The sequence below is a fragment of the Pinus tabuliformis genome, chromosome X (genome assembly GCF_031772625.1).
Source record: "Pinus tabuliformis cultivar Carrire ecotype Pingquan chromosome X, CPIR1, whole genome shotgun sequence".
Lineage (NCBI taxonomy): Eukaryota > Viridiplantae > Streptophyta > Pinopsida > Pinales > Pinaceae > Pinus > Pinus tabuliformis.
This window is the reverse complement of record NC_142308.1, coordinates 1,502,068,504-1,502,212,682: the sequence shown is the minus strand read 5'-3', so window position 1 is coordinate 1,502,212,682 and position 144,179 is coordinate 1,502,068,504. Positions and strand designations below refer to the sequence as shown.

Here is a 144,179-nt window from a genome sequence, read left to right as displayed (position 1 = left end):
AACATGGCTATGAATAGGGTGTAAGATCAAGAATGAGGGCATCAAAGACAAATGAATATCTCATAACAAAGGTAGAGGAAATAGAAGACTAGAGCCTTTATGTGGTTTCTATGGTGTTGTTGCCGCTACAACACCCTCCAAAAATTTCCCCTGCACCAAATTTTGAAGCCTACCTTGGTCTTGCATATTGTCGTTGCAAACATTGAAATCCATTGTATGTGTTTTAGTCCCTTTTGCAAGAAAAGAAAAATGTCATCTTTTTTCGCATGTTAAGTTTCGTACAATGTATGTGTGCTTGTTTTTGTGGTTTCAAGGGGTTACATTTGTGTAAATGAGTTGATCTTACCATGTAAACGTTTTTCACGCTCATTTCCAAAGTTGTAAGCATCATCACACAAGTGTCGTCATGATCGTGCAAAGTGTATCTTTAGTGTCACATTTGTCGTGAGTCGTCGCAAAGTTGTCGCACTGAGGGAAGTATGTTGTTCATGTGTTATGGATGATCTATGTTGTTGTGTCGTCAAGTGTGCTAAGTGTGTGATCATAATCGAGTCTTATCATTGCTCACATCAGCATCATCGATCCCATGCTTATTCAAATTTTGAAAGTTGTCCAACCAAGAAACTTAGCCTCATTTGGCCCTCCTGAGCTACGCATTGTGAAGTCTCAACCCTCTAGCTACAACCCTACCTCTTGACACTACGCAATGTATAGTTCTTGCCTCCCAAGATTGCGTACTAGGCAGTGTCAGTGCTCAAGCTCGGACCCTGGCCTCCAAAACTACGCAATTCAGCCCTCCATCCTGGCCTCAAGTGCACATTACGCAGTCTCTGAGCTCAAGCCCAACCCTTGAGCTCCTGAGCTGCGTAATTATGCAATCACCCAGCCTTCTTTGCCTTCTAGAACTGAGTAATAGGCATAATCAATGCTCAACCCTTCAGCTTGGCTCACTGAGCTCCAAAACTGTGTAATTTGCTTGCTCAGTCAAGCCTGAACTATGCATTTCATAGTCTCAAGGCTCAAGCCTCAACCTTGAGTGCCTGAGTTGCATAATTGTGCATTCACTGTGCCTCTCCCTCAGCCTGCAATCTAATTCCTGCTCAGTAAGTGGATCAACATGCAACATCTTAGACTAGGGGTTTATCGGACTAATGTCGTCTTGTCATGAGTGAATTGCAGATGTAGGTACTCTATCGTAGCATAACAAGGTGATGAAGAAGGAGATGGAGAAGGGAAGCATGCTGGAAGACATCTTTGTAGCTTATTATGCAAGCTGATCAATTAAGAGAAAGCAAAAGGACACCAGTTTGTGACCGCAGCTCAAGACCTGATATTATTAAAGATTCCTTACCTCTAAGCCATATGGAGGTGGATGTAAGCACATTCATAAGCAGACACATAGCAAGGAGTAACAAGAATGGCTTGGCATTGCCATGTCATTAAGAAGTCCATGTCAGTAGTGTCATGTCATGTCATGCCATGAGTCATCATATGCCACATCCTTCTTGTGGATTATGTAATTTCTTATTCAAAAATTTATTGTAAGGTGGAAGTCCAAAGGACATGTATAGAAGATGAAGAGTCATGTAAAGTCAAAAAATCATAGGAAATCAAACAATCATGAGGGTAGTCAAAGAGTCACAAGGGAGGTGAAGCATCACCCCATTGGTTATATATACACCCTCATTGTATGAGAAAATGACTTTTTACCTTAGCTCCTCCCACAAGGCATTAGAGAGACAAGCTAGTTCTTTTGAGGAGCAAGTGGTGGCTCCAACACTCCACTATTAGAGCTAGTGGTGTTCGTTGTATGCATGTGTCTTGGGAATTTTACTTAACATGTGAAGCCTGCTGGCCAACATGTTATTCATCCATGGATTATGAATATTTGTAAGACTATTTTGTAAATGTTTATGATTCATGTTTTCTTTCACTTGTACTAAAGTAGTTGAACTATTTCGGTTATTTTAGTGCTTATCATATTGAGAATGTGTTGTATTGGTTGCAATGACCATCACATCTTTGTGGACTATTCCACTGGATGTTAGACATATCCTTTATGTTCATGTGTGTCTCTATTAGGGTGGTATTATTATCTCTCCCTTATAGGTTCACTTCCCCCTTCCCTTCACATTAGAAGAACCTTGACACACCTACAACCGAACACTCACTAAGCACACTTACTTGCTTTTCGAAGGCACATTTGCGCTCCTCTCTCTTGCTAACAGTTAGAGCCAAGGAAAATCTTTAAGAAATCGACAATCATGCCTTATTCCAATGGGGCTCCTATCCCAAATAATGTGAGGTCTAATTGGAACCACATATCGGGGAGACCCCTTGAATGTTGGTAGGGCTAGCACCGTCAACACATGGATTTTGGCTTGACAATGAATACACTGCACTATGTGCTATAGAGTTAGACAAAGTGCTAATATCAAAAGAGTTTGTGCTTTTATGTTCACATGTGATGAGAAAGTTATATATTAGATATGATTGTAGAGATAGAGTGTGAATCATTGAAGTGCCATGGTTGATAAGTGTAGTAACTATACATGCCATAGGATAGTTAAATGATCAAACAATAAAAGTTGTAAGCTCACTAGAAAATTACAAAATTGTACTATTTGAGATTCCTGGATAAAGAAGACAAGTTGCAAAATTGTTTGATGCGAGGGGGTTTTCCATTATCATTGTTTGTGCCCATTAATGAAATCTATCTAGTTATTATCATGTTTATGTAAGAATAATATTTTTTTGAATGGATGTTTGTGTGTGTCATCATGGTACTAAGATATGGTTGTGAGAGTGGTTCTTACTTTGAAATGATAACCACCAGGTGGGTGACATACTCTTGAATTCCATGTAGGTAAGATATCATTGCCTAGATGTGATGTGCTAATGGTGTTAGTCTATTCAGACATAATAATATTGCCATGGTAGTGTCTACACATTGACATAGGGGTTCCGATGAGAATGCCCATGGTTGTGACGTGGTTTAAGTAGAACACCAAACTTGCATGTTAATGAATGATATTCATGTAGAGGGATACTTTAATTTTGAGATGTTGATCTAATGAGAAGAATCATTGGTTTTTTGGTTTTGTTTTATATGGATTTGAGATAGTCACATGAAATTGGATTTGCTTCCATATTTTATAGCTATACACTTTGAGATCAAGGAGATTGAGTCCCTGTTAATTCTTGAGGGTATACATTATTGTCCCTATTGCCTGGCAGGGCTACGCATTGGGTTTTGGGTCAAACCCATATTACTTTGGGTTTGACAAAAAAATGCAAAATTTCCAAAGTTCAACATTAGAAATTCAAATTTATTATTTTAATCTATATATATATATATAGACATATATATATTAATATATATATATATATATATATATATATATGTACATATATATACATATATATATATATATATATATGTACATATATATACATATATATATATATGTATACATATATATCTATATGTACATATTTATATAGATATATATACATACATATATATATATGTATACATATCTATATGTACATATATATATATATATATATATATATATATATATATGTACATATATTAACAATATGATTGGTTATAAAATTCAACATCTTATTTCCCATTACTTTGAAGTCCATGTCATGCATTTATGTTGTTTTGATACACATCATTTAGGTTCATTGTTGCTTCGTACACACAAACATAAAAACTGCAACAAGTCTCAAAGGTCCAAAAAAACATGATACACAAAAAGCTTCAGTCTATCAATTCAACATGAGGGCTCACACGATGATCAGTGCAGAGCATTTATTACGATGATCAGTACTGGCTTAGAGTCCCAGTCTTTGTCTTGAACTACGCTGATATCGAACTATACCTAGACCCAACAACCCACCCTATGAACTGAAATTACTCAATTTTTAGGGTTTTTCTTTACTTTTGATGCACCCGTGAAAGTAATACACCTTGGTAGCACTCCTTAGTGTCCCAAGGCTGAGAAAGGAGACCGATGGAGGTAACCTCAAACCAATCTTTAGATTTGGTAGCTAGCCCTACCAAATCAGAGAGGGCTCTCTCAAGAATCTCACAACCAATAAAATGACTGGGAAGGAAAATATATCTTAGGCTAGATATTCAGCTCACTAGGGTTTGTTGGACCAGGGTCATAGGTCGGGAACTAGGTCAGGGTTTCAAATGATCAGTTGCAGAGATACAATGGGGCAAGGTAGGTATGATCAATTACATATTGGAGTTGTCATTGTGGTATAGGGTTGAAATAGGGAAGGATCAAAATGAGCATAAACTTATGAATTCATTTATCAGAAGAAATAACACATAACATGAAAATCTCATTAGAACAGAGCATAAGACTTATGAATTTTGTTAAACACCTATGATATGATCACAAGAAAGCATAGATATGGTAATAAGGAGAAATATATATTCAATTTGATGATAAAACAAAGGAAAAACATTGTCACAAAAGCATACCACAAGAATCCCAAGATAATAGCTGCAACTGCTTGTATTATTCCTGCAAAGTGTACATTAGCTCCAAGCCTCTTACTCTCAGATGTCCAACCCCTCATTTCACTTGAAACCAGCCTCATATAAATGAAAATATACTTTCCCCCTCACAGGGGTCAAATCCATCTTCACAGGAACTGTTTACATCAAAATCTCTAACCATACCTAAAGTTGGGGAGGTTAGAAACCAACTCCATGTTTAGCTTAAACTAAATAATTTTACTTTACAAGCGTTAATAACTATGAAATTTACATGGATTTAACTTTAACCATCATTAACACATTCAATTACATCAAAAACACCTTGGAGGTCAAATTACAACATCAAAAGTTGACTTTGACTAAAAAACTCAAAAGTCTGCATCTTTCACAAAAGCGCAACGTACTTGTTGTGAAGCCATTTTGGATCATTTTTATGCATCTTCAAACTGATCTGAGGGTTGGTGTAGATAGCTTTGGATGTCTAGTAGACCTTAGAACCTTTAAACCAACAAAAATTCACCTCCAAGCCACCTTAAACTTCATTCTCCCAAAAGTACTGCCAGAAGCGCAGCGCCTGCCAGAGAATAGTGGCAGAGGTGTGAAAAACATGTTTTTTTAGTTTTCCTCCAAAACTGAGAGATGACATGGAAAAACAAGTATATATATGTGTTGTAGGGGTCAAGAGCCATCCAACCATGTAAGCCACTTGTCATTTGGATGCCCTGAGGAAAAGCGCAATGCTAGGGTGGTGTGTTTCTGTACAACTGAAATTGCCAGAAATGACCCAAAATTTGTTGAAACTTCATCCCTAACATCTCTCAGTGATGGCCTAGACAACTAGAGATGCATCAACAAGCAAATCCAAGCTATCCCTCTTCTTTAGCTTGATTAGGGTTTTCTTAAGTCTCCTTTTCATTTTCCTAACCCTAAGTTCCTGGTGAAGTAGTGTCTAGCCATGTGTATTTGAAGGTTTGTAGCTCTGTTTGCCTTCCTCAGGAGCTTCTACAAGTGCTCATTGATTATCTCAAGCCAATTTTCTTTGTCCTTCCCAATCTCAGCTGCTATAGGGTGAACAAGGTCTTTTTGTACTGATGAAGGAGATGGCTCCTTGTCATCAACCTACTCTTCTAAACCAATCACTATTTTACCTTTGTCCTTTGCCTTGCTAGATGATGGAAGGCCTTGTGAGGTACTATGTTGCATCAAGCTCACCTTCAAAAGTCTATTTTCTTCTTTCAAGAAGGCCACCATGTAGTTTTCCTTGGCAAGATCATCTTTGAGTGCTTGGATTTGTTTGTTGTTCCTTGACTGGATTTGTTTGATGTTCCTTGATAATATATGCATCTAACTTTTCTACATGGTACAAGATTTCTTGTTCATGAGGCATCTCCTCCTCATATTGCTGCAAGGGTGACTTAGTTAGATGCCTAGGTGATTGCTCCATTTCTCCTTGAACTTTCTCAACTGTAACTTCCTTAGGCAATCTTCTAGCTTGTGATTTAGTTAGAGGTCTAGGTGTAGGCCCATCTTTAGTGATCTCAAGGGCAAAAACCAATCTTTTCCCCTTTTTTGTAGGTCTGTGAAATCTCTACCCTAGATGTCTTTTTAACTAATCCTTGATGGTGCTGATGGATTGCTTTGACTGGTAGGTTGACTAATGGCAGACAAAAAAGGAGATGATTGGCTAAATGTTTCCCATGATACATTAATATGTGAAAGTTGATGAAGAACAATGATTTTGACTAAACCATGATGAAATAGACTTTCCTGGTGATATTTCCCTTTACTTTGTACCTTCTTAATCATCTTGACTAAGCTTCTGAATAGGTAATGGGGCAAGTTCAGTGGTTTTATAGAAGTGAAGTGCATCAACAACCTCATGTGATATTGATACAGTCTAAAAAACCTCCCTTCAAAAGTAAAATACTTCATGATCACGTTCATCAAAGGAGCATACCTATCCAACAATTGCTTAAAAGGAAAGATGTGAGAGGGAGCATCTTCGTAATGTGGTTTCAGGAATGCTTTGTAGTTTTCAATGTCTAAATCCATCCCTTTAAACCAAATCTCTCCTTGGTTAGGGATACTTGTGGCTAAGGTTATGGCATCTACTGATATGATGATGTCTATCTGTTATAGACATTTTTGGGCATTGCAACCCCAATCATAAATGTCCATAAACCAAGGGCTCTTAAGTCCCTAAAAGTGTTGTTCCAACCTTTAAAAGAACAAGGTCAACCGATTACATCTTCTCCCAGAAGTTCTCCATGAAAAACTGCTCAAAACTGGACCATCTCACCTGCTCCATGGTCAAAGTGCACTGCATCCCACCTAAATACACACAGTAGGTGCGATGCATCTTGAAAAGCCCTTCTATGGGGTGCGATGGGTGAGAGTGGACAAATGGCAGGGTCAATCTGCAAGGTGGAGGAACATGGAATCTTCTAGAAACTTCTCCTGTGACACTTGCCTCTCTGAATTCGCCTAGGGATGAGTAAGAGATCATCAATCTCCAAGTGGAATCAAGAACTATCAGAGAGAGGACACTGATCAACTCTCAAAAGCTGACTCACCCCCTTGTAAACATCTATATATGGATCCCTCATCCCAGAGATCCAGAGGCTGGAATTTTGTATCTTGTAACTTGGAAGTGTTGTTGGTTTCTTGATGCAATATCATAGTGTTGGGTGATCTAAGATTTTCATGAGGTGAAGAAGGGCTTTCTTACTGAGAGGATGATGTTGGGTCAGAACAATTGGTTTAATCCTCTTTGCTCTTTCTTGATTATCAATAAAGCTATTCAAGTTTTCCTCCACATTCTTGTATGATTGATGTTATGTGCATTTGTGTGGTCAATATATATCTGGTCCTATGTTGTTTATGAAATAGATCTATGCTCTGGGATAGTGTTATGCTGCTTTGATTCTACAGGTGCTCTTTGAAGCTGGGTAGACAAGGAAGTGAGTAGCAAAGATCTATCAGAAGGGAGAGGAATCAAGCAAGGAACCAAGCGCAAGACAGAGGTTGGTCTCCTTATTCCCCCCTTATCTATTTCTCATAAAGGAAAATGAAAGTAGTTTTAGTTTGTTTGTTCCTAAGGTAGCTACCAGCCTCAATGGGACTAGCAGCTCTGCATAGACACTATTTTTCCCAATAACAAAATGGTGAATCCGCTGGGGAGCGAATAGATTGTTTGTTTATCTACATTTGTTTTCTTTATAAACTTACAGACGGAGCCTGAAGTTAAGCCAGCTAACCTTCGAACTGCATTTGCTATGCAAGTGCAAAGTAGATCAATGTTACTTCAGTCTATCTCCAGGTTTTGTTTATGAACTGAACAATTGATTTACAAGCTCTCTAATTGCCCTTGTGGTGGCTCTAGTAACCTCTTTAGATCTACCCCTGTGATTGATTTACTGATTACCACTTGCTCGGCCTAAATCCCTGAACTGAGCTGCAAACTGTGACTCGGAACCCAGTTAAAGTCTCGTCTCTGATCCAGCGCACTGTCTCTTCTGCGAATTCTAGATGCATCGCACTTCCCGAGTGTAGTAGGTGTGCTGCATCTTTGGTTCACTATGTTACAGGTGCGCTTATCAGTCAAGGCCTTTCCTGCTCCTAGATTTGGTTTATGTGTTCACTATTTTCAGCTCTATTCAAGAGTTTTGCTGCCTGTAGTCAGTACACCTCTATTGAAACCCCCTTCCTTGCCATTATTCCGCCTCCATTGTGCAAAGGACTGCAAATTTTTCTATGTATTTTGATCCATTTTCAGTTCTCTTTTACAAATAAGTAGCGTAATCGTACTGTCGTTTCTTGATTTGAAAGTGTCGCAAGTGTCGTTTTCAGTCATAGAAGGGAATCTGATTGTTCTTGATAGTCAATTACACTGTTACTCTTGTATTTGATTTGAATTAGTAGTTTTTCAAGTGTCGAAAGCAAGTTTTCATTTCCAAATCACAAAGTGTCGTCATTGTCCTCATTTTGTCTTGAAAAGAAAACTTGTTAAGTAATGTCGCTTTGAAAAAATAATTCAGATTTGCGCTTAGCTTTCTTTTTATCATTCACACATTAAGAAGGCTGAAAACAAATACATGCACGTGCATTTTGCATTTAGACTGTTTGTTGGTTTGATTTAGGACAGTGCATATAGTGTGTGCTCTCTGCTCTATGTTGAAAGAACGCCATCTCTCTTTCCTTAGTAGCTAGGATTTTCATTGCAAAAAGAAGATTAAACGACTGTTTATCATCTTAGATTGCATTTTAGGAATTGTACATCTACATCACGCGGTGAACCTGAAAGGCAAATTTCTTAAGCAAGATCAACTGTAAAATAAATTTAATGAATCTAAAAACTCTTTGGAACCTAACGCACAACATCTAGAAGTCTAGGCTAGAGACGTATTCCGACGTCGTAAAGCCTGGTAACTGTTGTTTTCATTGTTGGTTGGGTGATTCCTCCACCTTGAGACGATAAGTGCTAGTACGAACTTGTGCTCCCACGTACCGTCGAGTATATATTGGGAGACCACAATAGGCTTTATCCTTTATCCATAGGAAGCCGTGTTTGTTGCCCTATCGATCGCAATGCACTGAACACAACATTCGGGAAGATTGACTGCCGTACCGTAAAAAGTATTTTGCAGTTTTGCAATTGGTTTGGTAATCCCTCTGTCTAGATTTCCAGAGCAGTCTCTTTCATTCCTTTTCAGACTCCTTAAAGGAAAAGGTCCATCTGAGCACTTATCAATTCAGGCTCATTAAAAACCGAAGGCAACTAGAGTCATCTTTTGTTTTTTCTCGACTCTTAAAAACTGAAAAAACAAGTTGTGTCAAAGCGTCTAAAATTTATTTAAATGGAATAAATATCACCTTTCCTACGTTGGTCTTAGGTTGAGAAAAATGGAGTCCACCAACCAAGGAATTCCCCTTGGAGGAAATCCTAGTCCCTTCTCCTCTTGGGGAGATGTTGGTGCGCCCCATATGGCCACATTTTCGCTTCCAGGACTGACAATCGGCTTGCCCGTATGGCTCTTCTCAACCTCTGTCATTCAGAACACCATGATTCCTGAACAATCAAGTCAGCAACTAAACGATACCAGAGTTTCCCCCAACCTTCCACTTCATCCAATTCTTCCTCCCCTCCTTCCTCTTCGCTTGATGAAGCTGGTAAATCCAAAAATTAAGTAACTGAGAAGAAGAAGGAGAAGAAGAAGAAAGAGAAGAAGAAGAAGGAGCCAAAGGCGAAAAGGGGCGACCAGGCGTCGTCTAGCGAAAATCCACACACTGCACCATCCAGGCCTAAATCGCCATGTGTCATTTGCAAAGGAGACCACTATCATCGAGATTGTCCTTGCATCCCTCGGATCTTAAGGGACTGGTCTCCTCGTTTGCACAATCCGGTGTCATCAACCTCTGATGGTCATGTTGAAAGTACACCATCAACTAGTGAAAGTGAAGCCCCTGGACAAAAAGGAAGATGTAGATTTCCTTGTAAACTATGTGAAGGCGATCACGTCATCCACCATTGTCCCTTCTTAGACGAGGCTAAAAGAGTTTTGGACAACCGTCCGGTTTCACCGTTACGGCTTCCTTCCGGATATAAGAAGCTCTTGCCGAGTCTGTAACTAGTTGAAAATCCGGCTGACACGCCCTTGTGGTCGTTCGAAGCATCTACCATTGAAGATAAACCCTCTGAATCCACACAAGACGAAAGTCAAAAGGTCGAGGCGGCAATTGACCCGGTCTTGCCTTCAGAGGATCCATCTTCAGATGATACAGTCACCGAAGAGAACAAGGATGACACCGTCCAAATTCTTTTCGTAAGCACAGACTCCGATGAACATGGGGGCAGTCTACCTGTTCCTTTACCGCAGGAAGGAAGTTCATCAGAGTCATATCCAGCCGTCTATTCGGTCCCACCTCCAAGCAACCTAGTTGTTTCCTTCGATTGGAATCTACTAGGCAGACCCCGCTTACCGGCTAGTGTACCATTTCAAATTATTGCTCAAATATATAGAATGGTCATGGCTGGTACCATCATAGATGAAGGGGATTCTGTGAGTATCATTTCCTCAACTGCTTGGAAAGCGCTTGGTTCGCCATCGCTTTTGCCTGAGATGAGAAATCTAACAGGCTTTGACAAAGGAACCAGTCGACCATTAGGGATCCTTCCCAATGTGCCGATAATGTTGAGAAGGAAAACCGTTCACATGAACGTAATGGTAGTCCAAGGACCACTGGATTATAATCTACTCCTTGGACGAGACTATATTTATTTCATGGGAGCCATTGTCTCCTCACTCTTTAGAGTAATGTGTTTTCTGCATGAAGGAAGAATGGTCAAGCTCGTAGACCAACTTTCATTCCCCAGTTCACACATAGAAAATAGTCATATACCAACCCTGAATGGTCTTTTCACGCAAGGAATGTCTCATCAATCCCCAGTCCATCCTCCTGATGAGCGCGAGTGATTCGGAGGATATGACTGAAACCTAGGGGGCATGCACCCTGGCCTGTTTCGACAGGAAAACCTTGGGTATAGGGTAGGTTTCCGCAGAGGATATATGACTGGCTGACACACCCATCCATTTTGGAAAATGGGATTAGACCGAAATAAGATACTTCTGTTAAGGTAGGCCTTTCCCGATAGAACAAATGTTTTGTCTGCAAATTGAGGGGTAACCTGGAAAAGGTAGGCCTTTCCCGATAAAACAAATGTTTTGTCTGCAAATTGAGGGGTAACCTGGAAACTCTACTTCGCTATACCTGGGGGCATGCAAACCTTTTGGCATGCAAGCGAAGAGCGACCATTTATTTTTTAAAATTTATAGGTCCTCTAACCCTTTAAACTCATAGGATTGGTCGTTTCCTAACTTGCATAAAGAAAGGATGCGGGGCAAAGCTTTGAAAAATGTCATTTTTATATGAGACATCCTTATTATACAACTGGATCGAGTAGTTTTAACGCGGAATTCAAGCTCGTTAAAAAATAAACATAAGCAATGAACAAATGTTCCCCCAGAGTTTAAGCTCATTAAAAAATGAACCATTTTATGGTAAATAACCATCGTGAATGTATTATCACCAGCCTTTGAAGCCTTGGTCATGTTCTCATCATCACCTCCACTCTGTATTGGCCGATCATTCACCTCCATTTGATTGTTTACCCTTTTTGAGGAACTGCTGCGAAGAGTGATCCTATTAGCCTTCCTTGTGACACTGCCGTGATTGGAAAATTCCAAACCTTACCTGGAATCAGCTGCTACCGAATTTATCACTCATTCCTCAAAAAACGAGTCTCCTTTAAGCTCTTTTTAACTGACTCGTAAAAAATGAAAATATTGATGAGCGATTGGCCTCTCTAGCTCGTTAAAGGGACCGGAAGTGCTATCCCTCCTTTAGATTTTAATCTTTTTTGGACTTGAGGGATTATTACACAAAAAGATCGAGCGCTTGTTTTGTTCAGCTCGTTAAAAGTACCGAAAATTCATCCCTTTTGTATTGTTTTATACTTTTTCGGACTCAAGGGATTATATGACGAAAAAGGATTATTGGAGTTTTCTTTACGTCCCTTTTTCAGACTCTCTAAAATTGAAAAGGACCGAGTTATCCTTGTCGTTAAACTCGTTAAAACCGAATAGTGACAAACTTGTCCATACAGACAAGAACGAGTTTCACTATCGCTAGGCTCGTTAAAACATAGCAATGGGTTTGCCCGAAGGGAAAATTATAGAACAAGCATATGTTATCCTCCTCAAGCTTGACAAAAATAAAGAGGTACTGGTCAGCAATGACTAGGGAAAAATTGGGAAGAAAACTTGAAGAAACTTTATCGGTAGCAAGTCGCTCTTGAACATGACACTTTCACTCTGCATCCGAGTCGGGTTGGGTTGTTCCATTCACTGGTCACATCACCATGGTTCCGTCACACCATCCATATTTGGGGTTAATGCTACCAATCCATCATGTCAGTGTCGCTGATATGTTCAAGAGAAGTCGCTCAGAGAATTCACCCGTGTCTCACCCACTGCAATACATTCACGCTCCATTCTTTCATGACCGCCACCCTGAACCTTATATCACCATATCGTTTTCACCTCCATTAAAATCATTTGCTCCGTTCTGTGTCATTGATGTGGGATTCACTAAGGCCCTCCTATGACGGATCGCTTCTTGTCGACATCAGCTCATTATCCAATAAGTCGATCTAGGAACAACCCTTTCAGTACTTTGAAGCTTGCATGCCTCAATGGCAAGTTTCTCACTTCCGGCGACAGGTTTACATCAATGGCCTTCAACCGAAAGATTTTGCGCGGTGTTCGACGCCAAGTCCCTTATTCACACCACGTGAATTGTACTGTAGTACCTTGAGGGTCATCATCATTATCGGTGATTCCTCTCACGCATGTTAACAGCTTACATCATTGGCTGGTAATCAGGCGATGTATTTCCATGTTCGACTCCAGAATCATGATCGACTTGTACTTTGAGTGAAGATCGAACGAGATTGAAGACCCTGGATCTTCAATCTCTCGCATGGATCGACTTGTACTTTGAGTGAAGATCGAACGAGATTGAAGACCCCGGATCTAGTTTCATCCATCCGGGCTGTGATATATATTCAAGAAAATAAAGAAATCAAATGTACATCATTACTGCACAGATAATCATCCAACCTAAGGGATGATGGCTCTACCAAAATCATCAGTCTACACTCAGACGATTGTCTGTCTTATGTACATGAAAATGAATTTATAAAGCTGAGCATGGGAATACCCGCCTCAGCTAGATCATGAAAATATTATGAAGATAATGTATTGTATTGTATCTTATTACAGGTCGGCTTCCAGCTTGAAAGAACTTCAGATCCTCATGATAAAGCATTTCACCCGACATCAACAGATTAACGACCTCATGCTTTAGGGGGCAACTGTTATAAACATTTTTGGGCACTGCAACCCCAATCATAATTGTCCATAAACCAAGGGCTCTTAAGTCCCTAAAAGTGTTGTTCCAGCCTCTAAAAGAACAAGGTCAACCGATTACATCTTCTCCCAGAAGTTCTCCATTAAAAACTGCTCAGAACTGGTCAAAACTGGACCATCTCACCTACTCCATGGTCAAAGTGCACTGCATCCCACCTAAATACACACAGTAGGTGCGATGCATCTTGAAAAGTCCTTCTATGGGGTGCGATGGGCGAGAGTGGACAAATGACGGGGTCAATCTGCAAGGTGGAGGATCATGGAATCTTCTAGAAACTTCTCCTGTGACACTTGCCTCTCTGCATTCGCCTAGGGATGAGTAAGAGATCATCAATCTCCAAGAGGAATCAAGAACTATCAGAGAGAGGACACTGATCAACTCTCAAAAGCTGACTCAACCCCCTTGCAAATATCTATATATGGATCCCTCATCCCAGAGATCCAGAGGCTGGAATTATGTATCTTGTAAGGAAGTGCTATTGGTTTCTTGGTGCAATATCATAGTGTTGGGTGATCTAAGCTTTTCATGAGGTGAAGAAGGGCTTTCTTGCTGAGAGGATGATGTTGGGTCAGAACAATTGGTTGTAATCTTCTTTGCTCTTTCTTGATTATCAATAAAGTTATTCAAGTTTTCCTCCACATTCTTGTATGATTGATGTTATGTGCATTTGTGTGGTCAATATATATTTGGTCCTATGTTGTTTATGATAATAGATCTATGTTCTGGGATAGTGTTATGCTACTTTGATTCTACAGGTGCTCTTTGAAGCTGGGTAGACAAGGAAGCGAGTAGCAAAGATCTATCAGAAGGGAGAGGAATCAAGCAAGGAACCAAGCGCAAGACAGAGGTTGGTATCCTTATTCCCCTCTTATCTATTTCTCATAAATGAAAATGAAAGTAGTTTTAATTTGTTTGTTTCTAAGGTAGCTACTAGCCTTAGTGGGAATAGCAGCTCTGCATAGACACTAGTTTTCCCAATAACACTATCCCTGCTATTGTGGCTTTGCCTCCCTTTAAATTTGTAGCAAAGAGGCTGGTCAATTTGGCATGGAAACCCACTTCCTGAATTATTTCACAAAACCCTAGACAACGTGTTGTTTTAAACCAACTCTTGATGAACTGTAAGAAATTTATCTCCTACATATGAGTTGGCTCATATCTGGAGAATTTTCCTCCTTTGTGGTACTTCTTATTTTCAGTGTCCATGGTATGGTTTTGCTTATTAGAAACACTAAATTTTGATAGGGAGTGAGGAAAGAAAACAAGGGAAAAAGAAGAGGTAATTTGGGGAAGGAAATAGAGGGGATAGGGGTTAGGGAAATTTGTGGAAAAATTTCAGGAGATAGGGATGGGTGTTAAGAGTGATAGGGTAGTGAAATTTTCTAGGATGGGTGAGGAGAAGGGGGTAGGAAATGTAAAATAGAGGAAAAAGCCAAAAGCACAACACTAGCTTAGTTTATTTAGGAAAAATGGGAAAATGGAGCAATTAAGGAAAGGAAAAGGTTGGGGAGGGTGTATTTAGTATTTTCAGGGGTGTTTGTGCAAAAAACTTAGGAGATTTCCCTTAAATGGAAGAAAAAACCATAAATTTCCAAAAGCGCTGCAAAAGGGTAGCGTAGAAACCCTAGGAGAAGATTTTGATCATTTGAAGAGGAAATACCATATGAGAGGGCCATGTAACACTTCAATTACTTGTTTGTGAATGCTGAAACTGAAGCATGAAAACTATGGCTGAAGCAAGAAAACTGATAGCTTGGAAACTTGAATGTAAAAATACACACAAGTATTTAAAAATAATAATTTATTAATATATATAAAATGTATAAGTGATTGAATGTTACAATGAGGACCCGCATTTATATACCTAAGCAGGTGTCATTTTGTGAATGGGCATGTCTTTTAGACATGCCTTTTCACTTTAACTTAATGACTATTTAACCTAATTAATATTTAATTATTTAATATTTATATTTATTTTATTTAATTACTTGTTATGAATTTTATTCATAACATAGCTCCTTCCTTCATAAGCTTTGTCCTCAAAGTTATATTGCTGGCAATTGTCTTTGCGGTTGTCGTCTCGGCGTATGAAAGGTGGAAAGTCTCTGCCACTGGTGGCTCAGCATCTATAATTCGCTAGTAACTCTATTTTGAGTCCAAGGTAGGTTTTTTTTTTTTTTAATATCTTTATTTTTATTTAAGATATATATATATATATATATATATAGAGAGAGAGAGAGAGAGAGAGAGAGAGAGAGAGAGAGATTTATTTTTATTTTTATTTTTATTTTATGTAATATTTATTTTATTTTATTTTAATTAAAATATATTAATTAATTAAATTATAATTATAATATATATGTTATATAATTATATGATATATAAATAACTATAACATATATATATATATATGAACCAAAAACCAGACGTATGTATGGCAGATTCACGTTGACCACTAAAGGACACAATGGATGGCGAGGACCACGCTCCACAGACGCAGGGACATGATTGACCAACGGTAGGGGTATGGAAGGGTACAATGGTTGTTTGGATTGTTGGTGAAAAAGCGATGACAATCGGGATCGAGCAGAAGTCTAATACATTTTCGTTTTTGACGTGGACAATGGCGGAGGCTTGTATTACATGTGAATTGATGCTCGACGCCATATACATATCGAGCTGAGTGAATCGACGCAAGACAAGCCTGTTGACCCTTGACCAAAGAGACGTCGCTTTTGATCCACTGATTACCCTGCAGCGTTTGACACATCATTTAACAGAGGACAGGTCGCTTGACGGCAGGGGAACGCAACCTTTTATGCCAATTGACTCGTCGACAGTCAAAACAAAGCCCGTGTATTGCTACAATGTCCAAACAACTTCAATCCACACTTGGAATCCTAGAGTTGCCATTATGGCAACAAATACAATAATCCCAACAAGTTTTTTTCCCGTAGAAAAAATCGTAATTTATATTCATGTTGAAATAAATTACATTTTGTAGATGCTTAGAGCATATGTAGATAGCTGTCCATGGTTAGGACAATAAACTATAAAAAAATAAAAAAATTACAAAAACATCATGTCTATACTTTTCTGCCCTTCTTCTTTTCCACCCTACGCCAACCCTGAGGGTCAGGAGAGGGGACAATGATGGCCTGCGGGTGCTCTTGTATGTTCACTGGAGATTCTTTGTCGGATTCTGATCCTTCAGACCCATGTGTTCTTTTATTGCCACTAAATTCCAGCTGTGGAATTTCCTGCTGCTGAAAATGGTCCTCCATTTGTGGGTCTGTTGCTTTTTCTTCCTGTGTGCCGTTCTGTTTCATATTTGCATCAGGTTCCTCTTGGTTCATTGTATGCTCTTGCGCCTGCATATCCTCTTTTTCCCTCCAATCGGTGTGCTGCCATCCATTCGACTTTTTTGGCTGTTTCTTGTTCACTTTGGGGTCCCTCTTGCCCAGAGGGCAGGTGTTTTGAAGATGCCCTGTTTGCATACATCTAAGGCACCTAAATGCTGTATTTTCATAATCAAGCGGTTGTATCCTCTGCGTATTATTATAGTTCAATGTGATATGATCAGGTAGCCCCAGGCTCAGATCCACTTCTACACATATTCTAGCATAGGTGAATATTCCTTGGTTAATTCGTTCTTCATCTGTTTTAAGGTATTTCCCCAAGGAATTTCCAATGGCTAATAAAACTTTGTGGTGCCAGAAATGTAGTGGGAGATTATGCAATCTCACCCAAACAGGAACTGTTGTTACTTTCATAGTATTTGCATCAAATTCAGGAAACCAGGGGATGGTGAAGAGGCCAGCTTTTCCCCATAACCATGGTCCCTGATTGATAATGTTGTCACGCTCTTGTTCTGTTGTAAAGCGAACTATGAAGAAACCTTTGGAGCATAGATGGATTTCACAGTCAGGTGACCATGTTGTAAGGATCCAGTGATGCAGGGCGTCTGATTTTGGCCAGAAACCGTTGAATCTACATATAACATCATGAGTGGCTAGATTAGTGTGTATTCTATTTACCTCTGATGAAGTTACTTGGATCGTTGGAGATTCGATTGTTTGTTCCACAATATAGGGACCTGGTAGCTCTGGTGCTGATGCTGGTTTGTGTTGATAGTTTTCCCCTTTACCATTCACCGCATCCTTAAAGGATCCTGTATTCTTTGATCTGGGCCCATTGACTGCATCACGGAAAGAGCCAGGGAACTGTGATCCGCTGGCTGCTGCCCCTCCTCGTAGCCTCATGTTAACTATTATGTTAGATCCTGGCTTGATGTTGTAGTGGCCTATTGTCCAGTGATCTTGGATCGATCTGCCTTTGGAGAGCAGATGTTGGAATCTTTCCGGAAGGCCAATGTGACCGGCAATGATTTCCTTCAGTTTTGAGACTTTGTCTATGGCCTGAACCCAAATTGGGGTTGATTTCCCAGTGGGGGGCTTTATAAATATTTGAAACCATAGATCTGATGAGAATACCTTCAGATCCACTGAATCTGCCTTATCCAGGTCCGATTTTGTGGGTTTGGTTTTTAGATCTGGCGAGTTCCCACCTATCCTCTGCCTGGATCTGGACAGAAGAATTAGATCCATTCCAGATCTGCCATGTTTGGCCCGTTCTATTATGGGAGAGGGTAGATTTGCTGCATGCAGGCCTCTTTCTTTTTTTTCCGCTTCCGGGTCGCTGTAAACCTTATCGGATTTTGCCCGATCTGTTGTGAAAAGGGGCGGATCTGCCCAATCTGTCCATTGCCCCTTTTGTTGCCCATTCGTCCTGCAGATCTGCTGAATCGGGACTTGATAATTATTCGCAGCTTTCTGTCGGCGCTCGATGTCCATTGGGAGGCCCCATTTGTTCTTATTCAGCAGGTTCGGTGGATCGAGTGCTGCTGCCCTGTCCAGGAGATTCGTCGTGGGGTCATATGCGCATTCCGGAGCAGGTACCCTCCAGACGCTGCCTTGCTGTGACGAGATCTGCGCGTAGACGTGATGGCTGTGTGGCTCCTTCGTTTCCAGCCGAATCTGGGGAGATCCAGCCCCTGCAAGAAAACCTGCATTGTAAACCCTAGTGCAAGGAGCCATGTTCTCTCCGTGTCGTTCTAATCTCTGTAATTGGCATGTGGATTATGTTCACATATCAATAATCCCAACAAGTTGTACTGGTAGTTTCCCAATTGGGTACGTGTAGATGTTTATATTTTTCACTGACAGATGTGTGAGCCATAGAATCCCTCCTGCCATCGGATCTAACAAGGATTCCAGTGTTGATGCTGCAATAACTATGGATCCAGTTCTAACCATTGCATAAATCTTAAAATCCAACAAAACTACATTAGAAAAAATGGATAAATTCAATACGATATTCACTGCAGATTCATGTTGTAATTCCTAATCGTGTTCAATACGTTTTACTACCCTGCTTGTGCATAATTTAGTAGGCAAGTCAAGCACAACTGCATGCACCTCTGTTTGGGATCCTGCAAGGTCTATGAACTCAAGCCACTGATCTTTATTAAAATTGCAGTGATCAATTGTAACACTTTCACTGTCACAAGAGAATAAGTGCAGTTGATCTAGTAGTAGGTGAGGGAATAGTTGTTCCTTTATCTCATCCACTAGCTGAAGTGTTCCACCTGCCAAAACAACAGTGTGGGCTTGATCTACCATCTCTGCAGAAAGCTTGTCTGCATCAAGCATCAAAAACTTAAGGAATCCTTCTTTATGTTCCTCTAGACTAGATGTGGTTGCCTTTGAAACAATAATTCTTCCATCATTGTCAGCATTTGTTAATGCACCAAGAAAATCTGGCAACGTGTGAAAACTAGATAGTGTGTTGCTTTCCACTCCAACATTCCAACCTACAGTATGCTGAGATTGCAAAAGTTCACCCTCTGGAAGAAGATGTTTCTCCACATAGTTGCTTAGCTTATGAATGATTTTGCTTTCTTTCATGTAATGCTGCAACTTAACCAAGTTGATATTGTCAATATCAAGTGAAAATAGGAACTCATGGATAGTCATAACTACATCATTTCTTGTCTTATTTTGTGCCTCGATGGCACAATTATGTGCTTCTCTGACCATTTTATCCTGCTCTTCTTCAACATTTTGCAAAGCCTGAGCATTCCTTGCATTCTCAGATATGGTAGTGGTTGTGGAATCATGCAATGGAATAGATACCACATCATTGCTGTCAGTAACTGGCACCACCTTAATTGGACCAAATTCAGGCTCTTTCAGTTCCACTTTTTGAATGGAGACAACCATAGCAGAAATACTCACATCACCCTCACCGCCTTCAAATCTCAAAACATTAGTTTCCTCATGATATTGTTCATCTTCTTCCCCTGCTTTGCCTAGTTTCATTTCTTCATTGTCACTATTGTCTTCCCCTGCATAACTTTTCTTTAGACATGTTGAAACTTCTGCACATGATTTTTCTAATCGTTGAAATGCTTCTTGAATTTTACTAAATTGCTCAACGCATTTAGGACATGAACGTAGTGGCACATTGTGCTGCGAACAACGTTCAAAGGCTTGCATCATTTAATATTGTAAGTGAGTGGAAAATGACTCACATAAAATTCACTTATTTTCCATTTGAGAAATTAGTTTTGTGTGAGAATTCATCTCATAACTAATCAATTATTTCTCAATGACGGGTTGAAGTCTCTTGGCATGGTTGAGATCCTTGAAGTTTGGATTTTACCATTTTTTCCTTGAGTAAGTTTTAGATCCTAGAATTATGTATTTTTTCCTTAAAGGTCTTAAGGTCCTATTATTGTGGATCTAGGGAGTTGTTTCTCTCTAGCTGGAAACACTATATAAACTCCTTATGTCAGGCTTTTGGTGGGGGAGCCTTTTGAGAATTTTGGTGTCAAAGCGGTCTTCTCGTTGATGCAAATTGTGAGTGTGAATGATAACTATAGATTGAACGTGCAACAAGAAAGAAAATGGAGGATCACATTAATCTCTCTAAGGCCTTCTATAGGACAGAAAGCATGGTAGATATAATGTATGCTAATTATGAGGAAAAAATGGAAAAAAAAGGAACAAGAGAAAGAGAAGGCAGAGGATGATGCTCCATATCCATCTTTGAGTGAATATACCTCTTCTTCATCTTCTTCTCATCATTCAAATGAAGATATCAATGAAATCCTTCAAGCGAAGAATATTGAATCGAAAAGATTTCTACAAGAAGCAAAAGAGGAGAAGCGGAGATTGAAAGAGCTCGCCCCTTGATTTCACCTTCGCAAGGGGACGAGAAAGAGCTCGTGCAAGTCTCACCAAGAAGTGTGATCAATTTGATAAGACAGAGGATTCTGCGCATACCACCCCCACCCGCACCACCGCCAGTTTCACCGTCTTCACCCCCATAATAGACCATACCACCTCTGCCACCACCACGAGTCAATATGGCAAGCACGATAAAGTTGTTAGTGTTCAAGGGAGTAGGAAATGAAGATTCGAACCAGTTTTGGTTCAAGATAAAGGTTGTATGGGAATCGCAGGGAGTTACAGATGACAATATAAAGAAGGCAACATTGGTCAGCGCTGTGCAGGATCGCGCGTTGACCTGGTACATTAAGCATTCCAATGACAATCCGAATGCGGGGATCGCGAATATACAAACTACACTAATCAAAGAATTTAACAAGCTGAAGTCAGAGGCGCAGATTGGGTTCAAGGAAATCACGATGATACCAGGTGAGACCCATTAGGAGTTGGATCAAATATTGGAGTTCACAATTCGCGAAGCTAACATGATGTTGATGGATGGACAACACCGCAAATGGTTTGTAGCATTGTTAACTCTGCATCTAAGGAACATGATGTCATAACAAAGGATAACAACTCAGGCCGAGGCCTTGGAGATCGCGATGGGACTACATGAGACCCTGTTATAGGATCCCAACCTGGGAGTTCAGCAGATTCACGCACAGTTGAAAACTCATGCCCTGAGATGCAGAGTTTGAAACAGGATAAGACAACTTGCCCAGAGGTGTGCGATGAAGTATGGTGTGTAAAGTGCAAGGGTCAGGGACATGACAAGGACCACTGCCCGATGTTCGCGAATTACCTCGCAAGAGGAGGACCAATTCCATTGAGACCAGAGGCACAAGCAGGACCTAGCGCAACACCTACATTGTGGTGCGCGATTTGTCAAATAGGAGGAAAGCATGCTACAGACAACTGCCATCTGTTGCAGAAGTACACGCAGAATTCACAACAGTTGTTTTGTAATTTTTGTAGATCAATGGGACATGATGAGCGCACCTGTAGAAGTTATGAGCTGATGATGGATAGGACTCCTACCTACAGAGTTCAGGTTGAAACGCGGTCCCTTGACTAGAATGCAAGGATGGCGTGAATCGGATTTCAGGGGCGCGGGTGAGGCCGAGGTGGAGGAAGACCTAGAAGAGGTCGCGGATAGTTGATATGTTACAATTGCAGAGGCCCAGGACATTATGCTCGCGATTGTACGAATTCGACGCATCCATCATGCCTGTATTATACATTGTTTGATCATGAGACAAAGGATTGTCCCACACTAATAGCGTGGTTGCACGATAAAGGAGCGCTCCAACCTCCCCCGACTCAGAACCTGCAAATGATGAGGTCTGAGCCGTGCGAGGAAGACCCTAATGTGAATATTGTGCTTCGAAGTGGAATTACGACAAGGAATGACAAAGGTAAGCAGCCTGAAGAAGTACTTGGGTTTGAAAGGCTTTGACGAAAGAACGAGAGTTTGATTTGGAGCACGCTAAGGAAACCTTCATGGAAGCCAGGAAGAGCTTCGTTGATGGCTCCACTTCAGGAAGCAAAGACAGACTGGAGCTGGAAATGGACCCATCGATGCTCACAATGTTCCCGGAAACATGCATGAAACTACTACGTGACAACAAGGCTGTGAAGGGGCTGCAGGAACTCATAAATAGATGCATTAGGACCGCGCCAGGAGAACTTCGCGTAGTTCGGAAGCTCGAAAAGCACACGACGAGGATGGGAAGGGAGATGAGATTGACCACCCAAATTGGAGAATATGAGATGGACCAAGTGATTCTAGACCTAGGATTAGACGAGAATGTTCTGCCGAAGCAAACATGGGAGCGCATGGGAAGGCCTACGATGCAATGGTCTCCTATCCACCTGCGAATGGTGAACTAGCAAAAGATCCTACCTATGGGAAGATTAAAGGGGATCACAGTGGATATTGAAGGGGCAAGTACACTAGCAGATTTTGAAGTGATAGAGATTGTTGATGACAGCAATCCCTACCCTGCGCTATTAGGAATAGATTGGGCCATTGACATGAATGGGTGATAAATCTGAAGAAGCGCAAGATGATTTTTTAGAAAAAGTCTTTGCGCATCGTTGTACCTTTGGATCCTGCAGAAGGATCACGCTACACAGAGCTAGTGTGTGACTATGAAAGCAACGATGACTTGGACTGTATCTACAAGATAATCGCACGAGAGCAAGACTGGGTAAATCCCACTGCGGATGGACGAATCTCATGGGAGCGTGAAAGCTCCTATACATCAGATTCTGACGAAGAGATAGAGTAATGGCAGAACCGGTTACACGAGGTAACCATGCTGAACTGTAACATGATGACGAGATCGTTGCACTGCGTATCAATGGAGGTAAGGGATCTGCCTACGTATGATGGGTTAAGCGAGGTAGATGACTTCCTGAACAGATTTGAAAAAGAGGTGCCAAAACAGCAACAATTTGAAGCTTTGAAATGGGTACTGCACGCTACGCTCGTGAGGTGGCGGGGTATGCACCAAGGAAGCTTCGGGGACTGGCGCGAATGTAGGAGAATGATGCACATACGGTTTGGGAAGCCTCAGATGCGATTAACAAACAAGATTTTCGGACGAAACAATTCACGCGCCCACCTGCCTAAATGGATACAAGCATATGGTACGAAACCTGCACAGATGCACACAGTCTTCGTGTTAGGAGACATGGTCAATAAGCAGGTGCGGTGATCCAGGAGGATCTCCAGACACCAGTGGCATAGAAAAGGCTCAAAATTCAAAGTGGCGGAAAGGCGATTAAATTGACATTAGATCGAAGTGCTTGTTGCCTTGATTCCAACGGTGTGAACGACACTCCAATCCGAGTCCGGATGAAGGAGATAGAAGTAGTCAAAGTTGGGTTGAGTTTTTGTTGACTCGATAGGATTAATGAAGGCACAATTTGGACTTTCTCTGGCGGACGAAATCCGGCCAACTCCAACGAGATTCTGGACAAAATTGTTGCCTCGTTAAAATGACTCCTTCGGTCCAAAACTGAATTTCCAAAAACGCACACTTTGTTTTAATATAAAAAAAAAGGGTGGCTGGCCACCAATCCCGCCACCCCAACTCATGCCATATAACAATAAAATAATTGTAGGAGGGGCGGGCCACGACCCCCGGTCCCTCCCACGGGTCCCTCAACCATCCCATGGAACGCAGTAAACAAAACGGGGTGGGCGGCCATGACCCCACCACCCCACAACACGACATGTTCAAATATATTGGGTGGTGGGCCGACCCTTGGGGCACGAACCCAACCACGCCCAAACACATACCACAGCCGTTAATGGAGGGATGCGGGCCGTTGAAAAGGAGGCAGGTATGGTGGGCGGGCTCGACCCAACCAATAAATTAATTAAATAATAATAATAATAATAATAATAAATTTTGTTTGTAATGAGAAAAAAAAGGAGGCGAGGTTTGTCCACCCGACCTCCTCCATATTAACCGGACCCCTAACCAACTCAGCCAACCGCCAACTTAGAAAAATCTACCACCAATATTTTATTTAAACACAATTTGTTAGTTCGCCCAGGAAGAGAGGAGGCAATGCACACAGTTCAAGGCAAAATTTTGCAGGAGGGCCGAATTTTCACTTTGTCAGATTTTGACAAATTTTATATGGCGTTAGCACTTCTCAATGCCACGAACTCAATGGCACTATCCATTTCTCCATCAGAGTTCTGCATTTTTCGGCCATTTTTCAACATGGAGGTATAAAATTCCTTTTTTCTAACTGATGCTTGTACTCTTCTTTCTCATGCCACTTAATGAATGAAGGCCTTCTCATTGATTGAGCAGGGCCCGAAGACGTAGTCCAAGTCAGACGAACTTTGTTATCAAGTCTTGTTGTCTTCTTTCATGCTTTATGTGTTTCTCCTCTTCTCTCATGTGCACATTGAATTTCTATGTTAAGCTACAATTTATGCATATAATTCTTTAACACATCTATAAGCAAAAGATTTTGGATCATGCGGGCAAGGCAATGGTGTGAACGACCCCCCCGATTGGAACCACATAGTATGGAAAGACCAAGTGCGTAGAAGGTTATTTGCACAGAAGCCTTTAACGAAGTATACGAAGCGCTGAACAAGGTACACAATGCACAATAGGCTGATTGGGACCTGCGCGTGCCAGCGGTTCTGTGGGCTTATAGGACAACGTGCAAGAAACTAACGGAGCAGGTGCCTCCGAGGCTAGAGGATGGAGCGAATGCTGTAATCCCCATAGAGCATAAAATGCCTAGTCCGTGCATGGAAGCACTAACAGATATAACGGTTTGCAGAACCTTAGAAGAAGGGGTAGCCCAACTGAACGAAGCAGAACACTTGGGACCTGACGAAGAAATCCGACAGGGTGACCTTGGGCTCCAAGAACTTATGAAAGGAAGGGTGTGATTAAGGGAGAAAAGCTCTCTGGTAGAAGCAGAAGTCAAGAAACTTGAGGATGAGATAAAAACAGATTTTCTTGATAAAAAGACTAGGGTAATAAAATAGGGAGCGCACGATCACATTGACAAATTTGGGGACTATCACTGAGAATTGATCAGCCTGATGCCTTGGATTGGACCGCATATTACTAAACGGATCAACCATGGTGGCGCGATGCCGATGATAAAGTGCGTGACGCAGCCAGTAACAATAAAAGGTGGGTATTTTCCAGGAAAAGTGATGGATGACTGGATGAAACCCTATATAGGTGGCGCGACCACCTGACTAGCCGTGGGAAGTATAGTCTTAGCGCTCTAGGTAGTTGAAAGGAGGCATGGGACTATAAACTACTCTGCCCAGGAGCTGCACGCAGAAGCAAAGTGTCACAAGGTCCGGGACCACGCAAGGGGGGCTGCGCTGCTGTGCAGGTTGGTTGGAAAGTGACTGTTGGAGTCACTATTCACGATGTGATGCTCGACTTGAGACCAAAGGGAGCGGGCGACAGGCATTTAAGACGCGCTTTATGGGCAAGATTTGGGAAAGCCAAGGGAGCATTAATGAACCGATTTGGGGGGGAATGGTCAAATTCAAATTCAAAAGGCGCTATAAATTACAAAGGGTTGCCCAACAAACAACACTTCCTCAATTGCGAATTGAGCTGTTGTATGCCCCGTGTATTCTGAGCTGAGATCTATTTGCCCTGTGCCGAGCGTTGATTGAGCCCCTGATTACGCGATTGAATTATTTCTGGACCAACAAGATGGCAGCGTCATAAGAAGTTAGGGAAATTGCAGAGATAACTGTTGAAGAGGTCGCGCAGGCCCTGACTGTGGGGGATGCCCCTCAAGGCGTCAGGATTGTGGCATAAATCCCTAAATCACCGCACACGCCGAGGTCGAAGAAATACAAACAGCCAATGATTCCTATGTGTGTCTCCCCTTGAGACCCACTATGCACCAGGTTAATGATGGAGGAGAAAGGGGAAGCAATTAACTTGGAAACTAACAAGGAGGAGGAAGACCTGGAGGACCTTATAATTGAAGAAGACGAGGACGAAGGCATGGAGGAAGAAACTGAGCCTGTGCACCCTCCAACAAAGTTTCCCGCCTATATCCCCCCACAGAAGGGGAAGGAAAAAGTGCCCAAGGATCTCGACAAGAGCAAGAGCTCTCTCCAGACTCCGCTCCTCTCGGGCGACATCATCTTTGAGGGCACGCACTTGGGGCAGGTGCCTAGCTTTAAATTTGAAGATTGGGATCTTTCTGACCATGAGAATTTCCCTCATATAGAGACTGCGCAACTCATGGAGCCCAAGTAGAACACCACGGCGGGGGTTATCAAATTGGAGTTGCAAAAGTGGTTACGCGAAGTGGAAAAGGCAAGGTTAATAAACCTGCTCTAGGTGATGCATTTCCACCGCACCCCAATAACAATATTCGTCATTAGGCAGCTGCTCTACCTGGTGCATGGTGGGTGTTTGTGGCTGGAGGAGCCCATCCCCATCATAGACCACTTAATCCACTGAATTACTCGGCTCCCATGCAAATGAGAGGACCCCACAGACATCTAAGAGGGGAAAGGCAGTGAATTGGCCATCGCAAAGGCCATGAAGAAGAAATACAAGCTGCAGAAGAAGAAAAGGGGCTACGCCATATCCAGCATCAACAACAAAGCAGTTAAAGTGGCGACCCAGATACCGGTGAGTAAAGTTATGCGCAAGTGCCACGTGGATGAGGTACCCACGTCGTTGGTGGCACTTGCTGAGCAATGCACGGAGGGGGTCCAGTTCAACTGGTTCGAGTTCTTATGTAAAGAGTTCCTGGAAAATTTCCGCAAGGCCCAGGAACAATGAAAAACATTCCACTATGCATTGTTTATGTTGTCCATAGTACTTGTGGCAGGAAAATTGCTAGAGGACAGTTAGTTCCCCACAATTGATAGGGATTTTTCGGAAGCCGCGAAGTACACTTTGCTTTGGGCCACGAAAGATGTGAACTGGATTCGCGACAGCAAGATATTTTGGGTGTTCATGGAAATGAACATCAGAATGGGGATTAACTGCAAGCCGTGGTTATCACCCACTGTCTACAACAGCCTGCAAAGTTTTGCAAAATTTAAAGCGGACCTCCACAACATATATATCAGAGCGCACAAGGACCCAGCCAAGAAATGGAACGAGCTACCCTTCATAGCCACAAATGATGTAATTTTCAATGTACTGGAGACATGGCTGCTGGAGTGGTGCGCCCCAGACATCGCGACAGTGGAAAAGCCTGTGGCATAGAAGAAGAAAGAGGAGGCCAAACTGCGCATGGCGCAGTTGGCAGAGAAGAGAAGGCAAGAAGTAGCGACAGCAAAAGCGCAGGAGGCGTGGGACATTGCATAAACAATAATAGAATAGAAAAAGGCCGCAGTAGCGGTAGCACAGGAGGAAGCCGAGAAGGCACGTGAGGGCCAAAAGTCGCCTTCGCATGGGCAAGTAACAGAGGAAGAGGAGGGCGGCGCAGACCCACAAACTGCGTCAACACAACTGAAGCACCAATGCCCGAGCGAGCGGAAGGGGCCGCGCAAGAAGGTCAAGGCATTGAAGTTGTCTATCGACCTGATCACCCTTACTAAGGGTGATTTGCACGACATCGACGAGGTGGTGCACGATGTCACCTCCGAGGCCCTCCAGAACTTCACGCAAGAGAATCAGATTGTGTTGGTGGCCCTCAGAGCACAGCTTCAGGAGTTGCAGGTGTGCGCACTCCTCAGGCTGGTACCCTTTCTACCAACCCCGCAGTAGGGACAACTGCAATAGAGTAGATGCTGCGCGCTCACACAACAAACACAATAGTGCTGCCAGAAGGGGCACTGGTTACAACAAATGAGGCCGATAGGCCTACAATTAGCGCACTGAAAGGTATCGGGATCAACATGGCTACACTCTCGCGAGAGACGCTATATGTTCTGCAGGATGGGATTACTATAGAACTGCAGGCTCGGGAGAGCACGTTGCAAGTGCTGAGCGAGCAAAATACCAACATGGGGCAGTTGAGCTTGCAGCACAACGAAGTGGTGTCGCAGAACAGGTAGATGGTACACGTATTGGAAGAAGCCTGTGAGATGGTCCCTGACCTAGCCATCACAACAGACGCACCAGCAGAGGCGTGCATCCACATATTAGCAGCAGGGGTGCGTGAGAAGAAATGACCAAGTTTTAGCTGGAGCTAAACCTTCAAATAAAAGAGCTGCGGTTGAAGGCGCAACCGTCCACCCCTCCGAAGTAAGAGAACAGAGCGCCAACGCTATTACATCAGGGCTGGAAGAGATCAGCAGTGCAGTAAGGGACTGCAATAGAATGTTGGAGGAGTCATTTGAAGTCCTTACAAATCTACAGGAGGACCCTAACATCCAACACTTAGAGACAGAGGCGATGAGCTCCAGTAGTAGTACGACAACATCAAAGGGACTGTGTAGACGGTGGCCCTCACTCAGAGGCTTGTGCGAATACAACAAGCCAAAGCGCTGAAAGAGCAGGTGGACGCAGCACGACACAAAGAAGCAGTATTGAAGGTGCGTATTCAGCCTTGGATCGACGAGGCCTTTTTCATTGCAGCAACAATTGAAGGCAAGCTCACGCAAATGCAGGGGATGCAAGAACAGATGCAAGGAAGCAGTTCCAACACCGCGGTCTCAAAACAACGGGCACAGGAGATTCAACAGGTAGCTGCATAGTGCACTGCCGACCTTGCAGCGATTCGAGCAGAGTTGGAGGGAGTCCGCACAAAGATCTCCGCACTGACAGAGTGACTCGAGGGTGAGTCACGATGTTTGTGCTAGGGGCATGTTGGGTGTGGAATCCCCCCAAGGCATGATTTGGGGCTTAAAGCCCAAGATTTGACCGAGTCCATTGTAAAGACTCCACGATTTGTGGGCACGGAGCGGAAGTCAAAATAGAGTCACTGGGTTGTCCGCCCTCGTTTTTGTAATGTAATGTCGGCTTGAAAGATCTACCCATGGTCCGCCGACCATGGGATTGTATAAATAGAGCGAGGCTCTAAGTGTAGAAAACAGTTAAGTGAATAAAATATAAGCATGATGAGTCTAAGGAAGTGATTGAGTCGAAATGCAAAGTGTGTATTTGGGTTGTAGAGTAGGAGAAGGCTCTGCAGTTGAGTGCGCAGAGGCTTAGTAGTCTGCAACTGAGTGCGTGGACCCCTGTACCTGAGTGCACAGGGCAGGTCGAGTCTATAATCGTTGGAAGCATTAATAAAGAGAAGTTTTATCATATTTTTGTGTATCTTTTCCTGTTTTATGTATTATTGGGTATGAATCGCAAGTTTAATGTTTATTTGTTGCACGAACTCATCTGAATGTGTTGTATAAAAAAATATAACATAAGGCATCCATTTACGTGAAGATAACTAACTGGTGTAAGAAGATAAGCAAGATCTTAGGTGTGACTTAGGGGAATAGTGCAGAGCGTCGCAAAGGCGAGTATCTCAGGGCGCGAGGGACAGGGAAGTGCACAAAGGGACTAATAGTTGGACCTAATCAAACCCTCAGACATCTCAAGGGTGCGGAAACCTGGTTCCAGCGCCCCCCATACTACTTCGGGTGAGACCCACGGTGAGACCTTAGTCCGCGAACTATTGCCGAAAGGGCTAGTAGTACAGGGATTTGTTTGGCTAATTAACTCCGAACTTGGGTCAGGCCCCAACAAGCCAACAATAGATATTCTTGATCTTTTCTTGAAGCTTTGAAGTATTCCGAAGCACTTCCTCTCTAGATTGCTGCAAATGAATCATCTGATTGATCCTCCACTAAATATCATTAGGTTCACTGTCAACTTCCTGCAAAATTTTCATCACTGGGACAACAAGAGAAGTCGGAAAAACAGTGTCCACTCCATATATCAAATGAAAAGGTGACATACCTATGGACTTCTTAGTGCCCACTCTATCTGCCCATAGAGCATTGATCAACTTTTTGTGCCAATTCTTTTTGTTTTCTTCCAACAACTTCTTGATGATATTTACCAATGATTTATTTCATGATTCAGCCAGCCCATTACCTTGTGGGTAATATGTCGTTGAATTCCTGAGTTTGATGTGGTACTTGTCACAGAAATCAATCATCTTCTTCAACTTGAAGGATGTTGCATTATCAGTGATAATTTTTTATGGACAACCAAATCGGGACAAAATATTAGACTCAATAAACTGAATTATTACCGCATCCATAGCTTGTCTAATGGGGATGGCCTCGATCCACTTAGTGAAATAGTCGATGGCTGTTAAAATCCACTTGTGCTGAGCTGAAGATGGAGCGTGAATCTCACCAATGAAGTCGAGACCCCACTGCTGAAAAGGTGCTTGGACAGAATTTGGCTGCAAGGGAAGCAGTAACAACTTTCTCTTTCTTGAAATATTTGACACTCATGACAACTCATTACAGTTTTGTAGACATCAGAAAATAAACTTGGCCAGTAAAAGTCAACTCCGAAGATCTTGTTTGTTGTGGTCTTCCAGTAAAGGTGACCACCACAATCACTCTTGTGAAAGTCATTCATTACTTCTTTTGCTTCGCTTTCAACTAGAAAATTCAACAAAATTCCCCCTGGATCCTTCCAAAATAGAGTATTGTCCAAAATACAATATTTTAGAGCTTTTAACCTCAATGATTTAGTCTTACTTTTCGGCACATCCGGTGGAGAATTCAAATGCTGAAGCACATAAACAATATTTGAATACCAAGGAGATGAGGTAAAAATCGTGATACTTGAGTAGATGAATCAACCACTTCTTCTCTAGATAGTGCAACAATGAGGTTGATGTCCAAAACATGTAAATTGGACTCTACCATAAGCTTCGCCAAACCTTTCCATGTGACCAACTTGGTAGGTTTAATTTCGAGGTCATACTCCAACACTGCAGCAATCCATTTACCTCGCCTACCTTTAGGATCATTCTGCATCAAAACATCCTTGACTGCAACATTTGGAACATAGGCAACAATATGCGAATGGAGAATGTACACCCGAAATCCTTCAAAGCCTTTACTAGGGCCAAAGCCTGTTTCTCAATGATATTATACCTTAATGTCGCATCCCTTATGGTTCTACTGAAAAATGCAATTGGTTGTTCTGTTTTTTGGTCTTTTTTTTTGCATTAGGACAACAACCAATGTGTGCTCAAAAGAAAATGAAAAAATGATAAAATCCATAGTGTAATAAGGGCTAATTAAGATAGGAGTGCAAGATAATGTAATTTTGACTTGGTTGAAATATTTCCTTGCATCCTCAGACCAATTTAACTTGCTATTCATTTTCAACATGTTAGTCATTTCTCTTAGATGCTTAACAAGGTTAGGAATAAACCTTCTGAAGAAGTTGATCTTACCGTTAAAAGATTGAATTTCCTTCTTGTTTCTCGGGTAATCCAATTGTTGGATTGCCTTGATTCTTGCGAGATCTATGCGGATGCCATCTTTTGATATAATATGACCAAGTAATTTTCCCTCTTCCATGGCAAACAAACTCTTCTTCGGATTCATCGATGCCAAATTTACTACACCTTTGGAAGAGTATCCTCAAATGATGCAAATGATCTTCATCTGTTTGGGAGAAAATTGTTATATCATCAAGGTAAATAACTAAAACACATCTTTTTCATTAGCGAAAGCGATATCCATCGCTCGCTGAAATGTAGCTCCTGCTTTTTTAGCCCAAAAGGCATCTTGGTGTACATGAAAGTACCTTGAAATTTGTAGCAAAGAGGCTGGTCAATTTGGCATGGCAACCCACTTCCTAAATTCTTTCACAAAACCCCAGACAACCTACTATTTCAAAACAAATCTTGATGAACTGTGAGGCATTTATGTCCTACATATGAGTTGGCTCATATCTGGAGACTTTCCTCCTTTGTGGTACTTTTTCTTTTCAGTGTCCATGGTATGGTTTTGCTTTACTTGGAAACCCTAATTTTGATAGGGAGCGAGGAAAGAAAATAAGGGAAAAAGAAGGGGTAATTTGGGGAAGGAAATAAGGGGATAACAGTTAGGGAAATTTGTGGAAAAATTTCAGCAGATAAGGATGGGTGTTAAGAGTGATAGGGTAGTGAAATTTGCTAGGATGGGTGAGGGGAAGGGGGTAGGAAATTTAAAACACAGGAAAAAGCCAAAAGCACAACGCTAGCTTAGTTTCTTTAGGAAAAATGGGAAAATGGAGCAATTGAGGAAAGGAAAAGGTTGGGGAGGGTGTATTTAGTATTTTCAAGGGTGTTTGTGCAGAAAAATTAGGAGATTTCCCTTAAACACAAGCAAAAACCATAAATTTCCAAAAGCGCAGCAAAAGGGTAGCGTACAAACCCTGGGAGATGATTTTGATCATTTGTAGAGTAAATACTACATGAGAGGGCTATGGAACACTTCACTTACTTGTTTGAGAATGCTGAAACCTGCTTTGGAGAAGAAAAACCCTGAAATGCCTTGATTTTCCCTCCAAAAGCCAAAAACGCAGCTTTGGCCAGAAGCGCAGTAGATGCGCAGCGTACTAGGAGACAAAGTGATTTGCTGAGGGAAATGAAGGCTCTGATGGCTGAGATGAAGGAGAATGGTGATGAAGAGTTTCTTGGAGAGATGAATGAGTGAATGAATGCTTTGGATGGTCTTTATAGCTTGAAAAGTCAATTTTTTTCTTAGGTATGGTATGACATCACATATGCTTTTTTGAGGAATGATGAAATGTAATAGTGTACTCAACTTTTTAACTTTATTATGCAAGGTTACATCTTCATGAGGTGAGAAATGTACCTTAGAAAACTCTTTGAACACTTTTTCCTTAATTACTACTCCCATGATGATGACTATGGTGATGACATGGCTCCTATATGACTCATTGATAATGTGACCTAATGATGACACCAAATGGATATCTAAGACCATGATTAAAGACCTTTGAAACCTTGCAGTATGCATGACAATGATATGATGACCTTTAATGATGACCAAGACACTCTTTTGGTGACCCATCACAAGGAGTGATGACAAGACCATGACAACATTTTATGACCTTGAGTATGGAGGGAGTAGTAATGACCTAGAACTGACCAATGATCAAATTTTATTTGAAAATTTATTTGAAACTATAACAATTTGACCTATGACCCTATCAACTGACATTGAAAGAGCACATTTGATCACTGGTGACTCATAGACACTAACACACCTTATTTACAATCATCGGTAATGCCGATGCTAGGATTATTTTCTGCTAGTTGAGCTAAGTAGATTCATGCCGCTACTCAATACAAGTATCGATGCACTCATGACAGGTGGAATATATATATATATCTATACATAGATATATATATATATATATATATATATATATTACACCAAAGGTGTATATCCTACGATAAGTCACAGTGAAAGTATTGTGAAGCTATTTAGGATATATGTGGTAATGGGTAATCTTGTCATAAATTTCCTAAGTTATTTAAGTTGGGCTAAATACAATGTTAGAGTTTTCCTAAAAGATTTAAGTTAAATGACTTTAATTTAAAATAAAAATTTATAAATATTATTTTATTTTATATGAACTTAAAATTATGGTTAAATTTTATTAGTATTATATATTTTTAACTTTTATTATTATTATTTATTATAAATTTTTTCCATTTATAGTCTATAGTATGAGTAAATTTCCAAACTCTTACCATTACCTTGATGGGTGGTTAGTCTCATGTTTTAAGGTGGCAGTTAGTCCATGTAATTGATTTCCAATGAGGTGAATGTAACAATTACTCCAACACCCCCAGTCAAACACAACTACAGAATCGAACTCAAACCAAGACTTTGATACCATATATTACTCATCATATAATAGTGAGCAAAAGATATCAACATCAATTATGTAGCAATGTAGGAGGCTCAATATGGATTAAAAATAACTATGACAACTAGGAAGATACAAATAAGTATTAACACTAACTTGAATTCAATGATTTTACTTTAATTTAGTTATGTTTTTACTTTAACTTAATTATGTTTGAACAAAGCGACAAAGACTAGCTACTAGTTTCCCTCGCCATAATTATGTATTTCACATGAAAATTTAATGTTAATTTATCAAAGATTGTTTAATTATATTATCAATAAATGTTTGACATATAAATATAATTTAATAGTAGGTCAATATAAAATATTAATTAGGAGTTTGTTATCCAATTTTACACACACCCATAAAGGGTTAAGCTAAACATTAATTTTGAATTCATATAATTGAATGCATTCTACATTCTCATAAAAATTATCGGAGTTATCTACCGAGGCGGAGGAATTGTCCGGACGGCCAAAAGTGGTTGGAATTCGGGCAAAAAAAATTCAAAAAATCTTATAGAGACAGTGTTTGAATCGTGTTTTTGATGGTGGAAATGGATTCGGCACCATCAAAACGTCTAAGACACCTAAAATTTTGAAGTTTAACAACTATAACTTGGATTTACAAAAATCCTTGCTAGATTTTCTCTAAATATGCCCAATTTCCATAACTTTCCAGGCAACTCCTCCGCCTCGTTAGATTACGACAAAATTATCATGGTGCATTTTAACTCAAACTTGAGGTGGGATATCCATCAAATTTCCAATGTGTTTGGGTAATGATACTTTAAGCAAATAGATATGCAAATTATTAAATTATTTATGATAAAATCAAGGCATTTTTGCTTGCACCAATCACATCAATTGAAATCAATGCATTGATTTTAGTATACATGCATCAATGCATTGATTTCAATGTACATGCAATTGATTCAACATTAACTATAAATTATAATATAAATATATCTTACATTTTTTGTGAGTAAAATATGTATGTTTTTAATCTTAACTAAAAACTATGATTTCGCTACTCTCCACCTCTTATTATACCTCGGAGGATATAATGTACTTTCATTGACTTGCTATTAGTTTTTCTTTGACTAAAAAAGATTAAAATCTATCCAAAGTTTAACATTATGACATTAAATTTATTTATTTTTAAATAAAATTTATTTCTATTTATCTCAAATATAATTGGTTAAAATGCCTCCCCTCTTATTATGTAATGATAGCAAAAATTGATTTTTGTGTACTCTATTATTAATTACTATGTACTATATCCCTAATTACTATGTACAATAAAAATAAATAATTAGAAAAATAACATGATATATGAATTACCGTACCATAAACACAAATAGTTTGTAATTAAATTCAAATAATTCCATTTTCATTGGTGTAAAGTATTGAATAAACAATTTTTATGGGTTTTATTTTTTAATTTACAAAAAAATATAAATTTGAAAAAAATATATGTAAAAATAACATGTGTACAATTTGTACCACTCTCATTATATCAAATCTATAATCCAATGACATGACATGTATACTATAATAAGAGCATTATATAAAAAAAATGTCATCATTCAATATTAAATAAATAATTTTTAACTTTTTAATCATTTTCTTCAATGGCAATTATATATATATATATATATATATATAACCTTTGTCTACCAAAAAAATGTTTAATTATATTAAAAAAATTAATAAAAAAAGTTAAACAAATATTCATATAACTCATTTTACAATTTTATTATTGTTTGGAGTACATACATCACATCGTGACATTAAAATATTTTATTAAACTAAGCGGTTGGTAACACTAGCTATGCGGCCTTGTTAATAAAAATAAAAAACTCTTTTGTGAAAGCAATATCCAAAAACCATAGGGTTATACCAACTAATGTGGTGGGAGTGTATGTTTTCCTTGTGAAAGCCAAAGTGGTATGTTATATTATATGTTTTAAAATTAGGTTTTTTTCTTTTTCAAAATTTTTTTTTTTTCAAATACATGCCCAATTAGCAAATGAAATAAATACACCTTCCACACAAAAAGACAACTAAGCGGCAGAGATTAGCTACTATGTAGCCCTTGTTAATTACGATGCATACTCTTTAATTCACTTTTATTCTTTCTATGTAACGTAAGCAAAAAGGTTGAAAAACATTAACAAAAAATAACCACATTATTCGAGCTAGTGTTAGGCTTCCTATCATTTATTTGAAAAATCGCCTTATAAATAAAATTTTAATTCTCACCAAATTAATTGTAAACCAAATTCCTATATACTTATATGTGTAAATAACATCCTAGCAAATTTTAATATTTACTAGACTACCCATTCCTATTCTCAATATTACCTTAACCAACCTGGATCCATCTCAACTCCAGATCTATCGATCATCAAGAGGTATCAAATATCTCAAGGTGCAAACCTCTTGTTTGAGTGCAAAACTTGAGGAAATATTTACACCTCAAGAGATTTGATCCCTCTTGGAGCTTTATAGATGCAAACTTAAGATGGATCTAGGCCAGTTTAATTATTACTAATTACATTTTTTTTTCAAAAAAACAAGTATGAAATTAAAAAAAAAGAGAGTTGGGATCCGACCTAGAACAATTACATTTCTTCAAGAGTGTCAGTTTCCATATTGGTTTGAAATTGAGCACAAAGGCTCAATCCAAACTCTCAAATGATTACCCCATGAAACAAAAATTTATGATCCTTTACAATTGAATTTTTTCCAAAAAAACTCTTAAAATTAGTATGCATTTATACTCCATTTTCTGCTACTTTAATTTAGAGTGACTTCTGGTTTTTCTCGGTGAAATATTTTCCCTTTTCGTCCCCACTTTAAACCAATCTGCATTTTCTATTGTATCCAGTAAATCCTTTGATGCACGATCCTCGCTATTTTCCATATCTTCCTTATCTGTCTAATTTGCCCAAGAAATGACTTTTCTAGCTTTTTTACTCGGGGATTCAAGGCCATGTTTGTCTTTCATTGAATTTGTTATTATTGCGCTGTCACTGAATCCAATGGGTCCCCATGCGCTTCTTCCTGACAATTTTCATTTGCTTCGAAGAATCCTCTTTGTTGGTAATTTCTTCCTGAATTTTCTTTGTTTCTTTCTCATCCCGAGACTCTTTTGATTTATATACTGTGTAATGCTTGTTTTGAGTTCCTTCCCACCATATAGATTTCCGGTTATATTCCAGACTTTGTTGTTTTGCAAACGCTTTGGGTAGTACTTGATTACGTGCCTAATTTCATAGCATGCTATGTGATGAAAATATACTTTTTCGTGCTCGATCTTCTGACCCACACATAATTTGGAGTCAACATGTTAATTTCAGTAGGAAAACCCTTGCTGAAATACATCTCCACACATATTTGTGCATAAGTAGTTTTATTAAACATTTTTGCTTCTTAGTTGCAACAATAAAAGTTCCCTAACACATTTCCAATAGAGGATAGTGTTGGGAGATTCTATAAATGCAGGAGAAGATTCAAGAACCTTACGTAAATAGGAGCCGTGAAAATTGATGCCGTTATTGGATCAAAAGTGGAGTCTAGGGTTGCATAAAGAGACCAACGCTAAGCCAAAACCAGAGCCCACATTCACAAATCTTTTGCTTGTCCTCAACATTATCAAAAGCTACAACAAAGAATCCCTCAGGCAGAGGATAATTGTTTAGTTCATCTGTCAACAAGGGTTTCCACATTTAATTATAATTATTAATTTCATTTTATTTTTATTTTTATGTAATTTAAGAAGTTAAACTATTTAAATTTTATTATTATTATTATTTAATTCTATTTTATATTTATTTTTATGAATCAAAATATTCACATAACATTGCATCCCATAGTCTCGAAAGTTAGCTCAATTGGTGGAGTCCACGTTTTGCTATTAATAAGTCATGGGTTTAATTATCATCTTTGCTATTAAGAAGTCATGGGTTTAATTATCTCGACACTCTCGGAGTTATGCTTCTCGGAGTTATGCTTCTTGGTTGAGCCGACAGTAAGTCCCTTTGAGTGGATCTATCTGGTGCAAATATATCTCGACACTCTTGGAGTTATGCTCCTTGGTTAAGCCGACAGTAAGTGGTCCCTTTGAATGGATCTATCTAGTGCAAATATTTAGTAGATTAGCAGTTACGGATATCCAAAACCTATAAATCACATTTAAAAAAAATAAAACCAAAAATCATCAATCACATAACATTACAACATCTTTTCCACACTTCATTGTATGAAGTGAGAGTGACTCTCCAAGTGATTACAATTTACCCTTACTAAAATAATTAAATAAATATTACCTTTAATAAACAAAATTTATTTTTTTAATAGAAAATGTTGCGTAAGAACATACACCACATGGCACTCCGAAGGTGGTGAGAATATAAATAATTTTATTTAAAAAAAATACGAAAAGGAAAGGAGAACCCGAAAGAGTTTGTTACCAGGGATTAATGAAACCCGGTTTTATTTTTGTATTCTACTCGCCGGGGTTCTCTTTTCGTTATATATATTCCTCCATTTTAATCTGCCAGTTATTCAACTTCTTGACGCCATTCAACATTCTCCATCCTTCCGTCTGGAATTTCGTAATCTCAGGCCGCAGAAAATGATGAATTCCAATTCATATTGGAACGCCGCCAACCCTCCATGGGAAGAGCCAGAGTACGAGCCCGTTTCTCCGCCGGCGCAGGGGTCTAATCCCACCCCTGACCATGTGTGGGACAATGTCAACAATTCCGCCAAGCCCAGAGCTCACCAGCTCAATTTACCCTCAGAACCGCCGCAGAAAAGAGTGAAAACCCTCGAAGCCCCGCCTCTCCAGCCTGCTTTCCCATTCGGCTCTCCGAATCCGCAGGCGGGAGGTATTCCCAGGCCCCGCCCCTCTGCCACGAGTTCCCTACAGAAGACCAAGCTCTGCGCGAGGTTCGAGGCCGGGACGTGCACCTTCAACGACAATTGTAGCTTTGCACACGGTGCGGAGGAGCTCCGAAGGCCGACTGCGTTTGGGGGTTGGGGGTCAAACATCGCCGGATCGGTGAATTTGCAGAGATTTCACAAGACCAGGCCGTGTAAGTTCTTTTTGGGGGGCAATTGTCCTTACAGAGAGAGGTGCAATTTTCTGCATGATACGGAACAGGGTCAGTTTAATAACGTGGCTGTGGTGAGAGCGGCTTCTTCTACCAAGCCTCCTAACTGGAAGACTAAGCTTTGCGTGAACTGGGGGAATTCTCGGAACTGTAATTTTGGCGATAAGTGCCATTTTGCACATGGCTCTGGAGGTATGTAGGGGGATTTTTGATTTCTCTTTGGATTCAACAGACAGCAATTTTTCAAGTTGTTTTTGTTTCGAAGAGTCCTCATTATTTCGGATTCATGGATTGTTATTGCATGTAATTATGCCAGATGAAAATTCGGATCCCTTCCAGTCTCAATCAGAAATGAATGTGATACCAAACTCAATTTTATCCCCTTTTAGTATTATAACGATTATTTTGGAATTAACGGATGCCGAAGTGCACTTCCTGGGGCGTCGACTCTATTTCCTGATTAGAAATACCGTGGACTGGTGGCTGATTGCGGGCGATTTTTGTGTGATTGCGGAAACTATCAACTCTTTACATTGGCCCTGAATCTGGGACAATGGATACTAAAATGACAAAAAAACATGTATGGCAAGAAGTTGGGAAGTGTCCAAAGGCATAAAATCAGCAAAGAAATAGCTGTGCAATAAAATGTAAAAATTAGCCTTTTATAAATTGGCAAATAAATCAGCCTTTTATATGAATTGCCTGCGGCAATTTTCTTTACCAGGCGATGATCTTGTCACAAACTTTTCAAAAAATAATTGTTTTCTTTGAATCGCTTATTAGTCTATGATTCTGGCAACAATGATGAATACCAGATTATGAAAAAACATCAATCATGGAAAACATCAATTCTTGTTATTAGCCTTGAATCTAGGGAGCTGCTGCCCAGTAATTAAATCTATAAAACTGTTGTCTCTGGCCCCAAATCTGAAGCAATAGCTGCCGCTGGTATTGGACTTTTAGGTGTGACTTTTCTGCATGATTGAAACAGTGGGCATTGATTGGTTTGAATGAAATGGATAGTCTGGTATGATGGGGAAACCTTTTCCAGGCAACCAATTGCATCTACACTATGAAACTCTCTGTTGCGGTTGTTGGGATGCTGGGAACGTTCTTATATCAGAAAGACGTAAAAGGCAGGGCGTCCATTACTCCCAGCATTGTTCATTCTGCCAAGTGCTTTTACCAACTGTCATTTATGAATATTTCAACATGTATATAAAATTCGCTTAGCGTAAGCTACCCCTTAAATTTTAGCTATGACTCAGAATCCGAAAACTCTATTGGTCCATGAATAAAGGGTATATGGAATTCAAAACATCTAGATATTGCACAGCTCATGTAACTTCTCTAGTCAACAATAATCAAATAGTAAAGGGTGTTGTTCCAGAAAAAGGAGCATGCCCATTGCTCCACATCTGATGATATATTTCTGGACATCGAGATTTTTTTTGACAAATGGGAAAGGACTTGGTTGCTATGATATATGGGATAGTGAGATAATATATTTCTGGACATCAAGAAATTTTGACAAATGGGAAGGTCATGGCTGATATGATATCGAGGATGGTGAAATATGTAATCTGTGTTGGAGAAAGCTATGCTGCACTGGTTTTTGGGAGGGTGGAATGATGGGGACGGGGATGTGTCCACTGGAAAGCTAGAGTGTGCCCTCAATTTTTTCAAGGGATGACGGGTTAGGAATGGCTATAATATATATAAATAGAAGAACATTAAAAATTAAAAATTCACCATTGCTTCAAGCTTGTAAGCATAACAAGCTATACTATATGGTATTATGCATAGCCCTTACACTTGCCAATTTTGAAAAGTTTCAAGCAATTCAAAATAGAGCTGAATGACATTCCATTAATTGGCTGCTAGACATAAGCAAGATGTGGTTTAGCTTTAGGAAATTTAAATTTAACTATTTTCTATATGCAATAAGGGCCATGAAGGGTTTATAAGATAGAGAACTGTCTCTATAGCAAATTTTCTTGCTCACATTTCTTGTTAATGATGATTATGTAAAAATATAAAAGACATTTCCTTCTCAAGAGGTTTTGTATACTTCTACAACTATGTTGAAAACCACCATAAAACACTTTGGTCCTATAAAGAGATTAGATTCATATTTCAGATTAACAAGGTGATTGTATAGGAATTTATTCAAACATTTAGTACCCAATTCACTACTATTTGATTGTTTTCACGACGCTGAATGTTGGCATGGTGGAAGCACTGGGCTTGAATGACTTTTTGGAAATGTTTTCACAATGCTGAATGTTGGCATGGTGGAAGCACTGGACTTGAATGACTCTTGGAAACCCTTGGACAACTTGTAAAAGCTTAGATGACTCAAAAAATGAGAAGAACGAGAGCAATAAATACAAGAATGAACCCTTTGAAGTGTTGCATTTCCTGTTTTGTTGACATTGAGGCTTTGTTTGTTGTATTGTTGTTGCTGAAAATTCAATATTTAAATCACTAGAAACCCAAATTGAAACCCATCATACCAAAGCCTTGTTTTGAGCTGTGACTTGTACAAGAGATTTAGTTTTAGTGCAATACAAAAATAGGCAAATGATCATATTGGCCAATCATCAATGTTCATGATTGTCAAAATTGAAGATAGATGCTTGGAATATCCCTGAAATCGGCCCATAATATCCTTGAAATCTGCCACAACATCTCTAAAATCTGGAAGGAATGGCCCTGAAATTTTCTTGGGATGTCTTGGTGACTGCTAGCAAATCTCAAGTTCTTGATGAAGTGCCCAGTAGTTTGGGAACATTTCCTAAGGGCCCTTAAGTCCTCAAAATGCGAGAGCGTAGGGTATGTGTGGGTTTTTTTAGAGGGGATGGGTCCCCTTGCAACATAGGGATAAAGTTATAAATAACACATGATCAAACATCAACTTGATATGGAGTGGTTAACATGGTTTTATATAATAAGATTTTTATGACCAGAATGTTTCCATTGAATAAGAGCTAACTGCAACTATTTTCATTGACCTGACAAGCTGCCAGCAGCTTTATAAAATAAGTTGTGTGCAAATTAACGGATAATGCCCTTTTAGCCTAATTATGAAAAGGATTTGGAGATCAGCTCCTAGAGAAATATTGCAGAGACCATAGAAAGCTAGTAGTAAAATTCTGTGACCATCTCCTACGATTCAAATACATGGGAAGAACACTTCCATGTAAATGAATTAAAGAACGCTCTTGACACTTGCGAAAATCAAAGAAACACATAAAATATGAAAAGAAGATAATCAAAGAAACACATAAAATATGAAAAGAAGATAATTGATTTAAGAGGATTGCGAAGTTTAGGAACTCATAGGTCAGTACTATTCTGATTCTTGTAAGAGAATACATATTGTAGAGAACCTTTCGTAATGAAGACGTGATCCACTCGAATAAAAAACAGGGGCTTGTCTATTGGTAGAGACTTGTTACACTTCAACCTCCTCACTTGACAATGTTAGAATACAAAGCGCTAAGTTTTGAAGAATGAAGTACCAAGGAGGAGTTTCCTAGTGCTTTTTGCCTTAGCCTAGGAAAACAGGGGCTTGTCTATTGGTAGAGACTTGTTACACTTCAACCTCCTCACTTGACAATGTTAGAATACAAAGCGCTAAGTTTTGAAGAATGAGGTACCAAGGAGGAGTTTCCTAGTGCTTTTTGTCTTAGCCTAGGAAAACATGTGAACCCACCTTTTTAGTGTGACTTTATGTGGTTATTAAAGTCATGTGACTTTTTAGTCACTTTATGAGGTACAGAAAGTACATTGTACTTTATAATATTAAAGTGACTTTATGTTTTTTAAAGTGATTTTATGAGAAAAAGATACATGGTACAAGAAGTTAATAAAGTGACTAGGTGAGATCATTAATGAAGGGGGTCAATGGGAGATTAGATCTCCACCCTTATCAAGAGGAGCTTGTTGAATTTCTAGCGCAATCAAGACTAGTATAGTTTTTCAAAATTGATAACTACTTCTAATGATACGATCAATCTTCTTTTAGCATTCCAATAATTAAGTAGCTATACACGAAAAACTTCAACCATTCACTTTCTTCAATAGAGCAATAGAGATCGCTGTAAATAGTAGAACAAGAGACAAGAGACACCAAAATTAGGCTCATGACCAAGGCAAAACCCACAAGGGGAAAATCCAACCAATCTTTTCATATGAGAGAAATTTTGTTCATCAATAGTACATCAAAATATTCCAACAAGATTCCAAGAGCTGACCTCAATATATCCAAGTCAAAATCTAGTCAAAGGAGAGAAGAAAGTCAATGTTAGTCAAAATCATAGTCTACAATAGAGGGCTGAATTTCTGCTTGAGGTGGCTCAGGACAGAGGGCCGAAATTTGGTCAAAATAATAGTCAATGAACTAGTCAAGATTCTTGGTCAAAGGCCTCAGTCAAACCCTGCGGTCAACCTATGTCAATGGGCCAAAATCAGGGCAGAATTTTGGTCAGATCAGGTCAATGAGTCTCTACAATCTTCGGCCTCCAAAGACAGTCAAAACTTCAGTGAAATAGAGGCAAACTAGCCCAGGTCAACGCAATTCAAACAAGAGAATATATGTTGGTCAACACAGAATAGAAACCTCATTTGACTCCTTCACACGTGTGGATGAACCTCCGCAATTTGAGATCAAATGATGTGTGATGGATGTGTCCAAGTGAGCTCCAATGAAGTCATATTTATATGTGATTTTGGCATGATTTACTAGACAACTAGAAGGAGAGATGAATACCCTGTGATGTATTTAATGTTGTAAAAATTTCTATGAGAAAAGCAAATAAAACTCCTCTTCCAACTGCTTTCCCCTTTGAGGTTTTTCCAGGGTCTGTGATTGACCAATGTGCATGCTTGTGAAATTTTTTATCAGCTGAAAGTGAAAGTGAAAGAGTAGTGGTAGCCTTTTAGTGTTTTAATTGCAATATGTATTCAAGTTAAATATGTAATGAACTATGGGTTTGGACATTAAACTCGTATGCAAAACAAATTGAAACCAGGGTGGGCTACATGACACTAATTTTCTATATGGTATTAGAGCACCAATGAACCTACAACTGATAAAGTGCAACTAGCAAGCATAAACCTGCCTATATGCCCAGAAATTTGTGGTTGAGAGGGAGGTTGTTTGTTCAGTTTTAGGGTTAGGAAGTTGTGTTGGTTGAGAGGGTCAGATGGCTACTTGTTCGAGGGTTGAGGATAGGTTGAGTGGGGTTGAAAATTTTGGTCCTTGGAAGGAGAGGATAGTATTGTTGATTGAGGAGTTTGAGTTGTGGGATATTGTAGAGATTGTAGTACAACGACCTACAAATCTTGTTTAGTTGTCACACTTCAACAAGCGCGATGTGAAGGCTAAGAGGATCCTTGTTGATGCAATAAAAGACCACCTAATACCTCATGTTTTAGGTGAGAAGTTTGCCTATGAGATGTGGGGGTCCTTGATTACACCTTACCAAAGCACCAATGAGAATAGGAAGATGGTGTTTTATGAGAAGCTAAGGAACACCAAGATGATCAATAATGATACAATGACCTCATACATTATCAAGATCACATAGGTGAGAGATGAGTTGGTTGTAGTGGGATTCGAGCCCTCTTAAAGACCTCAACTCAACCTCCAAGAAAGTTTGAACTACTAGTGGTCTTGGTTCTTGTTCTTTATTGTATAATGATTTCACAAAAGTTCTCTTCCTTATTTCTCACCTTTATCTCTTCTCAATGGCTCTCATGAGAATGGAAAAATGAGAGAAATTGTTTCCTTTTCTCTTTTTGTCTTCCTTTAGTGTGGAGAACCCTAACCCTTAGATCTAATGGCTGAGATTAAATCTCAGCTCATTAGATCAAGGGTGGAGATCATTCCCTCTCTTGACCCCTCCCTCATGTGGTCCCCCTCAATTAATGAGCCTCCTAGTACTTTTTAATGTTTTGTACCATGGTCACTTTTTCTCTCATAAAGTCACTGTTAGAATATAAAAGTCACTATAATAATATAAAATGTATTTAGTACTTTTCTCATAAAGTGACTTTTAAAATACACGTGATAACTTAAATTACATAGTATAAGTCTCATAAAAAGTACTTTAGCTCCTTGACATTATCAAAACACATAATGTCACTTAGATGAAAGGGTATTAATGTGTCCCCCTAGGCCAAAAGGATAAATGCCTAGGAAACACCTCCTTGGTACCCTTATTTTTAACAGATGAGGAGGAGAATGTTGCCCTTGCAACAAAAGGCAAGAATGCGACCAAGAAAGAGTTCTTCTAGTGGGGCCAAGCGGAAGGGTAAACATAAGGAGAAGGAGAAGGATATGAGCAAAGTGAGATGCTTTGCTTGTCAGAAGATGGGTTATTATGCCTTTTAGTGTCCCAATCAATGTTGCACGAAGCGAGGACGAAGCAGGGACGTTTTTTGGAAGCGGGGACGCTGAAGCATCATTTTCCAAAAATCTAGGAAGCGAAGCGTCTGTTATATATATATATTTATATTTTTTTGCATTTATACTCAAAACAAACATCCCAAATACCAAATTAGTTGTAGAAGACATACATCCATTGTACATTAATGATTAATTATTCAAGCATCAACCATTTAGATGCATCAACCATCTAGAATCTAGATTCTCCTCCTCTTGTCTAGCCTTTGCCTCTACCTCGATTGTCTAGGGATATTAGTCAACATTGCCCAATTTTGATCAAACTACTTATTCAAGACTTAAAATATGGTAGAAAAAGCTTAACATGCTTGATCGATGATTTTGACTTGATTGAAAGGTAATTTTTTGCTAAGGGCGTGCCGCGTGACAAAGGAGTTCAACAATTAACAACACCAACACTAGGGTACATATAGGGCTTGGTGCTCTTGATTAAATGCTAATCACATACCTTCATACTTGATATAATCTAATGAAATGCCACAATCCCATTGATCCTGAATTCCTGAAAACTGTTAAGTCTGCTGAATTTTGAATAGGATATGAAATTCTATTTTCTCCATATGAAGTCCAATGAGGCTGGAACCACTCTCAAACATCCTGAGTCATTTCATGGTAATGTTAAAAATTTAAGTAAAAGGATGAGATGTCACTTTTACTTTAAGAATTTAACATTACCATGATGGAGCCTCTGCGATATATATATATATATATATATATTTTTATATTTTTTTTTGCCTTCATTCCTCACCCTAACTGAAGGTGGACTCACCCCCAACAAGCAAACTCACCTAAAATGAAAAAAAAAATTGAAAAAAAAACCGATTTTCTAAACGTTTTTCCGGAATCGTATGGAAGTGTACGCTTCGCCCTTCGAAGCGCCACGCTTTGTACTGCTGAAGTGCCATACGAAGTGCGCTTCGGAGATTTGAAAGCGCGCTTCTGAGCCATGCTTCGGAAAATTCTAGGAAGCGGCAAAATTAGGCGGAAGCGCGCTTTCGCCGAAGCTTCCTAGACGCTTTCACATGGGACGCGCTTCCGGGCTTGGAACCGAGGGGGGGGGGGGGCGCTTCGTGCAACATTGGTCCCAATAAGAAGGGGAAGAAGAAGGTTGTTGCAACTTCAGTCGAGGTGGATGAGTTTTCCACCAAGTTTGACACAAAGTTTGCTTTAGTGGTGACTCTTGTCACTAGTGTTACATCTTCTAGTGTTTGGTTTGTCGAGAGTGGAGCTTCCTGCGATATGATTGGAGTTAGAGATCACTTTACGAGTCTTACAGAGTATGATATTGATTTGGAGGTGGTGCCTGGAGATAACTCCAAGGTCAAAGTAGCAAGTGTGGGGACTATATCCTTTCAGAGGGAGTCATTGCCTCCTTTGAAAGTGACGGAGGTGCTATATGTTCTAGGGCTATAGAAGAATCTGACTTCAGATTCCAGTATTGAGGACAGGGGATATGTGGTGGTGTTTCGAGATGGATTGGTAATCATATACCGATAGTAAGTGAGCCATATTGTTTACCCTTCCTTGGCTTAGAGGTTGAGCGTGGATGCTGCTCTAACCTTTGGCGATAGGAAGGAGGGGGAGAGACGATACTCCCTCAGGAAGGTGAATAATCCAATGGGGAGGGGAGGAAATAAGCCATAGACCCGGGAGCATGGAACCTGCCGCTAGCCGAGACACTCGATCATTCACCCAACTAGCCGAGTTTTACGACAGGCCTGGACTTGCGAGATAGGTCTTCACACAATACACCTGAGGTTCCACTAACGATATGGCACCATGAAGTCAGTTAGGCCCTTAGTTAGTGAGTCATTACGGGAGTCGAACTAGAGGCCTGGAACTTGAATAGGTCTGGACATAGACCTGGAACATCAAGACGTGCTCGTCATGACCTGCTGATGATTATCGCTGCTACCGCTTGCCTTTACGTTCTATCCCCCATTCCCTTCAATCCGTATCATTCAGTTCTATTTTCAATCACTCCATGCCAGGACTCTTTTCCGCTACTCCCAAGGGATCCAATATCACTTCTACTAGAGTGATTGAAGTCCACAGTGGGAGAATTTACAGGTTTATGGTTCAGCCCACCAAAGCCTTAGTGGCTATGACCGACAATAGTGATTTGTGCGAGTTATGGCCTAGGAGGATGGCCCATTTATGCCATGGAGCATTTAGGATGCTGAGGGAGATGTTTACTGGCTTACTAGAGTTCGGTACTGAGCATCATGATGTGTGTGTAGGGGTGTGCTTTGGGAAAGTACACCAAGACTCCTTTCCTGAGTAGTGATAATAGGGTAGTAGGTATCTTTGATTTGGTTCACTCTGATGTGTGTGGTCTTATGTCTTTTGTATCATTGAGTCAATACTATGTTACTTTCATTGATGACTACTCCAGGCAGACTTGAATTTTCTTTATGAAGACCAAGGATCGAGTCTTCAAAGGGTTCCAAGAGTTTAAGGCTCTTGTGGAGAATCGAACAAGGAAGAAGATCAAGATCTTGAGTATAGACAATGGGGGCGAGTATACCTCCGTTGAGATGAAGGAGTTCTGTAGGAAAGCAGACATCAGAAAAGAGTACATAGTGCCATATAACCCCCAGCAGAATGGGGTGGCAAAGGAAAAACAAGGCCATATTAGGGGCAACGAGAGCCATGTTGTATGATCAGAGGCTACCTTTCTTTTTATGGGTTGAGGCTTGTAACACTGTAGTGTATTTGCAGAACAAGAGTCCACACAGAGTGATGGGAGTAAGAAGCTTGAGATTGGGCACATTAGGATTTTGGGTGCCTTACTTATTCAGATGTCCCTAAGGAGAAGAGGAAAAGCTAGAACCCACCTCAGAGAAGGGCATCTTTGTGGGTTACAACGAGACCTCCAAGGTCTATCACATATTTATTCCTGCCAAGAGGAAAAGTTGTCCTGAGGTGGGATGTGATGTTTGAGGAAGAGAGGGCCTTGAGGAGGTCACAGGAGGATGATCATTTAGAGCAACAATGGAGTACACTATAGGTTTTAGGATTAGGTACATAGGGGTTAGGAGGATCATTGACTTCTGGGGTTACAGGTCCATAGAGTTTAGGATCACATGGCACAAATTCCTAGAGTATGGGTTCATCGTAGGCACATGAGCATCATCATCAGGATTACAAGCTCCGGGGGAAGATCGCACACCAGTTCAAGAGGCTACTGTTGGGAATCACAATTGCCATTAGACTAAAACCCGCAGGTGTTAGTCAATGATCGCATCATCAGAGATAAGGATCCACGAGAGGCGGTTAGTCCATGCCACGAAACACACGAGGAGCATTGGTTTATGCAATGTCCAACAATCTCCCCCCCAACGCAAGTCGAGTGTTTATTGAACTCGTGACCTACACTTTGATACCACTTTTGGGAATCATGATTGCCATTGGACCAAAACCCGCAGGTGTTAGTCAACGATCACATCACTAGAGATAAGGATCCACGAGAGGCGGTTAGTCCATGTCACGAAACACACAGGGAGCGTTGGTTTTTCCAATGTCCAACAACTACTTGGATGAGGAAGCCAAGGTGGCTTTATGAGACCTTGAAGGAAGCACAAGAGTCAGTGGGAAGGCCCAAGTGGTCAGTTAGGGAGAGTAGACCGCTAGAGAGGTTGGGTGGTTATGTGGCTAGTTTTGTGGAGATTGTGCCATCTAGCTACAAGGAGGTTGCGAGTCAGCAAATTTGGAGGGATGGCATGATGGAGGAGTATGCTTCCATCATGAAGAATGATGTTTAGGAGATATTGTTGAGATTTGAGGGAAATCTAGTGCTTATTGCCGGGTGGGTTTGTAAGATCAAACATGCTTCGCATGGCTGTGTGGAGAAGTTCAAAGCTCGATTTGTGGCACAGGGGTTCTCACAGTTAGAGGGAGTCGACTATGAGGAGACCTTTGCAACAGTGGTTCAATACACCTCTTTTAGAGCAGTGATCTCCATAGCAGCAGAGATGGGGTGAAAGATTCACCAAATGGATGTGAAGATTGCCTTTCTCAACGAGTCATATAGGAGGAGGTTTCTATTGAGCAACCACAGGGCTTTGAGGTGCATGGGAGACAGTCTCACTTTTGTAGGCTTAAGAAAGCCTTATATGGTATGAAGTACGCACCGAGAGCGTTGTACAAGAATATTGTTTCCTACTTGCAGCAGATTGGTTTCTAAAAGAGTAATGCAAATCCAAACTTATCACATTGTGGTTTGCGGGGATCCACTCATTTTGGTTCTGTCTGTGTATGATTTGCTTATTATAGGAGAGGAGAAACTCATTGAGCATTGCAAGAGAGATATTGCTTCAAAGTTTGAGATGACTAATATAGGACTGATGCACTATTTTTTGGTGTTGGAGGTTTGGTAGGAGGATGGGCATATCTTCTTGTGCCAGGGTAGGTATGCAGGTGATATTGAGGAGATTTCGTATTGAGGACTATAGGCCTATGGCTACTTCGATGATTAACAATTGGAAGAAGCTGCATGCTTTAGATTTCGAGTTGGTAGACCCCACTATATATTGTCAATTGATCGGTTTGTTGATGTATCTGGTCAACACTAGACTATATATCTGTTTCACAGTCAACATGTTGAGTCAGTTTATGATGGAGCCGAAACATGTTGTGGTTGCGAAACATGTGTTACGGTACCTATAGGGCACAATGGACTATGGACTGGACTATATCCAAAGGGATGGAGTTAGGTTGACAGGTTGTATAGACTCAGATTGGGTAGGCAATGCTAGTGATAGGAAGAGTACATTTGGATGTTTGTTCGTGTTGGGTTTGACAGTGGTGTCGTGGTTCAACAGGAAACAAAGATTAGTGGCACTGACTTTTGTGGAGGTTGAGTACATTGCAGCTAGTTAGGCCAACTGTGAGGCTATTTGGTTTCGCAAAATGTTGTGTGGCTTACTTGGTCAACGACTGAGGACAACTATGATTTTATTAATGATACCCAAAGTTGTATTAAACTCATAGAGAATCCAATATTTCATGACAAGTCTAAGCATATTGAGATCAAGTACTACCTCATTCGAGATTGTGTTCAGAGAGGAGCAGTGAAGCTGGAGTACATATCCATTGATAAATAGGTTGCAAACATTCTCACCCAGTCATTGCCAAGGGGCAAGCATGTGTACTTTAGGGATAAAATGGGAGCAGTGAGAAACACTTTCCTTGATAAGAGGAAGTGTTGATGAAAGAGGTACCAAGGAGGTGTTTCGTAGTGCTTTTTGCGTTAGCCTAGGAAAACATGTGAACCCACCTTTTTAGTGTGACTTTATGTGGTTATTGAACATGTGACTTTTTAGTCACTTTATGAGGTACAAAAAGTACATTGTATTTTATAATATTAAAGTGATTTTATGAGAAAAAGGTACATGGTACAACAAATTAATAAAGTGACTAGGTGAGAATATTAATGAGGGGGGGGGGCATAAAAAGGGGGTCAATGGGAGATTAGATCTCCACCCTTGATCAAGAGAAGATGAGATGTAATCTTTGCCCTTGATCTTAGGGATAGGGCTTCTCATCATTATGAAGACTAAAAAGGATGAAAAAGGTAAAGGGAGAGTTCATTCTTCATGTGCAAGTGTTGGAGAAATGAAGAGGAGAAGAGGAGGAGGAGAAGGAAAGTTGAGATAACAAGTTTTGCTAAAGGAGAGAGATCACACAACAACAAGTAAGACAAGTTTAGGCACGCATTCTTAGGTTGAGACACAAGCACTCAAATCGAGGCATCTGCAACAATCTTTATTGCAAAAATCAAGGAAAAATCAGCGTGATTTTTGAGGGGTTGAGTATAGAGACTTACCACATTTTTTGAGGCAAGCATAAACTTGAAAAATGAAGAGATATCAAATGTATGTCAGCGTGAAAATCAAGGAGAGATTCCTCATTTGACAACATAGATTTTGAGGGAGAAATTTGTTAGTATAAGACACAAAATTCGAGGTTTGAAGTCAAATTGACATGACAATCACGATTTTGGGGGGTTAGAGTGTTGACTATGGCATGATATTTGAGGAAGAAAAGTTTGAACAAAGTCACACATTTCAAGAGCAGTGGTTGCTGGACAGTGGCACGAGTGTCAAGGGTAGTGGAATGATTTCCCAAACAACAATAGGGAGAGATAAGTAACCCTTGATGTTTTTGATCTTGTAAAAATTTCTTTGAGAAAAGCAAATAAAACTCCTCTTCCAACTAGTTTTCCCTTTGGGCTTTTTCGAGGGTTTTTGTTAAAAATGGCAACTAGGGCCAAATTTCACCTTTTAGGGCAACTCATATGATGGAGATGATTATTGCATTGGATTCCTCTTTTTGAGAGGTCCAATTTTGATATAAAGATCATCTCATTATGACAACCAGAAGTGGAATTTTGAATTTATTCTCTTTCATGCACAAATTGTTAAGGTCGGCCTTAGTCAAATGTAGGCTCAAGAAGCCCAATGGATGTGTCTCTTCACTCTTAACAAATTTTATAAATAGGAGTGACCTCTCTCCTCATTTGGACATCACTCATCACATCGTTTCATCTCTCTCTCTTCTCTTAATTGGATCATATAGCTTGGGCAACCTCTCTCTCTTCTTCGCACGTATGGCAGGAGGCCAAAAATTCAGGGTTAAGTGCATGCTGAATTTTAGAGAATCAGACTAGCGTTGACCAGGGCTCATTTGACCTTATTTGACTTCAGTATTCAGGGTAGAATTTTGATTTTCCTAGGAGTTGCTGGGCACAAAAATCGAAATGTTTTGGGTAGTTTGACCAATGTTGACTTTTGCATCGACTTCAGATTTGATCGCAAAAAATTATAGCAGTGTTTCTCTCTCCTTTGACTAGGTTTGATTGAATTGTTTTGGGCTGAGTTTGACTCTCTGTGAAGGCCGAATTGGACTGTTGTTGACCGAGCTTCTTGGAGGACGTTTTGGTGTTGATTTGACCAAAATTGACTTTCTAGTTAGGGCTATAGTTGACTGTTGTTGACTGCTGATTTTGATAGGGCTGTTTTGACTATGTATTGGGTAAGTGAATTTGATCTGTGTACTCTCTCTCTGTTGAACTATTGAATAATAGTATAAAGATTTGATTAAAGTGTTTTCCCCACATTGGGGTTTTTCCTTGGCATCTGCCAAATCTTTGGTCCTTTTGTCTTGGCTTGTTTTCTGCACATGTTTTTATGTTCTATCTACATTTACTATCAATGATTAAGTTAATGTGATTGCTACTGGATATAATTGGAAATTGTCATTGGGTTGCTAAAGGAACATTGAAGTAAATTGTGCTAAAGCATAGAACATACCATTGTTATCTAAAATTAACTGTTTGTGATTGACCAAAAACTAGTGTCCAAAATTTATGTGCATGCTTGTGAAATTTTTTATCAGCTGGAAGTGAAAGAGTAGTGGTAGCCTTTTAGTGTTTTAATTGCAATTTGTATTTAAGTTAAATATGCAATGAATTGTGTTGTTTTCCTACGGTAAAACTAGAACAACATTTTCTTCAACATGTAATTACTTCTAATGATTAATTAGTTAGTATTTATCCATTATTCATAGCATCATCAAGCAATTACACAAAATAAAATAATAACTATCAAACATGAAATGAGCAAAGTCCACAAAAGGGAAAACCAAAAACCGTGTTCCTAATGAGAGAATCCAATATCCATCAAAATATCTAAAAACAAAATGATAATCATGATAACTGACTAATATCAAGAAACAAGCCTCCACATTTTCCACAAATTTCGTCCTCCTCTTTTCTCTTCAAGCACGCAGAAAAATAGAGATGATGATTAAAAGCGAATTTGCTTAAATGAGGAGCAATTGTCACATATATATAAGACCAAAATTAATGGCATACCTTGTACCACTTTGAAGTAGAGGTTGGGATTGACGTTGCTTCTTGTGAACCCTAGCTTCACCAGATAACTATCTATATGGGTGTACCATGCCTTCTTCAACTTGCAAACATGTGTCTTTCGGTCCTTTACTTCAAATCTCCGTGGTTGCTCAACGTGACTTCTTCTTGTAACATGCCATTGAGGAATGCTGTCTTCACGTCCATCTGATGAAGGGTCCATCATTGACTTGCGGCAAGGACAAATATTGGATCGATAATGGTATATCAGGCCATGGGAGCAAAAATGTCATCGTAAAATTCTCCCTCTTTATGGGAGAATCCTCTTGCCACCAAACTTTGCCTTATACTTCTCAATGCTTGATCTTGAATAGCCATTTTGAAGTCATCACTGATTTCCCTTTAGGTCTTTGAACGAAATTCCATACATCATTCTTCATAATTGATTCGTATTCTTCGGCCATGGTACCTACATGGCTTCTTGCTCTCTCTAAATGTTCCACGGACAACAACATGTCTCTCAGCATCTTGTAATGTGTCATGAAGCCAAAGTGGCCTCTTCTTGGCAAGGGAATCACATGGAGGAGGATCCAAGGGGCCCATGGGTTCCATGGGATCTTCAATGATGTCTCTCTCAGGTTCAAGCATGGAAGGACCTTCTCAAATATCCATATCATCACTTTCCTTCTCAGGAGGAGGAGGCAGAGGAAGGTCTCTTACTTTCCCAAGGGCAGCATCTTCATCGAATGTTACATCCTTGCTAATTTCAACCTTCCTTTGACTAGTAATATATATTCTAAATGCTTTGGAATCTTCACAATACCCAACAAACATACCTTAACCTCTAGTGGCTTCCAGCTTGATTCTTTTGTCTTTCGACACATGGAAATATATGGGGCAACCAAATGTATGGAGATGACCAATTTCGGGCTTGATACCTGTGAATACATCTTCGAGATCCTTGTTGTCTAATGCTTGATGAGGTACCTTGTTTTGAACATATACTGCTGTATTCGTTGCTTCTCCCCAAACGAACTTCGACAACTTTTGATTATGGAGCATGGCTCGGGCAACTTCTACAATAGACCTGTTCTTTCTCTCAACCACTCCATTTTATTCGGGATTTTAGGACACAATTGTCTCCTTCTTGATACCTTCCTTGCAAAAATATATGTATTCATTTGAAATGTACTCTCCATTGTAGATCTGAATTTTTTCCTTGTTTGATTTTCGACCAAAGCCTTGAAGTCCTCGAACAAATCAAAGGCCTCATCCTTATACTTCAAGTAATATATCCATGTGTTCTTTGAGAAATAATCGATGAAGGTAATTTAGTAGAGATGGCCACCAAGAGAATGTATGGGCATCGGTCCACATATGTCAGAATGAATGAGTTGGAGGATGTCATTAATCTTATTCTTGCTAGAGGGGAATGGTCCCCTTGTCTTCTTTCCATTGGCACATCCAGGACATACTCCATCATGTTGAGCTTGAACATTAGGGATCCTAGAGACCAACTTCTTCAATTTTGGAAGAGCTTCATAATGTAGATGGGCCAATCTTCGGTGCCACAACTCGCTTTGATGATTAGTATCATGGACCATTGCTAGAAGGGGTCTTCCAGTGACTCTATAGAGTCCTTCAAATCTAGATCCCAATGTGAAAGCATCTCTCATAGAGGATCCCATAGGCCAAGTAAGTACTTTTCCCTTGATGAAGGCGACTCTCATTCCTTTGTCTTCCAAAGCAGATATAAATACCAAATTCCTCTTTCAATCCCGACACATACATCACATCATGAAGCAAAACAAATTATCTAGAGTCGAAATGAAATTTAACAGAACCAAAGCCTACCAAGTTGACTCCAAGAATAATCTTTGAATTTGACTCCCTCTCTACCAAGTTAGAGAGAACCTACTAATGCCCAGAGAAATGATGAGAGGCCCCACTATCAACCAACCAACTATCCTAGGTATCCAAGGGAGAGGAACTAGAGAGTGCAGAAATAAGAATATTCAGATTGACTATTTGCAACATTACTTTCATGCCTGGTATTTCTTGGTTTATTTTGAGGACGGTGGTCTTCTTCACGATCATTCGGAGCATCTCTTCTTCTTCTTACATCTCTTCCATTATGATCATTCCTTCGATCGTCTTCTCTTCTTCAATTATTAAACTTGTTTTGTTACGTCTAGTGTTGTATTGTGGAGTATTGTTCTTCTTAGTGCAGTCTCGAGCATAATGACCTTTCTTGTGACAATTGTAGCATTCATTGTGTGATGATTCCTTGTCTCTTCCACTCCTTTTATTCGAGTTTCCTGGAGGAGGATTCCCTAAACTTGATGAACCTCCTTTTCCCTTCTTTTTCTTGTTATAAGCAAAGAAAGCAATAAACTCTCCTCTTCATGTTTTTCTATCTTGCCACTTGTGATCATCGTTGATTCTTCTTGAGTGAGTTTTCCAACGAGCTCATCAAATAATGGGAAACTATTGTTATTGCTTATGGTGGTAATAAAGGTTTCGCAAAGAGGAGGGAGACCTCTAAGGGTTACCAACGCCAACTCCCTGTTAGGCACAGTTTCCCCAACTCTCTGCAATTGATCTTTAAGACTAGATATCCTCATAATGTAGGATTTGCTCAGATTCCCCTTTATTCTTCTTCATATCTTTGAGTTGATCTTTCAAGGAGATGATTTCATTCAAATTAGCGATTTCATACATGCTGTCCAACTTATCATACATCTCCTTAGTAATTCAAATTTCCAACATAGGGAAGTAAATGATCTTGTAAACCATTAGCTATAATGTTCATTGCTTTTAGCTCACCTTTCTTGTACTTGTTCTTGGCAGCAATGGGAGCATTCTTCGGAGGCACAGGAACTATTCCTTGTATGTACGCAAAGCATCATTGTCCTTTGATATGATTTCCGACCTGATCTTACAAGCAACAAAGTTCGTTGAGTCACCCAACTTCTCATTTTCCTTGAAGTAAGAGGTAGATATCTTGAATTGATTAGATAGGCTTTTTCATCTTTTCCAAAGATGATTGCTTCAAATTTTGTCTCCTTTGGGCTTGTCCTTCACCTTAGCTCTACCATGTTAATTTTTGCACTGCTCTACGCTATTTCAATTACTTCAGCCCAATTCACTTATTGAATTAGCAATCTTTTCAACAATAATTAATTCTTCCAATCATCAATAATATAAATACAATGACAATAGGAGACAATCAAAACATCAACAAGAGTCATCGATTGGTCAAAGACCAGGGAAAAGAGTACAATGAGCCCAAGTTCACAAATAATAATCCAAGTCAAAGTTTTGACTTATCCAACAACGCAACCAACCAAAATCCGAAATATGAGCCAATAGTCAAATTTGGTCAAAGTCAACGGCAACAACAACAAATGGTCAACGGTCAACAATGCTCCAAATGAACTCAGTCAACGATCAAAAAAATGCAGGCTGATGAGCTGGTCAAAGTGCTCCAAAAGCAGTCCCAATTCACCTCCAATCTTGGTCAAAGTCAAAGTCAAGTGGAGCTAAAACCCTAGTTGCAGGTCTAAAGTCAACCACAGTCAAAGTGCCCAGAAAATCTTGATTTGTGTGCCAAGAAATTTGGCCCTCCAAAATAGTCCAAAAACCGAAGTCAAAATCGGTCAAACTATGCCCAATCTCCAAAACCCAAGTTAAAGTGCTGGTCAAAATTAGAATTTGACCTCTTGAAATTTATCCTTCCTCTTGCTCACATGTGTGAAGAGATGACTTGCAATTTTCAGATGTATTGAACCAAATGAAGAAGAGATGTGTGTGATGATTGATGTCCAGATGAGCTTGAGGTGACTTGAATTTATAGGCGTTGGAGGACGACTTAATTAGCCTCTAGGCTGACTTGATTAAATGTGACATTGTGGGCTCGACTTCAAAAATACACTTTCCCTTGTTTGAATCCATTGCTTCAAAGGTCAATTTTGGTCCTCTCGAAAAGAGGAATCTTGTCCAATGATTGGAATTTGTCACTGCACTGCCAAATTAACGTCCTCCTAAGTCAAACACCTCATATGCACATGGCTCCACTGATGGATGTGCAACTCTGCAACCCAGTGGAGACACTATCTCACAAAACTCATCAAACTGCAATCTATAGGAAGCTACCTCATCCATGCCAAAGCATTCCTTGCGAAGGCACTTGAGTTGTTGCGAGTTACTTTGACAAGTCAACGAAAGTCCATCAACAATATAGGAAACTCACCACTCAACATATTGTTGTGCACCGAGTTCTCCACCAATCTACCAAAACTCCCATTCTGCCACCCCAAGCTGCAATAATCCGCGACTCCTTGTCTGAACATTCTATTCCATGTCTCACAAAACATACCTAATCGCAATAAGAACCTGGTGTCCATCTTGGAAATGAAAGTCAAAGGTTTCATGGTGGCATTCATCGATGGAAAGGTGTTAAAAAATAGAATTTTCAAAGATGCTTTTTCTCATGGGTTCAAGGTTGGCAATTTGTATCAAGTTGCAGGATGGTCCATTGGGGATCATGTCAATTGACATATCACATCTATAACACCGGAGGTCTACCTATGGGGTCCTACTCGATGTGGGTCAGATGGTGATAGGGATGCCTGAAGTCAAGAAGAGCATGAAGGTACATGTTTGAGATGTACCGAAGGAAAACCTTATAAGGGGACCATTCCCCTCATGCAGTAGGTCCACAGGTTTGGAACAACTTGAGGAGTTTGAGATTCATGATCGGGAATCTCATGTATACAGGTGGAAGAAAGCCCTCTATGGCTTGAAGCAAAACACCCCGGGCGTAGTATGAGAGGATTGATAGTTTTTGATGAAGCTGAGATTCACTAGGAGTGAAACCGATCCAAACCATTACTCGAAGGTTGTGGATGATAGACCTCTCATACCGGCACCTTATGAGGACGACATATTTTTGACAAGTGCAGACCCTCTCATTTGCAGAAGTAAGAGGGAGTTGGATTCCGGATGTGGAATGATAAACTGCAAGCCTGTGACTACCTCGAGGATCTTAACTTTAAGAAGTTATATGGTAGTGATGTTGGACCAGATTTGGGAAATGCCTTTGAGTTTCATAAACTCATTCGCGTTGATGTTCTTGGTGAACTTCTGTTCGAACATATGTTTTGTAGTTAGCATGGTGAGCTCATATTTGGTTGAGCCTTACTAGATTGGTGCCAAGAATCTTTTGAGATATCTTTGGGGCACAATCTCTCATGGAATGAGATACACTACCGGAAATATGAAACTGCATGATTATTTGAATGCTGACTGGGCAGGCAGTGTGGAGGATCACTAGAGCACTTCTCAACGCTGGTTCTCTTTGGATTCTGCTTCGATATCATGGATGCGCAGGAAGCAGAAGTCGGTTGCTATAAGCATCGCCGAGACCGAATACATAGCTATGAGTATGATCTCGTGTGAAGTTGCATGGTTGCAGAAGCTCTTAAGTGAGCTGTTTGTACACATGATGAATACCATTAAGATTCTCTGTGACAACCAGAGGGGGGATTCAATTATTGAGGAATCCCGTATTTGATGATTGCTCTAGCAGATAGACATCAGATACTGCCTTATTTGGATATGGTAAGTTGATGAGCGAGGAGGCTCCATCGCATTGAGACTGATGTATAGGTCGCAAACATTTTGTCAAAGCCCCGGGGAAAGGTCAAATCTATGAATTTCCCAAACGACTTGGAGTAATTGAGAGACTTTCTTATAAGGGTCCTGCATGTTGCATGCATTGCTCTCTGGGAGCTCTAGGGGGCTTGGGGTACTTACTGGAGCAACATACGACCACAGGGCGACTTGCCCTCCCCTGGTGGTGTGCTATGTGTAGGATGACAAGTTCAACCTACCCCTATGATACCCCGTGACGACGGTCGAACAGGATGATTAGTTCTCTGTGGGCTGGGATGATTAGTTCTCCCATGGCAAGTGTGAAAGAGGATGATTAGTTCTCCTATGGGTCGGGATGATTAGTTCTCCCGTGGCAACTGTGAAAGAGGATGATTAGTTCTCTTGTGGGCAGGGATGATTAGTTCTCCCGTGGCAACTGTGGGCAGGATGATTAGTTCTCCTGTGGGCTGGGATGATTAGTTTTCTCGTGGCAACTGTGAAACAGGATGATTAGTTCTCCTGTGGGCCGGGATGATTAGTTCTCCCTTGACGATTGTGGGGCAGGATGATTCGTTCTCCTGTGGACAGGATGATTAGTTCTCTTGTTGAGGCATCCTACCCATGCAGTCTGGGACTCATGGGAAGTACCTCTCATCTGATCAATGAGCAGGGAAATGGGGTTAGGGACCATAGTAGTACTATCGATGGACGCATTGTTGTATCTACCGTACTCCCTATGTTAGGATGACCTCCATTGTTCTGGGATCAATGAAACTGATCTGGGATCAGTATGAGTGGTTTGAGACACTCTCTTGTGATATTGATTTGGATCAATAAAACTGACTTAGGGTCAGTAAGAGTGATGTGACACACTCTCTTCAGATGAAACTGACTTTGGGTCAGTAGAGAATGGTATGAGACATTCTCGATCAATTCTTCTTTTTCATGGTTCAGCAGAGCAGAGCAGTGCAGGGCACTGATGGCATAGATAGTACAGTCGGACATATGGATCAATGGATGGAGTTCTCCCTAGTTGAGAGGGAGTGTTAAAATTGGCAACTAGGGCCAAACTCCATGTGGGTCATCGTATTAATGGAAGCTGATATTTTTCTTGGATCCCTCTCATCGAGAGGTGTAGGATTGATCTAAAGATCATCTGATTCCGATAAGTATTCATGGAGATATGAGTTTATTTGTGTTATGGGACAATTCCTCAAGGCCGACCATCAACCAAATAAACCCCACTTGTGCTCAACGTTTTAGTATAAATAGAGGTGGCCTTCAAGTCATTTCAACACACTTGGGATCTCTTCCTCTCTACTTGTCTTTGGGTTTTAGTAGGAGGAGAGATCCTAAAGGATAACATTGCCCTAATCCAGAGGGCAGAAGCCGGAATTGTCGGGAATATCCGGAACAGCCGGGAAAAGCCAGAAAATCCGAAACTGTCGGGAATAGCCGAAATTTCCGGAACTGTCGGGAATAGCCGGAATTTCCGGAACTGCTTGGAATAGCCGGAATTTCCAGAACTGTTGGAACTGTCGGGAATAGCAGGAATTTTCGGAACTGTCGGGAATAGCCAGAATTGTTGGAACTGTTGGAACTGCCAGGAATAGTTGAAATTGCGGGGAACTGCTGGAACTGTCGGGAAAACCCGAAACTGCTGAAATGTCGGGAATAGCCGAAACTGTCGGGAATTGCCGGAATTGCCAGAACTGCTGAGAATAGTCGGCACTGTTGGGAACAGCGGGAACAACGGGGAACACTGACACAGAAGGCAGAAGCCAGAATTACTGGAAATTGCCGGAACTGCCGGGAAAAGCCAAAACTGTCGGAACTGCCAAGAATAGCCGGAATTGCTGGAACTGCCGGGAACAACCGAAATTGTCGGAACAGCCAGAGCATCTGTCTCTGAAAGAGAGTAGCATGCAAGGGACAACTAACTAACATTGGGACAACTGTATGGTACTTAGCAGCAAATACACCAAGCATGCAATGTTACAGCTAGCATGCAACAACAAGCATGCAAAGGACAACAAGCATGCTAGGGACAACAAGCAAACAAGATGTAGCCAGCACATAGGTCAATATGGCAACATGGTGCAGCAATGGCACATAATACAATACAATGATGGGTATAGTCACGATTAATGAAGCATGATGAGATGCAACATAGTGATGATGGGTGCAACATGATGACGAAATGCAGCACAACAATAGGTGAAGGAGTCACCTTGGAGAATCAGTTGAAGCAGCATGTCTTCAACTGATCTCATGTATCATCTTCTTAGAGATGATCTATTCTTTTATCTAGATAAGTCAAAGTGTTGACTTCTGTTGTAAACGTACTATCTCTCTCTCTCTGCTAAACTATTGAAGAACATATAAGAAGAATTGATCAAGGGTTTCCCCACATTGGGGTTTGTTTCTGGCTAGCGCCACATCTTGTGTCCTCTTGTCTTGGCTTGTCTTCTGCGATTTATGTTTATGTTCTATCTACAGTTTACTTTAATGCTAATGTGATTGCTAATATGGAAAGGTATCGAGCTAACAGTGAAAATTGAAATAAATTGCTCTAAGCATAAAACATACCTAAAATTAACAACAATGAACCGCCCTACCTTAAAAGGAGGTATCCATTGCTATATCTCACATATCATGCTACTCCTTGAGCCCTAAGCAGTTAATTAAAGAAAATCATAAAAAGGCAAAAGGCATATAAAGAAGGGTGGAAAAATCAAGGCTGGGGCACCTCATGTACCGCGATTGCTCCCTCCTATGCATTATATACCCAAGTGTAGGCTTCCCTTTTACTAGCTACCCTTGTACCCCAGCATGTGGCCCAAGGTTGACCCTTTTCATTCCCTACTCCATTCATCTCTTTATCACATGCCATCACTTTTTAAAAGATGTACCTTGGACATATTATCCCCTAAAATTAACAGCAATGAACCGCCCTACCTTAAAAGGAGGTATCCACTGCTATATCTCACACATCATGCTACTCCTTGAGCCCCAAGCAGTTAATTAAAGAAAATCATAAAAAGGCAAAAGGCATATAAAGAAGGGTGGAAAAATCAAGGCTGGGGCACCTCATGTATCGCGATTGCTCCCTCCTATGTATTATATACCCAAGTGTAGGCTTCCCTTTTACTAGCTACCCTTGTACCCTAGCATGTGGCCCAAGGCTGACCCTTTTCATTCCCTATTCCATTCATCTCTTTATCACATGCCATCACTTTTTAAAGATGTACCTTGGACATATTATCCCCTTTAGGAGTAGAAACCACCTAATGGGATACTTGGTTAACCCCATTTGGAGCTTTGAGACATTAGCACTTGCCAAAGCCTTTTATGGAAGGGCAGACCATTATGAAGTCCCCACTTGTGGTCCATGGTTTGTAAGCTCTTTTATTCTATTTCCTTGATGACTTGTTGTACTGGAAGGCTAGGGGACGCATTAGATCTTATGCAGGATTGTAGGTGGTCTCCATCTTGGGTTTGGTTTCCTTATACGGGGTCCTAACCTTCTAGAGGGCTACATTGACACATGTAGGGTGTGTGTTGAGAGCCATGGGCCTCCACAGTAGTAGACAACACTACATGGATCCCCATAGATGTTCAAAGATTGCTCGAGATTCACCTATTAGACGAGGAAGATGCCCCTGGTTCACCTTTGTTAAGCTTGCCCCATAGTTGTCCAATGTACTTGGCAGATGGCCCAAGACTTGTGTGTTGATGTGGCATCACTTACACCATCATTTGAGCCCTTACATATGGTCTACATGCATCTTTGACTTACTTGGAGACCCATGAGGTCACTTGTGTGCCTTCACAACCATTGGGAGCACCACAGGTTTATTATGTGGAGAACAAGGGGCCAACCCCTTGTCCATTACTTTTGGAAGTCCAACTCATCATTTTGGCACTTATGGACTTCATCAGGGCTCTTAGAGAGCCTGACGACATGCATTATTGATTATTCGACCCCTTGGGAGGCTTATTATTTTATTTATGAGCTAGTTTGGTGGGCTTGTCACCAATAGATAATTATTTGTACATTATTTTAGTTGATGGGCTAATGTAGGCTCAAATTAGGTAATTTGAACTCCTAATGAGTGTATAAATAGGAGAGACATGAATTCATTTGTATGATCACTTTGGATTGGATCATTCTTCTCTCTTGAGAATTTCACACTTCTTTCTTGGAGGATGAATTGGAGCATGGATGAATTTTGATGTTTGGATTGGGTTATCTTATCTTGGAGCTTCTTTATTGTCAAATTGTTGATGGTTGGATATTTTCTCTTACATGTAAGTACACATTTAATGCTATTCTTGTTTTACTTTGTCATATGCATTGGAATGGGATTTTCACTATACTAGGGCTAATTGCTACATTGCATAATTGCAAAATTGTGGAATTATTGTTTCTATATAACATCTCTCAATGTATGGTCCATGTATGTTGAATGAAATCTCCTAGGGATAATTATACCATTGAATTTATCTTGATACGCCATCTCTTTTTGAAAAGCGAAGTATAAAGCTTTGAGGTCACTTCTTCTTGCCCTAAAGGCCAAGCGAAGTAGTCCTTGAGGCCTCCTTGACTGAGAAACGAAGTCCTTGAGGCCTCCTTGACTGAGAAATGAAGTCCTTTCTCATTATTCTCTTATACTCCATTCTCCCCAAGGATTAGACATTGGTCTACCAATAGGTGGTCACTCGAAGAACCATTTTTCTTCACCTTTCCCTTTCTCTTTTAGATCTAGTCAAGTTGGGTCACCTAGGGCATCACTTTCCCGATGAAGTAACCATAGAAAAAATTTGATCTCCTAGCCTCTACTGCGCTAGTGTGTCCTCAAGGCCTCCTCCAAATTTGAAGAAATTTCGATGGTGGGATTGTGAGATATCTTAAGTCCTAGCTCTGCGATCAAACTTTGCCCTGGTGTTCCCGAGGGTAGTACCTCATAGGATCAATTTGACACATTTAATTGGAAATTCTTGTTTTTGATCCTTTCCCCTTCTTTTTCTGGGTTAAGATTATCATTGGTTGCCAAACTCCCTCTCCTTAACCTAGGCTGGGTCCACTTGGTCCTATGACGCCCCATACCTTTGAAAGTCAAGTCTTCAAGAACCACTTCGGATACCAAGTTCAATAAGGATTTGAGGGATTGGGAAACTCCTTTACAAGTCAGATCCCCTCAACGTAGCCCTTAAATCCTCACCTTCTTTTCCTAGAAAGCTTCATACCTTGCTTAAAGAGCAAGCAAGCTTCATTCTTGACCTCCTTCTAGGAAAATGATCATTAATGTCACTCCACATTCATTTGTTGATTCATCCTTTACAAGTGACTTTCCATATATTGGGTCTCTTCGCATCGGTGAAAGTCCGTAAAGAGTAGGGAGTCTTAGCTGAGGTGATAGTGGGCTAAGTCTCCATTGTTGCCTTTGATCTAGTAGTTGTCCCTTAAGAAGTCCCTTTTAGGCCCCTGCTAGTTTGAGCGGTAACAAGTCCCACAACTCCTTCAAAGCTGTCACCTGTGCAGAAATCTGACGCAATTGCACTTCAAAGTTGCTTTTATGCCATGTTAGAATTCCATGCACCCCAAGTTTGGTCTATTATGCTTTTAGCTAGAAAACATAAACTCACTGAAAATGCCTAACTCTAAAACTTTTGCAAAACATAAATTACACCTTCAATCAGATCATTGTACAATACACGATAATTATGCCCAAATTGATTTCTCACAATTCAATTGATAAGAAAATCCACAGAGCTCCCGTACCAGGGATAGTGGTCCTTTACATCCCTTTACAATGCCAAAATACAATACAAAATACTTGTATAAATACCTGGGTTGAGGCTGAGTTGTTTTAGCTCTCATTTGCTTTCAAACACATGGATCAATGGTTTTCCTTTGCCACCAAAACCTACAGCCACTTGATGTAGAACATGACACTTCTTGCCCTCGTCAAACCGCCCAACCAACTCCCTTTAGGCCAGAGCAACCTTGCTGTTTCCTTTCAGCTCAAGTAGAAACTTAGGTTTTCAGCTCAAGTTGAATTTTGATTCAGTATCAAAGTTCATATATTTTTCTTGTAACTATTTCTTCGAGATTCATTAAGATGTATGATGTAGGGTTGCAACTCCAAGAGTGGTAGTTTCAAGGAAAATGTAGCTATATGAAGAGTGAATATGCAACTACGAATGTGGTTGGGAAAGTGACACAATGGATACGTAAACTCCAAGAGTGGTAGTTTCAAGGAAAATGTAGCTATATGAAGAGTGAATATGCAACTGCGAATGTGGTTGGGAAAGTGACACAATGGATACGTAAAGTATTTTGTTGTTGATAGCAGAAAAGTGGAAGGTTTCATAGAACATGTATGGCCATTACGATGTACGAGGAAACTTGATATTAGTGACGTGATTGTCCAATTTGTTTTTGGTTGACCACTAAGTGTTGTGGTTAGACTGAAAGGTGGGGTTGATTGGTGTCTACTGTCTGGTGCATGGTGTAATGATGATTGAGAGAAACAATGGTTGGAATGTTGTAAACGATGAAATTTTGGCAGTAGGGTGGCTTTAGAGGGGTGACAATTTTTTTTGTATTGAATTGGTGGTAGCGAATGTCAGAGAACAATAGCTTGATTGCCATGAATTGGCTGTGAAATGGAGTCACAATTTTGCCAATTTGATAGCTCTATTGAGTGTTAATAAACCCACCCAATATTAGCCTAAATTAGAGCTTTGATAACCAAATGGAATCAATTTCATTTATTACAAGATTGACAGATTATCGTTATATAATATAATATTGAATTATGAATGATGATTACAATGAGCCTAGTTATAGTGTTTAAATATACATTGACCCTTCATGAGGTGAAGTGGTGTGTGGCCTTTCATGTTTCATTAACCTTAATTATTATTATTATGATACTTGTTATAGATTGTATATTATAGTAGGTAGGGAAACATAGAAAATTAATTACATAAAATTTGTGTTGGTGAATCATGTTCGCTAGTTTTGTGTTGGGAATGACTCTCAAACTGCCTCCTAACCAGTGCGACTTTCCCTTAAAAACGAGCCTGATGCAGGTGGATATTGGTGGCCACTTGCTAATTCCACTTGAACCCCCACCATTGTTTTTTTCATTTTTTCAGTTTCCTTAATTGTAGCACAATTTACTATTTTTAGTAGTTTTTAGGTCATGAACTTCCGGAGCCGTTTTGAGGCCCTAAACGATGTTTTTTGGGAAAAGTGGGAGCAGCATGGGTCCATGGACCGATATTGCTCATCCCAAAGTTGTAGTCCTCGGATAGATCTTTTTAACGAGGTATTGTGCGTGTCAAACAAAGATCGTATGCCAAAGTTACGACCCTCGGAAGTTGATGTACCAATTTACCCAAAATGGGGCCCATAGTTTGGCGCTTCATCTCCTAGGGTTAGGTTTTTGGATGTTTAGGGTTTTCCATTGTTTCTCAACTATAAATAGGCCTTCGAGTCTCATTGTAAGACAGTTCAGAGGCATGTAGCCGCCACATCTCTTCTCAGAGATAAGCTACCATCGCCCTAGCTAGTTTATTTCCATTTTTGTTTGTAAGCATATTTCAGTATTTTACATTAATGAAATGAAGTATTATTTTTGCTGCATCTCTGTATGCATGGTTATATCTGTAATTTGTTGTGTTCCTGTTTAAATCTGGATCAATGGTATCAGAGCGGTCTGCTCTTTCTCTGTCTTTTTTGCATGTCCCCAACGAGGTCAAGATAGAAGGAGTTAGGGCTTGAACTGGTCGAACCTTTGCAAGACAAGCCTCGCAAATACAGACGGCAAAAGAAAGACGAGGGGGCAGGTGATCCTATCAAAATCTTGCTCGAAGAGGCCCTCGAGCGACAAAGGAATGCGGTGATGGACAACTTTGCCCAGATCCTTCAGCGGCTACCTACGGGCGACACATCTACTTCCAGCAGGTACTTTGGAAGCGCCACACCCTTTAAGGTACAAGTTAACTTTCACATTCTAATATTTGAGCGTCAGATAGATGCAGACGCTGTAGATAAATGGTTAAATCTGCTAGAAGGGTATTTTTCTATTCATGATTTTTTTTGGCTGGGAAAAGATTACTTTCGCTCTTTTCAAAGCCGCCCCTCACGTCAAGGACTGGTGGGAAACCTACTATGAGCAGAAGGATGAAATTGCGGCCTCATTGTTTTCAGCCGCACCCACTTGGAATTCCTCCGGGGCTGCCATCAAGGAGCAGTACTACCCTGTCAAAAGCTATGAGGATCAATACATAAAGTGGACCACGCTGCGGCAGGGAAGGGACCAAGACATGCCAGAGTTTACCAATATTTTTCATACCCTTCGCACAAAGTTGGGTATCATACCGCGGCGGCTTGCACAAGTACATCTAGGACGAAATAGAATTTCTGAACATCTCCTCGCTTGGCACGGCATACCGATATGCTGTCAAGATCAAGCAAAAGTTTACACAGAAGAAGCGAGACTTTGGATCTGCAAATCTGAAGCAAGGGAAAGGTGCCCCCAAACCGCAGAACAAAGGACAAAGCCAAGGCGGGGCAGCCCAAGACAACCCGCTAAAGCCACAAGCAAAGAATAGCATCGTGAAGCCGAAAAAGGACACAGGAAAGTGGTGTGCGTTCCGTAAGAGCTCCACCCACTACACAAGTGAATTTTAGGCCAAGCAATCACTGGTGGCCGAGCTAAAGGCTTCAGAATCAGATGCATGTTCCGACTCCGAGTCAGAACCCGACAAGGGGAATGACAAAGGGAAGCAGATTATTGATGCGGAGCCCAACGCCATCGTTGCCACCACGAAGATCCAGAAAGAGGAGCCTGAAGATCCAGAGGAGGAGGAGCGCTTCTTCCACACCCAGATGTGGGTAAAGGGCTCCCTGCTACAATTCTTTGTCGATAGTGGGAGCAAAAAGAACCTCATTTCAACAGAGGTCGTGAAGTGGCTGAGCTTACCGACCACAACACATCCACAACTGTACACCATCGGTTGGCTTCACCAAGGACGGGATCGTCGCGTGAACCAGCAGTGTCGCCTTCCATACAACATCAATCCCTTCACGAATGAGGTATTGTGTGACATTGCTCCCCTTGATGTTTGTGATGTATTACTAGGCCAACAATACTTGTGGAAGTGACATGCTGTGTATGAATCAAGGCCTCGCGCTGTTATTGTTACTTTGGGAAATAATTTGTACAAGATATCGGAGGTAGCACCGCTTACCGCCTTCTCTTTGGTTACTGCAAAACAATGCAGTAAGCTCATTTCCAAAATAGTGAAATTTGTTTTCAAAGAAGACAGTGACCATGACCTCCAGACAGGGCCCCTCCGCACGACAACTACAGATGGACAAGGTCGTGGAGGACTACGAGGACATCTTCACCTCCCCTGTAGGAGTTCCTCTGCACTGTCAGGTCAAGCACTCCATCGATATGACCCCAGGTGCATCGCTGCCCAATGGACCAATCTATTGGTGCTTCGTTCTGGAGAACGATGAAATCAAGTGGAAAATTCAGGGGGTGTTGCAGAAAGGTCACATCCAATCGAGTTCATTGCTTTGTGGGAGCCCGATCGTGTTGGTATAGAAGAAGGATGGGACTTGGAGAGTCTGTATTGACTATCGGGTGCTGAACAAGATCACTGTCCGGAGTAGGTACCCGATCCTACAGATTGATGACCTTTTGGACCAACTGAAGGGGGCAAAATATTTCAGCAAGATCAATTTGAAGTCAAAATATCACTAGGTACCAATTGAACCCTCAAATGTGTGGAAGATTGCCTTCAAAGCCAAGGATGGCCTTTTTGAATGGTTGGTTATGCCTTTTGGGTTGACGAATGCTCCTGCAACCTTCATGAGGCTAATGGAGGACATCTTGCGGCCATTCACTAACTCATTTGTAGTGGTATACTTGGATGACATCCTGATCTTCAACCTAAGTTGGGAGGAGCACCTCCACCACATCCGACAGGTTCTCCAAACACTACGACAACACAAGTTATGTGCCAATTTGGAGAAATGCACTTTTGGCATGACCTTGGTTCAGTATCTGGGATACATTATTGATGAATGGGGGGTGCATATGGATCCAACCAAGATTCAATTCATTCGGGATTGGCCATCTCAAACCACTCTAACAAAGCTCCGTAGCTTTCTGGGTCTCGCCAACTTCTATCACAGGTTTGTGTTGGGATTTTCTCATATCACTCGGCCCTTGAGTCAAGTCACCAAGGAAGGAGCGAAAGCAAAATTATTTTGGTCCAAACCTCAATAGAAGGCATTCACAGAGTTGAAACATCTCCTTTGCTCAGCACTAGTGCTCGTATTACCAAACTTGCAACAACCATTTGAGATCGAGACAGATGCCTCTGACTATGCTATTGGGCCAGTCCTTATCAATACGGGCATCCAATGCCATATCACAGTGAGACACTTTCAGACATAGTTTGGAAGTATCCCACTTATGACAAAGATGTATTCCATTGTGCAGCCCTGCCGACAATGGAAGCATTACATTTTGGGGAAGGAAATGGTCATCCACACAGACCATTGGCCCTTGCAGTTCATACAGACCCAAGGGAAGTTGCAGAATGATCGCCATCAGAAGTGGTCCACATACCTGCAACAGTTCCATTTGAATATCAAGTATAAGAAGGTCAACACCAATAATGTTGCAAATTGCCTCAGTCGACCACCGATCATGGCGTTAACCACCGTGCTCAACTCTTGTGGGCACGAGACTTCTGATTGGCCACTTCTCTACAAAAGCGATCCAGAATTCGGCCACACATTCCAGACACTCTTGGAGGGTCAGCATGTTCCAGATTTTCACCTCCAGGATGCCTTGTTATGCCACCTGGGTCACCTTTGTGTTCCTTCAAGCGAGTGTGCCAAGATGATTGGGAAGCACACTACATAGTAACCTAAGTTACAAGATGTTAACCACAGAGGTCTTAAATCCAGAATCATTTCCCTATGCGGAGGGGATACATGGAGGGAAATCATTTTACTTGAAAAATTTAGGGTGAAGATAGCAAGAAGAGCTGCAGACCTTCAATTTCTTAAAAATTGTCGTGAGACCCCTGAAATAAAATTCACCATGGAGGTGGAAGAAAACATGAGTATCCCATTTTTAGACGGGATGATGACACAAACATAAAATGGACTCATGGAAAAACAGAGCTTGAAAAGTTTTTTATTCACCTTAATCGCAATTGAGCTCTTCTTCTATCAACATTCAAAATAGTCCTGATGATGGATCCCTGTTGGGATTTGAAACGTTGACGAAAAATGGTTTTTACTGTGGGTTCTCCAGTTACTAAGTTATAAGCACATTACAGTCGGGCTGCTAGGCATTTCGGGGTCGAGAAAATGGTGGCAGTACTGCAGAAGTATTTCTATTGGCCGAATTTTCGACAGGATGTTGGGAAGTACATCAGATCCTGCATTGCCTGTGCCATTGCCAAATCGACCATCAAGGAGCAAGGCCTTTATACCCTGTTGCCAACCCCTAGTCGACCTTGGGAATCCATCTCCATGGATTACATGTCGGGCCTTCCTTCTACTAAGCATGAAAATGACTGTGCTTTTGTGGTCGTCGACAGGTTCTCGAAGATGGCCATTATGATAGCCTGCAAGAAGAATATCACAGTAGAAGCCACTGCTAATCTCTTCTTTGAACGAGTGTGGGTACACTTTGGGATCCCACAGTCTATCATCTTAGATCGGGACAACAAGTTCCTCGGTACATTTTGGTCCAGTCTTTTGTCGATGTTGGACACCAAACTCACTAAGTCCACAACCTTCCATCCCCAAACTGATGGCCAGACAAAGGTTGTCAACAGGATTATCATACATATTTTGCGCATGTACAACTCAAAGCATCCACGCACATGGGATGAGAGCCTCCCCTATGTTCAACACAGCTATAATTGGGCTCTCCACAGCTCGACTGGCCACAACCCTTTTCAGGTGGGCTTGGGATTCCAGCCACTATGTCCCATTGATGTGGCCATGCCATTTGCAGCTACTCAGGCAGATTCGGCTCATGTCCAGTCCGAAACAGATAAGACAAAAGGCTTCATTGAGCACATCCAACATATCCGCCAACAGGTCCACGACATTCTGGAGAAATCAAATGCCAAGTACAAGCAACGACATGATCAACATCGGGTGCCACACAAGTTTCAGGTGGGCGACAAAGTCTGGTTGCGTTTGCAAAAGGAACGCCTTACCGGGGCCTATCAGAAACTCAGACCACTTCGATATGGTCCTTACACCATTACCAAGGTTGTGGGAGACAATGCATTTGAGCTAAGCATTCCCCCATTCCTTGGCCTGCACCTAGTGTTCAATGTAGACCGCCATCGGCCATACTTTCCACCATTACCACACACATCCGACATTGCAGAACAACTCACACCAACAGAGTTAAATATAGATTGCATGGAACAAGCTGCAACTAATCGGATCATGGACACGCAGATGAAGCACATTCGCTAGCAGAAGATCCAACTGTATTGCGTTGTCAATGCAGGCCAATTCCTTCACTAGGGGAAGTGGCTCACTAGGGACGAAGTTCAACAGAAGTTTCCTCATCTCATGGAGGAACTCAATGCAATGGGGACCATTGCTTCCTAAGGGGAGAGGGATATTGGTGGCCACCCACCAATTCCACTTGGACCCCCACCATTGTTTTTTATTTATTTAATTTTTTTTTTGGTTAATTGTAGCATAATTGACTGTTTTTAGCAGTTTTTCCGGTCCTGAACTTCCAGAGCCGTTTTGAAGCCTTAAACGACGTTTTTTGGGAATATTGGGAGTAACCTAGGTCCTCAGATAGATCTTTCCAACGAGGTATTGTGCGCATCAAATGGAGATTGTATGCCAAAGTTACAACCCCGGGAAGTTGATGTACCAATTTACCCAAAACGGGGCCCATAGTTTGGCGTTTCATCTCCTAGGGTTAGGTTTTTGGATGTTTAGGGTTTTCCATTGTTTCTCAACAATAAATAGGCCTTTGAGACTCATTGTAAGACAATTCAGAGGCATGTAGCCACCACATCTCTTCTCAGAGATAAGCTACCATCACCCTATCTAGTTTATTTCCATTTCTGTTTGTAAGCATATTTCAATATTTTACATTAATGAAATGAAGTATTATTTCTATTGCATCTCTGTATGTATGGTTATATCTATAATTTGTTGCGTTCCTGTTTAAATCGGGATCAAAACCACTCCCAAAAACCTTGGATGGCGTGCTGCAAATCCTCTTGAAATTCTTGAACTGTGTGCAAGGCTTATCTCAGCTATAAACTCGGGTTTTGAGCTTTCTTCCTATGCGATTTTCGTTCTTCAAACCTACAAACTATGCCTCCTCTCAAGCTCTCCTTCTCTTGGTCCCAAACCCTCATGAGAACAATAATGAGAGAGCTCCTCTTCCTTATCCCTTTTTTGTCTTCTCATTAGAAGAGAACCCTAACCCTTAGATCTAATGGCTGCGATTATATCTCAGTTCATTAGGTCAAGAGTGGAGCTCATTCCCTCTTGACCCTCATGTGGCCCCCCTCAATTAATGGACCTCCTTGTTGGAAATACTGAGAGGGGGGTGAATCAATATTTCTTCTCAATTGTTATTTTACCAGTTAGATTCTTCACAATTTAAATTAAATCAATGTATAATAATTGTATTATTAATTGAACAAGAGAATTGAATACAGTACAAATGTGTTCTCAAGCTCCAACTTGGTTTTGATGAAGCTCCGACCTCTAGGTCTTTGACCCTATCTCGTCCAAGGCACCGACCTTGAGTTTAGGAGCACCAACTCCAAGGACACCAATCCTTCTCTGCTGCTTCATTGGACTTAATTGATCACAAAAGTTTTACTTCACTAATCTGCACCATGCTGCATCATCTTCAATTCTGCACTGCTCCAAACATCAAACTATACCACTGATCTATCTTCACACTTCCCAAGAAGAGTTAGCACCGCACTGCACTAAATCTGCACCAACTGTTCAAAAAAGATCACACTGCACTTTTTGAAGTTTATCACTGTTCTTGAGATTATAGCACCATGGTACTGAGGCAAGGTGTAGTCCGGAGCTTTCAATAGATCTGAGCTCCAAGTTTTATTGAGCTCCAAGTTACCAACAAGGTCTGCGATAAGCTAATTGTCCGAGCTCTTGAAGTTCAACCACAAGTCTGTACAAATCTGACCCTTCATGCACTTCTGACCCCCACTATTGTATATTATCCACAGTTGTAGCTTCAATTTTATTGATCCACAAATATATATGTTTTATTGATCCACGAATATTTTTTTTACTGATCTTTCAGTGGGATAACAATTTCTCTCGGTCTGCTATATATATATATATATATATGCTACTTGTAGGTCTGTACTTTGTTAGGACTGAGAGAGATTGCTATCCCACCGAAAGATCTCTGTTGCAAATATAATAAAGAGGTATTGTTCCGAGGTTTTGTGGAAACACAATTCTATGCATATACCACAATTGTATCATCAAACCACAGTTTCGAAGGTCTGTGTGATCACAGGTCCGGTGTTTATGCACAGTTCGAGGCAACCTTAACAATAGACACAGATCTGAAATAGTATGCCACAGATAGGTCTGTTCTTCAGGAGTTATACCACAGTGCATTCAGATTCACCACTAGTTCTCCGAGATTCACCACAGGTCCACTGAAATTCACCACAACTATTCCAAGATTCACCTCAGGAGATGTTAAAGTGTAATCAATTATCTTTGTTCATCAGCTATGAACACTGTTCTATCACTGAACTCCTGTGTGGATGAAGCTGATCCGAAAGAGGAGGTTGTTCGCATATATATACATATATACATACATACATAAGATTTACCTTTCAACGAACAACCATGCCCCTTGAAGTAAGCCAACTTGTCTTGGAAGGGTGAGGTTGGCTCACTAACTATAAAATTAATCTTAACTTCACAAATTAATAACTTTCAAATCGCTTGGAGATTTTGATTAAGTAATAGTTTGTTGGAAAGCTAAAATTATGCTCTTTCAGATGGTGGAGGTCTCATGAAGAAATTTTGCCTCTGAGGAGATGAAAAAATGGGTTTTAATGTGACTGATCCTTTGTGAGTGCAGAAATGGAGTGTAGTACTTCCTTGCCTTCTTAAATGTGGCCTTGTCTTCTTCAATGTAAGGACAACTCAATGTAAGGACATCATTATGTCATCATCAAGCCTGCCTTCTTCAATGTAGGGTCATCATCAAGCTTGCGTTCTTCAATGGATATTGACATCAATGACAACTAGACTAACAATCTCCCCCTTTGTCATTGGATGGCAATATTTTTCTTCTCTCCCCCTTTGACATCAATGGAAAATGGGGTGCCAATGTGCTCCCCTTGTCATGTTGTTCCCCCTATCATGTTGCTCTACTTGTCATGTTGCTTGTTTGCTTTAATGTGATGCAAGAGCAATGACCCCCATCTTTTGACGAAGATATTCAAATGCTTCTCGAGGAAGGGGTTTTGTAAAGATATTTGCAATCTGCTCCTTAGTATTGATATACTCCAACTTGATGTTTTGTTCAGCCACCTGTTCACGGAGAAAATGATACTTGATTGGTATATGTTTGGTCTTTGAGTGCAACACTGGATTTTTACTGAGACTGATAGCGCTTGTGTTGTCACAATAGATGGTGATTGGCTGGTTGGTATCTATGTTGACATCCTTTAGAGTTTCCGTCATCCATAATATTTGAGTACAACAGTTTGCAGCAACTATATACTCGGCTTCAGCTGTAGATAGTGATATGGATGATTGTTTTTTGCTGAGCCAAGATACTAGACAATCTCCCATGAAGAATGCATTTCCACTAATACTTTTTCAATCATCGACACTTCTGGCCCAATCATCATCAGTGTATGCAGTCATAGTAAGAGTTGAGCTCATAGGGTACCAAAGACCAAAATCAGGGGTTCCTTGTAAGTATCGTAGGACTCTTCACAATTGCGAGATGGGATTGTTTAGGATCTGACTGAAATCTTGCCACCATTCCTACTGCATGCATAATATTTGGCCTAGTAGTGGTTAAGTATAGAAGGGCTCCAGTTATTGACTTGTAATGAGTTGCATCCACTGGAAGAGCGTCACCATCTTTGCTTAATTTGCAATCTGTGGTCATAGGTGTGCTCATTGGTGCACATTCCTCCATCCCATATCTTTTAAGCATGTCTTAAGATATTTTGCTTGAGATATGACATGCCTGCTGTGGTTTGAGATACATGTAGTCCAAGGAAGTACGATAATTCACCCATTATCGACATTTCGAACTCTTTTGACATATTTTGAGCAAACTCATGGCTCATTTCATCATTATCGCTAGCAAAAATCAAATCATCAACATAGACAAGAGTGACTAGTAACTTATCCTCGTTCATCTTCATGTAGAGATTACTTCTTGCCACCCCCTTTTTGAAGCCTTGTTTTTGTAGATAGTGATCCAATCTTGCGTACCAAGCTCTAGGAGCTTGTTTCAACCCATATAATGCCTTTTCCAATTTACAAACAAAGTCTTTTCCTTCTGCTAGAACAAAGCCTTGTGGTTGCTCCATGTAGACTTCTTCCTTGAGTTCCCCATTCAGAAATGATGATTTTACGTCCATTTGATAGATTTTGAATCCTTTTGAGCAAGCAAATGTCGAGAACATCGTTATAGCTTCCATACGACTTACCTATGCAAAGGTTTCTTCAAATTCGATTCCTTCAATTTGTGAATAACTTTTACAAACAAGCCTTGCCTTATTTCTGATTATTTGTCCATCTTCATTCTTTTTGTTTTTGAACACCCACTTGGTTCCAATTATATTTTTATCTTTTGGACGAGGTACCAGCTCCCATGTCTCATTCTTCTCGATTTGATACATTTCTTCTTCCATGGCTTCCACCCAATGAAGATCCTTAATTGCTTAAGTAAAAGTTTCTGGTTCTATCATAGATAGGAGAGCAACATCATTTTTCCTTGGTGTACTTGTCATCCTTCTTCAGTTTTGTATCCCCTCATCTACATTGCCAATAATCTGCTCTTCTGGGTGATGTTTTTGGAGGAATTTTACTTTTGAAGGAGTTTGAGATGGTTCTTTTTCCTTTTGTTTTTCTTGATCTTTTTCCTCTTTTTCAGGTTCTTCTTCGTTTTCTTCAATGAGGGGGTCAACTTCATGATCTTCAATTTCCTTTTCTAGAAGGGCTTCATCAATCTTCACATCAATGCTTTCCACTATTTTCCGTAGTCGATTATTGTAGCACTTGTAGAATATCCAAGGAATAGTCCTTCATCAACTCGAGCATCAAATTTTCTTGGTGAGTCATCTTTGATCTTTATGAAGCATTTGCTTCCAAAAGTCTTGAAGTACTTTCTTTCCATAATTCATAAGGAGTTTTCTCATTATTTGGTCTTGGTTGAGTTTGATTCAAGGTATCAAAATTTTGGCTGCAAGTCAGCAGCTAGTAACATTGTTCCTGCCATTTCTTGAATAGTTTGGTTTCTTATTTCAACTACCCCATTTTGCTTGGGTGTTCTAGCAGTAGAGAGTTCTCTTTCGATTCCATGTACTTTACAAAATTCATCAAATTCTTTTGATGTGAATTCTCCCCCTCTGTTTGTTCTAAAACATTTAATCTTAGAATCCTTTTCATTTTCTGTAAGAGCTTTAAGATTCTTATAACATTCAAATGCTTCGGATTTATATTTTATGAAATATATCCTCATCATTCTAGTATAGTCATCAACAAATAACGCAAAGTACCTTTCTCCTTGGAGCGCTGGAGTTCTAGTTGGCCCACATAAATCTGCATGAATGATCACCAGAGGTTTTGATGCTGAGAATTCCTTAATCTTGTGGCTAGTTCTAGTTTGCTTACCATGTTGACATGGGCTGCATACAACTTGATCTGGTTTGAACATCTTTGGAATGTCCCTTACTGAATTAATTTTGCTAATATTGATCAAGTTATCAAAACTTGTATGCCCCAATCGCTTGTGCCATAACCAACTTTCCTCTGTTTGACTCAATTAAATTTATCTTCGTGGATTTTGCTCAGGATGTAAGTGTTATCTGGTGTTCTTACTCCTTTAGCCACAAGTTCTCCTGAGGATGAGTTTCTTATTTCACAATCTTTGGTGCTAAAGACAACATTATGTCCTTGGTCACAAATTTAGCGAAGACTCAAGAGATTGTGTTTGAGTCCTTCTACCAGCAATGTGTTTTGAGCCTTTCCTTTTCCATTAACAAGGGCAACAGTCCCTTTTCCAATGATTTTAGTAGATCCACTTCCAAAGGATACACTTCCATCCTTATTGTTCAATGAGCCAAACTTCTTTTTGTCACTTGTCATATGTCTTGAGCATCCACTGTCCACGAACAATGGTTTTCATCACTATGAGCACATGAGCACATAGAGCTAGGCCACATATTTCCGTATTGAGATTCTCCCTTCTAGCTTCTCTTCTTTTGAGTGGACAATTTTGTTCATTATGTCCATAACCATTACATAATGAGCAAATTGGATCAAACTTGGTCAAAGGATCAAAGAGCTATAAGTCTTGATTTGTCCTTGCTCTTTAAGACCACCGTGGTTTATTTGTTTGATCCTTCAATCTTGGTGTTGTATTCTTACGAGCCATGCAACGTTTAGCTTGATGACCGAAAGTTTTACAATAATAACAATGCCCAAAAAAGATAGTTTGGTACCTATTGTAATAGCCACGATTTGAATCAACATTCTTTCTTGGAGTTACTCTTTCTTCATTCTTTGGATTTGAGATGGGCCTTTGATGAGATGATATTTTTCCCTTTGGATTGCTGGAAAGTATGTCGACATACCTTCTTGCACTATCCTTAATACTTGATGATTCTCCTTTAAAACCAATCCCGGATTTGTCATATTGAGGTTTTTGAGCATTAAGGATATTGTCAAGTATTTGAGAGCTTTCCCAACTCTTTTTGACTTGCTCCAATTCCTTCCTTAGAGATACTATTTCAGCTTCACAATTTTCACAGATTTCTTCCTTTTCTTTTAGCTTATTTTTCAAGAGGTCTTCCCTTCTTTTTGTTTCCTCCTTTTCTACCTTGAGAGAAATGATTTTATTTCGTAATTTCTCATTTTCTTCAATGGCACTCATTAACAATTCATCTACATTTCCTTCTAGTCCTGAATTATCATCATTTGTGAATGCCATGAATAATACTTCTTGGCTTCTAGCATAGTCATTTTCTTCATCTAATTCATCATTACCTCCTTTGCGATGAGGGAAATTTTTAGGTGATTTGTTTTTGATGACTACAAATTCATCTTCATTAGACTCATCTTGCTTAGAGAAGAAATTTTTCTTATTAAGACCTTTCTTTTTGTATACCATCCTCTTAGAATCCTCCTCATCATCACTATCATGCTTATGAGGACATTTTGCAACATAATGACCTATTATTCCACATTTGAAACAAATAAGAGGGTACTTACCTTTTAGCTTGGATCCTTTCTTTAATCTTTGTACAAATTGCGCCAATTTGAATTCAACATCGGAGGCATCACTGTCGGTATTCCATCCTTTACCCTTTTTTGATTTTGAGGCCTTGAATGCTGCATCTTTGGAACCTGAGATTCCTTTTCTCATCTCATAGGCAATGAGGATTCCATGAAGTTCATCCATCTTGAGAGTATCTAGGTCCTTTTTTCTATAACACTTACTTTGGAGTCAAATCTGTTAGGGAGAGATCTTAAGACCTTTTGAACAACAATGCTTTCTTCAATATTTTCTCCCAATCCTTTAAGAGAGTTGACCACTTCAGCTACTCAAAGAAAGTATGATGTAATATCTTCTTTGTCATCCATTTTCGGACTTTCGAATTGCCTTCTATGAGTTTGAAGCTAACTAGTTTATCCCATACTTCTTTGACCGAGTCACAATTCATGACTTTTGTAAATTCAGAATCAGTGATTCCACTAGTGATGGAATTTAAGGCTTTTGCATTTGCAATGTAAGCTTTCCTTTCGTCTTGATCAGTTGGAAGAGTGGAAGGAGCAGTGTACCCATTCAAAACATAATGCCAAACTTAATGTCCAAGGGACATTAAGTAGCAGGACATTCTTTTTTTCCAAAAACCAAAATTTGTGCCAACGAACAAAGGAAGCTTTTTTGACACTTCTTGATTTTTCATTGTGACTAAGAATCCTTTTTCCAGTTGTTATGCTGATTATGAAGACGCTGGTTCTGATACCAATTGTTGGAAATATTGAGAGGGGGGGAATCAATATTTCTTTTCAATTGTTATTTCACCAGTTAGATTGTTCACAATTTAAATTAAATCAATGTATAATAATTGTATTATTAATTGAACAAGAGAATTGAATACAGTACAAATGTGTTCCCAAGCTCCAACTTGGTTTTGATGAGGCTCTGACCTCTAGGGCTTTGACCCTATCTCGTCCAAGGCATCGACCTTGAGTTTAGGAGCACCAACTCCAAGGACACCAATCCTTTTTTGCTGCTTCGCTGGACTTCACTGATCACAAAAGTTTTACTTCACTAATCTGCACCATGCTGCATCGTCTTCAATTCTGCACTGCTCCAAACATCAAACTATACCACTGATCTGTCTTAATACTTCCCAAGAAGAGTTAGCACCACAATGCACCAAGTCTGCACCAACTGTTCAAAGAAGATCATACTGCACTTTTTGAAGTTTATCTCTATTCTTGAGATTATAACACCGTGGCACTGAGGCAAGGTGTAGTTCTAGGCTTTCAATAGATCTGAGCTCCAAGTTACCAACAAGGTCTGCAATAAGCTAACTGTTCGAGCTCTTGCAGTTCAACCACAGGGCTGTACAAATCTGACCCTTCATGCGCTTTTGAGCCCCCATTGTTGTATATTATCCACAGTCCTAGCTTCAGTTTTACTGATCACGGATATATATATATATATTATATGCTACTTGTAGGTCTGTACTTCTCTCAGGACCGAGAGAGACTGCTATCCCACCGAAAGATCTCTGCTGCAAATATAAGGTACTGTTCCAAGGTTTGGTGGAAACACAGTTCTATACATATACCACAGTTGTATCAACAAACCACAATTCTGAAGGTCTGTGTGATCACAGGTCCGGATTTTATTCACAGTGCAAGGCAACCTTAGCAATAGACACAGATCTAAAATAGTATGCCACAAATAGGTTTGTCCTTCACGAGTTCTACCACAGTGCATTGAGATTCACCACTGGTTCTCCGAGATTCACCACAGGTTCACCAAAATTCACCTCAACTATACTAAGATTCACCTCAGGAGATGTTAAAGTGTAATCAATTATCTCTGTTCATGAGCTATGAACATTGTTCTATCACCAAACTCCTGTGTGGATGAAGCTGATCCGAAAGAGGAGGTTGTTTGCATATATATATACATAAAATTTACCTTTCAACGAACAACCATGCCCCTTGAAGTAGGCCGACTTGTCTTGGAAGGTTGAGGTCGACTCACTAACAAGAAAATTAATCTTAACTTCAAAAATTAATAACTTTCAAACCGCTTGGATAATTTTGGTTGAGTAATAGCTTTTTGGAAAGCATAAAATTTACCTTTCAACGAACAACCATGCCCCTTGAAGTAGGCCGACTTGTCTTGGAAGGTTGAGGTCGACTCACTAACAAGAAAATTAATCTTAACTTCAAAAATTAATAACTTTCAAACCGCTTGGATAATTTTGGTTGAGTAATAGCTTTTTGGAAAGCTAAAAATATGCTCTTTCAGATGGTGGAGGTCTCATGAAGAAATTTTGCCTCCGAGGAGATGAAAAAAATGGGTTTTATTGTGACTGATTCCTTGTGAGTGCAAAAATGGAGTGTAGTACTTCCTTGCCTTCTTAAATGTGTCCTTGTCTTCTTCAATGTAAGGACATAATTATGTCATCATCAAGCCTCCCTTCTTCAATGTAGGGTCGTCATCAAGCTTGCCTTCTTCAATGGATATTGACATCAATGACAACTAGACACCTTTAATGTTTTTTTACCATGTGCACTTTTTCTTTCATAAAGTCAATTTTAAAACATAAAAGTCACTTTAATATTATAAAGTGTTCTTTATACTTTTGTCATCAAGTCACTTTATGACACAAGTGACATTAATAATTAACATATATGGTACATCACCCATAAAAAAAAGTAACTTTGCTCCATGACATTAATAAAACTCATAATGTCCCAAGACATAAAGTCATTAAAGTATCTTCTTAGGCCAAAATGATAAATGCACTTGGAAACACTTCCTTGGTACCCTTATTTTCAACACTCCCTCTTATCGATGAAGGTATTTCTCATCACTCCCATTTCATCTTTGAAATATACATGCTTGCCCCTTGGCAATTACTTGGTGAGAATATCTGCTCTACCTGTTCATCAGTGGATATATACTCAAGCTTCACAACTCCTCTTAGAACCTAGTCTCTGATGAAGTGGTCTCTGATCTCAATATGCTTTGACCGATTATGAAATACTGGATTCTTAGAGAGTTTGATACAACTCAGAGTATCATTGTACATTGTAGTTGGTCTCAACCTTTAACCAAATAACCCATGTAGCATCTTATGAAGTCAAAGTACCTCGCAACTAGCTTGTCTCACTGCCAAATACTTGCTTCTATGCTGCTTAGTGCCATTGACCTCTGCTTCCTGCTGAACCATGACACAACTGCTGAGCCCAACAAGAAACAACACCTGAAAGTACTCTTCTTGTCTCTAGCACTACTAACCTAATCTGAGCTTGCGCGATCAATCTGTTAGGATATTTCGACACATAGGAAATAGTTAAGTATAACTTGGTCTAGGATAGAGTTAGGTAAAGTGTGTTTCTTTACTATGTACTTTTGTAACTTACAATTTGATCGTCACGATATGTTCTAGACATGGAGTGATCCAACAGTTCATTCTCTCTTCGGTATTACCGACACTTGATTCGTGGCTTAACACCTGATTGGTCCATGATCTCTATTTAAAGAGCATGGAGGGTCATTTGTAAGGTGACCGTTCATGAGAGAAGCTTATGTAAATTTTCATTCTTTTATTAATAAATTCCCTGAAGTGGTTGCGTTGGCTCAGGCTGTGGACTGTTTCCTTCTTTGAGGGTTTTAACCACGTCAAGGTGTATTGATTTGTGATCTGTTTGTGAGCAGTGTCCTTTGGTGTTCTATCTGAGGAACTTACCCTGTAAATTCCTACATGGTATCAAAGCTATTTGAGGGCCGCATCCTTTGGTGATCCAAATCTGAAGCCAGTACAACTGCATCCGACTGTCGTTTCCTACATCTATTATCTCTGACTGCTTTCAGGCCGAGAGGACTGCTCTATTGTGTTAGTAGCATCTATTTCAGTGAGGAACCCCATTCGTTTCACGCGAAAAGGTCTCCGGTAGCCCTAGCCACATCATTTTTAAGATCTAGAGGTATACAATGTTTATTTGTAGTTTTAGTTATTCATCTCTCTGTGTATTTCGGTTTATTTAGCTCTCTGTTTTTTTATTACCGGATCTATACCTTTCATTTCTGCGTATGCTTTTTGCCCCGCGACTTTGTGCGATCTGGGCAAATCAGAAACAGAAAGGAAGAATTTTTTTAATGCGTATGCTCTTTTTTGCCGTGCCTTAGTGTGATCTCGGAAAACTAGAAACATTGAGAAAAATATATAGTTTCCGGTGAAAGCTAACTTCAAGCCAAAAGGTTTGGTTTTTTTTGCATGTCCGTGTTGGGTTGTGTGGGTTTTTTTAAGAAAAAAAAGTTTTTTCAAGTAAGCACGCACCCTAAAGGTTCAGTGACTAAAAAAACCCCTTCATTTTTTCCAAAAATTACTAACCTTTTAACTAGTTCACTTGATCCAAAGTTACTTTATGAGAATAGAGGTCTTGGGTTCAAGTCTTTCTTTTTGTTGAGTTACTTTTTCAAAAAGCACTTGTAACTTATGTTTTAAAGTTACTTTATGTAAAAGTGTTCTCACCCATTATAAAAAGTGAGTCACTTATTTATAAAAGTGGGTTGCAATATTTTTTTTAAAGTGAGCTAATTAGATTAAGTTTGGAGGGGGGGGGGGGGGGGAGTTTTTAAAATATAACATCATCATTCACTTCCGCACATTCACACACTTCGTCGACATTTTCAACAACTTTTCTTCAAAAAGCCATACCGGCTTCATTTAGAAGCCGTTTTCGGAGTTGTTTTTTTGAATCGGCCTAAGTTTTCAAGATCTTTCAATTAGAACACTTAGTTTCAACATCTATAGCTTCAATCTCTGTTAAAATGGAAAGTCCATGCCAAGTTATTCTTGATAGCACCAACTACTTCCAATGGTAGTCTTACATTGTGGATTACTTAGAAGTGAAGGTCTTTATAAAATAACCTCAGGCCAAGAAACCAAACCTAAAGATGAAGATAAGGCATTCAAATGGGAAAATAGGCAAGATCAAGCACGTGGGTTGCTAGGGATGTTTATTTCTCTAGACCTTAGATTCCATATCGCAGAACTTGATACCCCTAATGAAGCAATGAAACAACTTACTAAATTTTTTGGAATTAAAAATGAAATTAGAGCCCATCAACTCGAAAATGAGTTGCTTATGTTGGACCCCAACAATTTTTCTTCCATTGAAGATTTTTTGTCTAAGTTCAGGACCCTTAGACTTCTCTTGGAAGGTGTTATCTATTCCATTTTTACTAAGTTGGGACCAGCCTACTCTGTGTTTGTTTTCACCTTCCATTCTATTAGAGAAGCCTTTATTTCTAAAGGACAAGACTACAAGTCCCCCTCTTTTGATGCCTTTAGTGATTATTTAATAAGAGAACAAAAAAAGCTCTTACATCTTGGTCTTCTTAATGTTGGAAACTTTTGTAAGAAAACTTTAGCCGCCTAGCAACAACAAATTCAAAGAATCCTAAGAAGCAGTATCCTAAAAAGAATGGTCCCAAACCAAACAAGTGTTCTAAGCAATTTCAGTGTCAAAATGAAAAATCATTTCAACAAAATGATAAGGTAAATAGAAACAAAGGGAAGAAGACTGATAGACATTGCCACTTTTGTAATTGAGATGGCCACTTAGAATCCAAATGCTTTAAGAAGATGGAAGCCTTGGAAGCAGCAATGAAGAAGCATACCATCTATTTGGAGCACTCTTCAACTTCAACTTTATCTTCAGGAATAGCACTTTCTGCATGTGGTTGTCAAGCATCTCGGTCTGGTTATGCACTAAATATGTCTTCTTCTTCTCATTCTCATGAGTGGCTCATTGATTCTGGAGCTTCTTATCACATGGCCAAAAACAAAGCCATGTTTTCTTCTTTAAATGATTGTAACGCCAAAAATATATATGTTGGTGATGATAGGTCTCCTAGTGTTGTAGGGACTGGAACTATTCATCTAGACAATGGTCAATTTAATGATGTATTATGTGTTCCAACTTTATCTTGCAACCTTCTATCTGTATATTAGATAACTCATTCAGGTGAAGGTAAAACCGTTGAATTTTCACCTCACGATGTTGTAATTAAGGACCTAAGAGATCCTAAACAGAGTTTAGCTATTGGCATTGCTGATGATTCTACAAGGTTGTATAAGTTTAACAACTTTGGGTCGTCAACTCTTCCCTCGATATTTGTTGCTCATAATGACAAAGTGAGCAAACTTTGGCATGAGCGATTTGCTCACTTAAACTATCGCTCCCTTCAAAACCTATGTGAAGAAAATATGGTGACAGGCCATCCTATGGTATCTTGCAGAGATGGTGTTTGCTCCAGATGTGTACTCGGAAAACATCATCGAGATAGTTTTGAAAAACGTGCCTCTTGGCATGCCTCAACTCCTTTACAGCTTGTGTGTAGTGATTTATGTGGTCCACTTCCAGTTGTTTCATTCTCTGGCTACAAGTATTTCTTAACTTTCATTGATGATTTCTCCAGATGCACTTGGGTATACTTCTTAAAACTCAAGAGTGAAGTACTTAACATGTTCTTAGCCTTTAAGGCCTTTGTTGAAAAATAATCTGGACATCAAATTCTTAAGCTAAGATTTGATAATGGCGGAGAATATGTTAACAACAAATTCATCAACTTTTGCACTGAGCATGGAATTCAAATGCAACATACTGTTCCATATACTCCACAACAAAATGGTGTAGCTGAAAGGAAGAATCACACCTTAAAGGAAATGGCTAATTGTATGCTTCAATCTAAAGGACTTAGTTGTAATTTTTGGGCAGAAGCAATTAACTGTGCAAATTACATACTAAATCAGACTCCTACTAAGGTTTTAAAGAATATCACTTCAAAAGAAGCATGGAGCTCAATTAAACTAGATGTAAGTCCTTTCGTGTTTTTGGAAGGGAAGCATGGGCCCATATTTTAGATGAGAAACATAAAGCTTTAGAACCTAAGAGTGAAAAATATATTTTTGTTGGATATTTTGAAGATGTCAAAGGATATAGACTTATTCCACTTAAGTCCAAAAATGTTATCATTAGAAGAGATGTAAAATTTGCTGAAAATATATTGGCCTACGAGCCTAGTTCGACGGATGTGCCACCTCTCTCTATCCCTTCTACTTCTGAAAATATTTCCTCTTCAGATGATGACTTTTTGGATGACAATCCTCCCCCTCCTTCTCAGGATCCTTCTTCAGCTCCTTAGCTTCCAAAATGGGTTCGTGCTGCTCGGGATGTAGCAGGTGTTCTTGCAGGTGATCCTACAAATAAACGACGTACACGTTCTCAGTTCGATAGAGCCTCTTCTTTACTGGATCAAGCTTCATCGAATTGTGATCCTGACACCTTTGCAGAAGCTTCAGGCCATCCAGATTGGGACACAACTATGAATGAAGAATATCGTTCATTATTGGCAAATGATACAGGGGATCTTGTTCCTCTTCCAAAGGGATGAAGACTTGTTAGATGCAAATGGGTTTACAGAACCAAGTTTGGACCAGATGGAAAAGTTGATAAACATAAAGCTCATCTTGTTGCCAAGGGCTTTTCACAAGTTGAAGGCATTGACTATACTGAAACCTTCTCCCCTGTTGCCAAAATGAACTCTATCCGCCTTGTTCTTTCCCTTGCTGCCTCTTTCAAATGGGAAGTCCATCAGATGGATGTTAAATCCGCCTTCTTGCATGGGGACTTGCATGAAGAAATCTATATGGATAACCTCCTGGCTTTATACAAACAGAGTCCATACTTGTATGTCGGCTTAAGAAATCCCTTTATGGTCTCAAGCAAGCCCCTCGGGCTTGGTATGCCAAAATAGATGGCTTTCTTTTAGATACTAGCTTTTCTAGGTGTCATTCTGACAATACTGTCTACACCAAGAAAGTGGGTAAGTGTCTTATCATTCTTGTTCTTTATGTTGATGATCTTATCCTTACTGGTAGTGATCCCAACCTTATAAACCATGTGAAGTCCGGCCTTAAAAAGAAGTTTGAAATGACAGACTTAGGACACTTGCATTATTTTCTTGGTCTTCAAGTCTTGCAAGCCAAGGAAGGTATTTCTCTTTCCCAGTCCAAGTATGCATGTGATATTCTACGCCACTTTCACATGGAAGACTATAAGCCAACCCCTTCTCCGTTTTAGTCTGGAGCCAAACTTTCAGTCACTTGTACTTCCCCTAAAGTTGATGCTACATTATACCGTCAACTTGTAGGAAAACTTTTGTATCTGATCCATACTCGTCCTAACCTTTCCTTTGCTGTTGGCCTTATTGCTCGGTTTATGCAAAACCCACATGAAAGTCATTGGAAAGCAGCTAAAAGAATACTTCGTTATGTTCGAGGTACAGTTCAGTTTGGGATTCATTACAGTGCAGAAGCATCTCCTCTATTGGTTGGTTTCACTGATTCCGATTGGGTTAGTGACCCGGATGATCAGAAGTTTACTGCAGGTTATGTCTTCACTCTTGGTTCTGGACCTATTACATGGGCTTGCAAGAAACAAAGTGCCATTTCTATTTCTTTAGCAGAAGCAGAGTATTGTGCCGCTGTAGAAGTTAGAAAGGAAGCCCTATGGTTTTGTCAGATCTTGTCAGAGTTTGGCTTTCAGCAACAATATCAGACTACACTTTGGTGTGATAATCAAAGTGCCATTCAACTATGCAAAGGTCCAATCCAACATCAGCGCAACAAACACATTGAACTACACATGCACTTCATCAGAAAGCTCATTCATGACCATGTTCTTGAAGTGCAATATTTTTCAATCGATGATCAAGTTGCAGACATCTTTAGAAAGGCTCTCACATAGGCGAAGTTTACTAAACTTCGATTTATGGTTGGAGTTCGAGAAGTTGTCACTAAGGGGGGATAGGCTCTAATGCCTCCTTCCTTCTCATATTGTGTCATATTTGTACATCCTTCAATCCTATCCCAAGTTGTTCTTAAGGGGGGATGTTAGGATATTCAGACACATAGGAAATAGTTAAGTATAACTTGGTTTAGTATAGAGTTAGGTAAAGTGTGTTTCTTTACTATGTACTTTTGTAACCTACGATCTGACGGTCACAATATGTTCTAGACATGAAGGGATCCGATGGTTCACTCTCTCCTCGGTATTATTGACACTTGATCCGTGGCTTAACACCTGATTGGTCCATGATCTCTATTTAAAGAGCATGGAGGGTCATTTGTAAGGTGACCGTTCATGAGGGAAGCTAATGTAAATTTTTATTCTTTTATTAATAAATTGCTCGAAGTGGCCGCGTTGGCTCAGGCCGTGGACTGTTTCCCTCTTTGAGGGTTTTAGCCACGTCAAGAACATTGGTGTATTGATCTGTGATCTGTTTGTGAGCAGTGTCCTTTGGTGTTCTATTTGAGGAACTTACCCTGTAAATTTCTACACAATCAATCTAACTCCATCACCCTTGACATGGTCTAGAGTCTAGACCATAGTCCACTGTGCCCTATAGGTACCTTAACACATGTTTCGTAGCCACCCCCCTATAGGTACCTCAACACATGTTTCGTAGCGACCTAGTGCACTCCCCTAGACTCCATAAATTGACTCAATGTGTTGACTACGAAGCAAATATCTGTTCTAGTGTTGACCAGATACATCAAAGAACCAATCAACTGACGATACAAGGTGGGGTTCACCAACTCGGAATCTGAAGCATGCAACTCCTAGTTGGTGATCATAGGAGTAACCATTGGCCTGCAACCCTCCATACGAAATCTCCTTAGAATATCACCTGCATAGCTTCCCTGGCCCATGAAGATATGCCCAAGATCTTGCTAAACCTCCAACCCTAAAAATTAATGCAGCAATCCCAGATCAGTCATGTCACACTCTGAATCAAGGCCCCTCTTGCAGTGCTGGATGAGTTTGTCCGTTCTTGTAATAAACGAGTCATCCACATACAAAACTAGAATGAGTGGATTCTCAACAACTATAATGAAGTATAGGTTTGAATTTGCATCAATCTTCTCGAAATCCATTTGTGACAAGTAGGCATCTATCCTCTTGTACCATGCCCTCGGTGCCTGCTTCAGTCCATATAAGGCTTTTTTAAGCCTACACACACGAGACTCCTTCCCATGCTTGTCAAAGCCCTGTGGTTGCTTAATGTACACCTCCTGAATAACCCTATTGAAAAAGGCGGTCTTCACATCCGTCTAATGAATCATCCAACCCATCTCAGTTGCTATAGATATGACTGCTCTAATGGAAGTATAATGAGCAAATGGTGAAAGTGTCTCCTCATAGTCAACTCCCTCTACCTGTGAGAACCACTGTGCCACAAAACGAGCTTTGAACTTCTCTATGCTGCCATCCACAATGTGTTTAATCTTGTAGAGCCACTTGGAAGTCCCTATCGACTTCCTCTTAGGTGTGGGCACAACTTCCCGCACATCATTCTTCATGCTGGAGGCATACTCCTCCACCATGGCATCCATCTCGATATGTTGATTGGCAGCCTCCTCATAACTCGCTAGCTATGACTTCACAACATCCGCCACATAGCCACCCAACATCTCTGGTAGTATGCTCTCCCTCATGGACCACTTGGGTTTCCCCATTGCCTCCTGGGCTGCCTTCACGGTGTCACAAAGCGATGTTGGCTTCCTCTTCTTTGTAGTAGCCTTCTCAGTTGGTATGCGAAAATCCTCAACTGTAGCCTCTCCTCCTGACGAGGAAGGCCCTCCTATGGCCTATGGTGAACTTGGACTCTAAGATTCTGCACTCGATGATTCTGCACTCTATGAACTTGTCACCCCTGAAGTAGATGATCCTCTTGATCTTGGTGTACCATTTGAAAATCCTAATACCTGTGGTGTGGCCCTCTGCTGAGGAGCGTGCTGCTCTACCTCATCAACCTCCCAAGACCTACTCAACGCCCTCTCCTCAAATCTCACATCCCGCATTAGGACAACTTTCCTTTGTGCAAGAATGTATATATGGTAGGCTCTGTTGTTCTCATTGTAACCCACAATAATACCCTTCTCTGTATTGGGTTCTAGCTTTGTCCCCTTCTCCTCAGGGACGTGTGAATATGTAAGGCACTCAAAGATCTTGATGTGCCCAATCTTAGGCTTCTTCCCAGAAAAAGCCTCCTTGAGAGTCTTACTCCCCATGACTCTATGTGGGCTCCTATTCTACAGATACAGTGCAGTGTTACATGCCTTAACCCATAAAAAGAAAGGTAGTCTCTGATCATGCAACATAGCTCTAGTTGCATCCACTATGGCTCTAGTTGCTTCGTGCGAGTTAGAGGGCAACATTCGCCTCCTCATCATCCCCACCACGCTGACTACTCATCTTTGCACTCCTCCTGGTCTCTTCTGTTAAAATTTGGGTACTAGAGGACAAGTGGTTCCCTAAGGCTTTGATCTTTGGCCTAGGGAAAAGTGTCCAAATTAATTTGTACTTTTCTCCTAAAATAACTTTATAAGTGGTAAAGTCAATTTAATTTAAAAGTGACTTTTATAATTGGTAAAGTTACATTTTAATTTAAAGGTGACTTTATTAAAGTCATTGAAGAATTAGAAAGTGAAAATGTGACTATGGAAATAAAAGGCTAAGTTGGTCTTTATTTAAGTGGGTGAGTTAAAAAATAGAAAGTGAGAATTAAATGCACATTTATTCCCATCCCTAGATCTAAATGAATCTCAGCCATTAGATCTTAGGGTAACCCAAAAGGTCATTTAGAGAGTAAAAGGAGAAACGAGAAAAATATCAATTCATTCTTTCATGAGCATTTGAGAGAAAGAGAAGAGAGAGCAAGGAGAAATTTTTTGAGCAGTGAGGAAGTGAAGGAGAGCAGCAAGAAGACATTTCAGCAAATCTGGGCAGCAACACTTATTGGTACGCATCCCAAGGAAAAATCGTACAGCAGGAGAAAGGCACAGAAATCGAGGAAGAGGGACAGCAACAAAGGCACAAATTTCAAGGCAGGTTTTGAGAATGAATTTCGAGGCAACCGTATTGTTGAAATTTGTACAATGCATTTTGGGCACGATTTTCGAATGCAGCCGTACAACATTTAATGTTTTATTGCTGGAAAAATTTATGTTTTGGCAGTGTGCTGATTGGCACGATTTTTGAGGCGGAGTTCAAACACAAAAATCGAGATAAGTTGTAATTTGTGGTTGCTGGAATTTTTATTGTGTATTTCAGTTTCTCTGTAAAAGCATTTTCAAAAATAAAGAAAAGCTCACAAACTGAAATCATCCCACATCCTCCTCCAGTTTTGAAAATGCTCTCTAGCCACAATGCCATGTATGAGTCCATCCCACTTCTGGGTGAAAACAACGAGTGCAATTCTGCCCAGCTGGTCCTTAGGGATAACCTCTTCCACGACAACCAACTCATCTCTCACTTGTGTGATCTTGGTGAGGTATGAGGTCACATTGTCAGTCTTGGTCATCTTGGTGTTTCTTAGCTTCTGCCAAAACACCATCTTTCTGTTCTGACAAGGGAATCTCACATCTCGTAGACAAACTTCATTCCTATCACATGAGAGAATAGGTGGTCTTTGATGGCATCAAGGATGATTCTCCTTGCCTTCACATTCTTCTTGTTGAAGTCCACCAACTGAGCTGAATCCATAGGAGGTTGCACAAGATTCTCCACTATACCCCACACTTCAATCTCTTCAAGTAAAGGTATCATCCTCTCCTTTCAAGGGCCAAAATTATCAGCCCCATTCAATCTGTCCTCCACCCTCAAACCAGTCACCATGACTCTCACAGCCAACACAGAAAACAGATATGTGACTATGCAATCTTCCTCCCTCTCAACCAACAAGTCATCGGGTTTCTGATTGAGGTTTTATGACTGCTGTTCACTGATATAGCAGATGTTTGCTTGCTGGTCTCTTCTATCAGCGGATGAAAAACATTCAGATTTGAACCTCCTCAGGGTCTGATACCATGTAGAAAATTTTGCTAGCTTGTAGCCCTCCCAGTTTCAAAGTTTTTGCATGAATGTTTAATGTCCTATATAAAACTTTTAATTCAAATTTATTTGAAACACTTTAGAGCTACCACTACACTTCTTTTCTGCATCAAGGCATTCCATACATTGTATCTTTTATGTTCCTGCATTGTACCTTTTATATTCATGCATTGTACCTTTTATATTCATGCATTGTATTTTTTGTAGGAGACCGTTTGGTTCTCCCCTATGTTGCATGAAACTTCAAAGAACCCAGCGTTTCGGGCCATACCCATACCCGAAACTTGGCGGAAACTCGACCATCATGTAATCATCTATTAGAGTTAATATAGACTTGTTTTTCTTTTTAAATTGTTATCTATGGGTCTTATTCCCTTTTTTCTTACAAGATAATGTGTTATTTTTAAATATACATATATGACGTTTCGGTCAATGTTTCCATTTTTGGGAGGCGACGTTTCTAAAAGTCCCCGTTTCGGAAACTCCAAAACGTTTCGGTGTTTCTTGCAACTTAGGTTCTCCCTCATTGTATGGACATCATTGTACTCAACAGTCCCTTTGACCTACTTTGTGGTCATTAGTTGGACATAAATATAATTATCTAGTCTTAGCTAATATGTAAGAAAATACAAGCAAGCACACTCAGAAATTTTACACACAGCTTTTGTTCTAATGACCTTGGAAAAATCCACAAGGGGAAAACGAGTCTTAAGGAGGATTTATTTGCTTCAAGGAAAATATATACAAGGCAGAAATTTAACAGACTTATCTCTCCCTTTCGATGAAGAGATAATACAGTCCTTTAGCATGAAAAACACAGCCACAGAGTAGACAAGCTCAGCCTCTGATTTTGCCTTATTTATCAAGTTGAAGAAGCCTAGGAACTCGAGCCAAACCCAGCAAGTTTTCCTTTGCAAATTTGTGCCATAAAACTGAAGAAATCTGTTCCTAATCTCTGCCTTGGTCTGCGTGTAAGAGATCTCTGACAGACTGCTAGAAAAGTGACCCAGAAATATGTGACAGTGGCAGAAAATCAGTGGTCCAACAGATGTTCTCCGCACTAGTTTTGTGTTGAGAATCACTCAGCCTCCCTCCTAATCAGTGCGACTTTCCCTTGAAAACCAGCCTGCAAACCACTTGAAAACTGGCCTGCAAACCACTCCTGAAAATCTCGGATTGTGTGCTGCAAATCCTCCCAAAATTATCGGACTGTGTGCAAGACATCTCAGCTGGAAACTCGGGTTTTGAGCCTTCTTCCTGTGCGATTTCCTTTCTTCAAACCTGCAAACTATGCCTCCTGTCAAGGTTTCCTTCTCTTGGTCTCAAATCCTCATGAGAACAATAATGAGAGAGCTCTTCTTCCTTTTCCCTTTTTGTCTTCTCATTAGAAGAAAACCCTAACCGTTAGATCTAATAGCTGAGATTAAATCTCAGTTCATTAGATCAAGGGTGGAGATCATTTCCTCTCTTGAATCCCTCCCTCATGTGGTCCCCTTCAATTAGTGAGCCTCTTAGTTATCTTTTAATGTTTTTGTACCATGTGCACTTTTCTCTCATAAAGTCACTTTTAAAACATAAAAGTCACTTTAATATTATAAAATGTACTTTGTACTTTTCTCATAAAGTCACTTTATGACACAAGTGACATTAATAAATCAAAGTACATGGTACATCACCAATAAAAAGTTACTTTGCTCCATGACATTAGTAAAACTCATAATGTCCCAAGACAAAAAGTCATTAAGGTGTCCTACTAGGCCAAAAGGATAAATGCACTTGGAAACACTTCTTTGGTACCCTTATTTTCAACACAGCCCTTGCTTTGATAATGTATCTGTTTGGGTATTGTGTTTTCTGTAGACATGGGCATGTGTTAAGCAAGAAATTTCCCCATCATTTCATTCATTTGATTAAAAACATGTTTTAGTAGAAAGGCTTGATTTTTTTGTTTGTTAACCCAGTCAGTAACAAGGAGAAAGTCACTGAATATTTGCATTTGTTGTATATATGTATATTCTTTTTGGCCATAGATAGCCTGTGCAGAATCAGAAGGGCATTTAATTGTCTAGTTATTTGTTCCTGGCCCAAAGGCTGCATCAAACTCCAAGAAGTCTGTTTGAGGGTGAACCTTATTTGGCTCCATTTAAAAACCCCAGGGCTTTGAACTGTCTATTATTAGTTTAGGCATTGTTATTGGAGGTTTTTAATTTTGCAACATTCCTAATACCTTCATATGAGTATTGGTTCAACTGCAAAATTTGAATGTTGGGATGTCCTTATCCTGGATAATCCTGGAGTTCTTAGCCAAGTGAAGTGCCCATGAGACTATACATGGGAGTGCCTGTTGATCTTTTATAGATTTATCTTCACACCATCATTTAAAACTTTGTCGTAGAGATTTACCTTACCGATTGACTAAGCCTCCTATTTGGGAAATTTCCTTATTCCATACTTCTCTACTGAATGAACAGTGAATCAGAAGGTGATATGTAGATTCTTTAACAAAGTTACAGAAAGCACATCTACCCGGACTGTGCCGGGTATCCTAGTTTTATATCCTCAGTTAAATTTCAATATCTTTTTTCTAAACACAACTTAGTTTTGACTTAGTCTTTGATTTTCCATATGCTTCTCTACCAGCATACTGGCTCTTCTCTACCAGCATACTGGCTCCCCTTGTGTTTTCTCTGTGAGCACTGCTTTGTAACCAAGCTTTGCTGTGTAGCCGACTGAATCAAGGTTGTTAGACCAATTTAATTCATCCTCCTTATCTCTAATTTTGATTGTACTTAGTTGCAATATGTTAAGTTGTTAACATAGCCAACTCGATTGTCAAACGAATCTCCTTCCAAACTGTTGACCTTTGCTGATTTCTAGTGCTGTTTCTGCATGGTGGTCAAATTTGGATCCACAATATCAGCTTGAGTGTGTGCCATTGTTATGCAGGGTCTCAATAGTTTCTTCATTAATCTCCTGGAGCCTTTTAAACCTCACCTAGGGATCTTCACCTATTCTCACTTTCTCTCCATTTCCTATTCTCCACATTGTACTTAGTTGTAATATGTTAACATAGCCATCTCGATTGTCCTTTGAACCTCCTTCCAAGCCTGTTGACCTTGCAAATTTCCAGTGCTGTTTCTATATGGTGATCAATTTTGGACATAACATCAGCTTGAGTGAGTATGCCATTGCCAGGGTCTTGATAGTTTCTTCATTAATCTTGTGGAGCTAGGTGTCTTCACCTATTTTCACATTCAATCCATTTCCTATTCTCCACATTGCCAATTGCCCAGCAGAGGAAAAGATTGAACAAGAGCCTTTTAACCATTGAGACATTTGTAATAATTTTATTTGGAAGTCTAATCCATTCCTCCAAAGATCATAGGTCCACATATTTTTGCCCTATGACTTGATGCCACAAACTTGCCCCTGTATTACTTTCCATATGCTCTTGGAAACTACAGCCTTGCCATAATAGTGTGTATTTTTTTAAACTCTCAACCTTCTTTTGGTTTGGCTATTTCTTTCCATTTTATGAGGGAGCATCCTTGATTTTAATTATGTAACTTACACACACGTAAGTTATAAATGATAAACTTGAATTTTATTAGGACAATAAGTAATATAACTTTAGATCGTTGAAAGTTGCAGTTTGAGTAATGAAGGCATTTCATCCAATGTTACTTGGGAGCGGGAGCGACCATTTTCAGAAGCTCCCGGTTTGGGAGCGAATCGGGGAGCGATTTTTTAAAAATATATATATTTTTTATATTTTTTAATTTTTGATACATATATGTCAACAAAAACATGTAGAATGATGAAATAGACATAAAAAACATAAAAAAACATAAATTGATCATTGAACCATATATCACATCAATCATCTAGAAATTATAATCGTCATCAACCATGTCCACAAGTTAGTAAAATACATATTACAACTGCAACATAACATGAAGTTGATACATTGAAGTTGAAAGCTTTCAGAATTGAAAATTCAATAACATTTATCATCATTGATCACCAAAGTAACAAGTTGTACTTGTAAGCCAAGTTTAACCATTACAAGAAGTAATATCGAAGATATTTCTAAGTCCTAACTTCTAACTGTTAACATGATATGAAATGTTAAAAATTTATAAAATGAAACATGAATAATGAGATGAAATGAAACAACTTTAGTCTTTCACAAAGCATCATATTCATAATTCACAATCATTACCAATGAGTTATAATTGCCAAGGCCCAACTTCAAACTTCAAATTTTCATTGTCACAGTGATATAATGTTTACAAAAAATATCATAATGTCATAATGATATGAAAGAGTCAAGAGTCAAGAGTCAAGGACTCAAAACTCAACAGTTATGAAAACTAAAGTCTAATAGAAACTAAAAAAGACAAGTAAACTATAAATCTACAAGTGGCCCTTGCCACGAGAGTCCCTAGGAGTATAAGTAGGTCGTGGTGGTCTTCTAGGAGTCTCCCGCACAGACCGACGACCAGAACTAGAGCCTCCACGCGAGGGTGTCGATGGAGGTGGCGACAGCAATGGAACAAGACTCGGGCCCCGAGAACTGCTACTGGATGGTGGAGGTGGAGGTGGCATGGCTGCTGCAGCTGCTTCATGTTCATCCCGTACAAGCTCCTCTTCTAGTTCTTCCATATGTACAATGCCATCCTCCAAATTGTCGTCCTCAGGGTGATTGTCCCAAATTTTATATGTGGGATCTTCATTAGCCCGATCACAGTAATGGCTCAACAACCTCAAATTGTAGTGCACATAAACCAAGCTTTCTGCTCGGTTTTCGTTGAGCCTGTTTCTTTTCACATTATGTATATAACTGTAGGTGCTCCAACACCTCTCTGCAGAAGAAGAATTTACAACCTGTGAAAGAACTTTTTTTGCCAATTTTGGCAAAAGTCCGTGGCCGCCATATGTTTCCCACCATGTGAGAGAATCAAATTTATCTTTGTCGTCCATTGCATGGAAGTTACCATACAAACCACTGCCACTGAAGTATCTGCCTATTTCAAGGCGCACAGCTGCACATTCCTCCCTGTCAGGCACCAACTTTTCTAATGCTTCCAGATATCCTCTAGTTACCTCTTGATCTAAATGGGGTTTGGTCCTAACACCACCCCCTGCTGCAGGTTTGCCCAACCAAGATTCTGAGTAGTATTTTGGCGTAAGGATATACGCCAAGCAATGTAGTGGAAGGTTAAGCCTATTCCACCGTTCACACACACAATCATGAATCAGTTTGTACAAGTTGGGATCTTTATTATGAACAATGTCTTTTATTTCCCCCAACATGGTATCCATTTGCTCATACACCTCGCCAATCACTGGTTTGTCTGTATCTGCAAACCGAATCATGTTATAAATTGGCTTGGTGAAATCCAATACCTGTCTCACAGTTGTCCAAAACTGCCCATCAAGAGCGGCCTCCTCCACCGTTTCAAAACCTGCCATGTCGGCTACATTTGTAGCCCTTTCCTTTAACACCTGCCAATGTGGACTTGATACCATGCTAGCTAATTCCTCTCTTACCTTCAAAAGGCGCCTGAAGGTGAGGTAATAGCTACCAAATCTAGTCCTCGCAATCTTCAGCAACTCCAATCTCGAGTGACTGCGGAAAAGGCCATGGGTATTGCTATGATTTGTAATAAATTTTATCATTTTTTTTTCCTTTCTTGTACAAATCACCAATCCATTGGTATTGATCATTTTTGTTTTTGACAATATCATGCAACAGAAGGTTCAATGTGTGAACCAAACATCCAGACCAAAATATGTTCGGGTATTTATCCTCAATAATTGCTCTCGCTGCCTTACAATTAGGAGCATTATCAGTGATGACTTGGATGACATTGTATGGGCCAATACGCTCAATTGTTTCAAGCAATGCTTCTGCAATGTTGATAGCGGTCTTGAACTTGTCTGAGTAATCATGTGCAGCTAGAAAGATGGGACCACTTCGGGACACAGCAAGAACACTTATCAATGGCTTGCCTTTTACATTTGTCCATCCATCAGATACAATGGACACCCCATTGTCAGTCCAAGAACTTGTCATTTTATTCAAAGACTGTGATATTTTTGCTTTTTCATGATCAATGCCAACAGTTCTTGCCTTGTCATACCCAGGGCTCTTGTATCCTTTAGGGGCATCATTTATGGCAGAAACCATTTCGTGCCAATAAGGTGAGCGTAGAACATTGAATGGTATCCCACATGCATAGAGGAACCTGTAAACTTTTGAATCCACATCATTCCTACACCCCTCATCAAGGAAATCTGATATGGTTCTACACCTTAAAGATGATGACCCTGTGCCTCCATGTCCATATCCACTGCCTTGGGAGGATGCTGAAGGAGTTCTTTGTGATGGTGAGATTGGTTCAAAGAAACCCCTTGATCTTTTTGTTCTGTATTGGGCGTCCTCCTCTTCCTTTATGTATTTGGCGCTATCTGCTGTTGACACCTTGTCACAAGTTTTGATTCCTATTTGTTTCTCTCCATCCCATGGCCTTTTCCCGCAGAGGTGTCTTCTAGCACGGGTGTATGAGCCTGTGTAGTCAGTGTTGCAATGGGGGCAATGAAATTTAGTGGTTCCACCCCCTCTCCCTGTTTCAGCCCTGTGAACATATTTCCACAATGGAGTTTGGTCTTGTTTAGTTTTTTGACCCTCATGTTCACCCTCCTCAACCTCCTCCTCACTGGGGTTTTCACCCATTTGACTTCCTCCGGCTTCTTCATCCACCTCTTCAGTTTGAGGCCCCCTCCGTTTCCTACTCTCCACCACCATAATAACCATAAAAGGGACCAGGAAGAGGAAAATGCCAATAAATATCCCCAGGTCCATGGTGTTTGATGTTTGTAGGGTTTGAGTCTTGAATCTGCAAATTAATTTAGTTTATTGGGATTAATTCATTTAATTTATTAATTTAATTTAAATTAATGAGCTTTAAACTCAAACAAGTAAATTAAACTAACCAAATTAACTACCTAACCAGCTAAACTAACTAAATGATTAAGTTACTTACCTCTGCAGGCTTGCTCCTCGCTCCTTGGCACTTGCTCCTCGCTCCTCAGCTCTGGCTCCTTGCTCCTCAGCTCTTGCTCCTTGCTCCTTTGCTCTTGCTCAGCTCTCACTCTCAAGCTCAATGAAGTTGAAATGATTTTTTTTTGGCCCATTGGGCTTATAAACAAAAAAAAATTTTCTAAATTTTTTTTAATTTTCGGGTCCGGCGGATTTTTTTCCGCCGGACCGCTCCCGGTCCGTTAAAAATCGCTCCCGGAGCGTCTTTTAATGCCCGGGAGCGATCAGGGAGCGATCGCTCCCCGATCGCTCCCGGGCATTAAAAGACGCTCCGGGAGCGCGGGAGCGATCGCTCCCTGAAGCGCTCCCTCACAGCGATCGCTCCCCGATCGCTCCCGGGCATTAAAAGACGCTCCGGGAGCGCGGGAGCGATCGCTCCCTGAAGCGCTCCCTCACAGACTAGGGAGTGCGAATTTTTTTACGGGAGCGCGCTCCCGAAAATCGCTCCCGCCCAGAGCGCGCTTCGGGAGCGCGCTCCCGACCCGCTCCCGCCCGGAGCGCGCTTCGGGAGCGTGTTCGAGGGGGGGGGGGGGGGGGCGCTCCCCCGCAACACTGATTTCATCCATTGATGAATGAAGGCATTCCTCCATTGGTTGTTGGAGTATATGTGATTTGGTTCATAGTTCTTTTGATGTTTTAAGCCCACAAACTAAGGTTCATCATCAGGACTTTAGTGTCAAGATATTTCATCTTTCCTCGGTATATATATTTACATGCTTCGTTAATTTGTTAATGAACTAATTGTATAACCAGCTGAACATGAATTATAATAGACTTTTGTTATCATTATTAAGCCACAGTAAAAGGGGTAAGTTGATTATGCGTGTCATGATATAAGAGATTCTAAGATGCAAGTGTGAGAACCCAACCTACAACCTAGACTACTGAGCACAGGGAAAAACTTCAGTTGTTGCTTTGCACTTCATTATTCCTAAGAGATGAAAGCCAACTACAAGTCTACAACTAATCTTTAATCCATCATCTTGCTAAAGACAACTTGTATTATTTTCTATTTTGATGGCCTCTTTGATCCTTCTTTCATAGTAGTTGTTCCATCAACTAGTGAATGTGTGAACATCTTTGTACCAAAAATGCGTCAACAGAGGCTCTAGATGGCCTCTAGTGTAAAAAAATAATGCTACAACAAATACCTAGATATTATCAAAAACATTGCCTATATTGGGATCCTCATCATCAATATCACCCTCGGCATTAAAATAAGTTAGAAAAAGCTTAACATGTCAAATTGAGCTTTTGGAGTGACACGTACATTTTTACTAGGGTCATGATAGAGGAGTTCAACAATCAACTCCACTAACATCAATGTACATAGAGGGTTCGGTGCTCTTTTGATTAAACGCTAGTTCCATTATACATACCCTCGTACATGACAGAATCCAATGGAAATGTTGCAGTCCCCTCAATCTTGAAATTTTATAAACTGTCGAAGTCTAAAAAATGCCGGTTCGGTGCCATTGGCATGACTAGCTTAGGCATCAGCAAAATGGTGGCAAACTTACAGAGGTATGTGTAATGGCCAAGAATTCCAGAACAAGTTTCCAAATTTATATTCAGATGTGTTCTTTGTAGTACCAAGAAAACAAGCAATAGTAAATTTGGACTCTATATGCCCTTTTTCCTGGGGTCCAGTGCACAATGTTGAAGCTCTATAAGAGCCATCTGAAATCTGAATTCACTGAAATTTCATAAAGAGCCAAGCAACCTAATTATGTGTTGCAGTTTACCACATTGGGTTCTCCAGGATAAATCTGTGTATGCTTCGGTATTTGATTGCTATTGACTTGTGTTGAGTTCGTTGCAATTAAATTCACAGGGACATTATTTTGTAGTAGCTAAAGAAGCACAGAACTGAGAACAGTGATTAATTAGAACTTGAAGTTGAAAATTCCATGTTGGCTATGTGGTGAGAGCGTTTACAGATCAAGTTTAGACTCAATAATTCATTTTTATACAATGTATTGAGATTGCATTCTAAGCTGTGAACCCTATGTTTGGAACCTCTGTTATGGGTTGTTGAAATTTGCTTGCTTAGGAATCTAGGTTAGGGAGCCATCTTATGTCGTCATGCAATTATTCAGACTATCCAGAGTTTCAATTTGTCTTTTTTTGGTTCAATTAAGCCTGTCTATTCTTCTTGCTTTGAAGTTCTTAGCCCTGGTACATTAAAAAATTTCCCCTTTGTAATGGCTGCACTTCTCTCCAAGTTTGGAAGGGCTCTTTGGTGTGGTATTTTATTTCCTTCATGGAAACTACATTTCTTAAGTTATATTTAATTTATTTACCATCCAAACTATGCAATTTGTACTAAACGTGGTATTATTATATAACGTATAGTTTTAATGTTTAAATATGTTGAATATAAATCTAATGTTTACCTTTCTGGGCCTGTCATGTAATGCTGATAATCTCTTATTTGGAATTACAATATCTCTTGGTCAATTTGTCTCTATAGGCCTTTCTTTGGTCCTTGGTTTTTTCCAGAGTAGAACTTTTTGATTTCAATTTTCAAGTCATTACTGTTCATTTTCTATTCTGAATCTTATGCTAATGTATTATTTGGATGTACAGAACTGCAGAAATATGGGGGTGGAATGCTCCAGGCAGAGAGTGGAGCCAGTGTTCATGGGGTAATGAAGCCCATCAATAATTTCTCTGTATCGTATGTAGATCCAGTAAACAATGGCTTCATGCATGGTTCTGAAGGACATAATCCAGGGCCTGGTTTCACAGCTACTGAAGCTAGCCTGTCCACTGTGTCATACCTGAATGACAATACCTACAAAGGTACAAACACATTACCCTATCAGAACCCTCAAGAGGTGGCTTCAAACTATGGTTACAACTCAGATCCAAATGATTGGGAAAGATCAGGCCAAGCAGCTAGACCGGATTTTAATCAAAGTCAGATATACAGCCAAGCAACCCATCAAGAACCTTGGGCATCCCATTATTACACAACTGGTCAAAACTCTGAAAGGGAGGAGGAACCTGGTAGTTCAAGTTACATGCAGAATCTGCCATATCCATAAGGCACCGCCATTTTTAACTTTTTCCAGAAGGCATGATTACCACGCAGATGGAAGATAAGGGTTTAGACAGAATGGTGTTTCAATTTCAATAATCAAAGAATGGAGATGATGATTTAGATGGGATGGAGGGTAAGAATTATTATTATGCTCAGGGGTCTGGTTATGCTGGGTAATACAATAAGCCTGACAAATAAGGGAGGGAAATGTGAAGGCTATTATTGCGTTGCCTGCATGGTAGCATTCTTATCTTTTCACTCATTATACATTTTACCGGATTTTTTTTTCTTGGTTTGATCCGGTGTTTCTTCTTCTCATTGCCTTAGTGGAGTGTAAGATATCTGGTCAATATTAGAGTTGTTCCTGTCCTCTATTCAAGCAAAATCCTACATATTAAGTGGGTGTCTTTTTTCCCAAACTCAAAACATAGTTCTTCATAGTGTAGGCACTCCCATAGGTTACCAGGTTCTTAATTCTTTATTGGTGCAATCTTGCATCTTATGTAACTGGAAATAGCTACATGCAACTCTTATCTTTGGGTCCTAGTATTTTTGGTTAACCAAACCTGAAAGTGGACCATTTTAGAGTGCACTATACAAAATGCATGGGCAGGCATGCTTGGAGCTGAATACTTCTGGCTGAACATGATTCCGACAGATTCCACAGTTACTTGTCTTGCTTGGAGTGGTTATTTGAACTTGTGTTTCTGAGGAGAGTTTTTAATCTGCTAAGAAGGAACTATGTTTACCAATGTGATAACTTCTTTCCCGTCCATAGGAAATACTAGATCATGGAGAAAGCAGTGATATATTCCTATTTAGATTTGAAGTCTTCAGTATGTGGTTCACCTACTTGGATTTTTTTTTTTTTTTTTTACTATGAGTAGGCTCATGAAAAGTTCACAGACAACTTCTTATTGGTACTCTATCTCATAAGGTGGTTGTCACATTGGGCAGTTCAAAATGTTTCTCAAAACTATTTTGCAGTTAGTAGAAAATTAATTGTTTTATCATCAAGTGAGTGTAGCATATACTAAAAGCTGCAGCCAATACACAGACTTCGCTGTAGCAGCTTGATCAGAAAGACATTAAGGCAACAGGGGTTAGGTTATATCTTGTAGAAGGCATGAAATGTTTAATTCTGATTTACCATGGGAGAAGCAAATGCATCTTTGCTAACTCTTGCATTTTAAGGCATTGAAAGATTACTAGAGAAATAAAGTTTCCCTTGTTCGTTCCCCATCTGTAGCTGATTTTATTTTTTGCCATCTATTTTTAGCAATCTCTGACCATGACTTCCATTCCTGCCTATTTGCTACTTGTAATAATGTGAGTGTGCTTGCTTTATTGCTTTATTTAGTACCACTCGAGGAAAAAATTTCTCTTCATTTCAGGGTCTTCACATCTTCATGGACAAGAGGGATTCTCCTATTTGGCCCATTGCTCCATAGACGTCAATGGTGTTTTTTGGAGGCTTTCTTATTTCTTCACTCCAATATTTCTATCCAGTCTCCCCCTCCCTGCAAATACTCGTTGAAAGCTTCTGGTCATCTCATTGCCATGAAAGGGGAGATCGATAGTGCAAGAAGGCATAACATATATTGACAATTCATCCAACACACTTGGGTACCTGCCCCTCTTGCCCCCAAAACTCTTGGCCCTAAGATGGATTTCTATGATGAGAATTTTCTGTAGTAGCGTCATTGTAGTCGATCTCATTGTTTGTCCCTTTACATTTCACTCTATCTATCACACAATCTCAATATTTTGCATACCTGTTTGAGGGTTTATTCCCACTACTTATGGGCCAAGTTAGAGCACCACAGCCCATAGATGGAGAGGAAATGTCAGTTATGCCAGATAAAGTTGGTGGAACACTTTTGTCTTTAAATATCCCATATACTATGAGATCTGTTGAACATCGGACATTGTTGCTTGTTTTGAAGGGTATCCTGACACATTTTGTTGTCTCGTTCAAAGATGTCTAAATTTATGCATACTAAGTGATAACTTGTATACGGAGATCCTTTCAGGCCTTTTCTAGACCCTCCCCCACTAGGCTCACCACCTCCTTTTTCCAACCTATTTCAGTCATTGGAGGCACTAAGTGTTGTGTTCGCAATGGATGTAGATGATGTTTAATTTGTGAGACAATGCACATCATCTTGTTTGATTCATAGGCCTCTCACTTGACAAGGCCACAATGACATATCTGGATGTTGTGTGGTGTTTCCGCCAACGTAGATTGAGTGGCCATACATCTATGACTATCACTATATTTTCCTCTTTTACGTTGGATATTAAGAGAGTTTCAACAAATTGATCTTGGACTCCTAGGTTGACCCAGCCAGTTCTTGGCAATGAGCACTCCATAGAGGACACCATCAAAGTTTGCATCATCTCCACGATAGTCATAAATGATGATAGGGATGTGTGTACTTCCTCTCCTTGCACCACTATCTTTCTGACGTTGACTAGTGCTTCCTTTCTGTCTAGGCTTTACCTTTTTGTTTCACACATCTTTATGTGCCTATATTTCTTTTCTTTTGCTTTCATTTATATGTTTTCATCTCCTAAAATTTAGAAGTGGACTTGACACTCATAGTTTGATGTTGATTGGATGTTAGCCCCACTTTTGTTTTGCTTTGGTCATTTGTAGATACTAATACATCAGGAAACTTATCTTAGCTATCATAGCTGTCTCTCTTTGTTGCATGATTTTATAGTTACTTTTGCTTATTATTCAATAAATGAAATTTATTGTCAAGCCAATAGATATGTACAGGTGCCATTTAGAGGTGGGCATAGACACATAGGGTTTAGATTCCCACTAATTTAACATTTTTTTTTGAATCAGGAATTCCCATTTTGTTGTTAGATTTCCAATGTGTTCTAGTCCAGGATTTACAATTTAAATTTGGGTTGATGCATTAAACGCTCTGGGGATTGATTTCTGTCGGACCTAATCAGATTTGTGAGCATTTGGATATGAGAAAGACATTGTCCCCGACTTCAAGATCCAGTGAAGTGATCAAGTGAATTTTCTCTCCTGTTTGCACAAACCATTATTCATGTATGAGCAGTTGATGTATTATCAACATTAGATTAGATCTGAGCTGTTGATTTATTCTCAACATTAGATTAGATATGGGCCGTTGAGCTAGCCTGGATACGTAACTTAGATTTGATAATCATTTAGGTATTTTAGGCCTAAATTCAACATATTCTGGTCTATACTTGTCTTTTTAATGCAGGGAGATGGTGTCTCAGTACAAGTACAATCTTATTCCTATTAAATTTAACATTTCTTTCAGTGAACACTTTTCTGGGATTGGGGTTAGACAACTTGTATGCCCTAATTTCCTCAGTATAATGAACAATTGTGCGCTGAATGCTTTTACTCTCTAGATTTCTCCTTTTCATATTTGTGACATGACAAATGCCTCACAACCAAGATTTTGAAGTACTTCACAGATGGATTGACACCACTCCAAGCTTCTTTATGTGTGTGATATTCATAAGCTTTGGTCGGAGGTCTATTTAGAATATATATGGCAGTGTTTCCTTCTTCAGTGCAAAGAAAAAAAAATGAAGGTTTCTACTGTGCAACATGCATCTAGCCACTTCTATAAGTCATAACTTCTTCGTTTCTGCTCGACTGATTTGCTGTGGAGTACAAGGGACAGTGTGATCTCTCATACCGTTTACCAATATAATGCATTAAATGCATGCCATTGAATTGAATTCCTCGTTATCATTTCCAAGTATTGATCTTTTAATTGCATTGATTTTCTACCATAGCTATAAAGCATTAAATGCGTTAAATTACTCCCTTTTTTGCTCAAGGAAATGTACTGGAATATTTCCTTGTAACATCATTGAATGTCAGAATATGGCTAGCTCTTAATAATGAGGGTTTTGCTATTAGAACTATTAAAGCAACATGGATAAGTTTTAGTGGGGTTTTAGCTCTCAATGTATTATCTTTCTTTGATTTGTCACAATGCTGTTTTCCAAACATACAACATACACACCTTTGATTAAGGAGATAGGAGGGAGGTCATACACCATATTAAATCCGTTCATGAGATTGATGCCTGCATGGTTTAAGTCTCCAAATCTTTCATGCCAAAGTTTACTCTTTTCATTAATGTGGGATGGCAAACATATATATATGTTTTATTGTAGTAACAAGGTATCCAAGTATAAAAATATTCTTTGACCTTGGTGGAACTTCTTTGATGTTATCCTTTACATCCTTGATTACCAACTTATTATTCCAGAATCCTACCAGATACCCTTGCCTAGCAATCTAAATGAAGGATAGACCATTGTTTACATTGTTCATTCTCAATCTTTCTTTGAGTAGAACCTTGCACTTCTAGAAGACCATCATTAGTTGTGTAAATACTTTTATGTGGGCTATAATGTGTCGAAGTGATCCTTGCCACACGACATGTGCTTAGTTGCATTAGAGTTTAAAATCCTCTCATCTTAAGAGTTTTATTTGTAGCAACTAGTATGGTGAAAAATGTTTTATCCTATTGGGTCACCATGCTCTTTTAATCTTTTGACAATTTATTTTCTTTATGCCCAAAGATATCAAAAAGTTGGAGTTTCCATATTTTTGTTGTTGTGAGATTACATATTTTTTTGTCTAGTCCATCAGCTAAATTTTGGCATGGAGCCATTTTGATTGTTTCTTTATCTTGGATGAAATTCCTTATTCTGTTTGGGATGTTGGTCTCTATGAGAGTTTTTACTTTTACCTTTTTTAGATAAGGTTTGCCAGAAAGAGGATCATCCAATTTCATCATAGCTTTTGAGCTTTTGCTCTTCTTGAAGCAACACAACAATTAGCTTGTCAAAGAGATGTGGCTTCATCTCCAATTTGTAGAATGGATTATAGATTTGTATACGGTCTTTGGGGAAGTTGGCTTACAATCCAATACATAATGCTATCATTGATTCAATGTTTGTCTAAATTAATAAATTGATTGTTGAGATCTTTTAGAGCTGTAAACAAGCTAGAACATTATCCATTTCATCCATTGTAGTCGTGTAAAGTTGAAACCAAAAGGCACTCTTCATGGCATTGTTACTCTTCACATTTAGAAGTACCTAATTTTGCGTCACACTTAACACTTTACAAAGCACTCTTGTGGCCTCATCACTAATTGATTTGGATAAATATTGTAAGGCATTTTGATATTTATATGAGTGTACACTTTTAGCTCTTTTAGTTTGAGGTTTAGTTTCGTGGCCATTAAGAGGCTTTTGAGTACTCATAGAAGCTTGGTAAGCCCTAAACAAAAATTCCTTGTTGAGCCCTATATATTGAGTTATTACATTTCTATTGTTATATTATTATGTAGGCCAAAACCTTGCTTTGTACCACTTCGTTATGTATCCTTTGTCAACTAGATATATACCAATGAGACTTAGTCTTAAGATCATCCTATCTTGCCTTATATTGTATTTGAAATGAATTGTATTCATTGACTTCTTATCATTTTTAAGGAACAAGGTTCATAATGTTTGGTTTTAGAGCATACAAATGTAGAGTTTTTTTTTGCTTCAAACAAGTCATTGTGGTATTTTTATTATTACTTATTTTATTTTATTTTTTCTTGAGAAGTTTTAGATTATAAATTTTTGAGACGATTAAGGATAGATCTCGAAGTACATTGGGTCAAAATTTTAGATTCTAGTTCACCATAATTTTAGAGATGTACCTAGTGGAAGTTATGATTTTTGACCGATGTTGAAATATGTTTGTATTTTCACTATATTTTTCGGGTTTAAGTTTTGGTTTGTTTTGGAAATCTTCAAACAATGAAATTTTGAGAAGCTTAAAGAAACTCATTAAGTACAAGTTAAAATTTTAGATTATGTTACATTACTTTGGAGATATACCTTGTGGAAGCTAGGGTTTGTGATTGATCTTGAAATCAGTTTCAAACGAGTCATTTTGAAAGTTTCACTATAATTTTTGTTTCTATGAAGATTCAAATTGTGAAATTTTGAGGAGATCTTGTAGAGTTAAAGTTATAGGTGGTAAAAATTTTAGATTTTGGCTCGCTACAATTTTCGATATATAACCCAGGGAAGTTAGGTTTATTACTAGTTTTAAAATCATCTTATAAACAAGTCATCTTGGTAAGTTTGTTGTAACTTTTTCGTAGAGTAGTTTCAAACTATAATTTTTTTAGGGATTTGAGGAGATAATGAAGTACCTCAAGTAGAAAATTTAGAATCATATTTGAAAAATTGGGTATGTGACATGTTATACAAGTTTGCTCTTGGGACGAAATCAAGAATCAATAGGTTTTGGGAAAGTTACCATAACTTTCACTTGACACATCAACTTTTGGTTAGACTTGTTGATAGTAATTCAGTGGTCTTGCCCGAAGGGCAAGTGATTGAGCCTTCGGCTCAGTGAGTGAGCCTTCGGCCAGCCTTGAGCCTTGAGCCTTCGGCCAACCTTGATGGGGCCCCATCCTTGACCCTTGAGCCTTTGGCTCTCCTTGAACCTTGAGCCTTTGGCTCTCCTTGAACCTTTGCATCCTAAAGATGGGTAAAACAACCTTCGGCCTGCCCACCTTCCAACCTTTATCTTTTCTAAGATGAAGAATTCAGCACCTCTTGTAGAGAAGACTCAAAGTATTTAAGGATGACAATTTATATTTAGAAGGGCTCAAATTTTGTAGCAACATGAGTGATGCGTTTTCAATAGTTGTTGGTGGGTAGCCACTAGAGTTGATTGGGACAATTGTATTTCCATTATCTAATGATATTGCTATGCCTAATTATGTTTCCAACTATGCCTTCAGTATTAGAAATATATAAACCCCATTAAGACTTGGATAGAATTTATTTGTGAAGTGTAGATCTATGGGAGCATTAAGTGGTAACTTTATTTTCCAGAGGGGTAAAATTAAAAATTGTACATAATTTTTGCAACAACTAGAGATTTGTAGAACGAACAAACTTATGGAAGCAGCAAACAATCTCGCTTTGGTTTTTAATCCAACATGAGGAAATACTTCTTGTTTTGGATGTGATTATTTAATAGTTGCATTGGGAATATGATTTAACTGAAGGATGTTTATCTTATTTACGTCATGGTAGGTTAGGTACATTTTTAAAGTTCACTATCTGAACATTGGTTGGTTATTTCAGGATTTTTACTTGTGTCTATTTGGCATTTTGACTCATGCTTGAATTTTCGAGTCTGTCTTTAGGAAGTGCTTGTCACAACATAATTTCACTTGTTATGTGATTGTAGAAGTGAATTGCAAATTTCTCAGTTCTAAGTGGTTAGAGTTTGTCATTCTAAAATTATAGAGTCAAGTCATGGTCTTATCTCAATCATTCTTTGAGTTGAGGTCTAGCTATGTAATTAATATTAATGAAATTTAGAGCTTGAGTTCATCTTGCATGTGTCCTTTGTCCAAATTGTATATAGGTGCGGAGGCTTGAAGATTGAACATACACTTGTGCTTGCTTGATCAGCCATGCCCATAGAAGTGCAACATTCATCATGAAGTTCTTGATGCAAATGTAAATGTTGGGGCATATGTTGAATTAGAGATATAAAGGTTCCCATGTTTTGTAAGTGGGATTGTTGTCTCCATATGGAGTCATTTTTACCCCTTGAAATTGTAGAATAATGAATTTAAGAGCTATATGTATGTAGATATTGGAAAAAATCATTTAAACAAAGGGAAGTATGAAGGGGTTGGTATATTTATCTTTGAGCTCATGGAAAGCCCCTTTGCATAGAAATCTTATACTATTGAAAATATTTGGAAATGCTTTTGTGACAGTGCCTTTAAAGTTGTTATGTCTATCCTTCAAAGTCTTGTTATTGACTAAATTCTTGAATATATCAAAGTCTTTTAAGGCTTTCCTAAAGTCTTTTGAGGTGGAGCAAATGGCCAAAGCGTTTCTTGACTTTCTCTTCTACCCTAGCACTTCACATTCTCGTAGGGCAATGTGTGGAGGCATTTTTCACTTCCTAATTCGTGAGAACGTCCATCCGTCATGCATCTACCCATGTGGCTTTGCCTTCATTTGATGGGTTTGAGAGGAAAGTGAGGCTCCTTTCCATCCATCATCTACTTTTGCCAAATTTTGTCATTGCCCCACTTTTCTCTTTCACTTATCAACATGTCACTACCTTAAGTTTGCTGCATCTTCCACATTCAATCTACATTGTTTCCCATGCCTAGCTCTACACTTTCTTTATCATTCTCTCCTCTTCTTCTTTTGCCTTTACTCTTTCCTATGCCTCATATTGCACACTTCACCTTCTCATGGGGTAGATGGCCGAGGCATGTCTCTTCTCCCAACCATGTTATTTGACTCTACCCCATATCGTTTACTTCACATTCCCAAAGGCATAATTAGAGATAGACTTGTTACCCACCACCAGTGGGGACCCATAGGAGAAATTTTCTCCTAGTTTGTCTTTAGATGACAACCAACAACCCCTTGGAGCCACCATATAGCTTGATGTGCCACCATCTCTACCACATGAGTTAACCATTGTGTGCCCTAAACCATTTATTATGACCGTATGTTTGAAGGTGGGCCTTTCAACTCCGAAGGTATGGCTTTCATTATGTAATTGGGTGTCTTTGCATGCTCACCATAAAAACATTTGGACATGGATTAGTGGGGGGTTTCAGTGGAAAGAATGGGCTTGGTCTGTACTCGTCTCCCTGTCCAACTTGGTGGTTAGTCTTGTATCCTAGTCTCGTGGGATATCCTTTATTGACTATTAGCTTTAGGGGCGACACTACATGGAAAACCTCGATTTTGGTTGCGTGGTCCTGCTTCTCGACACAACATACATCACTCCACTTCGCTCATTATAACCTTTTTTCACATATTTTCCATTCGGATCCGCATTTGTCCATTAGGTCCATAAGGAGTTAGCCTCCCCCTCCTCTTGTCCACACTTTGGGTTGGGCTTGGGATGATGCCCTAAAGATTGATGCAGCTAAAACGAAAGTTAAAAGCATAATTTGGCCACTTACAATAGGAATGTACCATAAAATGCAAAAGATGGTCAGGTCATAAAAATTTAGCATGTGGGTAAAAGCCAAACATGAGCTCTACCTTTATCATTATGGCCATTACCCTGGTTCCTAGGGCCCCTTATGTGAGCCCCCCAACATCCTTAAGGAACCCATGATTGTTCCAACTCTTGGTGAGCGATGAACTTTTCAACCTTAAGTGGTTATCCACTGTTATATCATTCACATCACACTCTCATTCCTTGGAGGCCTGAGCAATTACATGAAAGAAAAATCAATAAACGACAAAAGACATATGAAGAAGGGTGGAAAAACAAAGGTCGCGGTAACTCATGTACCACGATTGCTCCCTCTTACATCTATACATTCAAGTGTGGGCTTCCCTTGTTATAGCTACCCTTCTACCATGGCATGTGGCTTGGATCCTTCCCTATTGCCCCACTTCGTTCCATCATTATTTCATATGACACCTTCCATCTAACGGATGTACCATGGACCTGTCACTCTCTTAGAGGTTGAAACCACATAATAGGGTCTTTTATTAACCTCTTTCTTGAGCCTGGGTACACTTGTACATTCCAAAGCCCATTATGGAAGGGCATGCCACTATGAAGTGCCCACTTGATTCCATGATTTGTAAGCTTATTTGCTCGATTGCACTAATGAAATTGTTGTACTGGAAGGTGAGGGGACGCATTGGATCTTATATATGATCGCAGGTGGGTATTCGCCTTGGGTTTGATCTCCCTATACATGATCTAGGCCCTCTAGAGGGTCATGATGGAAATTGTAGGGTCAAGCGTTAAGAGCCATGGGCCTCCTTCGCAATAGAACATTGATTTCCATGCCATGTGATTCTTTAGCACCACATTTGGCTTGCTCGTGTACCACTCATATAAAGATGATGGTGCACTTGGACCATATTGCCTAGCTGGTTACACACTTGCACCAGAGACTTGCCATTTGATATAGGGCCCAAATGGGGTTTTGTCTCACTTAGGGAGACATGGGAGGGCTTGTATCATCATTCCTACCCTCATGGATGGAGTATCAACACCTTTGATCCAACTGGAGACCCATGAGACCATTCACTGTGCCCCACATCCACTTGGAGCACAACATATGTTTTGTTTGGAAACCAAGGGGCCAACTCCTTGGTCATCATTATGAGCCCTCCTATTCGATTTGACACATGGAGGACATATATTGGCCTTCCACCAACCCCTTTGCACCATGATTCTATCATTTCAGCCTCATTAGTAAGGCTTATTATTGTATTTTTGAGCTATTTGGTGGGCTTGTCACCAGTTAGGGTGTTATTTTTCACATTAGAGTCATTTTTAGGGGTTTGTTAGGAAAATTAGACCAATTAGAATTGTTAGATGCTCATATAAATACAAGTGAGGCCTCATTTGTAATTCATCATCACTTGGGATTTTCACTTGCTCTTTTTTAGAATTTCGACCTGCAATTTGTGGAGTGATTTGGATGGAATAAATGCATTTTGATATTTGGAAAATTTCACTATCTTTTCTTGGAGCTTCTTGTTGCGATGTTGTGGATGGACATATTCTTCATTGCCTTGTAAGTGCCCTTTAATGCAATATTCTTCATTGTCTTGTAAGTGCCCTTGAATGTTCCTAGCGGATCATTTGCATATGCATCCCTGAAAATCCATGATATTTTCCATTTAAGTATAAATGTCTAAAGTTGTGTAACTACATCCATAAACAATGAAGTTGCTGCTTTAGGCCTCCTTGAAGAGTGAAGGTGACAAAGTCAGGATCATTTTGACTCCAATCCTCCCAATAGCAAGGCACTGGTCTTCAATCCTAGTTTGATCACCTCAAATTTCTTATTTTCTCTCCCTCTCCCATTTTTTGCCCTAACCCTAGAGGGTCTCTTAGGGCATAGTGCGAATTGCATTAGGGTGGTCATCTTGAAGTGCTAATTGGCGAGCTACTACGTTGGGGTTTTTTCTAGGTGTCTTCCAATTTTGAAGCAAATTCCGTGGCTAGATTTGGAGAAAATTCAAGCCCTAGCTCCAAACATCGGTTCCTTTCCCTAGGCTTCTTTGGTTAGCAACTTTTCTTGGGTCATTTGTTCCTAAAACTCACTAGAAGTTAATCATTCGTTGACACTTGTCATCCTTGCTTGACCTAGGTATCTTATTGTCATTGAAATTTGCAAACCCTAGGCCTTGCTTAGATCCTCTTAGGTCTCCCTTATGGTCCCAAACTTCCATATGCTTGTTATCTCACAAGACCATAAGAGAAGTCTCTCTCTCTTTAGGAAGTCTTGATCTAGGTGTATCATTCATATTCACTGTTCTTCTTTCCTAGGTTTTAGGCCTGTTATAAGCCTTTCTTGGAGAGCCTTTATCTTGCTTTCAAAGCAAGCAAGCCATTATTTGAGCATCTCCTTTGAATGGGCTTTGGAAATCACATTGTACGTTGTTATTGACTTTATCTTTCTAGAGATTTCCTTCATATCGGGAGGAGTACTGGGACTCTTCCCATCAGTGAAAGTCCGTAAAGAGTAGGGAACATTGATTGAGGTAACAGTGGATCCTTGTCTCGTTGTTTCCATTCGATTTAATAGTTGTCCCTTAGGCACCCCTTTTAGGACCCCTGCTAGATTGTGTGGTAATAAGGCCAAAGACTTACATATGGAAAATACATGATAGGTGTGAGTTGGCGACATAATGAAAAGTGTTGGTATGAGGGATTAACAAATTGGACCTAAAATTGACACAAGTATTAAGGAAGAGGGTTGCTATACTTTGCTTTATTATATACTATGATATGTATGTGTTTTTGATTATATACAATGAGACTTCATTGATTCGATCAATGTGGTATAAAAGGCTCAAACACTTGATTTTATGTCCAAGGATGAACATGTTGCAATCCAATGGTAGTTGTAACCCAAATTTCAAAAGGTCATTTTTTGATATGGTGATCCAAATCAAGGTATTTAATGCCTGTTGGGAAGTTAGTGTGACATAGAATTTGATGTGAAAGTCTTGAGTCATGCAAATTGGTTTGGCATGTGATTTTGATATGAATGATCTGTGTCCTCGCATTTAAACTTTTGGTTGGCAATAGGAAAATTGAGAAGATTAAGGCACATAACCCACTTTGCTGGTTATGAATTGAGAAAGGATCACAATGATGGGCTATTAACTCTTTATAGGGATTACCATGCATGTCCTAACTAGGTAGTCCCAAAAGATGACTTGACATTGCCTTGATGATCTAAAACTAAAGAAACGACCCAAGATTGTGGACATAAATATAAATGAGTGGAATTTATTGTTGCTTGAGATGATTAGATCCTCTTTTTAATGGATAAGGGTGTTCTTCGAGGTTGAGTGGGTGTTGGTCAAGTTTGAATATTTAAAGGTGGCTTCTTCAAAGCTTGATATCTTGAATTGCAAAGGGAATTGTGGACTTTAAATTGGACCCAAACATTGGTTTCAAGGAACAAATTCGTTATTCTATTATTGTTAAATGATCATCTATAATTTTGACATATATGATCAATATTTGATTTATGATTTGAATATATAAATAGAAAATATGCATCATGCTGCGTATTCTTGGAGATTCAATGCTAGGGATTAATGTGCTATTATTGATGGCATTGGAAAACTAATGTGCTTTTAGTTTTTTTTTGTAGATTAGAGTGTTGTATCATTGTTGTAAGCAAAGGTGTTTGTGAACTAGTTGACCTTTATATCTTATGTGGATTTTTGTTTATTTCTTGTGAGTTTTAATTTATCAACAACATGATCTTGACTCTTCACTTGCCCTTTGCTCTCTTATGTAACATTGAACAAGCATACACTTTTTCTATACTAGATTTGTTCTTAATTTGTGATTATAATCTATAACTGATTTGGTTGTTTTTATTACATGGTTTATAAGTAGCACATGGTTGTATATGAAACTTGGTTTTTCTATAACAACATTTTCCTTTAGCATTGGTATAAAGTTTGGTTTATTTATTTATTAGGGTGAATCTTCAAATCAAATTATCATGTTAACATTCTTTTATCATTCATTTCAAGGCTTATGTATGCAAGCTAGGACTCCATTACCCAAAGAGTAGGCACAAGTTTTATGATTCCCCATCCAATGTTTATTGGTTAAACTTAGATCTTCCTACTCACTAATTCATTATATCTTTTTGTGTACTTAATGTTGTAGGACATCAAGCAATGCTTAGGGATGTCGATTTTTTGTAAGATCTTCTAATTAATAATTACTTATTATGATTTCTTAGGTTAATCTTTTCTTGCATTCAAATTTATCATAAAGAAATTACATAAAAGATCTCAACAATATAAACAAAATGCAAGTGGGATCATCGAGAGAACCAAATAAGAGACATAAGAATTTACCCTGGGAAAACCCACATGGGGTAAAAACCCAATAACCTTAGAGAAATTGTTCGTTTCAACAAATATACATCTAATTCTTCTAGTCAACTAGAAAGCCAAACTGACCAACAATTTAACCTTGGTTAAACTTGGTCAACCAACCCTCATGACAAGTCACAAATATGTTAAAAACCCTTGGCTTGATATGATCTGCTAGGCCAAATTTCGGCCTCCTACCATGCGCAAGAATCTCAATCTTGCAGCTCAAGATATGAACAGAAACTCTGTCTCAGATTCGACATTTACTCTGCCTTAGATTCATCCTATGCTTTGCTTCACATCAAACCTATTCTCTGCCTCAGATGGTCCACTTTTGCCTTAGAGGTGATTCGAATTCTTGCTCTATTGAGGAGAGTGAAGGGCCTATATATAGGAGTTTCAAGAGCCTGAATGGGCATTTCCCTTCACGAGGGCGACTTCATCTTTTGGAGGACCGAATTGTCATTTGGAGAAAAAATTTCAACTTTTATAAATTCAAATTTTTTTCTGCGTTGCAACTGACGTGAAGAACATGTCTTACCTTTTTATTTTGAGAATGACATGAAGAACATGTCTTACATTTTATATTACAAGGGATAAAATATTAATTATGAAGACCAACCATAACTACAACATTCACATTCCCTATTAGCTATTCATAATGACTATCCAGATGTTCTTTTGGTGAGAAATTTCTCTAAGAAAAGGTTATTACAATTCATCATCAATATCAACATCATTGAATTACCATAATCCTAGTTAACACTTTTGACACATGGTAAATTAACAACATTAACAAGTTACCATAATTCCGGCTGATACCTCTGACCTATGGTGTATCCTCACCATAATCTTGGTCGGTACTCTTAACACTTGTATATCATTAGCATCAACTTGTCACAATCATTCCGATCCATTTGACACATGGTATACAAATTAGTCTTGGTTCACCATCATTTTGATCACTATCTTCAACACATGGTGAATCTCCAAAGGTCACACTCTACTTAAGTAATTTTGGGCCTGATGCTAAATGAGCTCACTCAACCTATCTGGATAGAACTGAGCCTGACGCTGAGAGGTACCCACTCAAGTAATGATATTGGGCCTCTAGGACCATTCTTCCTAATTCCAGTCAACATACTTGACACAAGAAGAATAACTGTTCTCTGCTGGACTATTCTCCATAATTATACCACTTTGGCTTGTCCCTGAAGTATACAAATTCTCAAGCTTGTCCCTGAAGTGTAGAAGCTTTCCCCTAGGATAGAGGCTCTTTGTGAGCCTCACTTCCCCCTTTTATACCATGTCTTGGTATGTGCTTCGACTTGTCATCATGGTCGTCTCCTACACAATCTCGTGAACAATTATTGAAGCCATACTGCTTCACAATTTGCTAAGCCAACCGCGATATACTGAACTCATGCAGTCCTGAGTGCAACATATGTCTGCTTCTTTCCCAAGCAAAATTCAAATTGAATCATCTTGATGTGTTCTTCCTGTCTTTAGAACTCTCTTTCCAATCTGAATATGTATATTCCTGCAACTACTTCCTTCACTAGAACTATCAACATCACTATTTAACACTGAAGTAGAGCTTGACTTCTCCCTCTATCGCAGAAGCAAATCCTCCAGCAACTGTTGCTCCCTCTGTCATGTGAGTCTTTTTGCTTCTGCCAAAAACAAATCATATAGGATCAACCTTGATCCATCAATGCAAGTATGAGGTACAATCTTCTATCTGCAAGAAGGAGACTTCTTCGTGACCCTCAAAACCTCGAGGTGGTTTCGTGTACACTTATTTCTTCACTTCTTCATGGAGAAAAACGACCTTTACATCTATCTTATGTAATTCCATAACAAAAGATACAATAATTCGAATAGAAGTGTACCTGCCAATTTGAGCAAATGTTTCTCGTGATCCTCTTCTTTTTTATGGGAGAGGCTTCTAGTCTTAAGTCTTACTTTGTACTTGTTTATGCTTCCATCTACTGCACGCTAGATCTTGTAGATCAATTTGGAAGTCACCATTAACTTCCCTTTGGTCTTCAACATACTTCCTTTCATCATGCCATCCTTCGAGCTTGCTAGCTTGTCTGCGCCCTCTTAATTGGAAGCTCTTTTGGTCTTCGAGCATGATTCTAGATGTCTTGATCCATTTTTCCCTCTTGAACACATCACATAAGCTCGGTTTGTGCTTTGTCTTGGGAGAGTCCTCTTGCCATAGAATTTTCTTCGTTCTTCTTGGTGCTTCTTTGTTGCCAGAGTTCTGGCAGCCTTCATAATGTACCCGCAAATATCATCAGGAAACCATGGAAGAAATATTATAACGAAGAAATGGATATAAAGGCAAAATGTTAACCAAAAATTAAAATATAAAGTACATTTTTTTTGGTAGGTAAGCACCCATAGGGGATTTGAACCAGTGACCTATCGCAAGGAGTGCCTTAATAGTGCACTCATTCACCGTCAATCCAAAGCCCCGTGGGCAAAATATAAAGTACTTATCTTTGAGGATTGAAGGGGATTTTGTTAGCTCCTTGATTCTTGCCATATTGCAGAAATCACCTATTTGTAAAACTATTCATCCTTTTCATCATCATAATGTTGCTTTCCTTTCCTTATTTTACTAGAGTTTCTTCATGCAGCAAAATCATCGATCTAGGTTTAGCACTAAGGATTTTATCCACAACCCTTAGGTCTTTCACACCTTAAGAATTTTAGTCCAATAGGATTTACAAACTCTTATTTTATAATTCTCCTTTTGCAAGTCCACCAGACTTTGTAACGTGCAAATTATCCTTTTTCGTATCCAACATGTCATCAAAAAATCAAGGATGTTCCATCTCAGTGATAGTTTAAGCAAATGTATCTAGATCAGGGATCTTCCAAAGAGTTGAATTCATTAAGAGAAAAATATGACAGACCCACAAGATACTCAGATATTGTTTCAACATTACTAGCATGTATTTCAATCCTTTGAATTTTGACTTGGCATTAGCAAATAATATTAACATGGTGTATAATGCATCTTTTAGGGTCTCAATCATACAAGACTTGGATCTCAACATCTTTAGCACTTCAGCGTTTGAACACAAATTTCAAAGAAAATGTCCCTCACAAATTTCAAGAAAGTGTCATCTTGAAGAACACCCTTCAACAATATAAGAGTTAGGAACATCAATGACTTATTTGAATATTATCTGTGGCACAATATTTCCAAACTCCACCATTCTCATTGACCAACTAGTTCTTCAAAAGCACCTCGAAACCTTCGACAAAAAAAATCTCAATTTTTTTATGTGCAAGTTGTCATGCACTAGAAAATTGTCGAAAACCACAAGAGAATATATTATATCTATGCTTATGTATATAAAGTTTTCAGCAACGAAATAACCCCTTAATTTATTACGTCAACAAGGTGAAGGTAAGTTGTTGTCAAAGGATAAGATCATGGCATTCCAATGCCCTCCATAGGCATATGAAATTTGAAAGGACTTTTATTCTTATTATAACTCCAACCATGAGATATGCTAGAACCAATTAGCAAGTAAACTATTGGTCATCTAATTCTTAGTGGGAGTATAAGCCACTCAATGCTTTGCTCTGAGATTCCTTTAGAATGAAAGACACTTATTATCATAAGAAAATGTTGAGGGATCATTGAAGACTCCTTAGCAAACTTGTCTCAAAACAAATTTCTTTTTAGCATACTCAATCAGAGTTTGTGATCTTTTACTTGAGATTTCCAAAGAGAGATGGATGACATCAAGAGTATCCACTTCAACATTTGACATGTTGATAAGTGGTTTTCATTGATGTGAACCTAAGCAACACCAAGAGATGCCCCTCTTTTGTCAACGAATATGACATGACAATTCATGATTTTTGAGTCAAAGTCATTCTAGTTGGATTCTCCTTGGAAAGATGTTTCCGGTGGTATATGTCACACCACATAGTTCTTCATTGTTTTAGAGATATTCAAGTTTTAAGTTAGAGACCCCAATTAGCGGGCTAAAACCCCAAAGGGTTGTGACACGACATGCATTCATTGGTTGATGGTGATTAAAAATCTATCATAAGTGTTATTTCTTATATTTAGTGGACAAGTCACCTTAAGTAATGATGCTAAAATCTTTTCCATTTATCAAAAGTTCCCTTCTTCATTTAAAAAGAGGAAGAAACCCAACTACATCAACCATAAGGATAACAACCTTCCTAACTTTAGACTACAAGGCATATACAATTTAAATTTTAGAGTTCCCAAGTCTTCAACATCAAAATCTTGGAGTCCCTCCTAACCCTCCAATGCTCATCCTTTAAGCCTATAAAAAGGAGCCTTACCTTGCCTATTGAAAACACACTAAAACAAATAACTTTGTGAAGAGTTGCTCTGAAATTTTCAGCCACCCTTGGGGAGCTATTGCATGCATTAATTGAAGGATTAGGTTTGGTTTTTGTGATTTGTATTTGATTAGGATGTTCGATCTAGTTGTAGGTCACTCAACTAGATAAGAGAGCGAAGGTTTGATCCTCAAAATTCTATTGCATAAGCATGCTAACAATCATAGACCTTTGACTTTACAACAAAATATTAGGTCTTGTAAATACTATCACAGAGCAAGGGTTTACTTCATTCTTTTTTTCGACTTAGGTGATTTGTATGGTAATATTTTCCTTGTAGGTTCTAAGTATCTAAGGTACACTCTCTTCTCTAGGATTTACACGACTACCCAATTCATGGAGGATTTGAAGCCCTAAAATCTCCGCGATTAAGGCATCAAGCACATGCTTCAAGGCTGAGTCTGTACCATTGATTATAACACCAAGATGAACCTCAGATTTGAAGATTACAAGGTCTCTAATTTTTGAGTAGTAAAGAATTAATAAGATTAGGATTTCCAGCCTTCCTTAAGGCACATACTCTTAGAGGTCCAAGCATCTAAAGGCACATTTTTAGCTCAAGATCCCTTCTTCACATTTGCAACTAGAAAAGGCAGGTCTTTGTTTGATTTTGAAGTCTGCAACCATATTCAACCAACAAAAATCTTCATCAATGATGGTCTAATATTTGCAGAGATCGAACTCAAAATTACCCAAAACAATGCAGCTACATTAATAAGGAATGGCCATGGGCTCATTGTAAATGTTTGTCAACGTACATATGTGTGTGTGTGTTATAGTGAATATCACATTACAAAATTAGACTTGTGATCTGAAGAAGTTATAGCGTAATCATTTGAGAAACATTAATTCGTAGGAAGGACCGATTGAAGTGTGATAACCTCAATGATAATTGACAATAATTATACATTTGAAGGGCATTGAAGTTGCAACAGAGATCAGTGGAAAAGTGGTTAGAGTTTGTAGGATTGCACAATGGTAACAATTGGCATTAATCAAAGACAGAGTAGACAAAGAAGTCTCAAGATTAAGAACAAAGCATCTTTATCATCAAGGGCAGAACTGACAAAAAAGTGTCATCATTAAAGGCAGAACAATCTCTTCAGTTGTGGTTACATCATCAAAGGGCAGAATACAATCATTTCACAACATTAAATGAAGATGCGTTATATCATTTTCATCATCACTACAACTCTTTATATAATATGTTGCATGTTGTTCAAGTCTTGTAAAATTTTGTAGAAGTGTAAGTCATTGGGTCACAATAGTCATGGTTGGTACAAGGGTTTAGAATTTGTTGTTGGTATAAGGGTTAAATTAGGTCCTAGAGGTTTTGGTCAGTCAAAGAAAATTCTTTGTATATCATTGTAAAGTAGATCATTGTTTCTTGTACGAGAGTCCACAACTTGTATTTAAATTTTGTCCTTTTAGTGTGGTAGGGTGGTGCTAGGGAGGTGGTTGGAGTCACCTTCAGGTTAGTGCCTAAAAAAACTTCAGGGTGCATTAGGGTAATTTCGAGGTCTAGAATGGGCTTCCTAAGGAAATTATAAAATAATAGTAGAAATAATAAAATAAGATTAGATTACATTATCAAAATTTAGAGGGAAAAAAGTTTTTTTTTTTTTTTTTTCAACTCATATTTTCAACCTATCTCCCTATGGGTTTGCTCAAATTTCGACTGGAAACACTCTTTGGATACAAAATTTGATTTCTTATCCAAGGAGTACCCATGTTGCATACTTTTGATGGACCTTGTTACATGAAAAATGTGATTGCAATAACGTTTTTTCATGTATTTCTCATTTTTCGTGTAGCAGGGTTCATTGAAAGCATGCAACATGGTTACTCATTGGATGATGAATTAAATTTTGAATCCAACGAGTACTCCTGCTCAAAATTTGAGTAAAACCTTAGGGAGATAAGTTGAAAATACAAGTTGAAAAAATAGTTTTATTATTTTATTATTTTATAGTCTTTTTACTTTTTTATTCCAAAAATGGTGAATCATCCCCCATTGTTGACTTCATCATCTTGAGTCCTATTGGTCCTTATAAAGTTCATTTTGGTTGTACATTTTTCTTAGGAGGCTCATTTTAGACTTAAAAATTCCCCTAATGGTAGGGTGGTGCTAGGGAAAGTTGGTGCTTGCTTGGGTGTTGGAGCATCCTTTCAATTCATTGTTGACAAAACCCAGGGTGTTGGGGCATCCTTCTAGTGGGTGCTAGAGAATAATGATTTTCTAGAGTTCTAGGGAGTTGTAACTTTCTTTTTAGTTGAAGCTGAAGATTTAAAGAACTTATTAGAAAAACATTTAGTGGTTTTCGACTTGGAGGGGGGTTTCCACCTAAATTTTTTTGTGTTCATTGTGTACTGTTTATTTTTTTTTTTGAATACTCCTGAAGAATAGTTAGTGCTCTGAAAATATTAAAAAGTTACTAATTTGCTAAGAAACACTAATTCACTCCCCTCTCCGTATTTCCAACAATTGGTATCGGAGTAGGTCCCTGTAAATCAGTCTAACAATTGAAGGGAGATCTTGGGGTACACCAAGAATGGAGTTCCTCTATTTGATGGGAAAAACTATGCATTATGGAATGGAGGGACGCAGGTATACATCCTTGCACAATGATATGATATTTGGGAATAAATTGAACAAGGCTATGATGCAAAAGCTTCTTCTCCAACATAAGAAAAGGCTAAGAAACTTGCCAAATATGATGCCAAAGTAAAGAATGCAATTATTAGTGGACTCACTCAATATGTCTATGTTAAGGTATTGGGTTGTAAAACAACTAAGGAACTTTGGGGCAAGCTTCAAAACATATATGAAGGAGACTCAAAGGTCAAAGAAGCAAAACTTCAAATTAGCAAAGCTCAATTTGAACAACTGAAGATGAAAGAAGACGATAACATTGCAACTTTATTTCAAAGAGTGGATGAAGTAACAAATGCGTTCAAAGGACCAGGAGAACAAGTTGATAAAAAGACTATTATAAGAAAGGTTCTAATATATCTTCCAACAAGATTTAATCCAAAAGTTTTTGTCTTAGAAGATAAATCCAACTTGCACAACCTTAGCATGGATGAGTTGCATAAGATTCTTACAACTTATGAAATGAGGATTGAAGAGGAAGGCGATCCATCCAACCAAGAAGCAACATTTAGAACATCCAAGAAGACCAAGAAAGGAAAACAAGAATCAAGACCTAACTCCTGTTGCTATGAGAAAGAGGAATTTTCAGGTGAAGGAATCACAAACTTTACGAAAAAGATGAAAAGAGGAAAATGTAAGCTCAAAGGTAAACTTCCATTAGTTTGTTTCAATTGTGGTGAAATTGGTCACTTTGCAGCTAAATGTCCTCATAAGAATTCTGGTAGGGGTCGAAGAAGATACAACAAATAAAATAAAAGGAAAAGCTTTAAGAAACGTTGTTTATCTAAATAAGACTACTCATCATCTGAAGAAGAAAGTGACAATGACGAAGAAAACAATACATGAAGAGTACTATTCATGGTTAGGGACAATAGGAAGGAAGCACTTGAAGAATAAGAAGAAGAAGAAGAAGAAGAAGAAGAACGAAATTCAATTTCAAAATGAGATCATGAGAGTTATAAAAGAGCTTAAAATTGAAAAAAATGTCCAATCTCTTCAAGCCGAATTAAAGATAGCAAAAGAAAATGCCAGAAGCCTCAATAAGAAGAATGAACAAACAAATAAAACTACTATCAACATTAAAGTACAATTAGAAGAAGCTAGAAAAATTGAATATTCTCTCAAAAGAGAACTTTAAGAAAGCAACAAGGCAAGGGAAGATTTAGAAGCAGAGATAGTCTATCTACGAAAGGATGCATGGAAAATGAATGTTCAACAAAATTTTGCAAATAGCTCCAGAATATTAGATGAGTTCATCCAAAGGCCACACAGTGACAAGACATGATTGGGATACAAGGAAACATTTGCAAAAATCTCAACCTCTTCCACAAAAAAAAGGAAGGTGGACAAAAAAACTTATGAAACAATGGCTAGACGATCTATTGAGAATGAAAGAGGATTCCCAACAGAACAAAAGACTCAAGATCAACAAGAAGGATCATGGAGAACAATTTCACGAAAAAGGCCTCCCCCTCTCAGGTATCAAAATGTCTTTCTTGGTATTTCTTATTCATGTGGAAAATTTGGGCATAAAGCTGTAAATTGTTGAGCCTATGTTAGAAACAAAAGCAAATTTGGAAGGTCTTTAAGGAATAATTATCCCCTAAAATTCGCAGAATGATTACAAACAAAACTACAACAGGTTTGGTCATTTAAGCAATGAAGTAGAATGCCAGAAATGCAACAATTTTGGACATTTGGCTAAAGATTGCATGTTAACTACTCCTCCAAGAGAATCACAACAGAATCAAAATGATCAGCCATGGAAGAAGGAAACTGAAAGATATATGCTCTTTCCCTAAAGGCTCAAAGTAAAAAGAATGTATGGTACGTTGATAGTGGTTTCTTAACACATATGACAAGAGATAGGACTACATTTATATCTTTGAAAGAAAGAAAAGATGGAACACTATCTTTTGGAAATGACAGATCCACAAATGTTATAGGAATATGTATTGTCAAGCTTGGAAGCAATGATGCTATAGAAAAGGATGTGCTTATTAATGAAAGTATGAACCACAGTCTGTTGAGCGAAAGTCAAATGTGTGATCAAGGACATGCGACACTGTTTGACTCAAATAAATGTGAAATAAGAAGAGAGAAATATGGCCAATTAGTGGCTAATGCAACTATAAATCCAAATGACATATACACAATGGATGAGGTTGTTAAAGGTTGTTTCTTGGCAAAAGAAGATGATATTTGGCTATGAGATAGATAGATGAGACACATAAACTTTGATAACCTTGTCAGAATCAACAAAAAGGAAGTTGTGAAAGAAATGCTGTTGATTTCAAAACTAACCAACACTCTAAGTGAACACTACCGGCAAGGAAAAACATACAAGAGTTTAATTCAAGACGAAAGAACATGGGCCACATCAAAACCATTGGAATTTGATACATATTGATCTATGTGGACCAATGAAGACTAAAGGATGACAACAATTAGCTTTTTGAAGAAAAAATCTGAAGCATTTGAATGTTTCAAAATATTCAAGGAAATGATAAAAAATGAAATTGATTTGAAGATGAAATGTTGGCAATGAAATAATGGTGGAGAATTCACATCCAAAGCATTTCAACATTTCTATGAAGAACATGGAATAAAAATGAAGTTCTCAACAACCAAGACACCACAACAAAATGGACTTGTCAAAATGAAGAATAGAACTGTACAAGAAATGGTCAGAATAATGTTGATTGGTTCAAAATTGGATAACAAATTTTGGGTTTAGGAAGTTGATAAAATGTCTATATTTTGAGCAAAGGTTTGCTTAGGAGCAATTATGATATGAATTGATATGAACCATGGAGAGGAAGACCAAAAAATTTGAAACATTTTCGAGTTTTTGGAAGCAAATGCTACATCAAAAGGAAAGATCAGAAAATAGGAAAATTTGACTCTCGAGTAGATGAAGGCATCGTTGTTGGCTATTAACACAAAAGAAAAAAATATAAATGTTACAATCAAAGGCTCAACCGAATAATTGAAAGCACCAATGTAAGATTTGATGAAGATCGCATCCCAAAGATTGAACACAGAAGCTCCTTTTTAAGCAAACTAGAGACACGAGAGACAAAACTAGAAAATATCAAAGAGAAAGCCCTAGAAAAAGAACAATCGAATGAAGAAACAACTACCAACCAGGAAAAGACGAGATGAACAACAAGCATCCTCAAAGACTCCTAAAGAATGGTATCAAAAGAATCATCCTTCAAATCAGATCATTAGGAATCTCAATGAAGGCATAGGAACCAGAAGAAAACGACAACTTCGTGCTCCACAAGCCCATCTTTCTCTCTTGGCCACAATTGAGTCGAACACATTTGAAGAATCCAATCATGATGAACATTAGGTAGCCGGTATGAAGGAAGAGTTGGATCAAATTGAGAAGAATGATACTTGGGAATTGGTTTCACAAACCAAGGATAAAAATGTCATTAGCACAAAATGGGTTTTTAGGAACAAGCTTAATTAGGATGGACAAGTTACCTGGAAGAAAACTAGGTTGGCCTACAAAGGGTATGCACAAGTTGAAGGAATCGATTTCGAAGAAACATTTGCTCCCATTTCTAGAATGGAAGCTATCAAATGTTCTTGTCTTATGAATGTTCAAGGAAGATCAAAGTATATCAAATGGACACGAAATTAACCTTTCTGAATGGAGAGTTAGAAGAAGAGGTATACATAAAACATCTTGAAGGATTTTTGTTGACAACAACCTTTATGTAAGGGTTGAACATGATATAAGGGTTGAATATGTGGATGGTATAATATTTGGGAGCAATGATGACAAGTTAATTAAGAAGTTTGTAGCGGATATGCAAAATGAGTTTGAGATGTCATTACTTGGTGAATTGACATTTTCCTTGGGACTTCAGATATCCGAGGAGGACAAGGAAATTTTCATTTGTCAAGCCAAATATATCAAGAAAATGTTGAAGAAGTTTTAGATGGAATATTACAAGCCATTAAACACTCTAATGGTGACATGTTGCAAGTTGAACATAGATTACTCATCTAAGGATGTATAGATCTATGATTGGCTGTCTCTTGTATGTAACAAATTCCAAGCAAGATATGATGTAGGTAGTTGGACAAGTAGCACGGTTCTAAACAACACCAAAGGAATGCCATGTTGTTTTAGTTAAGAGAATATTCAATATCTCAAGGGAAAAACATAATATGGCTTATGGTATCCTAAAGGAAATGAGTTAACCATCACAACTTATACAAATGTAAATTGGGCAAGAAGTGTTGATGATCGTAAAAGCACTAATGGAGCAAATTTATATGATTGTCTTGTTTCGTGGTTGAGCAAGAAGCAATCTTTAATCTCCTTATCCACAATAGAAATATAATACATAGCAACAACAACTTGTTGTACGCAAGTCCTTTGGATGAAACAAACCTTGTAGGCTCTCCAAGTGAAGTTTGATGAGCCCATCTAGATATTTTTCAATAACATCAATGCCATAAGTATCTCCAAGAATCATATGATGCATTAAAAAATGAAACGCATTCCGATCAAGTACCATTTTTTTTAGAGAACAAGTTGTAGAGAAGAACATCAAAGTGGAATATATTGGGACAAAAGAAAAAACCGCTGACATTTTGATTGAACCATTTCTGCGTGAGACATTTGAGTATCTTCGTTAAAGCTTTGGATTCTTTCAAGTTCCCATTAGAGTATTATTTTATCTAGCCAAGTAGACGGGGGGAGTAGAGGCATGTTATAGGTCCACAGGAGCAGGCAGGTGTCAGGGGGAGTCACCCTTTTCCATGTGTATATGTGTGTATGTGTGTGTGTGTTTGTTATAGTGATTAGAACATTACAAAATAAGACATTTGAATAAGTTACAAAATAATCATTTGAGAAGCATTAATTCATAGGAAGGATTGATTGAAGTGTGATAGCCTTAGTACATTCTACACTTTAACCAACAAGCATTATACATATGAAAGGCATTGAAGTTGCAACAGAGAGCAGTTGAAAAGTGGTTAGATTTTGTAAGATTGTATAATGGTCACAATTGGCATAAATCAAAGACAAATGAGACATGGCAGTGTCAACATTAAGAATATAACATCGAATTTATCATCAAGGGAAGAACTAACAGAAAAGTGTCATCATTAAAGGCAAAACAATCTCTGCAATTGTGGTTACATAATCAAAGGGAAGAAATACAATCATTTCACAACATTAAAGGAAGAATATATATATCAATTTCATCATTAGTATGGGTCTTTGTATAAATTGTTGCATTTTTTTCAAGTATTGTAAAATTTTGTTAAAGTGTGAGAGTCATTGGGTCACAGTAGTATGGGTTGGTACACGCATTTAGAATTTGTTGTTGGTATAAGGGTTTAGGTCCTAGAGTTGTAGGTTAGTCAAAGAAAATTCATTGTAAAATATTGTAAATTTGATCATTGTCCCTGGTATGGGAGTCCACAATTTGTATTTAAATTTTGTCTTTTTAGAGTGGTAAGGTGGTGCTAGGGAAATTTGGTGCTTAACTGGGCATTGGAGCATCCTTTCAACAGACTGTTAATCAAAACCAAGGTCTTGGGGTGTCCTTCCAATGGGTGTTGGTAAAGAATGCTTTTCTAGAGTTCTAGGGGGTTGTAGTCTTCTTTTCAGTTGGAGCTAAATATTTAAAGAACTTATTGGAAAAAATGTTTGGTGGTTTTTGACCTGGAGAGGGTTTTCCACCTAAAATTATTGTGTTCATTGTGTACTGTTTATTTACTATTTTGAATGCTAATGAAGAATAACTAATGCTCTTAAAAAATTAATAAGTTACTAATTGCTAAGAAATATTGATTCACCCCCTTTTCAGTGTTTCCAACATGACAAACATGAATTTGAGATCTTTCATGCCTAAGCAATAATGTAACTAATATATATATGATTGCAAGTGTCATTTTCAAAATAGTCTGACTTAGTTGTCAACAAAAATTTTCTCGACCACCTTATGAGGCCTCTTAGAGTTGATTCAAGAGATTTAAGTTTCTCAAGCCTTTCTTAGATCCACATCGATACTTCTATATCTGAGGAACCTGATATTAAAAAAAAAGGATTTTAGCCTTCTTAGGATGTCATCACAATATTGAATAGAACTTCTGGTCTTTAGTTTTGATGCATTTCGTCTTAAACTAGGGATTCGTCCCTGATCAATCTTCTCGAGGGTAATTCTAATATTCTCAGCCTCCTGTACTAAGCTTCTGAGGCATTTTCGGCCCACCTGAGATAATTTCGGCCCTTAACCGAGGCTTCCTATCAAGGATTTTTCAAGAATATAAAATCTTAGATTTAAAGGTGGCTTGGATTACTTCTAGGACAAACTTCTTTCCTTAACACAAAGATTAATAGACAATGGATTCCTTTTCAAAGTTCTTGGCAAGGTTTTTCTTTCACCCAAGCCGTGATACCATGTTGATTTTTCATAGGATATTTTAACTGATAAGTACTTATGATTTCTTAGGTTATTTTTTTTTGCATTCAAATTTATCATAAAGCAATTACAATGAAGATCTCAATAGTATAAAAAAATTCCAGTAGGATCATAAAGTGATAGCTAAACAAGGGACATAAGAATTTACCTTGGGAAGACCCACACGGGGAAAAACTTAACAACCTTTTCCTTAGAGAAATTGTTCAGTTCAACATAGATACATCTAATTCTTCTAGTCAAATATAAATTCAAACTGACCAACAATGTAGCCTTGGTCCCGGTTAAGCAACCCTCATGAAAAGTCACAAATTTGTCCAATACCCTCGACCGATTTTCAACCTCCTATTGTGCCCAATAATCTTGGTCATGGTATGTATAGAAACTCTGCCTCATATCTCTGTCTGATATATGACCTTTACTCTACCTTAGGTTCATCCTAGGCTCTACTTTAGATCCACCCTATTCTCTGCCTCATATTCATCTTGTTCTTTGCCTCAGAAGGTTCGAATTCTGCCTCGAAGGTGATCCATATTCTTGCTATATTGAGAAAAGTGAATGGACTATATATAGGAATTTCAAGAGCCTGAATGGGCATGTCCATTCACTCGGGACAACTTCATCTTTTGGAAGGTTGACTTGCCATTTGGAGCCAAAAATTCAACTTTTATAATTCAAAATATTTCTCTTTTGAAACTGACATGAACAACATGTCTTATATTTTTCATTTGATAATGACATAAAGAACATGTCTTACGTTTTATATTACAAGGGACAAAATATAAATTATGAAGACTAACCATAACTACAAAATTCAACAAGGTAATCCCTTCTAAAAATGAAAATGCACCATGTAGTTATAGAGGTGAGTGCTATTGTGATTATGGACATTACCTCCAGTGTTACACCAAGCTACTCTAATTATTGTGTTGGACTTTATCTTTGGAGAATGAAAGCTTGTACAAGAACAAACCCAAAACTTAGAGTCAATCTTGTTGAAATATGTAACTAGGTTCGGTCTTCATAATGACATGTAATCATGATTTTATGTATTCGATGTGATGAGAAAAATAGATTTATTATTGTTTCTCTTGAGGCATGGGTTACATCCCCAAGGAAATTTATTTTTCGGTCATGCTCCCATAGTGAGCTCTTAGGGCTTGTCATTGAGTCTACATGTCATTAAGTTATTTTCATGTATGAAATACGCATTTGGGGCATGTTACATATTGTCAAAAAATTTATTTGAGTCAAAGATAGAGTCAAAAGACTCTCCAAGACCTTGTCTATGTAATACAAACAAATCAACATCCAAAAGAAGCAAGTCGACCTATCAAAAGGACATGTCAGCCTAGGTGCAATATCAAGTTTTCCTATTAACATGGTGAAGAGCCTATATATAGGAGGACTCGACCTCATTCAAAGGGCATAAAACAAGCATTCAAGTCAAGGAAAGAAACGCGAATAGGGAAGAAATAAATCCTCTTGAGTAGCGAATAGAAGGAAGGAGAAGAGTGAAGTCTTTTAAGCACTATTCTTGGGCCATTCATTTCACACATGTGGCTTCAACTAGGGCTTCTACAGTAAGGTATTGCAGATTTTTAAAGAGCCGAGATATAGCCTAAGGAGTATTTTTCTAGCCGAATTCACAAGAAGAAGAGTCTAATACAAGTGAAGAAGAGAAGCCCAAGAAATATGGCCCAATCAGTTCTCATGTGTGGAATTTTAGTAATTGCAGGCACGCCAAAAATTGCAAGCCTGTAACAAGAGGCCGAAATTGCAGAGAAGCCAAAAACAATGGTGTAGTAGTCAATTTGACAAACGTTGACTTGAAAGAAGGAAAAACTCTTCAAGGGAAGAATTTTGACTTGGTATTGGGGAGTTTATTTTTCAAGGGTCTAGTTCTTAGAATTCATCAATTGAAGATTCTATAAGAAGAAGAATTCTTGTGGGTTTTCCTCGCAGAGTTGGAGAGATTTTGGCCTTGGCTTGTTGCCTATATTCTGCATTTTTTGTCTTATTGTTTTTTATGATTTGGTAGTTGTTTGATGAAGACAACACTAATAATAATAATCAAGAAGAAGAATAATCTAATCTAGCAAAGTAAAAATATATTACAAACAATTATCAAAGCAGAGAAATCACTTACAGTTGATGCCCCTAGATTTCTCAGCATGGTATTAGAGCTAAGGTGACAAGACAAGGAAAGACAAATTAAAGGACACTCAAGGGATGAAGCACTAGAATATCATCAAGAGTATCAACAAGAAGAATAAAAGGCACCACAAAGACAAGCATTACATCATCATCTAGAAAGAAGTTACTAAATGTAGAAATTCCTTGTAGATTCAAACTGCTTATTTAATTTGCTAAAACAAAAGACTTGTATCTACTCTACTGATCAACAGAATCAATTAATTGATTGAGAAATCACAACAATAAACATGAGACAAGAGACAATATGGTATAGGTTTTCATCTGCTTCACTTTTGGTGAAGCCTAACCTGGTGAAATAACTGTCAATCCTGGTGTACCAAGCACGAGGTGCTTGTTTCAATCCATACAACGCTCACTTGAGTTTGCACACATGCGACTCTTTGTCAAAGGTCTCAAATCCTTCTAGCTGCTCAATGTACACCTCCTCAATCACTCCATTGAGGAATGTTGTTTTCACATCCATTTGATGTATCTTCCATCCCATTTGTGCTACAAGTGTTAAAATTGATTTGATGGAAGAGTACCTTTCTACTGGAGCAAAGGTATCCTCGTAATCAATTCCCTCCACCTGAGAGAACACCTTGGCCACAAATCTAGCCTTGTGTTTCTCGATTCTTCCATCTTCTGCTTGCTTCACCTTGTAGATCCACGTGGAACCTACCATTGACTTGTTCTCTAGTCTTAGGAAGTCTTAGGACAACTTCCCAAACATTGTTTCTGACTATGGAATCATATTCCTCTACCATGGCATCAACCCATACTGGCTTCTGCACTGCTTCCTCGAATGAGGATGGTTCTATCTCAACTAGCTCACTCATTAGAGCCATGTACCCAGTGTACCGATATGGTGACCTCCTCTGCCTGCGTTGTGATGTGGGTGCTCCCACATTCTCTCTAGCATCATGCAATAATCTGTCAGCTTCCCTGGTGCACTTCCTTCCATCTCTGGATGTCTCTGCATGAGTGGGTGCTTCCACTCTCTGCTCCTTTGCTTGTGTCTGCTCCACAACATCCTTAGGTTCTTCCTTTGGAGCCAAAATCTCCTCATATGCATGCAATTGAAGCTCCCTCTCAAGGGAACATCTTGTGGCCTTCTCTTCATCAAACTTAACATCTCTACGAAAAAGTGTCATCTTGTGAGATGGAAGGTACACCTTATAGTTGTCAGGTTTATTAGTTTACGCTACAAATATGCCCAACTCAACTGTCGGCTCTAGATTTTTCCTTGCATCCTGGGAAACATGACAATATACTAATGAACCAAAGATACTGAAGCGTGACACATCTGGTTTCTTCCCTGAAAAATATTCTTATCGTGTACTCATCCCAAGAATCTGATGAGGACTCTTGTTCTGCACATATATAACTATGTTGCATGCTTCAGCCCACAAGTGCAACGATAGGACCTGATCATGCAAAATCACCTTTGAAACTCAGATAATACTTTTGTTCTTCCTCTCAACAACCCCATTTTGCTGTGGGTTTTGGGGTTCTATTAACTCCCGCCAAATGCATTCTGATGCACATAAGTTCTTGAAATCATTTAACGCATATTTACCAACATTATCACTCCTGAGAGCCTTCACTTTCCTGCTAGTGTATTTCTCAACAAGTGCTTTAAATTCAAAAACTTTGGAGAATGTATGGTATTTCTTTTGCATGAAGAAAATCCAGCACTTACGTGATAAATCAGCTACAAATATAACATGATACCTGTGCTTGGCCATGGAGGATGTCAAGAAAGGTCCACACACATATGAGTGAACTCTTTGAAGGACTGCTTGCACTCTATTGTCCTTATCATGAAAGGTGAATTTAGTGTACTTCACCAATGTACACCCTTTGCATGTATCTTGCTGCTCTAGTGCACCCTTGGGAAGTCTTGTAGAAACCTACTGCATGATCTTCAAGGCTCCATGGTTAAAATGGCCAAGTCTCATATGCCATAATTCACTGATGTCTCGGCTCCGCACCTTCTATTCTTTCGTGCTCAAAACAACACAATCTTCTAAATCCAATTTGTAGATGTTCTTCACCCGAATCCTGATACGCTTCACTTGTCATGTGGCGATATGTCTAAGGAAAACCTTTTCTTTTCTAAATATCACATTGTAGCCATGGTCTTCCAACATAGCAACTAAAACTAAATTCTTCTTCAAACCCGAAACATACCTGGAATATTTTAATGTGAGAGGAGAACCAAACTCCCTAAAAAAAGTAACTGTATTGATACCGGTCGCGCTATAAATTCCATCATCTCCCATCTTGATGTGAATTTGGAGGTCCTTCTCCTCCAAGTCATTGAAAAATTCTTTGTTTCTCGTCATATGGAATGAGGCTCCACTATCCAGATACTACACATTACCCATCACCGATGTCACCATGCATCTAATGAGTGTGAAATACAAGTCAAATTGTGAACCTAGAACTTCACCTGTCGCTCCTCCTGAGGGCTTATTTCCATCCTTCTTATGCGGGCACTTTGTGGCATAGTGTCCCAACTCATGATAATGAAAACATTTAATCTTTCGACAAGTATTTCTTCTTACAAACCTCACTAGAATCCCCTTTGGATTGGGATTTATTCCATTTCCCTTTCTTTCCCTTTCCAACCAAGGCACGATTCTGCTCATCATCATGCTTGGATGAGGTTCCATCTCTGGTGTTCTACCTTATCTCTTCTTGCACCAATTCAGACCACAATCGCTCCTAATTTGGTAGCGTCTCCCTCCCATTTACCGAATCTTGGTAGTTGTGCTAGCTCTTGGGAAGGCCTAGAAGTGCTAGGCTTACTATATCATCTTCAACAACCATAATACCAACACACCCAAGTTCACCCTGACATTGGGTGAACCTGCTCAGGTACTGTGGTATTGTGTCACCCTTCTCCATCTTGATTTTTTGAAGGTTATCCTTCAGTGCCAACTTCTTGTGGTCACTCATGTTATGAAACAAGTCTGTCAAGACTTGCCACATTGCATATTGGGTATCCTTTCCATGGATATTTGAGACAATATGATCTCATACTCCTAATATGATCCTCCTCAAGTTTTCCACACATTTCTTCCACTCTGCTAAATCTTGAGCATCAGTTGTTGGAGGCTTACGAATATCATTGTAAATGAATTCCTTCAGTCCGTTATCTTGCAACACTGCCTCCATGTTGTCCTTCCAAGAAATATAATTAGAGCTATATTCAAGGGCTTACTCGAGTCTCAATACGTAGAACGGCATCCTGCTGGCTTTGAAGAATGATACTGCAAATTCGATTTACCGGCAAAGACAAACTCACATTCTTCTCTTCTATTGTGATTTCTGCTATGATACCATGTATAAATTCCTTGTAGATTCAGACTGCTTATGTAATTTTTTAAAACAAAAGACTTGAATATACTTTACTCATCAACAGAAACAATTAATTGATAGAGAAATCACAACATTAAACATGAGGAAAGATTCAATCACATATTCTTAGAGATTTATCTAAGCGTAAAAAAACTGCTCAAAACCCCTTCCTATTTGTATAGAATTAGTCAGAAAATAGAGAAGAAATATAATGCTTTCTTAAGCCTGAAAAATATTTGAACAAGTATAATCTATCTCACTGCCTCACACGCTGACTTTGGCCAATAATTAGCCAATTCTGATTCCCTCCAAGTTCCTATTTTCTTGCATTGTTTCCTTGGGAATTAGCCCCTATTAATTAGGGAATTCTCAATTACAATTGCGCGATCCCTGTAGGCCTTTTTATGATTGCATGCACCACCTATACATCTCATAATATTATACAACTGATAGTACAATGACCTTGAACTCCAATATCAAATAGGTATCTCGAATTTCATGCATGCATGAGTTAATTATGGTTGATATATTAGCTAACTAGTTGAACATTGAAGTTGCACCCTACTACTAGACCTCCTAATAATTCCTCCAACAATTGGAACAAGTTTAACTGATTTTAACTTAGTTTATCTAAATTAAACTATTACAACTCAAATTAAAGTGAATATAGGCTCCTAAATTTTAGGAACCACTCTACATGACTCAGTTAGGCCCTCAACTCGAATTAACTTATCCAACTAAGTGAAATTAACTTAGTTAACTCATTCTTGTTGTCTTTTGATGTGGAATTACAATTTTCTACTAATTTAATTCAAGGGAAAATTAAATCAAGATTTTCTTCTTGCCGATTTTAAACACTAAAAAAACCTCAAAACTTTGGTTCGTTCAAAGGAGTCCACATATGAAGCACTCTTGGGAACCTTGCACAATCATCACCTCGAGAAGGATACCTCAAAGACCCTACCTCTGTTCAAGCAAATAAGAACTACAAATTGGAGAATCTTGAAGCCTCTACATCAAAGAGAAGACATTGTCATCATCATTAAGGAACCAAGGTGATCTCCCTCTCTTTGAAGGATCACTTTTGAAGGAAGACATCTTCATCAAGAAGACACCTTCTATTATCAACATCATCATCAAAATAAAGAAAGCATGAAGTTGAAGATATTGTCACCAAGGAGTATCTTCAAAAGTAAGTATCTTTATGTTCACATTTGAATCTATCAAAATGATTTCATTATACAAGGAAAGTAACAATTTGGTTGGGTCATCAAAATTCCTTACATGAAAGAAGAGAATTTATTTAATCCTCATAGAAAATGAAGTCATTGATCATGTTAAGAGGTCAACCGCTAAACCCCCAAAGGAAGAAGCTCAAGCTCTTGCATTGTACATGAAAGTGGAAGTTAGGGATCAAAGGATCCTTATAAAATCCATCAAATATCCTCTCATACCATATGTATCAAAGTTGGAGACATAACCAAAATATATGATAAACTAGTAGAATTTTTCTCTGTAAGTATTGTTGGAGAAGTGATATCATTAATACAAGAACTCTACAAGATGAAAATATTAAAAGCAAGAAGGGATAACCTCATACTTTATGAGGGTGTCAGAAATAAGAGACCAACTACAAGAGTTGCAAGAAATAATGTCCGAAAAAAAGAAACTATTTTACATATATTGTGAAGAGGAGGAAGAAAAGGAACAAGAAATATCAAAAGAGTAGGATATACACCAGGAACCAACCCTAGTAAAAGAAGAAATGAATCTGACGATATCTTGTAATACATTGGAGGGAATTACCACTCCTTAAACTCTCAAGGCAAAAGGATATATCAGGAAGAAAAGGGTAATAATGCTAATTGATTTGGGCAGTACCCATAATTTTATTCATTATAAAATATCGAAGGAATTGAATTACATTCTATATCCAATATCACAGTTTCAAGTGATGGTTGCAAATCGAGGGACTATAAATTGCTTTGGAAAGTTCCATATTATAAATCTAACCATGGAAGAATATGTATTTAATAGTCCAATGCTTTCCATTGTAATGGGTGGTGCTGATGTTGTACTAGGGGTCTAATGGTTACAATCTTTGGGGATGATAAATTTTAATTTTCAAGAACTTTTATTGAATTTTTTTTGGGAAGGAAAGGAAATTGAATTAAGGGTTATCACAGTGAAATCGGGGAAGATAAGAAACTCTAATGGTATGAAAAAGATTTTGAATAAAGAACAATGGGGTGTAATTGCACGATTATTCTCACTAGAGGTTCAAACATCGATATAATATATTTCTCTAAATCTCTAAAAAGTATTGGATAATCATTCCAAGGTGTTTGAGACTCCCAAAGGCCTCCCGCCAATTTGTGATTATGATCATGCTATTCACCTGATTCTAGGAAGTGTTCCTGCAAAAATGAGGCCTTACAAATATCCCTATGCCCAAAAGAGTGAAATTGAGTGTATGGTTGCATAAATGCTAGAGGCTGGTATAATTCAACCTAGTCAAAGTTCTTTCTCTGCTCCAGTAGTATTGGTGCACAAGAAGGATGGATCATGGTGTATGTGTTCAGATTATAGGGAGATCAACAAGCTCACTATTAAAGATAAATTTCTTGTTCCCGTCATTGATGAATTTTTGGATGAATTACATGGAGCAATTGACTTCACCAAGATGGATCTTTGTTTAGGATATCATCAAATTAGAATGAAGATTGAAAACATTCTGAAAACAACATTCAAAACTCATGAAGGTCATTATGAATTTTTGGTCATGCCTTTTGGCCTTACTAATGCACCCTCCACATTTCAAAGTTTGATGAATTCCATTTTCAAACCCACCCTTAGAAAATTTGTTTTAGTATTTTTTGATGATATACTAATCTACAACAAGTCTTGGAAGGATCATGTTCAACACGTTGACATGGTGCTCAAAGTATTGGAGGAGAAACAATTATATGTAGAAACCTCCAAACGTTTCTTTGTAGTACATGAAGTGGAATATTTGGGTCATATTGTATCTCATGAGGGTGTTAAGGTAGACTCTAACAAAATTAAAGCCATTAAGGAATGAAAAATCCCCACAACACTAAAACATCTTTGAGGATTTCTCAGGTTAACAAGGTATTATCGCAAGTTTGTTAAGAATTATGGGAGAATAGTAGCACCTCTAATGACATCACTGAAGGAAGATTAGTTTTCTTGGACTATAGAAGCAAATGAGGCAGTTGAACATCTTAACGAAACAATTTAACAAGCACCAGTATTAGCTACACCATACTTCACAAAACCCTTTATCGTGGAATGTGTTAACTCAAGAAATGGAATTGGTGCTATTTTAATGCAATAAGGAAAAACTGTTGCTTTTGAAAGTCATCTAATCAAGGGAAAGTATTTACACAAACCTATTTATGAGAAGGAAATGTTAGAAATACCACATGCACTAAATAAATGAGAACCTTACCTAACGGGGATACACTTCATGGTAAAAACATATCATGATAGTCTTAAATACTTTTTTGGAAAAAATATTATCTTCAAAAGAGCAACAAAAATGGGTCACAAAGATGTTGGGTTATGCCTTTGAAATCACCTACAAAAAATGGAAGCAAAATGTTGTTTCAGATGCACTCTCAAGAAAGGATGAGGATGTAGAAGCATTTCTCTATGCCATTTCTATTATCCAACATGATTGGATAACTAAAGCAAGGGATGAATGGAAGAACGAAAAATATGTGTGGACACTAATTCAAAATTTGCAACAAGATCCCAATACATTAGATAGATTTATTTGAAAAAATGATTCATTATGGTACACAGATTTCTTATATCTCTATAAGAATTCCCAACACAAACAAAAGATTCTTTTGGAATTGCACACCTCCCCCTTAGGAGGGAACTCGTGATTTTTAAAAACTCACCACAGGGTCAACAAGGAATTTTTTGAGGATGGCCTTAAATATATATTCAAAATTTTGTGGCAAAATGTTTAGTTTGCCAACAAAATAAAGTTGAGACAATTAAGACCCCAAGTCTGTTACAACCTTTATCCATTCCAAACCAGCGTTGGGAGGAGGTCTCAATGGATTTTATCACAAGTTTACCCAATTCTGAAGGAAATAATGTCATTATGGTGGTATTTGATAGACTTACTATGTATGCAAACTTTTGTGCATTATCTCATCCTTTTAAAGCCTATACGATTGCTACTACATTTATGGAAACAATTCAAAATCCGCATGGAAACCCAAAGATTATTCTAAGTGGGAGAGATCCCATTTTTACTGGAAATTTTTGGACGGAATTATTTTCTTGTCTTTGTACTCAATTAGCTCATATCGAATATTATCATCCTCAATCTGACGGGAAAATTGAAATAGTGAGAAATTGTTTATAAGGATATCTTCGTTGATTTGTATTTGATAAACAAACACAATGGGTCAAGTGGTTACCTCTAACTGAATGGTGGTATAACACTTCCTTCCATACTGCAACAAAAATGTCACCATTTATGGAACTTTATGGATATCATCCACTGTCCATCACATAATATTTAAGAGAAAATTCTAAGGCTCAAGCAATGGAAGATCACATCGAGCATCAACAACTAGTTCTCCAACTATTAAAGGATAACCTCACTTTGGTGCAAAATGCAATGAAACAACAGGCATATCGACATCGCAATGAAAGAAGTTTTGATATATGTGACTCAGTATTTTTATGACTACAATCATACAAATTAATTCCCCTTAAGCAAGCTAAGAAGGATAATAAATTATCACCTAAGTACTATGGTCCTTACAAGGTGTTGCAAAAGATTGGTACTATGGCATACAAATTGGAGCCACCTGCATCTTCTCAAATACACCCAGTTTTCCATGTTTCATGCTTAAAGAAGGTTGTCGGTGACAAGCTCCTAGTTCAAACAATATTGCCAAAACTTGATGAAGAAGGAAAAATCATATTGGAGCCTGAAGCAGTCACGAAAACAAGAAGCAAACAACTACAAAATCGATCAATCTTAGAGTATATCATTAAGTGGAAGTACTTACTTGTTGAAGATTCATGTTATATACCTAGGGGGGATAACATGGGGCACAAAGGGAGGTATCCAAGGGAATAATGTAATAATGGGATGGGCCATAGTAATAAATAAGGTGGTTAACCCATATCATGTAAGGGACCACAAGTAGTTAGTAATAATGTAATGGGCCCATGGTATTAGATAGATGGTATTGAGGGAACCATGGTAATGACCCATGGTATTGTATGTATGAGGCCTATAAAGAGGCTAGAGACTCCACATTGAGGGATGTGAAGGATTATTGTATGAACATGCATATGGCTTGTGGAGTGTTCTCCTTCCTTAAGGAGTGAATATATGGTGTTGCCCTACCTTAAGGGTTTGATCAATAAAGTGAATCATTTCTATCTATATTCAGATCTTGTTATTTCTTGGGTTTATTTGCATTGTCTTATATTTTCATATCAGATCTATAACAAGTGGTATCAGAGCACTTTCTTGGGCAAAAAAGTGGAGAATTTTTCTTATGTTTTGCAGGAAATTTTTGGGGCGGCGAGTTTGCAGATTAGATCTGTATGTTTTGGTGCAAGATCTGCAAAATCTAATTGCAGATCTGGATTCTATGTGAAAAAATACCCGATTTCAAAAAAAAATCGGTCGAATCGGAGTCCGATGAAGGAGATATCGCTGATTTAAAAATCAGTGGGGTTGCAGACAATTTTTCGGGGCAGTGAGTTTGCAGCACAGATCTAGACGTCCTAGTGAAAGATCTACAAAATATAATTGTAGATCTGAATTCTTTGTGAAAAAATACTCAATTTCAAAAAAAAAAATCGGTCGAATCGAAGTCCAGATGAAGGAGATATCGCTGATCTAAAAATCAGTGGTGTTGCAGACAATTTTTCGGGGCAGCAAGTTTGCGGCGCATATCTGGACGTCCTAGTGCACGATCTACAAAATCTAATTGCAAATCTGAATTTTTTGGGAAAAATTACCCAATTTCAAAAAAAAAAAATCAGTTGAATCGGAGTCCGGATGAGGGAGATATCGCTGATTTAAAATTAGATCTTTTTTGCAGAAATTTTGGTGACGACGGGAGAGTTGTAGTGCAGATCTGAAATTCTAGTGCTTGGATTAGGATTTCTATTACATGGGTAGATGCAAAATGGTTGTTCCATTTCGAAAAATAGGTCATAATAGAGATTCTGAGCAATATTGACGAAATTGTGGCCATTTCAAATTTTCGCCAAGTAAGTGAATTTTTTTCAAACCCTCTTCATGGAAAATTTTACTGGAAAAGATGATAGCCCTACTATTGAAGAATACATAAAAAAAACTAAGTCAGTATGGGCAAAAAATTGGAAGGATTCAGTGTGGCTTAATTTCAGAGATGAGGCTTACAAATGGTATTTCTCACTTGACAACAAGCAATTGTCCAAACTTTCAGATGCAGAATTTGAAAGTGTCCTTTTAAACAAATGGTCTCAGACTAGAAAAAGGAGAATGAGACATGTAAATGGTTATTTTCTACGGGTGTATCCTTGTTGCAGGTTCATGGATTGATTCAGAAGGAGAAAATCGTTGTATCTATAAATCCTAGTTGCAAGCACAATTTTATGAATGTTAATTTGGTAAAAAAATTGCAAGTTCTAGCAAAACACATTGAAAACACACAAGTGGATGATGAGGATGTTCAAGTGTATAAGGATTTGAAGATTTCTATGGATAAGTATGTGTGGCATGGTGATTTTTATACTTCAGAGATGGATAATATGGATGTTGTTTTAGGACATCCTTGGATGGAATCCATGGGTACTATCAATATTAATGTGCAGAAGAAATTCCTGAAGCTCTGGTATAAAAAGAATAAAATTACATTACAGGATATTTCCATCAATAAACAAGTAGAGTCCATGAAGGTTGGCGCAAAAGATGTTCCAGGGACTGACATATCAGATGATGAGCCATTGATGATCGACAATCAAACACAAACAGAGGCTGAAGCAGAAAATGATACAGGTGCTGATACATCAGATGAAGGCTCAGTGGTTGAAGTAATATTGGAAGATAAGACACCACAACAGGCACCACAGCAGGGTGAATTAAGTAAAAAGACACCGTGGGTTAAAACTTTAACATATCATCACCCACATCACCCCGCAAGACAACCAACAAAATGGAAACCAATTAGCCACAAGGACAACAACCCCCGCATGACAAATAGAGAGGAGCGAAGATCCACCTACTACACATCAACACAGAAGAGCTACCACGGTCAACTTCCATCTCAAGCGAGCGAGGCACCAGCAAGATCGAGGGTTCACCTTTCTCTTGGATGGCTAGATGCACGTGCATGGTACCAGTGGACTACTCTTTTGAGTAGATCTTATTATTTGTGTTCTTCTCATGTTTCGGGGACGAAACATGTTAAGGGGGGTGGAATGTTATATACCTAGGGGGGATAACATGGGGTACAAAGGGAGGTATCCAAGGGAATAATGTAATAATGGGACGGGCCATAGTAATAAATAAGGTGGTTAACCCATATCATGTAAGGGACCACAAGTAGTTAGTAATAATGTAATGGGCCCATGGTATTAGATAGATGGTGTTGAGGGAACCATGGTAATGACCCATGGTATTGTATGTATGAGACCTATAAAGAGGCTAGAGACTCCACATTGAGGGATGTGAAGGATTATTGTATGAACATGCATATGGCTTGTGGTGTTCTCCTTCCTTAAGGAGTGAATATATGGTGTTGCCCTACCTTAAGGGTTTGATCAATAAAGTGAATCATTTCTATCTATATTCAGATCTTGTTATTTCTTGGGTTTATTTGCACTGTCTTATATTTTCATATCAGATCTATAACATTCTCCAACTATTAAAGGATAACCTCACTTTGGTGCAAAATGCAATGAAACAACAGGCATATCGACATCGCAATGAAAGAAGTTTTGATATATGCGACTCAGTATTTTTATGACTACAATCATACAAATTAATTCCCCTTAAGCAAGCTAAGAAGGATAATAAATTATCACCTAAGTACTATGGTCCTTACAAGGTGTTGCAAAAGATTGGTACTATGGCATGCAAATTGGAGCCACCTGCATCTTCTCAAGTACACCCAATTTTCCATGTTTCATGCTTAAATAAGGTTGGCAGTGACAAGCTCCTAGTTCAAACAATATTGCCAAAACTTGATGAAGAAGGAAAAATCATATTGGACCCTGAAGCAGTCACGAAAATAAGAACCAAACAACTACAAAATCGATCAATCTCAGAGTATATCATTAAGTGGAAGTACTTGCTGAAGATTCCACATGGGAGGATGAAAATTTTATACAAAAGCATCCATAAATACTCAAGCATTAAGGACAACACTTTTTTGAAGGAGAGGGGCATGTTAGGCCCCTATAATACTAGTGTATCCCCCTTATTGTTATTGTTAGTGTTGCCCTCTATTGTTATTGTTGTGCCCTTACATTATTATTGTTATGTAGGCTCTAATTATATTGTGACCCCTTAGAATCCTATATATACCAAGGAGGTGTTGTCATTCAAATCATCCAAGAATTGTTCATTTATGTGATGTAAAGGAGGTTTCCCCCTTAAAGAGGTTAATTTTGAAGTCGTTGATCTATATTTTCTTCTGTTTTGTGATATGGTTGCATAACACTAACTATCAAGGAAATGTACAAAGTGATGTTTATAATGTATGCTTCATAATGGTCAAAATAAATTTAATATTTCCATAAGAGTATTTAATGTTATGGTGACTCATTTCTCAAGTTATAAATTATTCCCTGAGTTCCAAATCAAACATATAAAGGGGTTGAGAAGTAGTCCTGAACTTCGAATTCAAAATTTATAAAGAAGTCATTGAGGTATATTAATAGTGGGATCTTTGCACTTGCATGCCTGATTAATCATTGAAGGGGTGTATAAGCTTCATAATTAAAGTATTGTTTGATGCAATTTATTGATGAAAGAAAAATGGGGTCTAATGGTGATAAAATAGGAAGGTTTCCTAAAAACCTCAAAAAATTAGGTTTTAGTTCTACTTAGAATCAAAGGGACACTTGCAGGGAAAAACATCACTATTTTTATTATGGTAATATGAAATTTACTTCGACTATTACAAAGCATAAATTATTTGTATGATATTATAGAGGTATGTGTAGTCACGCCTGTATAAGGAAGTAGGGTGAGTTTTCAAGGGCATTTTATTTTTCTATGGTTATTCACTGGTTTGGGTGTAGATTTGAACGCTGAAGAAGGGCCACATTTATACCATTTGAGCCACAGAGAGTAGGGCCGAAGTAGCCTTGGTAAGACTACAGGGTTACATTTGTATGAGGCTGCTAAAAAGGGGCCACGAGGGCCACATTAGGGCACATTACCCCTGTTTCAAGCCACAAAAGGTAGCCTCAGTTAGACCCGAATTGTAGCCTATTCAGGCTGTAGTAAAGGGCCTTCAAGGACTATTTAAGCCACCAATGTTCAAGGGATGAGTTTCAGTATATAGGCCACACAATAAGTTTTGTTTAGCGCTGAATTAGCCCATCTAGAAACAAATATAATAGGTTGATCTAGGCTTGCTTGGCAGTATAAATGATTCTTGTTAAGGTGTAGAAGATGATATAATCAATTATCCTTTTTAAGCATTTCTAAAGGTTAACTTG

The 144,179-nt window shown here is 39.0% G+C and overlaps 1 protein-coding gene across 1 annotated transcript; it reads left to right on the top strand.

Annotated features, from left to right (window-relative positions):
* The first annotated feature begins 38,631 nt into the window (after window positions 1-38,631).
* Window positions 38,632-102,738, top strand: LOC149145733 (uncharacterized). The gene is made up of 2 exons (XM_089446787.1): window positions 38,632-39,444; window positions 101,459-102,738. Exons 1-2 carry the CDS (start codon window positions 38,772-38,774, stop codon window positions 101,917-101,919), a joined length of 1,134 nt encoding a protein of 377 aa, XP_089302913.1. The 5' UTR covers window positions 38,632-38,771; the 3' UTR covers window positions 101,920-102,738.
* Window positions 102,739-144,179: the final 41,441 nt, after the last annotated feature.

Coding starts and splice junctions, on each gene's coding strand:
- LOC149145733 (XM_089446787.1), top strand. CDS start 38,772: ATGATGAATTCCAATTCATATTGGAACGCCGCCAACCCTCCATGGGAA. Junction 39,445..101,458: donor TTTTGCACATGGCTCTGGAG/GTATGTAGGGGG, acceptor TTGGATGTACAG/AACTGCAGAAATATGGGGGT.